This window comes from Mesoplodon densirostris, chromosome 6 (genome assembly GCF_025265405.1).
Source record: "Mesoplodon densirostris isolate mMesDen1 chromosome 6, mMesDen1 primary haplotype, whole genome shotgun sequence".
Classification (NCBI taxonomy): Eukaryota; Metazoa; Chordata; class Mammalia; order Artiodactyla; family Ziphiidae; genus Mesoplodon; species Mesoplodon densirostris.
Window position 1 is genome coordinate 54,201,453 of NC_082666.1, and position 144,179 is coordinate 54,345,631.

General features: G+C 38.0%; 1 pseudogene; it reads right to left on the reverse strand.

Moving 5' to 3' along the window:
* Positions 1–36,685: 36,685 nt before the first annotated feature.
* LOC132492561 (V-type proton ATPase subunit E 1-like) lies at positions 36,686–37,293 on the reverse strand (annotated as a pseudogene).
* Positions 37,294–144,179: the final 106,886 nt, after the last annotated feature.

Here is a 144,179-nt window from a genome sequence, read left to right on the forward strand (position 1 = left end):
ATGGTCTTTCAAATAAATGGTATTAGAGCAACTGGATATCTAAATGTGAAAGTATCAACCATGGCTATTTCATGCCATACACAAATTAATTTGATATGGATCATAGACCTAAATGTTAAACAATAAATCTTCCAGTGAAAAACAGGAAAACATCATCATGGCCTTGAATTAGGCAAAACTTTCTTAAAAGAACACAGAAAGCATTAACCATTTTTTAAAAAGGTTGAGAAACTGAATTTCTTTAAAATTAAGATATTCTGGCCATCCAAACGCATAATTAAAAAGGAGAACATGCAAGACACAGAGGGGGAGAAAATATAATTGATAAAAGGGCTCATATCCAGAAAACATAAAGAACCCCTAAGAATCATTAAGAAAGACAAAGACACCCCAATTTTTTTTTAATGGGCACAATTCTTAAAGAGGTATCCACAAGAAAAGAGATCAAATGGCTATGTACATATATGGAAAGGTACACAATTGGTCATCAAAGAAATTGAAATTAAGACAACAGTGAAATACTTTTACACATCAACCACAATGGCTAAAATTCCAAATGATTTATCATACCAAGTGTTAATAAAGACATGGAGCAACTGAAATTCTCATATGTTGCTCACTGGAGTGTAAATTGGTAAAACTAGTTTGGAAAACTTTGCACTGGCAATCTTATGACCCACAGTTCCACTCCTAGGTATGTATCCAAGAAAAATGAATGTATTTGTACACCAGAAGACATGCTCAAGAATGTTATAATTCTTTTATTTATTACAACCAAATGCTAGAAACAACCAAAATAATTATCAGCTGTAAAATGAATGCATAAACTGTGACATTACTGCTACAATAATCAAAACAGTATGGTACTGGCACAAAAAGAGACATATATATCAATGGAACAGGATAGACAGCCCAGAAATATATCCATGCACTTATGGTCAACTAATCTACGACAAAGGAGGCAAGAATATACAATGCAGAAAAGACAGTCTCTTCAATAAGTGGTGCTGGGAAAACTGGACAACTACATGTAAAAGAATGAAATTAGAACATTCTCTAACACCATATACAAAAGTAAACTCAAAATGGATTGAAGACCTAAATGTAAGACCAGATACTATAAAACTCCTAGAGGAAAACATAGAACACTCTTTGACACAAATTGCAGGTATATTTTTTGGATCCGCCTCCTAGAGTAATGGAAATAAAAACAAAAATAAACAAATGTGACCTAATTAAACTTGAAAGATTTTGCACAGCAAAGGAAAACATAAACAAGACGAAAAGACAACCCTCAGAATGGGAGAAAATATTTGCAAATGATGCTACCAACAAGCGTTTAATTTCCAAAATATACAAACAGCTCATAGAGCTTAATATCAAAAAAACAAACAACCTGATCAAAAAATGAGCAGAAGAGCTAACTGACATTTCTCCAAAGACATACAGAGGGCTAACAGGCACATAAAAATATTCTCAACATCGTTAATTATTAGAGAAATGCAAATCAAAACTACAATGAGGTATCATCTCACACCATTCAGAATGGCCATCATCAAAATGTCTACAAATAATAAGTGCTGGAGAAGGTGTGAAGAAAAAGGAACCCTCCATCAATGTTGGCGGAAATGTAAACTGGTACAGCCACTATGGAGAACAGTATGGAGGTTCCTTAAAAAACTAAAAGTATGGGCTTCCCTGGTGGCGCAGTGGTTGAGAGTCCGCCTGCCGATGCAGGGGACATGGGTTCGTGCCCCGGTCTGGGAGGATCCCACATGCCGCGGAGCGGCTGGGCCCGTGAGCCATGGCCACTGAGCCTGCGCATCCGGAGCCTGTGCTCCGCAACGGGAGAGGCCGTAACAGTGAGAGGCCTGCGTACCACAAAAAAAAAAAAAAAAACTAAAAGTAGAATTACCATATGACCGAGCAATCCCACCATATACCCAGAGAAAAAAGATACATACACCCCAATATTCATTGCAGCACTATTTACAATAGCCAGGACATGGAAGCAACCTAAATGTCCATCAACAAATGATGCAATGTATATATATATATACACACACACACATACACACACACCAGAATATTACTCAGCCATAAAAAAGAATGAAATAATGTCATTTGTAGCAACATGGGTGGATCTAGAGACTATCATATTAAGTGAAGTAAGTCAGACAGAGAAAGACAAATATCATATGATATCACTTATATGTGGAATCTAAAAAACTGATACAGGGCTTCCCTGGTGGCGCAGTGGTTGGGAGTCCACCTGCCAATGCAGGGGACACGAGTTTGTGCCCTGGTCCGGGAAGATCCCACATGCCGCGGAGCGGCTGGGCCCGTGAGCCATGGCCGCTGAGCCTGCGCATCCGGAGCCTGTGCTCCGCAATGGGAGAGGCCACAACAGTGAGAGGCCCACATACCGCAAAAAAAAAAAAAACTGATACAAATGAACTTATTTACCAAAAAGAAATAGATCCACAGACATAGAAAACACATTTATGGTTACCAAAGGGGATAGTGGGGGCCAGGGTAGCAGAGATAAATTAGCAGTTTAAGATTTGAGTTTGAGATACACACTACTACATATAAAATGTATATATACTACATATATATATATATATATATACGTGTGTATATATATATATATATATATAACTGAATGACTTTGCTGTACACTTGAAACTAAAACAACATTGTAAGTTATACGTTGATTAAAAAAAAACTGTGACATGAGATACTACACACACACACACATACACACACACACACATGCATGCACAAGAAAAACCACCATATGCAACAGCCAGATAGAAAAGAGGTCATAAAGCATGATCCTAAGAAGTTCAAGAATTGCAAAATTTATTGATGGTGAAAGATGTCAAAATAGTGGTTATCTCTGCAAAGGTGTGGGGATATTATTGATTAGGAAAATGCCCAAGGAAACTTTATATGGTGCTCTAAAAGTTCTATACCTCAATGTGGGAGATAGTTACATTGTTGTACACACATATAAAAAGTCAATGAGCTGTACACTTAAAACCTGAGACTTTACTACATATGTTTGATACCTGAATAAAAATAAATATAAAAATTAAAACATTAATAATTTTTAATAATTTTGTTTAAAAGTTAAAAATTAAAACACGGCCAAGGAGGTTGTATCTTGCATTCTAGTTAAGGTTGAACATGCGCTAAATAAAAATCTGCTAAATATTGGCATAGAAGCCATCACATCAACTCAGGCCCTGATGGTCTGAGAAAGTAATTTCTCCAGCAGCCAAGTAGAGCTACAAGAGCAACAGGCAAATCCCATACCCATTTTTTCAGCAAACAGTGGACGGGAATAGGTTTTCTCTTCGCCCAAAGATGAATAAACAGAAGAAAATTAAAAAGAAAAAAAATTTAATATTGCACAACTAGAAAAGGGAAACATCACCCAAGAGTCTCAGAGGAAGGGCATACTCATATTACTTATTTATTTATTATTGGAAACTTTAGGCAGTCCTTTGGGCAGTATGTAAGAAGATGTAACTTTCATAAATATGACAAAAAGCTATAAAAGTAGAATAAGTTTAGATGATTAAACAAACAAAAGGATAAGATGAAAATATGTGTGTGTTAACTCAAAAATATAAGTTGGATAAGTATAGGAAGTTCTAAAACCCTTCATACAAAAATAGTGGTAATTATGGGTTTTGACTGGGTAGAGAGGTTAGTTGGATTAAGAAAAGATTACAGGGAAAAGTGAGAATACTTGGAGACCCTCCAGATCAAAATTTTAAAAACTACAGGAACCTACATAAGATTATAAGCAAAGACAGAACATGACAGGGCTTCCCTGGTGGCGCAGTGGTTAAGAATCCGCCTGCCAACGTAGGGTACATGGGTTCGAGCCCTGGTCCAGTAAGATCCCATGTGCCACGGAGCAACTAAGCCCGTGCGCCACAACTACTGAGCCTGAGCTCTACAGCCTGCAAGCCACAACTACTGAAGACCGCGTGCCTAGAGCCAGTGCTCTGCAACAAGAGAAGCCACCGCTATGAGAAGCCCGCACACTGCAACAAAGAGCAGCCCCCGTTCGCTGCAACTAGAGAAAGCCTGCATGCAGCAATGAAGACCCAATGTAGCCAAAACTTAATTAATTAATTAATTAATTTTTTAGAAAAAGAACAGTGACCTCTACCTCATTAATTCAAGATAAATCACAGTCCTAAATGTAAAGGATAAAACTATAGAGAGTCTAAAGGAAAAACATCAGTATATTGTCAAAACTTGGGAAAAGGCAAAGATTTCTTAGATAGAACAGAGAGAGAAACAGCCGTAGAAAAAAAAACATGACCAAATAATACTAAAGTTAATTCAGTCACCAACCATTACGCAAGCAAGGAGGACAATATAAAAACATACAGTAAAATTCTGCCATGAGGGTACACATGGGATCCAAAATTTTAAATTAAGTAAAGTTCAGAGTTCCAGGATCTGTCTGCCCTTTACAAATTTGCTCGGGTCTAACTGCCATTTGGCACCACTTACCCCTTGCTGGTAACTGTTCCTCTCACTTTAATAGTATTAAGATTAATTCTGGGTCCTGGAAACTGGCTAGGTGTTCTAGGACAGGGACAATTATTCCAGAAATCTCCCAGTTAGTTGTTGTCCTTTTGTTAGCTCCACCAGGCAGATCAGCCTAAAGAATGCTGAAGAGGCGGGGACTCACCCTCTGCTCTCCCACTACCTTAGATGGATTGCCTGCAGCTTTCCCACTTGGCCTACAAACACTTCTCCCCCACCGCCAGAAGATAAGAACTTTACTCTCTTTGATAAAAGACGGGGGGGGGGGGGATGGGACTAAGTGAAAGATGGTAGCCGATCAACAATTGTATTATATCTGATTTGCATTATCAAGGAAGATATAAACCACTTTTACTGTACCTTTGTGGTATTTGGGGCCTGAACTAGTGTGGTTCCTGTAGAAATATCTTAGACAGTATGAGAGTTCTGAGGAAAAGCACTTGGGTAGGGAAATAAGACAGCAAGAAAATGGGGGGTAGGGAGCTAGAAGAAAGAAAAAGACATATAAAGAGACTAAATAAAGAAAAGACATTTGTGAAAGGGAAATGATCAGAATGAGATGAGAAAGAAAATTAAAAGGGAAAGCAAGGAAAGAAGGAGAGAAGAAAGATAGGGAAGGAGAGAAAGAGTGTAGGAAGAAGGAAGAGGAAAAGAAGTCTCTTCTTTTCCTCTTACAGTATATTTTCCTCTATACAGTATTATTCTACACTCTACAGGAAATTGCCTTGAATAGAAGTAGTAGGCATCTTAGTTTCACGTTCGAGTACTTAGCAAACAAAGTTTCACAACTGCTTTCCTTAAAAATACTGTCCCTGGGCTTCCCTGGTGGCGCAGTGGTTGAGAGTCCGCCTGCCGATGCAGGGGACACGGGTTCGTGCCCCGGTCTGGGAGGATCCCACGTGCCGCGGAGCGGCTGGGCCCATGAGCCATGGCCAGTGAGCCTGCGCGTCCGGAGCCTGTGCTCCGCAACGGGAGAGGCCACAACAGTGAGAGGCCTGCGTACCGCAAAAAAAAAAAAAAAAAAAAATACTGTCCCTGTTCTCCAAGACAACATTGAAGCTGCTCATGGCTACATCCTTTGGCTGAAGGCATAAAAAGATCTCATTATTCTGTGTGGAATAATGCTAATAGGAATTTTTTCCTTAAGAAAGAATAATCCATTTAAATCTGTGGTTTTCAAAATTCTGAGCTTTTTAATAACCTGGGGATCATGTTAAAAATGTGAGATTCAGGGCCCTAATTTTCAAAAATTCTGATTTTGTAAGTCTAGTATTAAACCATTGGAGGGGGGTGGAACAATAGTGTATTCCAGGTAATATATCCTATAGAAGTGGGGTTTTTTTGTTTTTTGGGGTTTTTTTTTGCGGTACGTGGGCCTTTCACTGTTGTGGCCTCTCCCGTTGCGGAGCACAGGCTCCGGACGTGCAGGCTCAGCGGCCATGGCTCACGGGCCCAGCCGCTCCACGGCATGTGGGATCTTCCCGGACCGGGGTATGAACCCATGTCCCCTGCATCAGCAGGCGAACTCTCAACCACTGCGCCACCAGGGAAGCCCTAGAAGTGGTTTTTAAATGACAAATTTAACCTCACATGTAGTGACTGGTTTTTAAAAATTGACCTGTTCCAATCCTACATGCTTAACGGCAAAATGAGAGAAAAAGATCATTTATATTGGAAGAATCTTTTTATCCTTTCTCCTCAAAATTCCTATTTTTCTTTTGATTTAATTATCTCAAAGAAAATTGGTTTAAGAATAAATTATATCTAACAGAACTTATAAGAAATGAAGTTATACTTCTCACCTTGATCATAAATGGCCCAGTTTGTACCTCTTAAGTTAAATGAGGCACATTTTTTGTCATGATGACTACTTCCCGATGTTTCAGTGGAGTTAAAAATAGCTCCTCTTCCATGATGGGTAGGTATCTTCCGTACTTTGAATCACTCTTCCTTTTGGAGCAATAGAGATGGAAACGGGAGGGAGGGGCTATAAGGAGGCACAATGAAATATATTCCAATTTAAAGGTCATTGATTTAGGTCACAGAATGAGGGAAACAGTAACATGCTAAGCCAAGTTGAAAGTCAAAGTGACTGACTAATTACTACATATCCTTCTCTTCCCAGACTCGCATTTTGTGAGGCTATGTAGCTTAGTACCTTAGTACTGCCAAAGCCAATTACCAAAGCCAATTTCATGCATTGACAGCACTGAGTTTTACCCTCTCTCTTCTTCCTCCTCCCTGATTAAGTCAAAGAAAATATATTCCAAAGCTATTCCAAATTCAAATTTATAAATGAGCACAAATACTAGGATCCATATTTTAGAATGTTTTGCCATCAATGTAACTCATGTTTCACCAGGCCAACCTGGATATAAGGGATAGTTGCTTATTGTAGAAATCTAACATTAAAGGCAAAGAGATTTCATAAAGGAAATTAAACATTCTTCCCCAAAAAACTTAGTTTAGGAAAAAAGATGATATGGGAATGCAAATGTCAAAAAGTGTTTAGAATTAAAATCTAACTTTATAAAAAAGAAGCTGGGAGACCCTCCTTTAACATATTTATTATGTCACTATAACATAACTATGCAGAATTAATAGGGCAGAAAATAATTATTTCTTTGATCTCTATTAAAATATATACTCATTTTTATTAACATAAGAAACATAAAGAAAATATAGAAGTTCTCACTAGAAGAATGGATAGCTTTATGAATTTTTTAATTACCTTGATTCCTTTCCAAGAATAAGACAACTATTTGGCAATTTTTTAACCAGAGAAGATATATTATTGCAATATAGAAAGAAGATAGTTATGTCTCTAGCTTTTCTAAATGGAAAACAAAATGATCACAGGATCAAACTTAGACAAGAAGGGTTTTTCACGGTTTCTTAAAATGCGATATTATACTCAGAGTTTATGCATCTTTCCTTTAAAGATTCTCATCGATTTTGAATGTGAAAAAAAATGATGAGATGTAAAAGAATTAGAAAACAGGGATGTAAAACATGCTCTTAAAATCTGAGTCAAATAATGACTCACAACTAGTTAGTGAAACTACGAATTGAATATGAGGATCTATCTGATACTAAAGCATATCTTTTATCCATTCCACCATGCTGCCTAGAATGTCCTGCCTTCATGTCCAATTTTTTAAATTTTTTATCACCAGGTACAATTTTGTCTCCCTGATGAACTCTTCTCTGACTCACATGACTGGGAGTACTCTCTCCCTCATATAAAACACAAAAGCGATTTAGCTATGTCTCCATCTCTTTCAATAGACATATTTATTAGCCTAATATTTTAGTTATTTTGGGTAAATGACAGTATCCCCTGCTGGAATATAATTTTCTTTCAGATAGGCTCTTTGTCATATATTTATAGCACCCAATGAGTTAAAAACTCTGCCATGTCCCTAGTATATGCTTAATTAATATTTTTAGAAAACTGAATGAAGAGATGAATGAAATTCAACTCTTCGATAATATAACTGAATTAATAATACATTGATCTAATCACTATAAAGTAAGGTTTTATTAGGTAGATATAGGAACAGGTTCACAACATTGGCCCTTGTCATTAAATAATAATTATGTATGCTAATAAAATTTCCATAATTTTTTCATATAAAATGTTGCTAATGCTGGCTACTGCTAAAAATCAGGATTTTATGTTTATTGCCGTTAAATTTTAGGCTGCTACTTTTATCCAATCATCACAAACCATTGTTTTATTTCTTTATAATGATTCTGTAAGACAATGCATTAATTAGCTCTTCTCGTTTTGAGGCATTTATGTCTGGTAATAAATGATCAATAAAGTGTTAAATAAAAGAGGGAGGAACAACAGTGGAAATCTCACACCTGAATGAAAGTGACTTATTAACAGGCCCTCTTTCAGTAACTTTTTAAAAATCTAACTATGTATTAAGACCACATTTTTATATAATTTGCAAAAGCCTATTATTAGATTCAATGTTAAATTACTTGCCTAAATTAAGATTAGCTAGCTATATAAAAATCCCTATTTGGTGCATTTTCTTTCCAAAAATGGAGGACTAGACTAATTCAAATCACATTCCTGATGTGAATAAACATAGAATTAAAGCAAAGGTAAGTTGTTAATTTTTACTTTATGTTGTTATGTATTTCCAGTTGTCTGCAATGAACACGAATTGCCTGTTAATTCAGAAAGAAAACAATAAAAGTCATTAAAAATGAAACAAAGATTACTTGAAATTACAAAATACCAATAAAAAGAAAAGCTATAAATTAAAAATACAACAACTGAAATTAAAATTTCAATAGATGTGGATAACAGTAGATTAGACATAACTGAAGAGAATGTTAGTGTATAGAAAAATAAGTCAAAAGAAAATACACAAGCTAAAGCCAGAAAGGGTACAAAGATGAAAAATTAAAAACACTGTTAAGAGACAAATGGGAAATAGTGAGAATGTGGTGAAAATATCTAACTTACCTATAAGTAAAATAAACAACTTCCTAAAACTAAAAAAACACATGAATTCAGAAACTCAAGTTGTGCAAGCAGAATAAATATGAGAAAATCACACCTAGGTACATTAGAATAACCTTACTGAAAACAAACAAACAAGCATCTTAAGGGCAACTGGAGGAAAAGAGACATATTACTTTCACAGGCTAAGCAGTAAGTTTGATAACTAATTTCTCAATAGAAACAATTGAAGCAAGTAGATAGTAAATTGAACTTCAAATCGTAAGGAGAAAATAAGTTCCTAGAGATGGAAAAAAAATTTTTTAAGTGTTACTGAAGATAAACCAGAACATTTTATAATGACTAAAATGTAATTCACCAGAAAAATAAAGCACATTTAAATTTACATGCACTTAATCACATAGTTTAAAAATATAGGGGGCTTCCCTGGTGGCGCAGTGGTTGAGAGTCTGCCTGCCGACGCAGGGGACACAGGTTCGTGCCCTGGTCCGGGAAGATCCCACATGCCATGGAGCGGCTGGGCCCATGAGCCATGGCTGCTGAACCTGCGAGTCCGGAGCCTGTGCTCCACAATGGGAGAGGCCACAACAATGAGAGGCCCGCGTACCAAAAAAAAAAAAAAAAAAAATACAGAGGAACTAAAAGGAGAATTAGACAAATCCACAGTCACTGCTGGATTTAACACACCTCACTCAGTAACTGATAGAATAGGCAAACAAAAAAATGAAGAAATAGTAGAGATATGAACAATTTAAACAAAATCATTTTCAATCATGACCTGATAGACATATAAACAACACTGAATTCAACAACAGCAAAACAGACATTCTTTTAAAGTGCTTATGAACATTTAAGAAAATTATGATAAAGTATCAATAAATCTCAAAGCTTTGAAATTACAGAGCACATTCTCAAAATGCAGTGAAAATAAATCTAAAAAATAATGACAGAAAACTCAAAAGTCTCCCAAATGTTGGAAATAAAGCAACTACACTTCTAGAGAGCCCACAGCTCAATTAAGAAACCACAATAGAAATTAGAATATTTTAACTTAATCAGAATTAAAATATGATGATTTAAATTATAAGATAAGCAATTAAGACAATGATTACAGTGAAAAGTATAGCTTTAAATCCATAAATTAGAAAAGATAAAAGGTTGTGACTTCCCTGGTGGTACAGTGGTTAACAATCTGCCTGCCAATGCAGGGGACACGGCTTCAATCCCTGGTCCGGGAAGATTCCACGTGCCACGAAGCAACTAAGCCTGTGCTCCACAACTACTGAGCCTGCCCACTAGAGCCCATGAGCCACAGCTTCTGAGCCTGCGTGCCACAACTACTGAAGGCCACGCGCCTAGATCCCGTGCTCTGCAACAAGAAAAACCACCACAATGAGAAGCCTGCACACTGCAACGAAGAGTAGCCCCACTCACTGCAACTAGAAAAAGTCCATGCGCAGCAACGAAGACCCAACACAGCCAAAAATAAATAAATTTATTTAAAAAAGGAAAAAATAAAAGGTTGAAAGTTCATGATTAATAGGAAAAGAAGAATCAAACCATCACTTTTTGCAGTTGACATGATACTATATATAGAAGACCCTAAAGTCTCTACCAAAAAACTATTAGAACTAATAAATTAATTCAGTAAAGTTGCAGGATACAAGAATAATATACACATATCTTGCTTTTTTAGACACTAATAACAAACTATCAGAAAAAGAAAACAAGAAAACAATCCCATTTAAAAATCACATCAAGGGCTTCCCTGGTGGCGCAGTGGTTGAGAGTCCGCCTGCCGATGCAGGGGACACGGGTTCGTGCCCCGATCCCGGAAGATCCCACATGCCGCGGAGCGGCTGGGCCCGCGAGCCATGGCCGCGGAGCCTGTGTGTCCGGAGCCTGTGCTCCGCAACGGGAGAGGCCACAGCAGTGAGAGGCCCGCGTACAGCAAAAAAAAAAAAAAAAAAAAAAAAAATCACATCAAAAAGAATAAAACACATAGGAATAAACTTACCCAAGGAGGTGAAATATCTATACGCTGAAAATTATAAAACACTGATGAAGGAAAGAGGGAGGAGATATGGGGATATATGTATGCATATGGCTGATTCACTTTGCTGTACAACAGAAGCTAACACAGTATTGTGAAGCAATTTACTCCAGTAAAGATCTAGGTAAAAAAAAAAAGAAGAAGAAGAATAAAAAAAAGAAAAAAAAAGGAAAGATATCTCATATACATGAATTTAAAGAAATAATACTGTTAAAATGTCCATACTACCCAAAGCAATCTACAGATTTAATACAATCCCTATCAAAATAACCAAGACATTTTTCATAGAACTTGAACAAATAATCCTAAAATTTATCAAAAGAGCAAGAATAGCCAAAGCAATCTTGAGAAGAAAGAACAAAGCTCCCTGACTTCACACTATACTACAGAGCTACAGTAATCATAACAGCATGGTATTGGCACACAAAAAAGACACATACATCGACAGAACAGAATAGAGAACCCAGAAATAGACCCATGCACTTATGGTCAATTAATTTATGACAAAAGAGGCAAGAATATACAATGGAGAAAAGACAGTCTCTTCAACAACTAGTGCTGGGAGAGCTACATGTAAAAGAATAAACTTAGAACATTTTCTCACACCATATACAAAAATAAACTCAAAATGGATTAAAGACCTAAATGTAAGACCTGTAACCATAAAACCAGAAGAGAACATAGGCAAAACACTCTTTGACATAAATTGTAGCAATATTTTTTGAGGGTCTCTCTCCTAAGGCAAAGGAAACAAAAAAATGAATAAATAAATAAACAAATGGGCCCTAATTAAACTTAAAAGCTTTTGCACAACAAAGGAATCCATTGACAAAATGAAAAGACAAGTTACTGAATAGGAGAAAATATTTGCAAATAATATGACCAATAAGGGGTTAATATCCAAAATATATAAATAGCTCATTCAACTCAACATAAAAAAAAAACCCAAATAAAAAATGGGCAAACTACCTGAATAGGCATTTTTCCAAAGAAGACATACAGATGGCCAACAGGCACATAAAAACATGCTTGATATCACTTATCATCAGAGAAATGCAAATTAAAACCATAATGAGATATCTCCTCAAATCTGTCAGAACAGCTAATATCAAAAAGACCACAAATAACAAATGTTGGCAAGGACATGGAAAAGAAGGAACCCTCATACATTCCGGTGGCAATGTAAACTGGTGCAGCCGCTATGGAAAACGGTACAGAGATTTCTCATAAAACTGAAAACAGAACTACCATGCGACTCAGCAATTCCACTCCTGGGCATTTAACTGAAAAAAAAACAAAAACACTAATTCAAAAAGATACATACACCCCAATGTTCATAGCACTGTTACTTACAATAGCCAAGATATGGAAGCAATCTTAGTATCCATCAACAGATGAATAGATAAAGAAGATGTGATACACACAAACACACACAATATATTACTCAATCATAAAAAAGAATGGAATTTTGCCATTTGCAACAACATGGATGGACGTGGAGGAGAAGATGCTAAGTGAAGTAAGACAGACAGAGAAAGACAAATACTGTATGATATCACTCATATGAAGAATCTAAAAAAGGAAAACAAAATAGTGAATACAACAAAAAAGAAACAGACTCACAGATATAGAAAACAAACAGGTATATAGTAGTTACCAGTGGGGAGCAGGAAAGGGTGAGAGGCAAATAGGAGGAGGGGATTAAAAGGTCCAAACTACTATGTATAAAATAAATAAGCTACAAGGATATATAGTACAACACTTAGAATATAGCCGATATTTTATAATAACTATAAATGGAATATAATCTTTAAAAATTGTGAACTACTATGTTGTACATCTGAAACACACAATATTTTACATCAAGTATACCTTAATAAAAAAAAGAGAAAGAAATGAGCTATCAAGCCATGAAAAGACATGATGGAAACTTAAATGCATATTACTAACTGAAAGAAGCCAATCTGAAAAGGCCACATTCTGTATGATTTCAACAATATGACATTCCAGAAAAGGCAAAATTATGGAGATGGAAAAAGATCAGTGGTTGCCAAGAGCTAGGGAAAGAGAGAGATGAATAGGTGGAGCACAGAGGATTTTAAGGTAGTGAAAGAAACTATTCTGTATGATACTACAATGGTGAATACGTGTCATTATATATTTGTTAAAATTCATAGAACGTACAACACCAAGAGTGAACCCTAATGTAACCTACGGATTTTAGGTTCTATGTGTCTGTGTAGGTTCATGCATTGTAACAAATGTACCACTGTGGTCCAGGATGCTGATAGTGGGAGAGACTGTGTATGTGAGAGGACAGGGAATATATGAAAACTCTCTGTATTTCCACTCAATTTTGCTGTGAACCAAAGACTGCTCTAAAAAATAAAGTTTATTAATTTAAAAATAAAAATAAATAAATAAATGGAAGAAGATCTAAATGAATGGAGGCATATATCAGGAACATGAATTAGAAAGTGTAATGTTTTAAAAATATCAATTTTCCCAAACTGATTTATACACTCAGTGCAATCCCAGTCAATGTCCCAGGCAGATGTTTTATGGAAATTCATTAGCTAATTCTAAAACCTATGTAAACAGAAAGACCCAAAATAGCCAGGGATCTTGAAGAAGAAAAGCATGAGACAACTTACACCACAGTATATAAAGAGTTAGTATAAAGCTATAGTGTTAAGAAAATTTGGTATAGGTGAAAAGACATACAATTAGAAAAACAGAGCAGGAGAGAGAGTCCAGATAAAGGCATATACAGACACTTGATTTGTGAAAAGGTGGCACTACAGAGTAGTGGGGGGGAAGAAAAGATGTTTAAATAAATGGTACTAGTTCAGTTTACTAGGGGAAGGAAGGAAGGAAGGGAGGGAGGGAGAGAGGGAGGGAGGAAGGAAGGAAGGAAGGATGGAAGGAAGGGAAAGAAAGAAGGAGAGAGAGAAAGAAAGAAAGAGAGAAAGAAAAAAGAAAGAAAGAGAAAGAAAGGGAGAGAGAAAGGGAGGGAGGGAGAGAAAGGAAGAGAAGGAAGGGAGAGAGGGAGGAAGGAAGGAAGAAGGAAAGAAAGGAATGTGACACCCTCCTCACACTAAACATAGAGATCACTTCTAAGTATATCATTTATCTAAGTGTGTTCTAGGAGGTAATATAAAACAGAATAATATTTTTATGACATTGGAATACAAAAAGTTTTTTTAAATGGGAGAAAAGGTCAAACTATAAAGGAAAAGATGAATATATTGAACTACATTAAATTAACTACTTCTGCTGAAGCAAAACACCATTATGAGTGAAAATACAAGCCACAGAGTGGGAGGAAACATTTGGAAAATTATACAGTTGTCAAACAGAACTCTTAAATATCAATAAGAAAATATTAGACAATCCAGTTTTTAAAATAATCAAAATATTTCAGCACTTAGAAAAGAAGATATTCAAGTGGCTAAAAATCATATAAAAAGTTGCAAACTTCATTAGTTGTTAAGGCACTGCAAATTAAAACCACGAGATAGTACTACAGACCCACCAGATTTATTTATATTAAAAAGATTGACAATACCAAGTGCTTGCAAGGAGGTTGTCTTAGTCTTTATAAGCTGCTATAGTAAAACACCACAGACTAGACTAACTACAAACATTTATTTCTCACAGTTCTGGAGGCTGGGCATTCCAAGATCAAGGAGCCAGAATGGTCATCTTTGGATGAGGGCCCTCCTGGTTCATATCCAGTGCCTTCTAGCTGCATCCTCAAATGATGGAAGAATGAAAAGAGTCTCTTTTATAACAGTATTGGTCCCATTCTTGAGGGCTCCACCCTCATGATCTCTCAAAAGCCTACCACCTAATACCATCACATTCAGCATGAGGATTTCAAGTATGAATTTGAGGTGGGGGGACACAAACATTCACACCATAGCAGATGTGGAGCAACTGGAACTCTCATACACTGCCAGAGGATATGTAAATGGGTAAACCACTTTGGAAGACTGTTTGGCAGTATCTACTAAAGTTGAATGTATGTAACTCAGGTGCATATTAACAGAAGGTATATATACATAAATATATGCACCGAGAGATGTGTATAACAACGTTCATGTCAACATTATTCATAATAACCCCAAACTGGAAGAAACCCAATAGTTATCAACAGATAAATAAACAGTCATAGAGTCATACAATAGAATATGTGTCCAGCAACAAAAGTTCATTAACTTCTGTTATACATGAGAACATAGAAGAATCTCACAAACACAATGTCGAATGAAGGAAACTGGGTACAAAGGAATGCAGACATTTCTTTTAGAAACTCAAAAGCAAGCAATATTAATCTATATAAGTCAGAAGAATAGTTAATTTTGGGGTGGAAGATGAAGATAGTGACAAAGAGGGGTCACCATCAACCTTCTGTTTCTAGATATGAATGTGTTCACTCATGACAATTAAAAGATTTATAATGTTTGCACTTTTCTACAGGTATGTTATTCTTCCTTAAATATGTATATTAAAATCCTTATTTTAAAATCTACTAAACTTTTCTAGGTAACTGACCTTTTCAATGAGGTAATTTGGGCATGACATGTTCATGTGAGCTCATGCTGGTAGATAGAAGTCATCAGCCTATTCTTTCTTAAATGCATATCTGTTTAATAATCAGTTTCTTTGGCAATAATCAGTTTCTCCCTTAATAATCAGTTTCTTCACACCTTCCATCAGATTGGCAAAAAGTTATCAATGTTAAATTTATCAATTAATAATTTCTAGTCAACTTTTCTTGTCTTTTTGAAAATTATTTGCAGTTTTTCTGATGCCTCTTTCAGTATTTTTGCTTCAGCAATTCAAAGAATTAGTGGCAATTCAAAGAACAAATCCAATATAGAGATTTTTTAAAAATACAGGAGTGAAAACTAAAATGAGGTAAAAGCGATAATTAAAAATATAATTGGGGGCTTCCCTGGTGGCGCAGTGGTTGAGAGCCTGCCTGCTGATGCAGGGGACACGGGTTCATGCCCCGGTCCGGGAAGATCCCACATGCCACGGAGTGGCTGGGCCCATGAGCCATGGCCGCTGAGCCTGAGCATCTGGAGCCTGTGCTCCACAACGGGAGAGGCCACAACAGTGAGAGGCTCGCGTACCGCAAAAAAAAAAAAAAAAAAAAAAAAAAAAAAAAAATATATATATATATATATATATACATACACATAATTGGAGAAAACTTAATAGATTAAAAAAATAAATAAAAATCAGGATCTACAGTTTGATCCCTGCTAGGTCACCATATTCCAGGAGTGGGGGGTGGGGGGGAGAATTGTGACAAAAATTCAAACACATACTGACATTTTCTAATTTAAAGGACACAGGGGGAAAAACTTCTGTAAATATCAAGGAAGATTAGTAAGAACATTGAATCATGAAAAATCTGTGGATAAAAGACCCTACAGTGAGCAATGCTACTATTTAAATAAATGGTGTGGTCAAAAAAGCTACTAAGGACTTCCCTGGTGGCGCAGTGGTTAAGAATCCACCTGCCAATGTAGGGCACACAGGTTTGAGCCCTGGTCCGGGAAGACCCCACATGCCGCAGAGCAACTAAGCCCGTGCGCCACAACTCCTGAGCCTGTGCTCTACAGCCCGCGAGCCACAAATACTGAGCCCACGAGCCAGAACTACTGAAGCCCGCGCGCCTAGAGCCCGTGCTCCACAACAAGAGAAGCCACCACAGTGAGAAGCCCGCACACAGCAATGAAGAGTAGCCCCCGCTCGCCACAACTGGAGAAAGCCTGCGCACAGCAATGAAGACCCAACACAGCCATAAATAAATAAATAAACAAATAAATAAATTTATTATTTAAAAGCTACTAAAATTATAGTAAACTCAAGAGAAAATTCAGAAATAATTCTTAAATGAGAAGATAAATAATGCAAAGATAATTCAAGCAAAATAAAACTTTTAAGAGTTTAGGAACAACAGTTTTTCAATCATGTACCTCTCTTACGCACCATGAATAAGAACATGAGCTTGGAGCCAAACAAACCTGGATACTTCATCCTCACTATATTAACTGAGGCAAATTATTGATCTTTCTGAGCCTCTGTCTTCTATCTATTAAATACTCACCTTTTGTGTATTGCTCTGAGGATTAAATGAAAGAACAGACTAAAGCCCTTAAACATAATAGAGACTCTGTAAATAAGAGTCCAACTCTCCTCTCCCCAACCATGTTTACCTTCCCTAGAAAGTAATTTTTCTTAGTCAACCAACTAGAAATCATTTTCGTGTTCTTTTTAAAAATCTTCACCCATGGTTAATTACCACTTGGCCATGGCACTGTTCTTCCAAGTTTATTCTCAGTTATTTGTCCTGCCTTCCATCACATCCTTCAAAAATATGAGCTACCTTAGAGGACATCCTGTGCAGACACACTGCTGTATTAAATTGCCTCACCCTTTTCTCCTCTTATTGGTAGCAGCTAGAATCTTTAACACTGATACAGTAGCATCAAGATTACAACAAAGCATTTGCCGTGAAATGTACATCATCAGCTAAAGTAATAGTTATTTTCCATGTCATCGATTTTTATTCTTAAAACTCCACTTTTTCTGACTTAAGTGAAGCTAAATTTTTCCTAGCTTAAAATTATACTTGTGGAAATTCCTCAGGGTGTATATTTAAATTGATTTAAGATTAAGAAGAACTACATATTTACTTCAAAATTTAAAAACAAATTACTTCTATGCTCCCAGTAAAAGCTTTTCTTCAACTGAATTAACACAGAATTATATCTAATTTTCACTGATCTGTATAGGGATCAAAAGAATCTGACCCTTATAGCCCTCCATGCTAAATAGGAACTTTGTAAAGCTAAATATTCAAGTCACATTTAGGAAATAGTTTAATTTTCAAATGTCTGTCAACAAGATAAATATTTCCATATACCTGAGGTTGTACTTAACTTAGTATATCCATTTTATCAAATTAATTGTAGAAATTGCATCTGTATCATAATTTAATAGTTCATCTCTAACAATTAGACAGGACCCTTCTTATGATTAGTAAGTCAAGAAAATAACAAGAAACATGTATCTAATAACATATTAAATTCATCCATGTATCCTACTTAAACTGTTATTTTCATAATTTTCAGGTTGTAAATTGGTACTTTTTATAACTACACAAATATGATTTTTCATGTATAGAATTCACCCTAAGCCTCTGCTATCATGAACTTTTGAAGAGGATTAGTCTTAATCTTTCAAAGTACTGCTCATACTAGGATAATAAGCCAGTATTCACACTTCCCAAAAACTCACATAATGACTCACGCCTCTTCTCTCTGAATCCTTTCTTTTTTGTCCACCTGACACACAATAAAGGATAATTCCACAGGACTTGATTATCTGCTGGAAGTAGCTTATTCAGTCAATTTGAGCAAAAAGTGAGCCTTCCCATTTCCTATAGAAAATACAATCCATGGTTTCACACTTCGGCACTAAATGACCTAATGTATTCTACTGAAAAGCGAAACAACTGAACAAATGATCCACATGGACATAAAATAGATACTCAAATATTTACTGTTTCCATATATTTATTATTAGTGCCTGTTCTTTTTAGTAGTGAAAGTTTGGAACTATCTTTCTCAGATATTGCTAAGATAATTCTACTATAGGAGCTACCCGAATCCAAAGATCACAGCCACAGGGAACTGTCAAGCATTTTTTCTCTGCTGAGATAATTTATGGAAAAAGGCAACTCATTCATCATGGGCCCACTTTACTGGCAAATGCCTGGGCAATGTCCACTGTAGTCAGTACCATTCCATTAATATTAAGCAAAAGAAGAAGCAAAACCCTATTAACTCATCTTAGCATCTTATTAGCCATAAAAGCTAGTAATAACTACAAATCTTGAATTCTGTAATAAAACCATCACAGAGAGAAATTCCCAGGTGCCAAAAATTTGAGAATGTAATATTGGAAAAAAGAGAACACATAAAATAAGTTCAGTAGTTGAGAGTAACTGATAAAGTGACCTCAGCAAGAAAGAAATGAGTTGAGTCAATTTTAGATGTGTGTTTATACCCAAGAGGCAGAATTTTAAGTAAGCCAAAGTCAGTATAGAATATTGTCAGCTGAGGTTAATATAATACAATCATAACTCAGGGCAAATGCATGGGTTCGCATAATTTTTCTCATCACTTGTTGGATAAAAAAAATAAAATAGTGATCTGGATAGAACTCATATGTCTCCTTTTTCATTATTTTTAATCATAGTCTCTTCAGAGAGCTCATATGATAACAGAATTTTCCAAAGCTTTTTCACATATTTCCACAGGAAAAGGTAAGTATTGTTTTTTTTCTTCTTCTCGAAGAAACGTAATTTTCATCTCAGCTTTGATAGTTTATTAACTAGCCATAAGCGATTGATCGGACCATTTCTATGAGAATAAATGGTCATTAACACATATTACAGAGAGAGAAAACATGAGAGTAAGCAGTCCAACTTCTGACAACTTGGTGGCTCAGGGGAGAGGGAGCATTAATGAAGCATCTAGCCTCAAGTCACTAATTTGCATCACAAGCAAGTTGGTTCTTAACTTCAGAAGTTCTTTGCCATCTGGAGATGGTCTTGATGACCTGGGTGAAGTGAGTTGCTCTATCCTGTTCCCTGGATACAGGGGTACAATCAGCCCTGATTGACACTTGGCATGCTCTCAGGGCAGCTGAAAGCTAAATGGACACAGAGAGCAGAGCAGCCTTTTGCATTGCGACAGTGACTTCTTCCAGAACAGGCTGAAGTTCTCTAATCTCTGAAGAGCTGAATGAAAGGAAAAGAACACTACAAATTCAACAGAGGGAAATGTAGAATTCATGCTAAATGGGCACTTAGGCCTCATCACTTTTACCACTTTTAAAGTACTCTTTCCATTGGTCAATATAAATATTCTTGTGAAGTTGTATAATGCTTATCTGCTATAATTGTGAGCTTAAAGGAATTCTTCAAACAGTGCAATTTGCTCTAGAGAAAGTAAAGTGATAGCCTATGGTCATATGCTTCAATGTCTCTCATCCTTATATTTAGACAAAGGTTATTATAAATTCATCATTCCCTTTTCCAAATAATGCTTAATACACAATATTCTTTTATTTTGTAACTAAACGTACACAGGACACATAAGTATACTAGAGTCGAGGGAAAAAGTCCAGGATAAATATACCTAAATATAGTATATTTCCCCTAAAGTTCTAATGCTACTATGTAAACAAATAATGAAAAGTTAATATGAGTATAGGGCTCTTGTACAAATTAAGAGAAAATATCCTACATGACTTTCATACTTAATTTTTTAAATTTTGTTCAAAAAAATTAGAACAATTTTTAATAGCTTTCACCAAATACACAGAAAGGTCCCAATCAATAAAATTAATTTAACATTTTTCACTGTCCAAAAAGAATATCTTTCATTGTTTTTTCTTACTCCATTTTTTAATGATATAAATACAATTGTAAGCAATAGCATATTTCTTCTGAATTTCAGAAAGGCAGCAGGAATTCAGTTTCTTAACATGTACATATTAGTCCCTTGTTTCCGATACAAATGTTATGAGATGGGATAACAACTGTATTGTAGAGTTTCCAGGATGGGAAGATGTATTAGAAATCACAGTGTGTAAGGTGAATATAATTGGGTCCAGAAAACAGCCAATTCATTCATACATTAAGGTACAGTGCAAGGGAGTTTTATTTTGTAGATATATATCCACAATAGAAATACATAATCACAGACTTTTTAAATGTTTTACAAAATCTCCACTGTCCATTCAAAAGATGATTTTTATAAAATGCTACTAACCACACCCTGATCCAACCTGGATTCATATGGATCGAATCTCCTACCTAGCTTTATGTTTTTCTTCCTAAAATTTACAAACCCGATTACAAATCACTGCTGAGTGACATTCAGAAGATATTGCAAGGGTGTCTACTCTACCTCTCTTGTCAAATGTGTTTCAGCAGAAAGATTATTGATGGAAGCCTGAGACACAGATGAAGAGGAATTAGAGGTATAGAATTGCAGAAATTGCATCTATACAAACAGCTGAAAGAAAGATGATATTCTGTTCAAATGTTTCCTATTTCAAAGAACTCTCCAGAGTCCCATTTATTCCTGATAAGCACTAACAGTGCTTACAAGTTTTCTTCATCCCAGAGAATGGTTTAAATTAAGAAAATACTTTTAGTTTAAAAGAAAGCTGCAGCAGAACTTGAAAGCTATAGAATAAAACCTGAAAAAGATTTCATCAGACAATGAGATCTAGCTCTGGTGCCTTAATCTGCAAAATAAAATTATGAAATAACTGATTCCTGTTTAACACAATAGTACACACAGGCCTTGTTTTATTGTGCTTTTGCTTTATGAGCTTCACAGATACTGCGTTTTTTACAGATTGAAGGTTTGTGGCAACCCTGTGTCCAGCAAGTGTATCGGTGCTATTTTCCCAACAGCATTTGCTCACTTCATGTCTCTGTGTCACATTTTGGTAATTCTCATAATATTTCAAACTTCTTCATTATTATTGTATATATTATGGTGATCTGTGATCAGTGATCTTTGATGTTACTATTGTACTTATTTTGAGGCACCACGAACCGCACCCATATAAGACAGAAAACTTAATCAAATAAACCATTAGCCAAACTCATCAAGAAAAAAAAGGGAGAAGACTCAAATCAATAGAATTAGAAATGAAAAAAGGAGAAGTAACAACTGACACTGCAGAAATACAAAGGGTCATGACAGATTACTACAAGCAACTCTATGCCAATAAAATTGACAACCTGGAAGAAATGTACAAATTCTTAGAAATGCACAACCTGCCAAGACTGAACCAGGAAGAAACAGAAAATATGAACAGACCAATGACAAGCACTGAAATTGAAACTGTGATTAAAAATCTTCCAACAAACAAAAGTCCAGGACCAGATGACTTCACAGGTGAATTCTATCAAACATTTAGAGAAGAGCTAACACCCACCCTTCTCAAACTCTTCCAAAATATGGCAGAGGGAGGAACACTCCCAAACTCATTCTAAGAGGCCACCATCACTTTGATACCAAAACCAGACAAAGATGTCACAAAGAAAGAAAACTACAGGCCAATATCACTGATGAACATAGATGCAAAAATCCTCAACAAAATACTAGCAAACAGAATCCAATAGCACATTAAAAGGATCATACACCATGATCAAGTGGGGTTTATTCCAGGAATGCAAGGATTCTTCAATATATGCAAATCAATCAACGTGATACACCATATTAACAAATTGAAGGAGAAAAACCATATGATCATCTCAATAGATGCAGAGAAAGCCTTCGACAAAATTCAACACCCATTTATTATAAAAACACTGTAGAAAGTAGGCATAGAGGGAACTTTCCTCAACATAATAAAGGCCATATATGACAAACCCACAGCCAACACTGTCCTCAATGGTGAAAAACTGAAACCATTTCCACTAAGATCAGGAAGAAGACAAGGTTGTCCACTCTCATCACTATTATTCAACATAGTTTTGGAAGTTTAAGCCACAGAAATCAGAGAAGAAAAAGAAATAAAAGGAATCCAAATCGGAAAAGAAGAAGTAAAGCTGTCACTGTTTGCAGATGACATGATACTCTACATAGAGGATCCTAAAGATGCTACCAGAAAACTACTAGAGCTAATCAATGAATTTGGTAAAGTAGCAGGATACAAAAGTAATGCACAGAAATCTCTGGCATTCTTATACACTAGTGATGAAAAATCTGAAAGTGATATCAAGAAAACACTCCCATTTACCATTGCAACAAAAAGAATAAAATATCTAGGAATAAACCTACCTAAGGAGACAAAAGACCTGTATGCAGAAAACTATAAGACACTGATGAAAGAAATTAAAGATGATACAAATAGATGGAGAGATGTACTATGTTCTTGGATTGGAAGAATCAACATTGTGAAAATGACTCTACTACCCAAAGCAAACAGATTCAATGCAATCCCTATCAAACTACCACTGGCATTTTTCACAGAACTAGAACAAAAAATTTCACAATTTGTATGGAAACACAAAGGACCCTGAATAGCCAAAGCAATCTTGAGAAAGAAAAATGGAGCTGGAGGAATCAGGCTCCCGGACTTCACACGATAGTACAAAGCTACAGTAATCAAGACAGTATGGCACTGGCACAAAAACAGAAATATTGATCAATGGAACAGGACAGAAAGCCCAGAGATAAACCCACGCACATATGGTCACCTTATCTTTGATAAAGGAGGCAAGAATATACAGTGGAGAAAAGACAGCCTCTTCAGTAAGTGGTGCTGGGAAAACTGGACAGCTACATGTAAAAGTATGAAATTAGAACACTCTCTAACACCATACACAAAAATAAACTCAAAACGGATTAAAGACCTAAATGTAAAGCCAGACACTATCAAACTCTTAGAGGAAAACATAGGCAGAACACTCAATGACATAAATCACAGCAAGATCCTTTTTGACCCACCTCCTAGAGAAATGGAAATAAAAACAAAAATAAACAAATGGGACTTAATGAAACTTCAAAGCTTTTGCACAGCAAAGGAAATCATAAACAAGACCAAAAGACAACCCTCAGAATGGGAGAAAATATTTGCAAATGAAGCAACTGACAAAGGATTAATCTCCAAGATTTACAAGCAGCTTATGCAGCTCAATAACAAAAAAACAAACAATCCAATCCAAAAATGGGCAGAAGACCTAAATAGACATTTCTGCAAAGAAGATATACAGATTGCTAACAAACACATGAAAGAAGGCTCAACATCATTAATCATTAGAGAAATGCAAATCAAAACTACAATGAGATATCATCTCACACCAGTCAGAATGGCCATCATCAAAAAATCTAGAAACAATAAATGCTGGAGAGGGTGTGGAGAAAAGGAAACACTCTTGTACTGTTGATGGGAATGTAAATTGATACAGCCACTATGGAGAACAGTATGGAGGTTCCTTAAAAAACTACAAATAGAACTACCATATGACCCAGCAATCCCACTACTGGGCATATACCCTGAGAAAACCATAATCAAAAAGAGTCATGTACCAAAATGTTCATTGCAGTTCTATTTACAATAGTCAGGACATGGAAGCAACCTAAGTGTCCATCATCGGATGAATGGATAAAGAAGATGTGGCACATATATACAATGGAATATTACTCAGCCATAAAAAGAAACGAAATTGAGATATCTGTAGTGAGGTGGATGGACCTAGAGTCTGTCATACAGAGTGAAGTAAGTCAGAAAGAGAAAAACAAATACCGTATGCTAACACATATATATGGAATCTAATAAAATTTAAAAAAAGGTCATGAAGAACTTAGGGGTAAGACGGGAATAAAGACACAGACCTACTAGAGAATGGACTTGAGGATATGGGGAGGGGGAAGGGTAAGCTGTGACAAAGTGACAGAGTGGCATGGACATATATACACTACCAAATGTAAACTAGATAGCTAGTGGGAAGCAGCCGCATAGCACAGGGAGATCAGCTCGGTGCTTTGTGACCACCTAGAGGGGTGGGATAGGGAGGGTGGGAGGGAGGGAGACGCAAGAGGGAAGAGATATGGGAACATATGTATATGTATAACTGATTCACTTTGTAATACAGCAGAAACTAACACACCATTGTAAAGCAATTATACGGCAATAAAGATTTTTTTTTAAAGTGCTGTGTGTTCTGACTGCTCCACTGACTGGCTGTTCCCTGTCTCTCTTCCTCTCCTTGGGCCTTTCTGTTCCCTGAGACACAGCAATGTTGAAATTAGGCCAATTAATAAGCATACAATGACCTCTTAGTGAAAGGAAGTCACATGCCTCTCATTTGAAATCCAAAGCTAGAAATGATTAAGATTAGTGAGGAAGGCATGTCAAAAGCTGAAATAGGCCAAAAGCTAGGCCTCTTGCCCCAAAGAGCTACCCAAGTTATGAATGCAAAGGAGAAGTTCTTTAAAGAAATGAAAAGTGCTACTCCAGTAAACACATAAATGATATGAAAGTGAAACAGTATTACTGCTGATAGGGAGATAGTTTTAGTGGTCTAGCTAGAAGGTCAAACCAGCCACAACATTCCCTTAAGCCAAAGCCTAATCCAGAGCAAGGCCCTAACTCATTTCAATTCTCTGAAGGTTGAGAGAGGTGAGGAAGCTGCAGAAGAAAATTTAAAATGAGATGTTGGGTCACGAGGTTTAAGGAAAGAAGCCATTTCCAGAACAAGAAAGTGCAAGGTGAAGCAGCAAGTGCTGATGTAGAAGCTGCAGCAAGTAACCCAGAAGATCTAACTAAGACCATTAATGAGGGTGGCTCCACTAAACAACAGATTTTCAATGGAGACAAAACAGTCTTCTATTGAAAGAAGATGCCTTCTAAGACTCTCATACCTAAAGAGAAGTCAATGTCTGGCTTCAAGGCTTCAAAAGACAGCCCAACTTTCTTGTTAGGGGCTAATGTAGCTGGCAACGTTAAGTTGAAGCCAATGATCATTTACCATTATGAAAATCCTAGGGCCCTTAAGATTTAGTTTACTAAATCTACTCTGCCTGTGCTCCCTAAATGGAACAACAAAGCCTGGTGACTGCACGTCTGTTTACAGCATGGTTTGCTGAATATTTTTAACCCACTGTTGAGAATTATTGCTCAGGAAAAAAAAGATTCCTTTCAAAATACTACTGCTCATTGACAAAGGCAGATGTGGTGGAAATAGCAAGAGAATCAGAAGTAGAAGTGGAGCCTGAAGATGTGACTGAACTGTTGCAATCTCATAAGGAGTCGCTTCTTATGGATGAACAAAGAAAGTGGTTTCTTGAGATAGAATTTATTCGTGGCGAAGGTGCTGTATAGATGGTTGAAATAACAACAGAAGATTTCTAATATTACATAAACTTTGTTGATAAAGCAGCAGCAGGGTTTGAGAGGATTGGCTTCTTTTTTGGGGGGGGTATAGTTGTTTTACGATGTTGTGTTAGTTTCTACTGTACAGCGAAGTGGAGTTCCCTGTGCTATACAGCAGGTTCTCATTAGTTAATCTATTTTATACATATTAGTGTATATATGTCAATCCCAATCTCCCAATTCATCCCACCCACCTCCTTTCCCCCCTTGGTGTCCATACGTTTGTTCTCTACATCTGTGCCTCTATTTCTGACTTACAAACCGGTTCATCTGTACCATTTTTCTAGATTCCACATATATGCGTTAATATACTATATTAGTTTTTCTCTTTCTGAATTACTTCACTCTGTATGGCTTCTATTTTAAAAGAAGTTCTACTGTGGGTAAAATTTTATCAAATGCTATTAATTAATTGCACGCTACAGAGAAATCATTTGTGAAAGGAAGAGTCAGTCGATGTGGCAAACTTCATTGTCGTCTTATGTTAAGAAGTTGCCACGCCACCCAGCCTTCAGCTACCACCACCCTGATCAGTCAGCATCAGCCATCAACACTGAGAAAAGACCCCCCTCCAGCAAAAAGCATATGACTCGCTGGAGCCTCAGATGACAGTTAACATTGTTTAGCAGTAAAGTATTTCTTAATGAAAGTATGTACATTGTTTTTTTAGACAAAAGCTATTTCACACTTTGAACAGACTACAGCATAGTGTAAACATAACATATGTGTACTGGGGAACCATAAGATTCATGTGACTTGCTTTATGGTGATATTTGCTTTATTGTGGCAGACTGGAACTCAACCCACAGTGTCTTCAAGGTATCCCTGTACAAGAAAATTAGTCATAAGCCAGAACAAAAAGATTACAATAGATTCTTCACAGATGACTCTAAAATATCTTTACGGAGAAAGCACAAGGAGTACGTTTCAGAAGATGCGCAATTATAAATGTCCATCTCCCCGAAGCAACTCACTCCTTCATATTACCACATATATAATTTTTTCCCTCAGTACCAATGACAGGATTTCCCAAAACATGTTTTCCAGATCACTTACTCAAGAGGACGTTTATAAAATTTTCTTGATAAGGACATCAGTTTAAAATGAGGTAACGATTGGACCATTCCCTAATTAATTAGCTTTTTTCACTGTAGGACTTCTCAGAGTTTTTCATATGCTATTATATTATACTGTGTTGATCCACGATGGGGACATAATACTCAGCATTTCCAAATTTATTTGACGATGGAAGCCCTTTCTTATTTTTTCATGGAATGCCTTTGACTACTATTCTAAGGAGTGTGTATAAGAATTTTGTAGGTTTGGGATTGAGATTATTAGCATAGAAAGTCACTGGCTGTTTTTCCAAAGACCAACATCACCAGTTATTTGACTTTGTGGGAAATGTACAGCAGGTCAAAAACCTATTGTCTCAGTGAAGGCAATGTATCCCTACCTTTCCAAACCAGCACTCCCCACCCCAGTCAGTCACATTAGCAAGCTCACTATCAGTCAGGTAATCACAGCATACTCATATAATCACAGATATTCATGCTGGCCACACATACCAACATGTTCCCCTGAAAACATACCCTAGATGTGAAAAGTAACATCCTTTTCAATTTTTATAATGGCTTCTCTTATGTTTGCTCGCAACATACTATTACTGTGCTGAAAGATTGTTACTTATGTCCTATAAATCTGCCTGCCTTCTCACAGTAGTTACTTTTCAGATGGCGACCAGAAAACTTTTGCCAAATTCTGTTCTACTGGAAAGAAAAATTCTCTCATAGATTCTCTTTTTTAAAAAGTCTAGTTTGGGGTTACTTATTTGTTGCTGTTTATTCAAACAAGAGAGTGAGAGTTGAAATAGCACCTGTTTGGAAAAAAGACTTTATTCTTATAGGATATATGTGATAGTCATTTGCTTGGGAACTGGAACCATCACTGAAGTGACCAACACTTTTTATTTGTCACTTTGCACTCAATTTTTATTTTTATGATGCCTCCATTTAATGAGCACTATATCTTTATGCAAGAGATATTGCTTAGAACTTTACATTTACTGTCTCAATTTATCCTCACAACATCCCATGTGGAAGTTATTATTAGCCTCATCTGGGGAAACTGAGTCTCAGAGAAAATAAGCTTATCACTGAAAGTCCCAGTTATTAAGTGATGGGCTGATCTTTGAACCTGTATCTGTCTGATCTGAAAGACCCTGATCTTCCCAGGATACCAAGCAGACAGCTATGTCATTGTTTCTAACAACCCCTTAGTAAAGCAACATTTACTAAGGGGTTGTTAGAAACATGTTATCATAGTATTTGACAAGAAATGGAAGGATCTTCCCCATTCCAGCCAGAGGTGCCCCTCCTCAAATCATCTACCAAAAACACAGGATTTAAGCTTCTGTGAAACTAGGCCTTGAACTGATGGACAAAGAGAATGAAACAAAAACAGAACGTCCCCAGGAAGAAGAGAGGTGGAGTGACATCCACCTTAGATCTTAGAGACTCTGTGTTCATCTTATTTTGGAGGCAACTGACCTATGCTGCCTCTTATAATATTATTTATGAAACTTTCTTTCTGCAAATGTAGTACAGTATGTCCTTATAAAAGCATCCAAGTTTTCATATGAAGACTCCTACCAACAAAACCCTGGTTAATAAATCTTGGCTGTGAAGTGAAATGCAAGAGAGTTATTATGTAAGACATGCTCCTTTATCAGCAAATGTGCTGACTAGTCAGGTTGCATGGTATCAGTGTTAATAATCAGGCACAACTGAAAGGTCATGAGAGAAAAGCAGCGAGGTCACTAGGGCATGAGTTTGGTAAAGGACTTTCTCTTTTAAAAAACACTGTTATCGGGCCTCCCTGGTGGCGCAGTGGTTGGGAGTCCGCCTGCCGATGCAGGGGATACGGGTTCGCGCCCCGGTCTGGGGGGATCCCATATGCCGCGGAGCGGCTGGGCCCGTGAGCCATGGCCGCTGGGCCTGTGCGTCCGGAGCCTGCGCGTCCGGAGCCTGTGCTCCGCAGCGGGGGAGGCCACAACAGTGAGAGGCCCGCATACCGAAAAAAAACACAAAACACTGTTATCAATATCAAATATCCTGGCTATGTGATGCCTTAATACATTTCTCTGCTTCACTTGATCCTACCATGTCTTGGCCATAGTATGGACAAGACAGTATATGAGTCTGAGAATAACTGGTCTTTAACACCTGAATATTTGAGGCTCCCTATAGAAGAGATTGACTTGCTTCTACTAATCAGAACAAAAGAAGATGGAAATAGAAACTAACATTTAAGTACCTAGTATGCGCCAGGAACTCTGCAGGTATGCTGATCATGTTATTGTATTAATCTTCACAGTGTTATAAAATAGGTGTTCTGCAAATGAGAATTACTAATGAAGTGATGCCCATGCTCCCTAGATCCCTCAACCTGATGAAGTTCAGCCAGGGTTCAATCTGAGATTTGCTAGCTGCTCCTACACTCCTTCTGCATCCCTTGGGTTATTTCCACTGTCCTGATCATCCTGTTGAATCAGAGAATGCTTTAAAAGGTAGAGGAGACCACAGAGATTTCCTAGATAACAACCCCCCCAGTTTACACATGAGAAATTTTAAACCCTCAGAGGATGCATAATATAACCAAAATCAAAAGCTTCTTGGTGCCAGAATGGGAAATTAACCTCTTGATTCATACTCATTTTGTATTTTTACTATTTCCCACTGATTTCCTTGCTGTCTTCTTAAATGATGGTTAAGACCAGGCTTACCACATTTCACAAATCCAGAGGATACTGTTCATATTACAGTACAGCATCCCAAGTCAAAGCCATCTGTCTTTTGGTTTATGAATTTGTTTTTAATATAATTGTAGGAAAATATTCATCTTTTTAAAAAATAGCTAAAGTGAAAACATGCTTGTGTGAAAACAGGAAAGATCATTATTGTATGCATAAGAGCTTATCCAAGGTCATAGGGATTAGACTAGGGTACCCAGTTGTCTTCCCTCTGTCTAAACCTGACCCCACCCTGACATCTTGGGCATCTTTCAAAATCCTGTTTGTGTATCACTCCTTCCAGGAAGTACTGTAGAGAATCACTTCACCATAGCTCCCCTGACTTCAAAATTAATTACGTCATACTCTGGTTACTTCAGCATTGTGTGTATAATTTCATTATTCTACTTACTGAACAACATTGCAATTTATTTTGTTTCTATGCTTACTCTCATTGTTAAGAATGTACACAGTGAGTGTACTTCATTTATCCCTGTGTACTCAGAACCTAATACAGTATTTGGCTATATAGGTGTTCAATAGATGTGTTTGAAATGAGTTGAACAGAATTGGCCTGCCTTGAATGGAACTGTACTGAATATATTTAAAGTTAACTGTCAGTTGTTACCATCTGATTAATCTGGTTATGTCACTACCATCTCAACTCTTGCTGAATTAGCAAAACACTTTAAGTTTTTAGAACTACTTTATTGAGAAAAAAATTTGTTGACTTCTGTTTGCAATGTCAGAAATGCATGAGTAAAAAGAAGGATGAAGGGACCCAGCACAGGAGGTCTTCATGCTGCTGTAAGTTGGCTTACTCAAGTAAGAACTTAAAGTTTTCTTCACACTTTGGCCTGACACACTAGCTGGATTACAATAAGCACCAGAAGCACAGTGAGGCATGGAAGCAGAAAATTAAACATGCCACACATCTAAATATAGCACAAGAGAGAAAATCTAAGGTTCCAAAGAAAGCAATGTAGAGGAAGTCTTCACTTTGGTCTCTCACTGGATAGACTGCCAAACACTCTTGTCAAACATCTTCATGAAACTATTCTAAAATCAATTTTAATACATTTTAATGATTTTTGTTTCAAAATATAATACTTTAAAAATATATATTTGATGGATAAAGTCTGTAAGCTAAACCATAGGCAAGTTTTATAAGTTTCTGGTGGTTATAAGGGTCAAACTACATGGCAAGAGGTACTCATGCTACATAGATGCAATGCAAATACCTCATGGAGAGATGCCAGAGTGACATATTGTATAAAGAAATAGAATATGTGATCAACCATAGTGAAGCAGAAAGGAACCATGCAATTAGACAAAGGCAAATCCAGGATCTGAATGCTTATGGTACAGAGGTGTGATGGAGATGATCTCCTTTATATGGCTATAGGAGAGGAAATGCACTTCTAGAATATTTAAGGCTAGAAAGACAGATTCATGGCCCTCCCTTGTCAGTATTACTATGAGGCTAATGGAGGATTAATAGGCGTGGTGGAGATAAGCACCCTGTAAATGAGACAGTCCTGTTCAGGAAAAAGATATTCCCTGCAGGAGTAAAGTTCCAGCACCATGGATCATGTATCATTCTAAATTTACATATCATAGATGGATAGATGAAATTTTATTTCAAATCTGGTATTTGGGTAGGTCATGGAGATATCTCAGTAAGTGTTGATATAAGACTAGAATGACTAAGTTGTAGTTTATAAAACTTAAGAATTTCAGAGACATATATAAATTTTCAAGATTTTCTGAGATATATAAATAGTGCCTGGACATACTTAATCAAAAACGTGCTCTTTGAATATAAACTTTAAATGTATTAATACAGAGCTACTCTTTTGCATTCTTTAAATATTTTTTTTTCTATTGCAATCACTTCTATGTCTTAAATTTGACTGGGGGAACCATGCAATTACAAAGATGAGGATGCAAAGTTCCTGATGTTAGTACAAGTTATTTTCAGAGTCAAATTCGAGGAGAGAATAAATCTCTTAAATTTTACTCTGTAGTCTCAACATTAAAGTGATATACACGTCACACTTACTCAGTGCTTTTATTCAGGAAATAAAAAAGGAAGCCAGCAAATGGCTCTGACATTCCCTACTCCTAAAAGTGTCTCAATCCCTGCAGTGTATCTGTTAAGAGGTAAAATATAAAAGTCCAGTCCCTAAAGTTTAAGGATTTGATCTTTGAGGAAAAAGAATAAAATATTGTCTGTGATTCTGACTCTCTTAAAACATGCAACTATAAGGTCAAAATAGGCAAAATTAAGAAATAAAACTTGCTTCATTGGGAGGCAGGATTGTAGCAAGGGCTGAGGGAGATGGGACTTGCAATACAGATTTAGGGAGATATCTGCATAGAGGTGATAGTTGAAGGCATGAGTTACGATGAGAACTCCAAGGGTGAGATATGACAGAAATGGCCTTTGATTCTCAGACAAAGGAAGGGTGAGAAGCGAAGCACACAGATTCATAATGAAATACTGTAGCTGCTATTTTTCACAAGGGCAGGGGACAGAGAAGGAGCTTCATTAGGCAGCGGATTTCCTCTTTATTCCTACTGAGTCAGAATGCTGGGCTGATTCCCATTCTGATGATTGTTCTTACATCGCTTTTCAGCGACATCAGGCTCCTAAGTCACAGAAAGTGTGCACCAAACTCAGACATCCAGAGAAATGTGGCAATAATGAACTAGGAGAGAAGGACAATGGCAAGCTACCTGCTAGAAGACTAGTGTCTGAGGCAAACCATACTACAAGACAATTTTGTTGTCTTTAATTCTTTCTTGCCATATGGCTAATATTTAGAATATTCTCTCTTTTTAAATCAAAAAGCCTTTTCAAAAGAATGGCTACAAGTTTCAACGTTTTTAATTTTGTCTTTTCTCACTCATAAGAATCATCCCTTGAAATTGACCAAGAAAATTATCAGACATACAGAGCTTTTGTTTTGTCAAAACAGAAGTATCAGTGTATTTCTCTTGATGTTTTATAAATATAAATACATACATATATGTATACATACATGCATGCCTCCCTCCCTTCTTGCCAAGCTACCTTTCCCTACTACTAATGAATACTGAGCTAAATATCATGACTTTTATAACCATTTACTATGGTTATAAATTTCAACATTTATTCATTCATTTAACAAATACTTTTGTGCTCAGCCCTGGATGCACAGTAGCACCCTCTGGGGACCTTTCAGGGTTCTCAATGCCCACGCACATCCCCTGGCCGTTACATTAGACCCTCTGGGTGGGGCCCAGGCATCAGCATTTTTAAAGATCCCCAGTTGAGGCCAAGGTGAAGGAACTGAGGCCATGAAACTTGCTCAAGATCACAGAGCCAGGAGGTGGTAGAGGCCAGGAGAGATGCCACTGCAGGACAGGACTCCTCCCTGCAGCTTCATTCAGGTCTTCAAAGGGACACTGCTTAGCCACGTCTCTCTGACCCACAGCTTCCATCCTGACCATGACCCCAGCCCCCACCTCAGTACCCTCCCCGCACCTCATACTCTCACTGCCTCGGCTCACAGCCCACCGTGAGCTCCACGCTCACAGGTAGTGGAGCTGCCCCAGGGAGCTTTCTGCAGCCCCGTCCTAAAAAAATAATAAATAAATAAATAAATAAATAAATAAATAAATAAATACTGTTGCAAGTCTGCATTGCTAGGTCCACGAAAAAAAGGCAGACAGTGCCCCTGCCCTCACGTAAACTCATTCTGGAGTTTACATTCAGAAAATACATCTTGCTCCTAATAACAGTACATTATGATAAAAAATAAGAACAAAAAACAAAAAAGGAAGGGATGGAAAAGAAGGATAAAACAAAGTTTACTGGTTTTCTATGTGAGAAAACAACAAAACATTCTTTAAAATTTTGCTGCTGTTTCAGATAATTTTGTTTAGTTTAGCAGCGACATGTGGTTACGTTTCTCTAATTCTCTAGTCCTCAAATCATATGTCTAATAATTGAGTAGACATACATCAACATGACCCTGAAAAATATGGGCAGGTTAACCCTATAATAGATCACACAGATTCAAAATGGCATTGGAAACATTAATCCTTCTTCCAACAAGTATTTTGACTGTCTTCTATGTTGCAGGTATTCTTCTAGTTCTGGAGATTCAGCAGTGAATAGCACGCTGTCATCTTGAAGCATAAGGCTTGGTGTTTGACCTCAAAAGCCAGTCAATGACCCATGGCAGAGACTGTCTTTAGGAGACTAGCAGAACCAGTATAAACAGTAGCCTCCTTAAGTGACATCACTTTCATCCCCTCCCTTTTTTCCCATACCTCCAGATACAAAAGAGTCATAGAATGCTAGAATTGAAATCTATGTTAGAGTTTTTCTAGATTATGTATTCTAATGCCTTGTATCTGTAGATGTGTGAATGAGGGCCAGAAGTTTTAATTAACATCCAAAGATTATTCAGCAGATTATGATAATGACAAGACATTAGAAAACTATTCTTTCTGTGTATGCATGTGTGTATACATGTATGTGCTAAGGGAACAAAGACCATGTAACAAGTCACCCCCTCCACTTCCTTAAAAACTATTTTCTGCATTTTTCTCAGTAATAAACTTGCTATCTTACTGTTCAGAGGATTTCTCATTTATCACTAAATTCTCCTTTGAGCTCTCAGACATAGCAAACATTGAAAACCCTGCAAAATTTTTTCATCTCTTGATGTCCCTTTCATAAAGTAATTACGATAATTCATTTTCTCCCATATTTTCCATACCCAGAAAATGAGAATCAAATTGTAATTTTTTTTTTTTTTTTTTTTTTTTTTTTTGTGGTACACGGGCCTCTCACTGTTGTGGCCTCTCCCATTGCGGAGCACAGGCTCCGGACGCACAGGCTCAGCAGCCATGGATCACGGGCCCAGCCACTCCGCGGCATGTGGGATCTTCCCAGTCCAGGGCACGAACCCGTGTCCCCTGCATTGGCACGCAGACTCTCAACCACTGCGCCACCAGGAAAGCCCAAATGTAATTTTTAAAACTCAGTAAAAAAAACCCTTTGACTTTCTCTTTTATAACTACCTGTTTTTGATCCTAGGCAAAATACAAGGCAAACTTCCAACACAGACAAGTTAATGTTATATCCTAACTATATTTACAATAACTCAGTCATATTCATTAATACAAAGGTAGTGAGAAGCCCTCACATTTAGTCTCAAACAACATGAGGTCATGAGCATATGAGGGAATCATGTACTACTGGTCATTAATCCTAATTTCAGAAATTACATTTGAAGATTTAATTCTCTCTTCCTATGTCTAGACAGGCAACCAGGAATAATCTTTTCAGCTTTAACTGCATTTACTCCTATGACTTCATAAAAGGGACAATTCTCGTCGCCATTTGCAAGAGAAAAAAAAAAGATCATATATAATCCTCATCATCACATTATAGTTGTCAGTAACCTCAATATCTGGGCCTCCATGGGAGACATCAAAGACGTATAAAACAAATAAAAATCATACCCTTAATAAAAATCTATCCTTAATAAAAATCATAGTATTCATCAAGAAATTATTGATTATCTGCTCTGATTACAAATGAGTGCAATGCAGTTTTCCCTCAAGCAGCTTAGCTTCTATTTAAAGATGGAAGGTGTATTACTCTGCTAGGGCTGCCATAACAAAATATCACAAATTGCATGGCTTAAACAATAGAAATTTATTTTCTCACAGTTCTGGAGGCTGGAAGTCCAAAATCAAGGGGTCATCAGGTTGGGGTTTTTCTTGAGGCCTCTCTCCTTGGCTTGCAGGTGGCCACCATCTCACTGTTTCTTTACAGTGTCTTTCTTCTGTGCACATGCATCCTTGGTGTCTCTCCATGTATCCAAATGTCCCCGTCTTACAGAGACCCCAGTCAGACTGGATTAAGGCCCACCCTAAAGACCTCATTTTAACTTAACTACCTCTTCAAAGGCCCTGTCTCCAAACATAGTCACGTTCTGAGATACTACTAGTTACGACTTCAACATGTGAACAACACATGGCATTGTATATAAGTGTAATAAAACATAATATACTACAGTTACTCAAGAGAAGATGCTGGCTAGTACACTGGTAAGGCTCTGCACCAGGTAACAGAGCAACTGGCAAGGAAAGGAAGTAACATTTACTGATTACCCATTATGTGACAGTATCTGTGTTACATACTTTTTTTTCCACGTATGCATTTCGTTTTAATAAATAGAGCATATTCATGGCTTAGATCTTAAATCATATTACAGACAAACACTTCTAGGCCCAAACAGCTAACAGCGAAGCTGCTACTACTGGAAGGAATGTGGCCCCACATGCACTTGAAGTCCAAAGAGCAGTGACCTGACCCTAGAGCCCACCACACACTGCCCCTCTGCAGGCTGGACGCTGGACCAGTGGAGAGCAGGAGACTCGGGGACATTCATGCACCCACCATTTGACCCCTCACCTTCGTGCTGCAGAACCAGCGGGAAGTTGTGTTACTGTCAGATAAGCTAGAGGAAGGTTTCCTGATCATATTAAGTTACGCTCTCCCATTGCTACCAATCAGCCAGGGGCGTTACCTAATAAAGGGTATCCACTGATAAATACAGAATATGAGAACAGCAAGGAGGAAGCTATACAGGTCATCTTGTTTCTTCAAATGTCAGAAGTGTCCACGTCACAGCAGTGGATGGACACCACCTCCCGCAGGCATAGTCCAAAAACCTCCTGTTGGCGTTTGCACCAAACAAAGCTCCCCACGCTTCTGGCATCATCTACTGGGCTATGAGGTCCAGCCAGTTTTTGAGAGTACTGGAAACCTTGATTTTGCAATCCCCATTATAGATCTCAACCTCGCCAGCTATTTCCTCAGGCAGGTAGGCCTCCTGATCAATCTGGACATCAGCATCTCTTTCTGTGGCAATTTTGTAAAGAGGGATTTGCACTGCAGGCTTCACCAGAGGGAAATCTTATTTCCTGCAACGAACCATCATTCTGGGCTCCAATAACTGCTACAAACCCCGGAGGATCATTCCATCCAGCAGTACTTGGTACCTGGTTGTATCTTTTACCCTTTTGCTGAGTCTATGTTTTGCTTCATTTAGTAGGTCTGTGATAAGATCATCCATCTCTCGCTCTGAGGACTTCAAGCCTTGCTTGATTTATCAAATTGGACACCTGAATTTTCATCTGTTGCTCAATCTGCTTTTCTTTCTTCTCATAGTATTCCATAGTCTTCACTCTTTGGGTTTGCACAAGACAACCCTTCTCAATGTTGAACTCTTCCTCTGCCTTCACGTCTATTTCTTCTGCTTCCTCATTGGCTTCTTGTTCAATAAAAGCCACTGTGTGCTTAATCTGCTTCTGCACATCGGCATTGTTGAGAGCCATGGAGCTAGTGACACAAAGAGGCGGGCGACTGGCCGGAGCTCAGGCCTGATACGGGCAGCTGGCAACCGGGAGAGGAAAGCTGGCACGGCTTCAGGCCTCCTCTGTTTTGTTGTACTACGTACTTAACATGTGCTATCATGAGTAAAGCCTGTGGAAATCACAATCCAACCAGTTATCCCCATTTTATAAATGAGGAAACTGAGGCTCCAAGAGAGCTAAAGACTTCCCTAGGTAACGCAGCTGGAAGATGGTGGACCCATTTTAAGAATTTATGTGTGTCATCAATGCTTATCTGCCTTCCACAAGAATATACTTCCTCCCTGGTATTAGTCCTGGTTCTGCTACTCACTAGTTTTTCTTGGACACCTCACTTACCTGAACTGGAATTCAACTTCCTAATCAATAAACTAAGAAGTGTCTTCATCCACTGTTTTCATAATTTCTTATTATATTGTAAAGTATTATAACCCATTATATGCACTTTGGAAATCAGGAAAAAAATGGAAAAAACTAAATGCAATATGCCACTCTAATAAAACCACCATAAATCTTTTGGTAAGATTCCCTTCTGGTCCCATCCTCCTAAACATAGGTAGGTAGAGTTCCCTTCTTGCATCATTTCATTTTTGAAGAAAAGCAAGTGGTCATCTCATTATGAGACTCAGATCAGATTAGCAAAATAGAAGAAGAAGAGAGACAAAGAGAACAATGACATTCTACGAGCCCCTTCCTCTTAGTTATTTAGAAGGTTTCTTTGTCTGTGGATGCCTATCCATGAGACAGGACTGACCTGTGTCACTTACACACAAACACACACACACACACACACACACACACCAGCTTCATGAAAAAACAAACTGAATGGATTCTAAGGGCCAAGAGGAAAGAGCCTAACCATGAGGGAATAGCCAAAGGGTAAAGACAAAGGGACATTAAGGGAGGGGGAGAAGAGAGCAGCCAGGACAGAATAGACTCCTTGATCTCCATCCAAATGAACTCATAATAAACCTAAAAATGACTTGAGGCAAAAAGCAAAGAACTGTATTGCACCATTCTCTGGCCAATGTGTGTGCATTTGATCATTTAAGACTTTCTAGCAATGGACTGTATACCCTTCCAAAAATTAAGGGCATGACAGAATGGTTATATAATATATCTTAGAGACTAGGAATAGATATATACATATACAGCAAACATACAAGTATATATACAAGTTTGTGACTTGCCTCTGCTTTTGTCATTTAGCAACTCATAGGCATATTTAATATAATTATATAGTCTTCATAACCTTGATTTTAATGCCTGCATAATGTCCAATTGAATAAGTATACCAACCAGTTTACTTAGTCATTATTCTATTTTTAGACCTTTGAATATTTCCACCTTGTAGCTGTGTGCTCAGTGAGGCAGTCTATAATTTTTTTTTTTTTTTTTTTTTTTTTTTTTTTTGCTGTACGCGGGCCTCTCACTGCTGTGGCCTCTCCCGTTGCGGAGCACAGGCTCCGGACACACAGGCTCCGCGGCCATGGCTCGCGGGCCCAGCCGCTCAGCGGCATGTGGGATCCTCCAGGATCGGGGCACGAACCCGCGTCCCCTGCATCGGCAGGCGGACTCTCAACCACTGCGCCACCAGGGAGGCCCTATAATTTTTAAGAGAGAAAAATATCCTATGAAAGTTGTTAGGAGTTTCTTGGTGAACATATTGGTTATCTTAGAGAGAACCTCGGTTTGGGGAGGGTAAAATGAGTGACACTTCAGTTTACAACATAAAGCAGCAAGCAACCCACCCAAGAATATTGAAGATTTTTTAAAATGTATGAGTTTCTAGGATTTAAAATACAAGTAATTGCTGGAATTAGGCAGCACTTCTCTCCCACAAAGCCAGGTGCTCTAAAACTTTATGTAGGAGCAACAACCCCTTTAAAAGAAGAATCTCACTTTGTCCCACCTTACTGTTCCCCCTCCCCATGTCCTCAAGTCCATTCTCTAGTAGGTCTGCGTCTTTATTCCCATCCTGCCCCTAGGTTCTTCATGACTATTTTTCTTTTCTTTTTTTTTTATTTTTTAGATTCCATATATATGTGTTAGCATACAGTATTTGTTTTTCTCTTTCTGACTGGCTTTACTCTGTATGACAGACTCTAGGTCCATCCACCTCACTACAAATAACTCAATTTCGTTTCTTTTTATGGGAAAGTGAGAGAGTGGCATATACATATATATACACTACCAAATCTAAAACCGATAGCTAGTAGGAAGCAGCCGCATAGCACAGGGAGATCAGCTCAGTGCTTTGCGACCACCTAGAGGGGTGGGATAGGAAGGGTGGGAGGGAGATGCAAGAGGGAGGAGATATGGGGATATATGTATACGTACAGCTGATTCATCTTGTTATAAAGCAGAAACTAACACAACATTGTAAAGCAATTATACTCCAATAAAGATGTTAAAAAAAAAAAAAAAGAAGAATCTATTCCCTAGGAAGTTTGATGTTAATGGAATCTGCCTTCACGGGAAAGTATAGGTGTCCCAAGAGAAAATCTCCTAGAAAAATAATGTGATACTCTGTACTAGTGAACAAGGCCAACCTCAGGCTCTAGAATGTTGTAGGGAAGGGCTGGTTCTGCAGTGTTTGGCTTATACTGGCACAGCCACTATAATGTGCCTTGAGAATAACAGCTGGGTATGTTCACTGAATGAGCCGGTCACTAAGAATTGTAACGTCTGGGAACCAATATCTACTTTGATGTGAAGCAAACACATTATAGGAAGAAATGTCTTCTCTCCCTGCACACGAAGAAACAATTGCCCAATCGGCAACAGCTGGGATCCTTGTTTGTCATGATGATTCCAGCAGTGTTCAAGGTCATGATTTTGGACTTCGTATTTTCAGAAGTAACTCCATATCACAGTGACAGCAGTATCAGCCACAGAGAACAGGTCCTTTGATGAGGTAAATAGATTTTTCTACGGGCCTTTTTCAGTGAAGTTATAATAACAAATATTTTGGACTAAATAAATATTCCTGGAGACCTTGAACTTAACTTGAGAGAGGAAGTCTGGGAAGAGGAAGCAGCACAGCAGCTAAGGTTCATTGGATACGAATGTTTACAGGAAATTTGACCTTATTTTGTACTCTTAACCTGGTAAAGCAGGACGCAGCAGCTTCACTCTTAAAACTGGCAATGCAACGAGCATCTTCCAAAAGAGTCTAACTAATATTTTTTAATTTGCCTTCATAACAAATTCCCAGAAGTTGATAAAACTAAATTACTGTCATTTCTAGGTGTATAAAAAATGTAAAGCCAAATAAGTTGTAAAGCTGGTACATGCCAAGGTTCAAAGAAAGAGAACCACTGAGTTAAAGAATAAGAAGAAACATGCTTTCATAGAAAATGGGAAACTTGAATATAGATAATAATGGAAGATTTAGAGTACAGTGAATGGAAATGGTGAAAATGTCACATCTCACTAGAACATTCATTCATTCACACAAGTAATTAGCACTATTACATGCCAGCAATTGTTCGAGGTACTGGGGGGACAAGGAAACATGCTGATTTCAATTAATTAAAAAGTTGGCAAACAAAGAGAACTTCAATTAGTGTGTTCACTGGTCTTTCCTCTTGCAGGAAAATATATATACATATATATACATATATATTATATATATATATATATAATCTTATTTAGAGAAGCAAGAAGAACTACAATCCTGCAGCCTGTGGAACAAAAAACACATTCACAGAAAGATAGACAAGATGAAAAGGTAGCGGGCTATGTACCAGATGAAGGAACAAGATGAAACCCCAGAAAAACAACTAAATGAAGTGGAGATAGGCAACCTTCCAGAAAAAGAATTCAGAATAATGATAGTGAAGATGATCTAGGACCTCAGAAAAACAATGGAGGCAAAGATCAAGGAGATGCAAGAAATGTTTAACAAAGACCTAGAAGAATTAAAGAACAAACAGAGATGAACAATACAGTAACCGAAATGAAAACTACACTAGAAGGAATCAATAGCAGAATACCTGAGGCAGAAGAACAGATAAGTGACCTGGAAGACAGAATGGTGGAATTCACTGCTGCAGAAAAGAATAAAGAAAAAAGAATGAACAGAAATGAAGACAGCCTAAGAGACCTCTGGGACAACATTAAACACAACAACAATCATATTATAGGGATCCCAGAAAGAGAAGAGAGAGAGAAAAGACCAGAGAAACTTCTGAAGAGATTATAGTAGAAAACTTCCCTAACATGGGAAAGGAAATAGCCACCCAAGTCCAGGAAGCACAGAGAGTCCCATACATGATAAACCCAAGGAGAAACACACCGAGACACACAGTAATCAAACTGGCAAAAATTAAAGACAAAGAAAAATTATTGAAAGCAGCAAGGGAAAAATGACAACATACAAGGGAACTCCCATGAGGTTAACAGGTGATTTCTCAGCAGAAACTCTACAAGCCAGAAGGGAGTGGAATGATATACTTAAAGTGATGAAAGGGAAGAACCTACAACCAAGATTACTCTATCCAGCAAGGATCTCATTCACATTCAATGGAGAAATCAAAACCTTTATAGACAAGCAAAAGCTAAGAGATTTCAGCACCACCAAACCAGCTCTACAACAAATGCTAAAGGAACTTCTCTAAGTGGCAAACACAAGAGAAGAAAAGGACCTACAAAAACAAACACAAAACAATTAAGAAAATGGTCATAGGAACATACATGTAGATAATTACCTTAAATGTGAATGGATTAAGTGCTCCAACCAAAAGACACAGGCTTGCTGAATGGATACAAAAACAAGATCCATATATATGCTGGCTACAAGAGACACACTTCAGACATAGGGACACATACAGACTGAAAGTGAAGGGATGGAAAAAGGTATTCCATGCAAATGGAAATCAAAAGAAAGCTGGAGTAGCAATACTCATATCAGATAAAAGAGACTTTAAAATAAAGAATATTACAAGAGACAAGGAAGAACACTACATAATGATCAAGGTATCAATCCAAGAAGAAGATATAACAATTATAAATATATATGAACCAAACACAGGAGCACCTCAATACATAAGGCAACTGCTAAAAGCTATAAAAGAGGAAATCAACAGTAACACAATAATAGTGGGGGAATTTAACACCTCACTAATACCAATGAACAGATCATTCAAAATGAAAATAATGAAACAGAAGCTTTAAATGACACAATAGAACAGATACATTTAATTGATATTTATAAGATATTCCATCCAAAAACAGCAGATTACACTTTCTTCTCAAGTGCACACAGAACATTCTCCAGGATAGACCACATCTTGGGTCACAAATCAAGCCTCAGTAAATTTAAGAAAAGTGATATCATATCAAGCATCTTTTTTGACCAAAACGCTATGAGATTAGAAATGAATTACAGGGGAAAAAACGTAAAAAACACAAACACATGGAGGCTACATTACTAAATAACCAAGAGATCACTGAAGACATCAAAGAGGAAATAAAAAAATACCTAGACACAAATGACAATGAAAACACGACAATCCAAAACCTATGGGATGAAGCAAAAGCAGTTCTAAGAGGGGAGTTTATAGGTATACAACCATACCTCAAGAAATAAGAAAAATCTCAAATAAACAATCTAACCTTACACCTACAGGAACTAGAGAAAGAAGAACAAGCAAAATCCAAAGTTAGCAGAAGGAAAGAAATCATAAAGATAAGAGCAGAAATAAATGAAATAGAAACAAAGAAGACAATAGCAAATATCAATAAAACTAAAAGCTGGTTCTTTGAGAAGATAAAATTGATAAACCATTAGCCGGACTCATCAAGAAAAAGAGGGAGAGGACTCATATCAATAAAATTAGAAATGAAAAAGGAGATGTTACAACAGACAATGGAGAAATACAAAGCATCCTAAGAGACAACTAAAAGCAACTCTATGCCAATAAAATGGACAGCCTGGAAGAAATGGACAAATTCTTAGAAAGGTATAACCTTCCAAGACTGAACCTGGAAGAAATAGAAAATATGAACAGACCAATCACAAGTAATGAAATTGAAACTGTGATTAAAAATGTTCCAACAAACAAAACTACAGGACCAGATGGCTTCACAGGTGAATTCTATCAAACATTTAGAGAAGAGCTAACACCCATCCTTCTCAAACTCTTCCAAAAAATTGCAGATGGAGGAACACTCCCAAACTCATTCTATGAGGCCACCATCACCCTGATACCAAAACCAGACAAAGATACTACAAAAAAAGAAAATTACAGACCAATATCACTGATGAATACAGAAGCAAAAATCCTCAACAAAATACTAGCAAACGAATCCAACAACACATTAAAAGGATCATACACCATGATCAAGTGGGATTTATCCCAGGGATGCAAGGATTAGCAAATATATGCAAATCAGTCAATGCTATACACCATATTAACAAACTGAAGAATAAAAACCATATGATCATCTCAATAGATGCAGAAAAAGCTTTTGACAAAATTCAACACCCATTTATGATAAAAAACTCTCCAGAAAGTGGGCATAGAGGGAACCGACCTCAACATAATAAAGGCCATAAACGACAAACCCACAAAAGCATTTCCTCTAAGATCAGGAAGAAGACAAGGATGTCCATTCTCACCACTATTATTCAACATAGTTTGGGAAGTCCTAGCCATGGCAATCAAAGAAGAAAAAGAAATAAAAGGAATACAAATTGGAAAAGAGGAAATAAAACTGTCACTGTTTGCAGATGACATGATACTATACATAGAGAATCCTAAAGATGCTACCAGAAAACTACTAATCAATGAATTTGGTAAAGTTGCAAGATACAAAATTGACACACAGAAATCTCTTGCATTCTTATACACTAATGATGAAAAATCGGAAAGAGAAATTAAGGAAACACTCCCATTTACCATTGCAACAAAAAGAATAAAATACCTAGGAATAAACCTACCTAGGGAGACCAAAGACCTGTATGCAGAAAACTATAAGACACTAATGAAAGAAATTAAAGATGATACCAACAGATGGAGAGATATACCATGTTCTTGGACTGGAAGAATCAATACTGTGAAAATGACTCTACTACCCAAAGCAATCTACAGATTCAATGCAATCCCTATCAAATTACCAATGGCATTTTTTACAGAACTAGAAGAAAAAATATTAAAATTTGTATGGAGACACAAAAGACCCTTAACAGCCAAAGAAGTCTTGAGGGAAAAAAACGGAGCTGGAGGAATCAGACTCCCTGACTTCAGACTATACTACAAAGCTACAGTAATCAAGACAATATGGTACTGGCACGAAAATAGAAACATAGATCAATGGAACAAGATAGAAAGCCCAGAGATAAACCCACTCACCTAAGACAGTCTCTTCAATAAGTGGTGCTGGGAAAACTGGACAGCTACATGTAAAAGTATGAAATTAGAACACTCCCTAACACCATACACAAAAATAAACTCAAAATGGATTCGAGACCTAAATGTAAGACCAGACACTATAAAACTCTTAGAAGAAAACATAGGAAGAACACTCTTTGACATAAATCACAGCAAGATCTTTTTTGATCCACCTCCTAGAGTAATGGAAATAAAAACAAAAATAAACAAATGGGACCTAATGAAACTTAAAAGCTTTTGCACAGCAAAGGAAACCATGAACAAGACGAGAAGACAACCCTCAGAATGGGAGAAAATATTTGCAAAGGAATCAATGGACAAAGGATTAACCTCCAAAATATATAAACAGCTCATGCAGCTCAATGTTAAAGAAACAAACAACCCAATCCAAAAATGGGCAGAAGACCTAAATAGACATTTCTCCAAAGAAGACAAACAGACGGCAAGAAGCACATGAAAAGCTGCTCAACATCACTAATTATTAGAGAAATGCAAATCAAAACTACAATGAGGTATCAACTCACACCAGTTAGAATGGGCATCATCAGAAAATCTACAAACAACAAATGCTGGAGAGGGTGTGGAGAAAAGGAAACACTCTTGCACTGTTGATGGGAATGTAATTTGATACAGCCACTATGGGGAACAGTATGGAGGGTCCTTAAAAAACTAAAAATAGAATTACCATATGATCCAGCAATCCCACTACTGGGCATATACCCAGAGAAAACCATAATTCAAAAGACACATCCACCCCAATGTTCATTGCAGCACTATTTACAATAGCCAGGTCATGGAAGCATCCTAAATGCCCATCGACAGACAAATGGATAAAGAAGATGTGGTACACATATACAATGGAATATTACTCAGCCATAAAAAGGAACGAAATTGGGTCATTTGTTGAGACACGGATGGATCTAGAGACTGTCGTACAGAGTGAAGTAAGTCAGAAGGAGAAAAACAAATATCGTATATTAATGCATGTATGTGGAACCTAGAAAAATGGTACAGATGAACTGGTTTGCAGGGCAGAAGTTGAGACACAGATGTAGAGAACAAACGTGTGGACACCAAGGGGGGAAAGCCATGTGGGGTGGGGATGGTGGTGTGCTGAATTGGGCGATTGGGATTGACATGTATACACTGATGTGTATAAAACTAATGACTAATAAGAATCTGGTGCATAAAAAAATAAATAAAATAAAATTCAAAAACAAATCTTATTTATATATGGAATTTAGAGGGGCTTAAATCAAACCAGACTTCATTCATTCGCTCATCTAATCATTCAACATTTACTCTGGACCCTCATGGGCCAAGCACTGTGCCAAGTGCTGGAGACCAAGAGAGAAATTACAAAGTCCCTTTCTGCACCATCTAGAGATACATATATTATTTGTGTAAATGTATAAATAAATATTTAGTTGCTATATTTCATAGTGGGCTCATAAACTCACAAATTTCTACAGACTGTGACACTTTAAAATTTCTCTTTTGATCCAAAAAATTAATAGTTCTTTTATAGTTTAAACTTCTACATAAAAGTTGTTGATTAACATTTCTTTCCCTTGGGATCCAGCCTTCTATGATTGTCATTTGAATACACTGTTAGCCAAAAAATTGATCAACATGAATAAACTGCCTGAAGGCAGCTTTGAGACGCACTTGTTATCAACCTATATTAGTTGACCCTGAAAGGTAAGACCAACATACTGACCTTTCTCATTTTAGTATCCAGATGATTAAATATGTTTTGTATTGTTTAATGTGGTTATCTAAAGCATTAAGAAAACCCCAAATCAAAAGAATAGCTAAACAGATTAGGTAGCTTCAAATTATCAGTTGACTTCTTCCTCCACAAATTACAAAAGCAAACACCTTTCCATCTGTATTTTGAAAAAAAGCATTTCTTTACCCCCACATTTAGGCACAAATCCTAGACAGGATTTAGTATGCTGTACCCTGTCACTGCCAGGCTATGTTGGCCCAAAGGAAAAGATGACAGTGGTTCAGAGAAGATGAAACCATCACATCAAGCCAAAGGACCACTTTATAACACTACAGCTTATTAAGTTGATCAGACTGTACCACCCAGTATTTCTCAGGCAGCCTAACTTATTCAAACCCAACTCATCTATCACAGGAAAACGGGGTAAAATCTCCACTTATTTTTCTCCTTTCTGACAGCCATAAAGCTAATAATAGTCTCTTTTTTGTGTGTGTATGGTATGCAGGCCTCTCACTGTTGTGGCCTATCCCGTTGCGGAGCATAGGCTCCGGACGCCCAGGCTCAGCAGTCATGGCTCACGGGCCCAGCCGCTCCGTGGCATGTGGGATCCTCCCGGACCGGGGCACGAACCCGTGTCCCCTGCATCGGCAGGCGGACTCTCAACCACTGCGCCACCAGGGAAGCCCCAATAATAGTCTCTTTATAAACTTTATTTTGTCTCTGAATCTTGTATTTTAAAAAATCAAAAGGCTTACCTAGAATTTTCTCCTTCAAGTAAGACTTATCCAGCTTGTGTACTTCAATAAATGCCTAAGGTCAAGCACCAAGTTTTCTTTATTTCAATTACCCTCAATGTGCCTGGTGCACAGCAAGTGCTCAATGACTGTTGAATTGATTTATATAGCTTAAAAATATCTGTACTGGTGATTGAATTTGCCTGTTATATGCAGATTTTTATCACATCTAGGGAGATACCTGACCTAAAGTAATTGATTCCTGAAGGTCACATGAACTGATTTACATCGTAATACAAGTTGTTTCATGTTTAAGATATGTTTTTTGAGTGCCTTTTAAGTAATCTATGAGTCTCAGCAATGAAAAAGTTCTAGAATTGTTTGTGACCCATCTTTTACTCTAAATTAATGAACCACCCATCTAAGACAATGCATCTATCCATTTCATTTACCTCCCTCCTGAAAGAGTTGACCAATGCTATAATCCTTACTATTCATGTTAGTTGAGGAACAAAAGGTCATTTACCCAAAAATTTGCTGAGATTAAACATAACTTAGGTACAAAGTCAAAACAATAGCAGACCCCTGATGCACAAGTTATTGCTTTTCAATAATAAGCCCAAATCCTCCCCCACATCACTCTCAGGGAGTACTATAAACATTAGGGATTCATCACAAGCATAATGTTTAGGGGATTGCCACCAGGTTCTAGAGAATGGTACATTCATTATCCTCTAAAAATGTTTTCACAGCTATGATCAGAATGAATTAAGTAAACCCACTGGAAGAATTACAATTATTCACTTCTTCTGTACCAGTGTTGAGAATGCATCTCACTTTTCCAAGAAATTTTATTGCATGTTAATTTACCTGTGTTGCATTAAGTGACAAGCATTCTGGAAGGCCAGCAGAAAAGTAGAATGGCCTGGCCTATCTCTTGGAGGCTCTTATCACTCTGCTTGGAAAAATTACTAATTCAGTTCTTCAAATATATTATTTAGCATAAAATTAGAGCTATAAGTAGTAGAGAAAAACACTTGTTTATAAGCATATTATAGGTAGTTCCATGACCTGCTCTTTATTTCATAATAAAATCTTTGATTCTAAAGTAGTGATGTTCTCAAGGCTACAACTAGAAGAAAGTGACTTATTAACATATGATTTTAGACACTGAAAGAGAAAGAACAACATATAGTTGTAACAGGAAAGACATTCTGCTGTCTAGTCATCTTACATCTTACACATTGTTTTCATAGTTTTCAAAAAGTTTTCCGTATTTTAAGAGTGAATAATTTCAACTTTGACACAGAGTGTGATTAATACTTTGTCGCCACTAGAATTTATTTTAGGGTATCTTCCAATCTTTCCCACCCCAGTACACACAGATATGCAAAAAATATATTTACCTACGCTTCTACTACTTCAGAATATTAGCTCAGGAAGTCACATCCCCAAATTGGTAAAGCCCAGGTGACTGTCTCCTTTTAGAATACATCTAATTTCAATGTGAGTATAAATTAATTATCTTCCTCCTCCAACTGACACAGGCCAATTTGTACTGAGAGGTAAGGGTGCAAGGCAGAAAGTGTGATCAATAGCCTGTTATACAGGGCCACAGGAAATCTGATCCCCAGAGGGCTCAGAAAGCCAAAGAGGGCAAGAAGTTAATGGGGGCAAGATAGCAAATCTACACTATAATTTAATTTACAACCTGAAAAACTGTGACTATTTTGTCAAGAAGTCTTTTATCCCATTTTCTCCAATAGCAGAAATCTGTGATTACCAGTCTTTCATCCAATATGAATTGGGCACACATATAGAACAGAGAAATAAAACCTAAGGGGGATTTTATTTTAATTTGACAAATATTTTTTTGAATTTAATAAAATAACTTATTGTTCCAGAAATGTACTGGTTGCATGATAAGAATCAAAGTATCATTTATTCAAAAATGATCATATCAGAGCCACATCTAGAAATTAGATCAACCTAGACTCAACCAAGATTCATTCAAATATTTAGCACATGGCCATATTTACTGGTCACTATTCTTACTGCCAGGGATGCAGAGATTTAAGATAAAAGAGATTGTCTAAGCTCTCAGTAAACGTACAGTTTAGAGAGGAAGACAAGTCAAAAAGATTATAAATAATATACTGTGTACCTCTCTAAATTTGTAATACTTATAATTGTATCACCTATTTCATCATAAGAATTACATGAGATAATCCATATAAATTATTTAGCAAAACTTCTGGCACATAGTAATTTAAATAAATATTACCATCAGATGATGATATAAACTGTGGTGATGATGATGATAATGATATGGTGATGCCACCATCCCAAGAATATATGGGAACATTGAGGACACAGAATGGAGATTAGGAAAGGATTTTTAAAAGAAAAGCTTTCCTGTTAGAGGTATAAATCCGAGCTAAATTTTTAAAGATGGATAATAAATATAAGCCAATAACAAAGAGTTAGGGAAGAGATAGAAATGTCCTAGACAGATAAGATAGAAGCATCAATGCTTTTACCCCCTACCCTGAGCAGTTTAGGATCCCTTCTGAGTCTTGGAGCAGCCCTGAACCAGACATCTAGCATCTGAATCCTCTCAGATGTGATATTCAGGGAAATCCCCAGACACCTTGAGAGACCCATGTATCTGGAAACAGTATCCAATTTACGTGTGTCGTTAGATTTTCGTCCTCTTCATTCTGGTGAGAACCTCTTGCATGATCAATTTAATAATGTCAAATTGACCAATACTATGCTTTGTTTGGTCTTTCCTATTCACATGAAATCTATTTGTCCTGGTATTTAAAAATATAAAGCTGTCTTTTCCTATTTAAAGTAAATATCATTCAAGTCTTACCTGTAGTACATATTGCTTTATTCTTTACTTAGGTACTTCAGTATATTGTTAAATGAACCTATATTAATTTATTCTGCCATCCCTTATTCTTTATGTATGCCTAGAACATACTAGATACTGTGTTCCATGTACTTCTAAAAGGTGCTACATATAATGGGAGAAACATGGTATTTTCCCCCATACAGCTTGACGTAACAATATCATTTCTAGGATCTATCCTACAGAAATACACATGAGTAGAAAGATATAGTTTAGATAGATAGAAGGGAAGAAGGGAGGGAGGAGGGAGAGAGAGAACAGGATGTTAGGGGAATGAATAAGGAGACTATGGATATAGATATTCATTGCAGCATTTTTTGAAATGTAGAAAAATTATTAATAGCCTATATATGGTAATGGTTAAATAAATTATGGTTAATTCATACTAGACTGATAGGTAGCTCTTAAAATAAATAGGGTAGACTGAAGTGCAGTAACATGAAAGGGTCTATAAGGCGTATTAAGTGATGTAATTACATAACAATGAAGCTAATCACATACACACACAGATATTTAAATGGTAAATGCACAGGAAAAGCTTTCAGAGAATTGACATCAAACATGCAGAGGGAGGTATGGAAAGATGCTGGGGATAGGAAGAAAAACAAAGAACATAGAGTGGATATTCGCTTTTTACTTTACATATTTTTGAACTTTGTTTCAGTTTTGTAAAGTATATGTGTTTCTTTGAAGTTAAAATAAAAATTTACTCTAACTGGAAAAAAAAAATGATAATATGGATTAATGCTCCTGACTCTTTGCTCTGGTTGAACAGCCTTCTCCCATCTTCTGTGGTAAGTGAAATCCTATTCACTTTTCAGGGCCCAACTCAGTCATCAGTATATTCCTTGATATTTAAGTCACAGCTACTCTAAATTTCAAATAATAATTCTAAACTATCTTGGGTATGTGGCACTTGGATGCTTGCAAACTTCCCACCCATTCTACAAACACCCAATACCAGCATCTCATCTGTGCTTCTACAGGACTATGAAATTACAGTGCTTTACATTGTATCACAGTCACTTCTCAGACCAACCAGTAATTTTATTCATCTGAGTACTCAGTGTTTATTAAACAGGATATTAAAGAGAAATTTGCCTGCACAAATGCAACTGAGAACAAAATGTAACTAAGAGAAGTCATCTCCAACTTTCACCCTCTCTTCACCTAATAAGTGGTGTGGGAATATGAGCCATTTCCATATTTCATAGGCATCTTGTGATGTGAAAGCTTATTTCTGAATTTGTTTCTCCTGTAAGAAAAGATTTCCTTCCTAAAATTAGACTGTGAATCTACTTCCAAAGCTACTAATCAAACATAAGGTAAAGCTACTTAAATAAGGGAGAGAAAATTTTAGAGCTCTAAAATCATTAGAAATAGGTCACCGAAAACTTCAATAAAACTTCAGAAAAGGTTCCAGGAAAAAAGGTATTCTCATTAAGAAGCTGTAAAGTAATCCTGCTATCAAACAGGGGGAAAAAAATCACATATGCAAAAGCAGCAGAATACAGTCTATAAAGTCATTTAATGAAACAGAAATTTGTATCTATGCCATATCTAATGCACTTCTGGAAAAACCTCGGCATATTCACTAATTATGAACCATATATTACATAGTTATTATGGGTATTATTCAGCAATAGAAGATTTAAAGTTGGTTGTCTCCTTCACCATAGTTAGCAAAGAAATATTGGCACATATATGATCTACTTAAATAGGTTAGAAAATAGGAGGGAGTTTACTAACTAGCCCTTTAATTATGCAAACAGAGTTTCCATAATTCTGAAACTGAATTCCATGACACCCACAGATTTCCCTATAATCTAGCTGTAAATAGTAATTACAGTGTTCACTGTATTTTAGGTTGCAAAGCAGTCTCTATTATTATCTCCTGTATTAAGTCATTTGATAACTAAAGTCATATTTTTCTTTATTTTCATGAAAAGTGTAAGAAAAATTTGTTCAGCCATTTTCAAATTAAAGGACAATAGGGAGGGAAATCTGCCGTTAAACTTCAAAACATTATATTTAGCAGATCCTCAGTGGGTTGCATAATCAGTTCAAGACTATGGATTAACAATCAAAGGGAGCCTAGACACTGACCTACATTAGAGAAACCCTACACACACAACCAAGAATTCATCATCCCCAGAGAACAGAAAGCCTTTTGGGTAACCTGCTAGCTAAGCAGCACATGCCCCAATATTATAGTGCTAGGAACCAGGAAAAAACTCATCTTGAAAGGCACCACATTAAAGGTGAGAAAAACAGTAGGAGTCCTACATAACCCAGCATTAGTTTTCAGACCTAGCCACTAGTGCTGCAAGGCAATGATCATTTAACTATTTGTTATGCAGGTTTACATCTACGGCTACTTTAGGAACCACATTTGATGGGGCATTATGTTCATCCTCAGGATGCTGAACACACAAGTTGCCAAAACTGACTGAGCCACATCAGAGCAGGATAATTTCAACTGTCTTGGAGATTCACACCCAAATGTTTCAGTCACTTCAACCTGACATAGGTATAAAACTTAATTTATGTTGCCACCAAAACCCACTCCTCCTCCTGTGTTTCCTGTCTCAGTGAACAGACCCTTTATTTACACAATTGATTGCTCACGCCAGAAAATTAAACATCATCTTGGATAGCTCCCTCTTCACATCTTGCACATCTAATCACAAGTCTTCCAAATTTCCTCATTCGTTCATTTCTCTTCATCCCCACTATCACCAGCATAGTTTGGACCACCAAAATCACTTCTCTGGATCTAGAGATGAATCTAGAGGAAGACTCATGAGCCTCAAAGCCCCTTCTAGAGCCTTGTATCTAATTTTATATTCAAAATTTTGTATTCTTTTTCCTAAAGAGAATCTCAAAATATACAACCTGTGGACCCTACAAAACCTATATCCTCTGCTATCAGAATTACTGCAAAAGCTTCCAATCTCATTAGCATTGTAGATGAAGTGGTCTTTCTAAAACACAAATATGATCATGTACTTCCATCGCTTAAAAGCCTCCAGTGGTGGCATGTTTCTCTTAGGATTTTGTCTCAACTCCTTAAACTTAAATTTTATGTAGTCTACATACATCTTATGATATACATACAACTTCTCCAGCTACTATACAGCCCTTATACCATGTTCTCTAGTCATATCAGAATGTGTCCCCTCACAACTTCCCATTCTCTCTTCTTGAGAGAGCAGAAACCAGGTCTTGCTTCCTGTTAAACCAGCAGCACCTAGCACTATCATGTCACTTAGTAGGCATTTCATAAATATTTATTGATGGAATACATAAATGAGTAATGAATGAACTCCACATCACTGGTCCTAATCCAGGCATAGGGATCAGAAACCCATGAGGGATTGATCTAGCAAGAAAAGCACTGATTGATTCCTGGGAATAAATTGCAGTTGACTTCTCATATTCATGAGTAATTATACTGGAAATAATTTTTGATGAATCATATATCAGGGGAACAGTCATTAAATCTCACTCCAAGTTTCTCTCTCCTTTAGAAATCTGCATTTCTTCCCAAATTCCTATTGCTTTGAATGTAATGCCTGATATGCCAGATTTTTCCTAGCTGATATTGCCCTACCTACCAAACAATGAGAATTTACAAAAAATATCTAATCCAGGGCCTGAACATAGATGATCCAAGCTACTATTTTCTTACAGATCTTTTTTCCTACCATTCAACAACACGTAATGTGGCTAACTTAAAAGTTTTTTCTTATCCATAGTTCCCTACTTCCTCCAAATACATTCTTACCAGGTAACTAAGATGAAATTTTTCCCCAATTATCTTGACAATTACTTTCTATATATTAATACTTATTTAGATTACATCTCATGCTGATATAAAAATTCCAATAACTGACTACAAACTACCACAAACTTTTTAATATTCATTCCTTTAAGAAACATTCATTGGATACTCACTGTATGTGCTAGGCAGTGTACAACAAGTTACATAAAAGAAATTTATATTGTCCTACAAGCCTTTTCTCATGTAGGGACATAATATCATCATGTTTTATACCATTCAATAAAATTCTTAGATCTTTTTATATGGTTCCTGCATATCTTCTTGGTAAATGTTCCAAATGTACATTGAGTATAGATGATAGACAGATAGATAGATAGATAGATTTGAATATTAGAATTAGGATTTAGGTAGAATATAGCTAGGTAGGAAGGTAGATAGATATCTGAATATTATATCCATATATATGCTTATTAATATCTCACATGCTTATACATAAATTAGATTGACTTACAACACAGTTTTTAACCATTGAATTAATGTAGTTTTTAATAGCTCATGGGTCAAGGCTTCTAACCACTACTTTTTTGATCAATATTTTCTTAGCTCTTCTTGCTTTTTCCCTCTTGTAGATGAATTTTAATATGATTTCATCAAGTTCCAGATAATGGTATCAAGATTTCGGGATAATTACATCAAATCCACAAATTAATTTGTGAATAATTGGCATCTTTTACCTTACATAATAACCCATGAGACTTAATAAAAATGATCAAGGGCGTTCCACCATTGTCCATGCTTTTTATTAGTGTATTGAAATCTCCATATTCTACAAAATATTAACATGAACATTCTATCCATTTGATTGTTGGTTAGTCAAAAAACAAAGAAAAGGGAAAAAATTATACCATGTCAAAATAACGGACAAGTTAATTTGAAATCCCTACATGAAAAGCCCTATCAGGTATGCAAAGGTATCAAATAATTAATACAATTGACTGGCTGGAGGAAGCCGTACTTACACAGAACTCAATGGAAGCAGGAACTTTTTACCTGGCATTCTTTTCATGAAAGAGTGATTGTTTATGAGCACTTTACTCCCAATCCCAGTAAAGGTGGTCTAGTTCCTTAATACCAGAATAGAAAATAATTCAAATCCTGGATACAAGGGTGTTTTAACTCTGAGAGGGTATGAAGGAAAAGAATAAATTAAACCAGTGAGAATAAGCAGAGGCAGATAAAAATTAAAATTACCTCCTCTGTTTTTGTAGCCTCATGATTTTGAATCTATGCAAAGTGAAAAAGTGTAGCATATTGGCTTGTGAGTGCTTTGAGAGCAGAGATATTCTCTTTAATTCTACCACAAACTTACATCCAGAATGTGCCCACATAGAGTCAGAACTGGGAAATTTTTCTGAACAGCCTGGTGGTAGTTTTTAGATCCTAAATAGTATTTTCTAAACATTCAAAGTGAAAATACTGTAGGCCACAGCTTACCTTTCGATCGGCATACTTACTCTACCAGATAAGAATCTCTTTAAGGTCAAGATCCCTGTTTCACTTATCTTTTCACCACCAGCGTTTAACACTGACCAATACTGCACACATTAAAGTAATGAGAACAATGGCATCATCCCTAGAAATAAAGGTGATGAGTAAATGTGTGCATGTGTATATGTGTCTGTATATACATATATGTTTTTTATTGTATCCCAATATAGAGATACATATGAGCAGTGTGAATTTATGCTTTGAAAAGTGTGAAAATAATTGGTTTGGAATTAACAAAGTTACTGACATTTAAAAAGGCCAGTGCTAGAGAAAAAGCACATTATTTTTGACTGAGTTGTAGGATGAGCCCTTAACAATTATGTCTGTGCACATACCCACACAACTGTAGACATCAGAAGTTTTTTAAAACTAGTTAAGAAGCACTAGTTGACCTTTCCTTATCTTCCTTAGAGTGCACCTTTATTAATGTGCCCTTCAAAAACTGCGAACTACACAAAGACAAGAAAACAGTGCTCTCCCAAAGAGTTAGAAAGGGATGTAAATCATGGATGGCTCTAGCTTCTGGCAGATTCACTCACACCTTGCTCTTTGCAGAGCTCTTCCTTTATCATCAACTCTAGAAAGCAAAGTTTAAAAAAAAAAAAGATATTTGTAATTTTGACCTACAGTTTTTAAAAAACAATAAAATGCCACTGTTCATAGAAACACAAAAATGATAGCATTGAAGTCACTGTATCACCACAGCGTGGGCACAGAAGATGGCAGAAATGACAATACGGCCTAGGAGAAATGGGTGTAAGGCCTCTGGGCAAGCCACCATTTGTGCATTCTCTACACATTTTCATCGCTGAACCAAAGGTCTGAGTTCCTAAAAGTGTTTAATTTGGAGGGCAAAGTAGCAACAACAACAACAAAAAAATCTAAAAGATGCCCATTCCACGTGGAGTATCTGCTGCCAATATGACCTTTGTTGTAATTATGTTTTAGCTAGCCATGGAAAAGCTCTTCACAAAACAAAAGATTCCATCCAGCACCGAAGTGACCATGTTCTTCTACAGAGTTGAGAAGCATCGTTATGTTTTCACAATGCCAGAAGTTCTGCTATAAAATGGGAAGCCTCCTTCTTTCTTCCATATTCCTTCAAATGGAAGAGACGTCATTGCTGATTAAGTCCAGGTACTGAGAGCGATACTGAGCTGAAGAGTGAATGGCAGAGAATAGTGGGAGGAATATTGAAAAGAAAGCATGACCTGCAACTCTGTGAATAAATCACTCTATATATCTGCTATAACTGCTCCATTCTTTTCAAGAACGTTGTAGAATGTTCTTGTCCTAACCTCCTTAAGAAGCTAGAGTACTAAAAAGTTACTCAAGAAACTCATCCTACATCTCAAATGTGCTCAAGAAAAATGGCAGGTAAGTTGGGGGAAAATGTGGTGATGTGTAAAAGGACAGTTATAAAGAACATAAATGTATGAAGAGTCGTAACCTCCTCAGGCCAGAGTATCATTTGTTTTCCAATAAAGGGGAGAGGACGTGAAATCAAAAAAGCATAGAAAAAGGTAGTAAACTCCTATCTCAAAGCACACATAGAAATCCATTCCAGGAGGACTGTAGTTGTAAATATGAAAGTAAAAACAATAAGGCTTCCAGAGGATAATGCAAGTGACTAGCTTCTAGATGATTTTGAGGTTAAGAAATATTTCCCAAACAGAGGATGAAATGCACTAACCAAAGAAAAAAAAATGATAAATCTGATTACATTAAAATTAAGAACCTCTTTTCATTAAAAAATACTATTAAGAAAGTGAAAAGTCAAGCCACAGGCTGGGAGAAAATATCTGTAGCACATATAAACAACAAAGGACTCTTACTGAGAATAAATAAAGAAATTCAAACTATCAATAAGAAAAAGCCAAAACTCAATAGAAAAAGTGGGCAAGAGATTAGGAACAAGAATTTCACAGGAAAGGATATCTGAACGTCCAGTAAACATAGGCAAGGAGGCTCAACCACATTGGCAGTCAAGGAAAGGTAAAAACATACCTCTACAAACTCATCACAATTCGAATGAATGAAAACACTAAGAGTTGGCTAGTCTTACTACTGGCAGAAATAGAAACAAGCAGTCACACTACTGGCAGAAATAGAAAACCATTTTGGATATCTGCTTGGTATTATCTACTCAGGTTAAAGATATCATACCTAGGGCTTCCCTGGTTGTGCAGTGGTTGAAAGTCCGCCTGCCAATGCAGGGGACACGGGTTCGTGCCCCGGTCCGGGAAGATCCCACATGCCGCCTGCGCGTCCGGAGCCTGTGCTCCACAACAGGAGAAGCCACAACAGTGAGAGGCCCACGTACTGCAAAAAAAAAAAAAAAAAAAAAAAAAGATATCATACCTAGTGACCGAGTAACTCAGCATGTGTACATATTAACCAAAAGACATAGGCAAGAACACTCTTGCAGCATTACTCATAATTGCTGAAAACTGGAAACAACACAAATGCCCATTAACTTTAAAATAAATAAACTGTGATACACTTATATAATGAAACATACTACAGCCATCAAAGCAAACAAACTATACCTACATGCAATAGCATAATGAATCTTACAAACATAATTTAGCAAAAGAAGCCAGGTACAAAAGAATACATTATCTATAACTTCATTTACACAAAGCTTTAAAAAAAAAAAAGTAGGCAAATCCAATCTATGGTGTTAGAAGTCAAAATGGTGGTTACTTCTGGAAAGAGGGAGGGTTCAGTTATTGGGAGGGGACATGAATGGAGCTTCTAGGGTGCTGACAGTGTTCTGTTTCTTGAGTAGGGAGGAGGTTTCACAAGTCAGTTCATTTTGAGATAATTCAGCTGAACACTTATTATTTCTGCACTTTTCTATGTGTGTCATCCTTCAATTAAGAGGCTGTCTTTTATTTTGTTTAAGTGACCAGATATAGTCTTTCTTTGGAGAAATAAGAAACAAGCCATTAACATACTCAAATCCTATCAAACACCAAGTCCTTTATCAAAATAATCTAATCTTTAAAAAAATTAAGTCTGAGCAATTGTCCTTTGAAAATTAAGATTGACTCAGTTTTAAAGATGAACAAAGTAACAGATTGAGTGATCTGTCCAAAATGTAAAGGTCAGTAAGTTCCAGGACTGGGGTACAAGAACCAGGTTCTACTCTTCCATGCCAAGTACCATCTGTACCATTACGATTGCTCTGAAGTTTAAGAGTAGGATTTTGCTTCACATCTTGAATCCACCAAGAAATTGTGTTTAATAGGATAGATATGCTAGTCTCCATTGTGCTGCCAGGGAAGTACTCATGCTAAAAGGTGCATCCTGGTGAAAACGTCCCTCCTGAAAAGCCTCAGGGCATCTGTCATGCCTCTGGGGCCCTTCTGAGGGCAGCCATTTGCAAAGGTCTCTGGGCTTTGAATAATGTGACCCTGAGACCTGGCCTCTGCCATACTATAGTAGTTAAAGGAACGATTTTGAAGTTAGTATGTAACCTCTCTAAGTCTTATTTCCATATCTATAAAACAGGGATAAGGTTAAACCTGCCTCCCAGAGCTGAGATGAGCAGTAATCTGAATTCCTGACATGGAGTAAGTTAAATAAGTAAACAATGTCCCTGGTACTGTTTCTGGTTTTTGTTGTTGTTCTAATCCTGGTGACTATTTGACACAAAGACACATAAAGACCACTGGCATTTAAGGTGGGCCTGGTATGAGAACTGGGGGCAACAGAGGCACACTGTCCTGTATGCTGATGGGTCGGTCCAACCACACACTCCGTGGCAGGGATGAATGCAAGACGTGGAGAGAATTGGAACTGAGTGAGGGTAGAAGTTGAAAATCCACATTAAGAAAGAAAAACCCATAAAGTGACAGGAGCTAATTAGGCAGAGGCCATGAAGGAGAGAAGTGAGCAGAGAAAACTTTGTTACAGCACCAATCAGAGAAACTGAGAGATGATTTAGATAACAGGCATGGCAGGGCATAAAAGCAGTGAGCACCAGACACCGTTTCTGAGGGAAAAATCCTCAGACTCACAATAATCAGAGCTTCTGTGGGGAGACTGCCACCTTCCCAGGGGCAGGGAACGAAGCTCAGTTTCCCTGTGAGGCCTCCTCTGTAGCTATCAAGAGCAATCTCAGTCCACTGCCCATTACACGATTAGGCTGAGCACATCTCTGCACCCAAAAGCCCTTCAACACCTGAAAGACCAATTAGGAGAGAAAGTTAAAGCATCTGTCTTAAATCCAAGTAAGCCAGAGTTGGATTAAGCAGAAGGATAAAGGTCCAAGTTCATACAAGAAAACACTTAACTTTAACCTAGTGAATGTTATTCGTAATCTTAAACTTGTCGATCAGGGACTGATTCGTCAGTGAAAAACTATTTCTAAAACTAAAGAATAATATATAGGAGCATCTTAGCTGTCCATACAGAGCAAATTTCTGGAATTGGACCACCCAGCCACAAACTGAGGCATTGCCAGTAGGTCCCCAAGTGGTCCACAACCACAGGAGGAAATAAATAGTCTTCAAAATCTATCAAAGGTAAACCAATATGAAAAGTAACAGTAAATACCTCACATGCTAAAAGATCTAGACTTAGACCAAGGCTTTGATTTCAAGTACAATAGAATTACCACATTAATTATTCATGTTTTGTTTATACTAGGAAAACTCATGAAAAAAATAGAGATAAACAGATTCATATATAATGAAAACACCAGAAAATCTAAAAGCCATTGCTACCAGATATTGTGATGCTTGAATCACAGGGGCTGAAGTTTTTAATGTTATATAGATATTTCCTTAGGCTAATATTTCAAATAATATTTAAACTATGTAAGTTCCTTTGGCTTTCATCCCCCTCCAAGTAGGTAATGGAAATATGGCTGGACATCCAGAACAAGTTGATCTGCAAGGTTATTTGAATAACTGGAGGTTAAATGCATTGTGTTATTACTTTCAAGGTGAGTATTATAAACTCTCTTCTAGATGTTTTCTTAGAAGCATTTTACTATTACAGACACCATTTGGCTATGATAATTTGAGGGTCACGTGAAAAAAATCGTATCTGCTGCAATTCGGAAAAAAATAGCAATAGGTTGTGAACAAGGGCTATGTTCATTTTGCTGGGTTTAGAATAATGTAGGAGTGCCTATAACAAGTAAACAGTGGACAGGCTTTGTTCTGCTGGATTTAGATTAACCTTTACAAGCAATGCAGAATTAGATTATGAAAATAAATTGAAAATGGCATCTCCTTAAACTCACTTTGTACTCTGCATTTTCTTAAGCTTTTATGTGACTGTCAAATATTAGTACAGGGATCCATTTGTATTTGTAGCATTTTATCTTTTTTTCTGAAAAGATAAGCACCAGTCTTCAGAGAGAGCTTCTGACTACTGGATACAGAAAATAACTCTTTCCTGAATGGTTAATGTTTCAAATATGAGCACAGATACCAGATGGCAAAAGGGGAAAAAAAGAATTCAAGTTGTTTCACTGCTCAATGATAAGGATTTTTCCATCTGCTGGTTCAATACTAACTTGGTTTACATTCACTTAGAGCCAATACAATTAAAACTCTATTTGAAGTGAAATGCTTCAGAAAAATAAAACTAGAAACCTGAGAAATCCTTCTCCGAGTTACATCTATCCCTAAAAAATAGCTAAGCTTTTATATATGTGTACAAATGTGAGTGCAAGAAAAAACAAAGATATAAAATACATTTTGAAACATTCTAAAGTCACATGCACTTAGATAATTCTAATGAAGACTATATGTGATTGAAATGCAAGTGGACATCTGCTAGAATTAAGAATCATGGTGAAATAAAATGAATCTAAAGTAATAATATACTGGGGTAATCGTCACAAAGGATGAAATGGGAGGCTATTGGTGAGTGAACAATATGGTAGCAGTTGACAAAGAAACAGGTTTGAATGGTGAATCCACGAAGACCAAAGAGCAGGTGATGAGGAGAAACAGCATAGCAATCACAGGCAACAGCATCTCACAGGATAGCAGAGGTCTTACATACTAAAATGGGTGTAAAGTAGAAAGGAGTACCCAGAAACAACTAGATTTCATAAGAACAAGCATCAAGTAAGAGCCATAAGCAACAAAAGAGTTCTGGGGTCCCTCCTAGCAAGGCAACCCCATGATCCTCTGATATTAGGACACTGTCCCCCAATCCTTTGATAGAAAGAGCTCCTACTCAAAATATAATGTTCATAATACTAAGAAGTGGTTTTCCAGGGTAACCGTCCCTTCTGTCCTGAAAATACTGTTACACTAAGCATCACTCACTCCTTTGGTGATACAAACTCCTCAAAGATAGGCCCATGAATTACTTCTGTATTCCTGATGCTTAGCACTTAGCATATGAGAGATGTTCCACAAATATTTGATAATCTTAATAGAACTGATCTAAGAATTGCACCTTCTGGGGAAGGGGGGTGGTGGTGGTGGTGGGATGAACTGGGAGATTGGGATTGACATATACACACTAATATGTATAAAATAGATAACTAATAAGAACCTGCTGTATAAAAAATAAATAAAATTAAATTTAAAAAAAGAATTCCACCTTCTAAACTGATATTGCTCTGTTAATGGGCATTCCCTTCAATCAGAGTAAGCTTATGAAGATCAAAGAAATATATATATATATTTGTTTCTTTATCCTTTTTTCGTGAACTGCTCACAATAGTGTAAAACCTAAATTTACTCTTAATAAATGAGGACAAATATAATGGATGAAAAGTAAAAGTTCCTCCAAGTCTGTAGCATGATTAAATTTGCTTCCTTCTTTGCTCCTTTACCACTAGGACAGTGTTCTCCAAAGAGAGGGGCACAAAAAAGGAGCAGGGGGGGACACAGTCCACAGGTTAGCAAGGTCAGTCAAGGAAGAAAATATTAGAATATCTATTTCTGTTTATTTTTCATCTCATCGTTTTAAAACATTTTAATTCTGTGCATGATTTATAATACATGATGTATTAACCCATTAATCCATGCATATAATTTATAAATAATTAAGTATATTTGACATGTGAAGAACTGAAGGCACAATAAAAAAAGTCTGAAGACCACAGAACCCTGAATTCTTACAGCCAAATGAGAATGAAAGAAATATTTACAGAACTTAATATGCATTTTTTATAATATACTTAGATTTTATAATTACTACTTTAATTGCTTTCTAAATACTAAACTATAACCGTGTGACATATAATCTGGTTTGAAATGCTACTTAGACACAAAGCACTCAATCAATAATGTGGGCCAAATACATGTTTGTTGAATGAATGAATGATGAACGAACGAATGAACATTCTGCCAAGACTGGAAAACACTGTGATAAACTGAGCTGTCAGTAACGTGGTATTTTCCAAAATAATTTCCATTGAGCATTAGTTCTTGAGGTGCTTTATAAAAAAAGATTCAAGTTCAATTAGTTATTTTGTAAATGCTGCATACTATAGTACACTCTTTCAGAATCACAGCATAGATGAGTATGCGAAAGGCTCTAGGAAATTCTGCAAAGCAGAAATCTCTGTTTATTCCAGCATTTCCCATTTCCCCAAATTATGTGACCAAAACACTTCTCCCCTATCCATAATATCCATCGATTACCCACAGGGAATAGTGTTCCTCAGAAGGCATGTGGTGAAATCCTACTTTAATGGGATTCAACCTGAAAACTGGAGGCTCGACTGAATATGGGGTAATTCTTATGGGTTGTATATCAAGCTAAAGGACAACTCAAGCCATCGTACACGCAAGTCTGTACTATGTAATGTCATTAGTAATGACTTGGATTGTAGATATAAGCAAGGATGCTCATTAAATTCCCTACTGTCATCTATAAGGATGACCTTCACAAGCACGCTATTTAGAGGAATTTGTTTTTATCTCAGATATTTAAATAATTTAAGTACACAGAATCCTTATAAAAAGGGGAGAAGAAAAAGGAAAGGACCTATTTAACTAAAGTATTTACTGTGTATCAGGTTTCATGGTAGAAACTTTTTTTAATATTTAAATTTCTGAACAATTTTATTGGCTAGATATTGTTTTCCCCTTTTACCAATGAGGAAGCTGAGTCAGAGAGGCACACACTGGTAACTGATGGAGCCCAAGGTGACCATTCAGGTTTCCATCTAAATTAGGACACTTTTGAAAATCGGACAACATTTTTCCGGGATAACGTTTTTAGCCTAACTTGCTCTCTTCCAACACATGGCACAGAGACATGGTTTGAACCCAGATCTCCCTAAACTATCTTCTTTCCATTACATCTTGTTGCTTGAGATAAGAATAGAGTTTAAATAATGGGGGTGTTATAAAGCAGAAACTAACACACCATTGTAAAGCAATTATACTCCAATAAAGATGTAAAAAAAAATGGGGGGAATTCTTTCATAATGTATACATATATCAAATCATTGGGTTGTATACTCCAAATACCTCACAATTTTGTATGTCAATTATACCTCAATAAAGCTTGAAAAAAAAGAATAGAGTTTAAAAGCTGTTAGATAAGTCATTTCATAAAGAACAAAAAAGAATATAACAAGACCGCTTTAAAAATATTTTTACCTGCATAAATAGAAAAGGAGAAAGGATGATCAGAAGATCAAATAAAATTGTATCTTCCACCAATGAAGAGCTGCCTTAAAAAAATCCTAACAGGGCCTCCCTGGTGGCGCAAGTGGTTGGGAGTCCGCCTGCCGATGCAGGGGATACGGGTTCGTGCCCCGGTCTGGGAGGATCCCATATGCCGCGGAGCGGCTGGGCCCATGAGCCATGGCCGCTGGGCCTGCGCGTCCGGAGCCTGTGCTCCGCGACGGGAGAGGCCGCAGCAGTGAGAGGCCCGCATACCGCAAAAAAAAAAAAAAAAAAAAAAAAAAAAAAAATCCTAACATGAAACTAGGCATATCCTAATAGCAGTATAATGTAAAATGGCTGAAAATAATCCTTTATACCAGTTTTAACATCACTTAGACTTTTTTTTTAACATCTTTATTGGAGTATAATTGCTTTACAATGGTGTGTTAGTTTTTGCTGTATAACAAAGTGAATCAGCTATACATATGCATATATCTCCATATCTCCTCCCTTTTGCGTCTCCCTCCCATCCTCCTTATCCCACCCCTCTAGATGGACACAAAGCACCAAGCTGATCTTCCTGTGCTATGCAGCTGCACTTAGAGTCTTTAAAAATTACTTTGTTGCTTTTTTGTTTTACCACATATGAGGAAGATGTCAAGAAACTGGAAAAGGTCCATAAAATAGCAATTAAAATGGCTTAAAGGGTTGTAGCATAGAAGTCACAAGAAAGAAAAGTAAATGAGATAGAATTATGTGGTCTAATGTGGAAAGTCCAAGAGATAACTTTAAGATTGCCTTCAAGTGGATCAAAAGCTGCTGAAAAGAGGTATTCATCACCAGAGGATAAAACAAAAGGGATGAGCTTTAATTACAAACTGTGAGAGTTAGCATGTGGAATTATGTCATGGTGGTAAATAAATGCCACATAAATAAATAAATGCTATGAAATGCCATAACAAGTTACAAGGAGGCACCTCCCAGACACTTCTACTTCAAAGAAACAGTCACCTGCAATGCCTTATTTAATTATTGCTTTTCTTGAAGGTAGAGAGGGAGAAACAACGATCACCTTAAGTCACACAAGTCGTATGATTCCTCACTGCAATTTCCCTGATGTTAATGTTTATGTCCGATATAAATCACTGGTCATTCAACCTTCCCCACAAACTACAGTGTAAAGTTCAAACACCTTATGATGTCATAAAAATGTTTATTTGTATCTAAACCTACTCTTTCAGCATAAATTGCCACTCCCTCAACACATCCTGTGCTTCTGCCATACTACCCAGAAAACCACAAGGGGCACTCCAAACCACCAAGTCCTAACACAATTCCTTGCCTTTACACGTTATTTCCTCTGAACAGGATGTAATTCTTCCTGCCAAGCCCTCAATCCATCCTACAAACTGTACTCCTTCTCTAAGATAAAAATCAAATGCCTTTTCTCTGTTGCTTTAGCAGGTGATAAAATTCCTCTTGTCTGTGTCCAATCCCAAAATACAAATTTAGTTTCTTCTTTCTGTGCTCTCAAAGTACATTTTTTCCATATTTATCATGGTACATGTCACATTATTCTTAAAATTCTTTACTTGCCTGGCACCCTGAATAGACTGTGACCTACCTGGTTGGTAGGAGAGAAGGGGCTGGGAACAGGACACAGTTTGGCCTAATTTTTTTCTTTTCAGCTACCTAGCACATAGTAGGTTCCAAATTTTTTGTTGAAGGCATTAATTAACTACCTGTTGCCCGCAAAGAAACATTCAACATTCAAATTACTGCTGTGGAAACCATACCTAGGGACTTCTATTTGTCTTTAAATTCAATTCATTTAGACTTGTTTTCCAAGTTTCTTCTAAAAGCATTTTTACCTTCAAACAATAGAATCAATAATGTATATTTAAATGCTCTGGAGCAAACATGTGTGTCTGATCTACTCTATCAAAATCACAGAAATACCCGGGGCTCTAGGAGTAAAATAGTGAGGAGCATATCTGTATAAAAGGGTGGTTAGAAAGTGTAAATTTTCTTCTCATCAAATTAGTTCCAGAAAAAGCCTGTGGGAGGTACACAGGCATCCAGATCCCCCTTCAGCTTTATTTGTATATGAATAAGGACGGCAGGGTTTTCCATGAGGAGAAATAGTGCATAAAAATATTTTATTATTAATACAGACATAAAGCAATATCAGACATCTTAAATACAACTGGTCTCTTGTTGCCATTTGTAAGATGTTTGCTCTCTGATGTAAAGTTAATTTTCTACATTTGCAACATTTGTTAAAGCATTTACGTTATGAAGAAAATGAATAAATGTATCAAGCGCAAGAATGCATACTTTATTTTTTAACATCTTTATTGGAGTATAATTGCTTTACAATGGTGTGTTAGTTTCTGCTTTATAACAAAGTGAATCAGTTATACATATACATGTCCCCATATCTCTTCCCTCTTGCGTCTCCCTCCCTCCCACCCTCCCTATCCCACCCTCCCTATCCCACCCCTCTAGGTGGTCACAAACCACCTAGCTGATCTCCCTGTGCTATGCGGCTACTTCCCACTACCTATCTATTTTACGTTTGGTAGTGTATATATGTCCATGCCACTCTGTCACTTTGTCACAGCTTACCCTTCCCCCTCCCCATATCCTCAAGTCCAAGAATGCATACTTTAAATGTAGTGTTTACCTTCACAAGACAATATACTTTCAAAATATTTCCTTTTAATTTAAACATTTTTACTTCTAATTTGGATCCATTTTAGATTAAATTATTTTTAACTGGACACTTCAAAAAGCAAGGAGGAATTACATATTTATGAATTTTAATTCATTTGACTTCCTTTGACTCAATGTAAACTGTCTTTTAAAAAACTAAAAAGAGCTCGAAAGTAATAGCTTGAGGTAACCACGTTTTGTTCTGTGCAGCTAAAATGACTTCAAATTTCTAGCAGTAACCAAGAAAATAGAACTCACTTCCCTAATGTTAGTCTCTTAAATATCTTCAATCTTTTCCTTTTGATAGCCACCTTGATGCCAGCATTCAGACTGGCACAGATTCCTCCCTTATTTAAAAACAAGCAGACTAACACAGAAACATGTCATATCCTGGCTATTTCCCTAGTTCTCTCTGCCCTTTTACAGACGGCCTTCTTGATCCCTTTTTCCTTCCCTCAACTCTCTGCAACCTGGCTTTAGCTCCTTCTGTTCCACTAAATTTCTTCCTGTCAAAGGTGCCAACAACCTGCTCATTACTAAATCTGAAGTTGTTTCACTAAAGAAAATAGTAACTAATAGTTACTATTATTTTCAACAGTAACTGACCACTCCCTCCTTCTGGAAGTGGAATCTTCTTCTAATTGTTACAATGCTACTCTTCTCCCTTACTTTTCACTCTTCAGTCACATACACGGGCTTCTCTGTCTATGCCCATCTCTTAAATGTTGTGTCTTTCAGAGCTCTAGACTCCTCTCACTCTCATACCTTTTGTGATTGATTATTGGAAAATCGCCCCAGTGAATAGCTGAATTCACATCCCAGGGCCCTCCCACAATGGAATGGGCTTGTGATTTGCTTGGACCAATAGAATTTAGTGGAAATGACACTGCAAATTCTAGGGCTGTGCTGGAGATCTTATAGCTTCCGCTTTCCCTTTTTTGTAGCCCTGAGATGCCATGTAAGGAATTTGGGGCTATCCTCCTTGAAGGTGAAAGGTCATGTAAAGAGAAAGGCCCTGGAAGATGAAAGACCATGAGACAAGAGAAAGGTCTAGCCAGTTCACATCCATTCCAACCATCCTAACCCAGGTATCAGACATGTGAGTAAGTCTACATCGGATCCTTGGTTCCAGTAGCACCATTAGCTGACTGCAAATGCATAAATAAGCCTAGCCAACACCATATGAAACAGAGACAAGCTGCCCAACCAAGCCCAATCAGATTATAGAAATATGAGCAGAAGTATAAATGCTTGTTTAAAACCACTAAGTTTTGAGGTGGCTTGTTATGCCGCAACAGTTAACTGATACACCATCCATAGGCAATCACAATCCCTTCCATGCTTTCAAATTCTGTCACTGCCTGAAGGCCTCCAAATCCAGACCTCTGGTTTGGCCTCTCTTGGAGTTGCAAATCCAAGTATAAAACTGCCTATTAAATTTTCATGCTTGAATGTCTGTAGAACTCTCAAACCCCACATTTCTAAAAAATAGTTTATCTTACCCCAAAAAATACCTGTTTATGCTCTTGCATTGTATTTCTCATTGAATGGCATTTCTGTTTACAGTGTGGCCCAACCAAGAGACCTAAGATTATCCACTCTTTTTTCAGTCTTTTTCCTCCTCCAATTAATTATTAAATGTAACCATTTCTAACACTAGATATTCACTACTCTCTATCTCTCTTAGAGATGTTAACTTCATCATCTGCATGACTTCAGAATACTATCATCTCTCAATTGCATGATTCTAACTTCTCTCAGTCTTCTGCTATCATTTCAATGCAATCTCTCAGTAAAACCAGACCCAACGCTTTAAAATCTAATCAATCTAATTAACAATCTAATCAATTATTTGCCTATTTAAAACGCTGCAACATCTTCCTCTCACCCATGGAATGAAGTTAAAATTTCTTAACAGAGCTCAAAGTACCTTCACTATCTGACACATGTCTATCTCTCTACCCTTCTCCCCAGTTCCCATCACGACTAGCATCTGGTGTTCTGCCCTCAAGGTCCATACATGTTGTCCCAAATGACAGAATTTCCTTCTTTTCATGGCTGGCTGATTAATATTCCATTGTGTATCACATTTTCTTTATTCATTTATCCATTGGTGAACACTTAGGTTGTTTCCACATCTTGGCTATTGTGAATAATGCTGCAATGAAAATGAAAGTGCTAATATCTCTTCAAAATCCTGATTTCATTTATTTTGCATAAATACCCAGAAGTGGGATTGCTAGAACATATGGTAGTTCTATTTTTAATTGTTTGAGGAAACTTCATACAGTTTTCCATAATGGCTGCATCAATTTACATTCCCACCAACAGTGCACATCCTAGCCAACATTTGTTATCTTTTGGTTTTTTTATATATCTATAATAACCATCCTGACAGGTGTGAAGTGATAACATCACTGTGGTTTTGATTTGTATTTCCCTGATGATTAGTAACATTGAGACTTTTTTCATACACCTGTTGACCATTTGCATAACTACTTTGGAGAAATATCTGTTCAATCCTTAGCCCATTTATTAACCAAGATATCAGTTTTGGTTTTCACCTTAGTGTGTTTTTTTGTTATTGAGTTGTAGGAATTCCTTATATATTTTGGATATTAACCTTTATCAGATATATGGTTTGACAATATTTTCTCCCATCCCATGGGTTGCCCTTTCATTCTGCTAATCATTTCCTTTGCTGTGCAGAAGATTTTTACTTTGACGTAGGCCCACTTGTTTATTTTTGTTTTTGTTGCTTGTGCTTTTGGTGTCATTCCCATAAAATCATTGTCAAGAAGCTTTCCCCATATGTTTTCTTCAAGGATTTTTATAGTTTCAGGTCTTATGCATCTGTATTTTTCCTTTAATGGTGACTCTCTTCCATTCAAACCACAAGACTAGGGCTTCCCTGGTGGTGCAGTGGTGAAGAATCTGCCTGCCAATGCAGGGGACATGGGTTTGGGTCCTGGTCCAAGAAGATTCCTTATGCCTCAGAGCAACTAAGCCCATGCACCGCAACTACTGAGCCTGCACTCTAGAGCCCACAAGCCACAACTACTGAGCCCACGTGCCTAGAGCCCATGCTCCTCAACAAGAGAAGCCACTGCAATGAGAAGCCCATGCACCACAATGAAGAGTAACCCCCACTTGCCGTAACTAGAGAAACCCTCCGCACAGCAAAGACCCAACGCAGCCAAAAATAAATAAATAAATAAATAATTAAAAGAACCCAAAAGACTAGAGTTCCCCATTGTCTAAAGAAAGCATGTCATAAAAGAACCAGAGAACAAAGATGGCAAATTCTAGATTTTTACTCCTACTAGATGTCAGACAGAAAATTCAAGAATGGATAATGATAGACCCAAGTTGTAGAGTCAATTATTATGTGTTCACCCAGACTAGGTAGAAACCCCAGGAATTTGAGACTGTAGAAAAATTAAAGTTGGGTAGAAATTGTAAGTAGGGATAGGGAAGGCTTAGAAAGAAGAGCAGTACAAGGACATACTGGGGTAGGAATCATTCATGAGATCTTGCCTCATGTCCTCACCCCTAGGTGAGCTCCAAGGCACAGGAGAATTATAACTTAAATACTCTCTATTTCTGAATCCCAAAACCTCAAGGGGGTTTCCTATGTGGTTGTCCTGGAAGTTGTCAAGCACTACAGAGTATTCATGACAACCTGTCCCTGTAGTAGTATGGAGAAGCTACACCAAGTTCTCTGGCAGATGAGCAGTTTGACAGGGCATGGGAAACAGCCAAACATGTTCCCAAATGAGTAGAGTGGATATGGCTCTGAATGCAAGTGGACCAGTAGGCTAAGAAGATAACACAGAAGTGGCATGAGTTTGGATGCTGTATTAGTTTCCTAAGGCTACCATAACAAAGTTCCATAGCCCTAATGGCTTAAAACAACAGAAATTTATTTCTTCAAAGTTCTGGAAGCTAGAAGTCAAAAATCAAGATGTCTCAGAGCTATCTTTTCTCAAAGCCTCTATGGGAAAATCTGTTCCATGCCTTTCTCTTAGCTTCTGGTGTCATCAGCAATCCTTAGCATTCCTTGGCTTATAGCTGCATAACTCCAATCTCTTGCCTCCATTGGCACAAGGCCTTCTCCTCTCCTGTCTTCACGTATAAGAAGACACTCACTAGTCATACTGGATTAGGGGTTTGCCCTATTCCAAGATGACTTCATCTTAACTAATTACACCTGCAATGACCCTTTTTCCAAATAAGGTCACATACTGAGGTACTGGGGGTTAGGACTTCAACATATCTTTTTGGAAGACACAATTTAACCTATAAGAGATGCTCCAGTTCCGGGGAATATGACAGAAAAGTAAGAGGTGGAGATCACCTTCCTCCCCAGAGATACACCAGAAATATAGCTGCACGTGGAACAACTCCTGCAGGGCACCTGCTGAGCGCTGGCAGAGGACCTCAGACCTCCCTGGGGGCAAGAGACTCCCCACGTACCTGGGAAGGGCAAAGCGGAGAGATTCCCGCACAGAGGATCGGTGCCGACCGGCACTCACCAGCCCGAGAGGCTTGTCTGCTCGCCCGCTGGGGCGGGCGGCGCTGGAAGCTGAGGCTCAGGCTTCAGTCAGAGCGCAGGGAGAGGACTGGGGCTGGCGGCGAGAACTCAGCCTGAAGGGGGCTAATGCACCACAGATAGCCGGGAGGGAGTCCGGGAAAACTCGGGAGCTGCCGAAGAGGCAAGAGACTATTTCTTCCCTCTTGGTTTCCTGGTGCGTGAGGAGAGGGGATTAAGAGCGCTGCTTAGGGCCTCCCTGGTGGCGCAGTGGTTGAGAGTCCGCCTGCCGATGCAGGGGATACGGGTTCGTGCCCCGGTCTGGGAGGATCCCACATGCCGCGGAGCGGCTGGGCCCGTGAGCCATGGCCGCTGGGCCTGCGCATCCGGAGCCTGTGCTCCGCAACGGGAGAGGCCACAACAGTGAGAGGACCGCATACCGCAAAAAGAAAAAAAAAAAAAAAAAGAGCGCTGCTTAAAGGAGCCCCACAGACGGGCGCGAGCCGCAGCTGAAAGCGCGGAGCCCAGAGATGGACGTGGGACACTGGGGCTGCTGCTGCCGCTGCCAAGAGGCCTGTGTATGAGCGCAGGTCACTGTCCACGCTGCCCTTCCGGGAGCCTGTACAGCCCGTCACTGCCGGAGTCCCGGGATCCAGACACGGCTTCCCTGGGAGAACGCACAGCGCACCTCGGGCTGGTGCAACGTCACGCCGGCCTCTGCCGCTGCAGGCTCGCCACGCACTCAGTGCCCCTCCCTCCCCCTGGCCTGAGTGAGCCAGAGTCCCCGAAGAGGCTGCTCCTTTAACCCTGTCCTGTCTGAGCGAAGAACAGACGCCCTCCGGCGACCTACACGCAGAGGCGGGGCCAAATCCAAAGCTGAGACCCGGGAGCTGTGGGAACAAAGAAGAGAAAGGGAAATCTCTCCCAGCAGCCTCAGAAGCAGTGGATTAAAGCTCCACAATCAACTTGATGTACCCTGCATCTGTGGAATATATGAATACACAACAAATCATCCCAAATTGAGGAGCCAGGAGTCAGTGCTGTGCCTCTGAGGTGGGAGAGCCAACTTCAGGACACTGGTCCACAAGAGACCTCCCAGCTCCACATATTATCAAATGGCGAAAATCTTCCAGAGATCTCCATCTCAACACCAGCACCCAGCTTCACTCAACGACCAGCAAGCTACAGTGTTGGACACCCTATGCCAAACAACTAGCAAGACAGGAGCACAACGCCACCCATTAGCAGAGAGGCTGCCTAAAATCATAAAAAGTCCGCAGACACCCCAAAACACACCACCAGACGTGGACCTGCCCACCAGAAAGACAAGATCCAGCCTCATCCACCAGAATACAGGAACTAGTCCCCTCCACCAGGAAGCCTACACAACCCACTAAACCAACCTTAGCCACTAGGGACAGACACCAAGAACAACGGGAATTACGAACCTGCAGCCTGCAAAAAGGAGACCCCAAACACAGTAACATAAGCAAAATGAGAAGACAGAAAAACACACAGCAGGAGAAGGAGCAAGATAAAAACCCACCAGACCTAACAAATGAAGAGGTACTAGGCAGTCTACCTGAAAAAGAATTCAGAATAATGATAGTAAAGATGATCCAAGATTCTATTTCCAAGATCCAAAATCTTGGAAATAAAACAGACAAAATGCAAGAAACACTTAACAAGGACCTAGAAGAACTAAAGATGAATCAAGCATCGATTAAAAACACAATAAATGAAATGAAAAATACTCTAGATAGAATCAATAGCAGAATAACTGAGGCAGAAGAACGGATAAGTGAGGTGGAAGGTAAAATAGTGGAAATAACTGATGCAGAGCAAAATAAAGAAAAAAGAATGAAAAAACAGAGGACAGTCTCAGAGACCTCTGGGACAACATTAAATGCACCAACATTCGAATTATAGGGGTTCCAGAAGAAGAAGAGAAAAAGAAAGGGACTGAGAAAATATTTGAAGAGATTATAGTTGAAAACTTCCCTAATATGGGAAAGGAAATAGTTAATCAAGTCCAGGAGGCACAGAGAGTCCCATACAGAATAAATCCAAGGAGAAATACGCCAAGACACATATTAATCAAACTGTCAAAAATTAAACACAAAGAAATCATATTAAAAGCAGCAAGGCTAAAACAACAAATAACACACAAGGGAACCCCCATCAGGATAACAGATGATCTCTCAGCAGAAACTCTACAAGCCAGAAGGGAGTGGCAGGACATAATTAAAGTGATGAAGGAGAAAAACCTGCAACCAAGATTACTCTACCCAGCAAGGATCTCATTCAGATTTGATGGAGAAATTAAAACGTTTACAGACAACCAAAGGTTAGAGAGTTCAGCACCACCAAACCAGCTTTACAACAAATGCTAAAGGAACTTCTCTAGGCAAGAAACACAAGAGAAGGAAAAGACCTACAATAACGAACCCAAAACAATTAAGAAAATGGGAATAGGAACATACATATCGATAATTACCTTAAATGGTAATTAAATGAATGGATTAAATGCTCCAACCAAAAGACACAGGCTTGCTGAATGGATACAAAAACAAGACCCATATATATGCTGTCTACAAGAGACCCACTTCAGACCTAGAGACACATACAGACTGAAAGTAAGGGGATGGAAAAAGATATTCCATGCAAATGGAAACCAAAAGAAAGCTGGAGTAGCAATTCTCATATCAGACAAAATAGACTTTAAAATAAAGACTACTAGAAGAGACAAAGAAGGACACTACATAATGATCAAGGGATCGATCCAAGAAGAAGATATAACAATTGTAAATATTTATGCACCCAACATAGGAGCACCTCAATACATAAGGCAAATACTAACAGCCATAAAAGGAGAAATCGACAGTAACACACTCATAGTAGGGGACTTTAACACCCCACTTTCACCAATGGACAGATCATCCAAAATGAAAATAAATAAGGAAACACAAGCTTTAAATGATACATTAAACAAAATGGACTTAATTGATACTTATAGGACATTTCATCCAAAAACAACAGAATACACATTTTTCTCAAGTGCTCATGGAACATTCTCCAGGATAGATCATATCTTGGGTCACAAATCAAGCCTTGGTAAATTTAAGAAAATTGAAATTGTATCAAGTATCTTTTCCGACCACAATGCTATGAGACTAGATATCAATTACAGGAAGAGATCTGTAAAAAATACAAACACATGGAGGCATAACAATACACTACTTAATAATGAAGTGATCACTGAAGAAATCAAAGAGGAAATTAAAAAATACCTAGAAACAAATGACAATGGAGACACGACGACACAAAACCTATGGGATGCAGCAAAAGCAATTCTAAGAGGGAAGTTTATAGCAATACAATCCCACCCTAAGAAACAGGAAACATCTCGAATAAACAACCTAACCTTGCACCTAAAGCAATTAGAGAAAGAAGAACAAAAACATCCCAAAGTTAGCAGAAGGAAAGAAATCATAAAAATCAGATCAGAAATAAATGAAAAAGAAATGAAGGAAATGATAGCAAAGATCAATAAAACTAAAAGCTAGTTCTCTGAGAAGATAAACAAAATTGATAAACCATTAGCCAGACTCATCAAGAAAAAAAAGGAGAAGACTCAAATCAATAGAATTAGAAATGAAAAAGGAGAAGTAACAACTGACACTGCAGAAATACAAAGATCATGAGAGATTATTGCAAGCAACTCTATGCCAATAAAATGGACAACCTGGAAGAAATGGACAAATTCTTAGAAATGCACAACCTGCCAAGACTGAATCAGGAAGAAATAGAAAATATGAACAGACCAATCACAAGCACTGAAATTGAAACTGTGATAAAAAATCTTCCATCAAACAAAAGCCCAGGACCAGATGGCTTCACAGGTGAATTCTATCAAGCATTTAGAGAAGAGCTAACACCTATCCTTCTCAAAATCTTCCAAAATATAGCAGAGGGAGGAACACTCCCAAACTCATTCTACGAGGCCACCATCACCTTGATACCAAAACCAGACAAGGATGTCACAAAGAAAGAAAACTACAGGCCAATATCACTGATGAACATAGATGCAAAAATCCTCAACAAAATACTAGCAAACAGAATCCAACAGCACATTAAAAGGATCATACACCATGATCAAGTGGGGTTTATTCCAGGAATGCAAGGATTCTTCAATATATGCAAATCAATCAACGTGATACACCATATTAACAAATTGAAGGAGAAAAACCATATGATCATCTCAATAGATGCAGAGAAAGCTTTCGACAAAATTCAACACCCATTTATGATAAAAACCCTGCAGAAAGTAGGCATAGAGGGAACTTTCCTCAACATAATAAAGGCCATATATGACAAACCCACAGCCAGCATCGTCCTCAATGGTGAAAAACTGAAACCATTTCCACTAAGATCAGGAAGAAGACAAGGTTGCCCACTCTCACCACTCTTATTCAACCTAGTTTTGGAAGTTTTAGCCACAGCAATCAGAGAAGAAAAGGAAATAAAAGGAATCCAAATTGGAAAAGAAGAAGTAAAGCTGTCACTGTTTGCAGATGACATGATACTATACATAGAGAATCCTAAAGATGCTACCAGAAAACTACTAGAGTTAATCAATGAATTTGGTAAAGTAGCAGGATACAAAATTAATGCACAGAAATCTCTGGCATTCCGATATACTAATGATGAAAAATCTGAAAGTGAAATCAAGGAAACACTCCCATTTACCATTGCAACAAAAAGAATAAAATATCTAGGAATAAACCTACCTAAGGAGACAAAAGACCTGTATGCAGAAAATTGTAAGACACTGATGAAAGAAATTAAAGATGATACAAATAGATGGAGAGATGTACCATGTTCTTGGATTGGAAGAATCAACATTGTGAAAATGACTCTACTACCCAAAGCAATCTACAGATTCAATGCAATCCCTATCAAACTACCACTGGCATTTTTCACAGAACTAGAACAAAAAATTTCACAATTTGTATGGAAACACAAAAGACCCCAAATAGACAAAGCAATCTTGAGAACGAAAAATGGAGCTGGAGGAATCAGGCTCCCTGACTTCAGACTATACTACAAAGCTACAGTAATCAAGACAGTATGGTACTGGCACAAAAACAGAAAGATAGATCAATGGAACAGGATAGAAAGCCCAGAGTTAAACCCACGGACATATGGTCACCTTATCTTTGATAAAGGAGGCAGGAATGTACAGTGGAGAAAGGACAGTCTCTTCAATAAGTGGTGCTGGGAAAACTGGATAGGGACATGTAAAAGTATGAGATTAGATCACTCCCTAACACCATACACAAAAATAAGCTCAAAATGGATTAAAGACCTAAATGTAAGGCCAGACACTATCAAACTCTTAGAGGAAAACATAGGCAGAACACTCTATGACATAAATCACAGCAAGATCCTTTTTGACCCACCTCCTAGAGAAATGGAAATAAAGACAAAAATAAACACATGGGACCTAATGAAACTTAAAAGCTTTTGCACAGCAAAGGAAACCATAAACAAGACCAAAAGACAACCCTCAGAAAGGGAGAAAATATTTGTAAATGAAGCAACTGACAAAGGATTAATCTCCAAAATTTATAAGCAGCTCATGCAGCTCAATAACAAAAAAACAAACAACCCAATCCAAAAATAGGCAGAAGACCTAAATAGACATTTCTCCACAGAAGATATACAGACTGCCAACAAACACATGAAAGGATGCTCAACATCTTTACTCATTAGAGAAATGCAAATCAAAACTACAATGAGATATCATCTCACACCAGTCAGAATGGCCATCATCAAAAAATCTAGAAACAATAAATGCTGGAGAGGGTGTGGAAAAAAGGGAACACTCTTGCACTGCTGGTGGGAATGTGAATTGGTACAGCCGCTATGGAGAACGGTATGGAGGTTCCTTAAAAAACTACAAATAGAACCACCAAATGACCCAGCAATCCCACTACTGGGCATATACCCTGAGAAGACCATAATTCAAAAAGAGACATGTACCAAAATGTTCATAGCAGCCCTATTTACAATAGCCCGGAGATGGAAACAACCTAAGTGTCCATCATCGGATGAATGGATAAAGAAGATGTGGCACATATATACAATGGAATATTACTCAGCCATAAAAAGAAATGAAATTGAGCTATTTGTAATGAGGTGGATAGACCTAGAGTCTGTCATACAGAGTGAAGTAAGTCAGAAAGAGAAAAACAAATACTATATGCTAACACATATATACGGAATTTAAGAAAAAAAAATGTCATGAAGAACATAGGGGTAAGACAGGAATAAAGACACAGACCTACTAGAGAATGGACTTGAGGATATGGGGAGGGGAAAGGGTAAGCTGTGACAAAGTGAAAGAGCGGCATGGACATATATACACTACCAAACGTAAGGTAGATAGCTAGTGGGAAGCAGCCGCATAGCACAGGGAGATCAGCTCAGTGCTTTGTGACCGCCTGGAGGGGTGGGATAGGGAGGGTGGGAGGGAGACGCAAAAGGGAGGGGATATGGAAACATATGTATATGTATAACTGATTAAATTTGTTATAAGGCAAAAAATTTAAAAAAATAAAAAAATAAAACAAAAAGAGTCATGTACCAAAATGTTCATAGCAGCCCTATTTACAATAGCCCAGAGATGGAAACAACCTAAGTGTCCATCATCGGATGAATGGATATAGAAGATGTGGCACATATATACAATGGAATATTACTCAGCCATAAAAAGAAACGAAATTGAGCTATTTGTAATGAGGTGAATGGACCTAGAGTCTCTCATACAGAGCGAGGTAAGTCAGAAAGAGAAAGACAAATACTGTATGCTGAAACATATATATGGAATTTAAGGGAAAAAAAGTCATGAAGAACATAGGGGTAAGACAGGAATAAAGACACAGACCTACTAGAGAATGGACTTGAGGATATGGGGAGGGGGAAGGGTAAGCTGTGACAAAGCGAAAGAGCGGCATGGACATATATACACTACCAAACGTAAGGTAGATAGCTAGTGGGAAGCAGCCGCATAGCACAGGGAGATCAGCTCGGTGCTTTGTGACCGCCTGGAGGGGTGGGATAGGGAGGGCGGGAGGGAGACGCAAAAGGGAGGGGATATGGGAACATATGTATATGTATAACTGATTAAATTTGTTAAATTAAAAATAAATAAATAAATAAATTTTTTTTTAAAAAGAAAAAAAAGAGATGCTCCGGAAGATTCCAGTGAGGAAGTCTGGCCATGACCAAGGACCAAACAGGATTGCAGTATCTTGCGTATACCCACTTAAAAGAAAAATGGCCCTGAACCAAATATCTTTCCCAAATACTATGATCCAAAGCCCCTAAAACTTAGACCAATTTTTGGAAAAAGGAAAGAAGTTAGAGGGGAAAATCCTTAATTAAATGAGTTTAACACTGAGATGCCTGGGTTTATCTTGAATTAAGATTTTTTTTTTTTGCAGTACGTGGGCCTCTCACTGTTGTGGCCTCTCCTGTTGTGGAGCACAGGCTCCGGACGCACAGGCTCAGTGGCCATGACTCACGGGCCCAGCCGCTCTGCGGCATGTAGGATCTTCCCATACCAGGGCATGAACCCGTGTCCCCTGCATCGGCAGGCGGACTCTCAACCACTGCGCCACCAGGGAAGCCCAAGATTATGTTTTTATTGTTGCAATCAGGCAATATGAGGGCTCCATAAATGAAGCTAAATGGAGGTATTGAAAAAAAATGTGTTAAAATTCTGGCACAATTAAATTTGTTTAAAAAAATGTCATAACAGTCATAAATCTATCCATTGTAACAATCCTTGGTGGGAGAGATATTAGTCTTCTTAAACCAAGAACTTTATAAAGACCACAAAGGGATTAATTAAGAGTGGCTAATGTAATGCAAACCACATACAAACAATTTAAACAAACTACAAATTACAAAGTAGTACTTATATTATTTTTTAATCCCACTTCATTAAAGAATTTATGACGGGCTTCCCTGGTGGCGCAGTGGTTGAGAGTCCGCCTGCCGATGCAGGGGACATGGGTTCGTGCCCCGGTCCAGGAAGATCCCACATGCCGCGGAGTGGCTGGGCCCGTGAGCCATGGCCACTGGGCCTGCGCGTCCGGAGCCTGTGCTCCGCAACGGGAGAGGCTGCAACACTGAGAGGCCCACGTACCGCAAAAAAAAAAAAAAAAAAAAAAAAAAAAAAAAAAAAAAGAATTTATGACATTTAATGCCTGGTGTGACTAAGAAAATTTCCCCTCTGCTCCTTTGCTTTCATTGTTCAGTTTCTGCCTTATCAGCTTTCTCAGTATCTCCCACTGTTCACTTTCAACAATAATATATACCATCGGGCCTCCCTGGTGGCGCAGTGGTTGAGAGTCCGCCTGCCGATGCAGGGGATACGGGTTCGTGCCCCGGTCTGGGAGGATCCCATATGCCGCGGAGCAGCTGGGCCCGTGAGCCATGGCCGCTGGGCCTGCGCATCCGGAGCCTGTGCTCCGCAACGGGAGAGGCCACAACAGTGAGAGGCCCGCATACCGCAAAAAAAAAAAAAAAAAAAAAAAAAAAAAAATAATATATACCATCAAGATTCCACTTTGAAATGGTATAGTTTTTATTTTTTCTGCATGAGAAGTATAATTCTCACCGACTTTAGACAAAAATATTTGTTTTACAAAATGCTCTGAAAAATGCATGCCACCAACTCCTATGAACCCAGCAATAGCATATCTCTGTGCTCAGCACACAGTGATCTACCCTTCTGGCTGAGCAGCCCATAGTTCAGGGGTTGGAACATGACTTCATATAACACTGGCTTTCAATTGAATACCAGCTCTGCTACTCACTAGCTATGTGACCTAGAACACATATTTAACCTTTCTCTGCCCTAGTTTTCTTACCTATAAATTGTGCCTACTTCATAAGGTTGTCGTGCAAAGTAATTATTGTGTTAACACTTATAAAGGACTCAGAGTCAAAGTCAATTGAAATAGTAAGCATTCCACGTTTGTTATTAAGAATGTAAAGAGTTCTTTCAAATCATTAAGAAAAAGACAATCTAAAGTGGGTCAAAATACCATTCCTTACCATCAGTTAATGATATGGCACTATCTAATTAGAGACTCTTAGGAAGGAAATTAGTGTTGGATAGTTGTTAATTCATCCCTTGTCCCAAAGCAGAGATGTGATAAGTTTCCACCTACTCTAAATGCTGGTGATATTTTGGTCATGTCTTCAATAAAGAGCTGCTTATTAAATAAATAAATAAATGAAATGGATCAAAGATAGGAGTAGGCAAATCACAAAAGAGGAAATTCAAATGATTAATAAACAATGAAAATATACCACCTCAATAGTGGTGAAATATACAAATTAAAACAAGATACCAAATTTTGCCTGTTGGATGACAATGTAAAAATCCTATAACATTCCATGCTAATGAAAACTTAGAAGAACTTGCACACTCATTGATTACTGGTTAAAGTGTATATTTTTATACTGTGACAAATTTAAATAGTGATATTAAAATTTTAATATGTATATACTCTGAGTATTTTCATTTCTGAGATTCTAGCTGATGGGGGAAAAAAAAGAAAAAGAAAAAATCAGCAATGTCTAATATCCTCAAATCCTTACCCAAAAATAACTCTAAAAGGTTTATAACAATCTCCGTAAGCAACTAGAATGCCCATATGCAGGGAAATGTTTGCCTAAATCATGATATATTAATACTATGAAACACTAAGCAGCTATTAAAAGAACAATGTAGGGCTTCCCTGGTGGCGCAGTGGTTGAGAGTCCGCCTGCCGAGGCAGGGGACATGGGTTCGTGCCCCGGTCCGGAAAGATCCCACATGCCGCGGAGCAGCTGGGCCTGTGAGCCATGGCCGCTGAGCCTGCGCGTCCAGAGCCTGTGCTCCGCAACGGGAGAGGCCACAGCAGTGAGAGGCCCGCGTACCGCAAAAAAAAAAAAAAAAAAAAAAAGAACAATGTAGATCATTATGCATTAACTTAGAAATAGCCCCACAGTATTCTATTAAGCAAGAATAGCAGCTCCATGATAGGGACCCATGTTTCATATATATACACACACAGATATATGTTTGTTTCTATTAATAAAGGAAATAGATTACAGTTGTTACATTAGAGAATGGGATTAGAAAGAGAAAGTAAGAAACTATCAATTTCACTTTTGACTATATATCATTTGGATTAGTACAGTAAGCAGGTATTACAATTACATTTCAAGAAACTGAAAAAATTATAAAGAATACAGGAAAAAAGGAAAAATGAATGTGTAATAAAAATCAAAAATCAACTACTATATAGGTACTTTTCTCAAATCACAAAGGAAATGTTCATTAGTTACATACAAAATGTTTCCAAAATATTTAACAATGGAAAATAATTCTTACATACAAATTATACAGTTCTTTTAAAAGTTTAGTGCAGAGTTAAATGTGAATGAAATCCCTTTATGCTCACTGCGTCTATCAGCAAAGGGTTACATATCACCACAGTACAATGGAAATGGGGAACACACACTGCCCCAAGTTGGAAATGTAGTTGGGTTTTTTTTCTCCCTAAGAGGAAAAAGAAAAATTTAATTTTCTGAACATTTATAACAGGCCTTGAAGTAAATGATAAAATACTGCCTAGAGTAGAGGAAGGAATCTATCATAGTGGAGAGAGGCACAGTGCACAACAATATTTTTCTGCAGGATGAGAAGTATGGGAGAAGCGATGCCTCAAGAATAAAAGAGCTGGGACCTGATCAGGATCTGAGAAGCAGAACACAGAGGCTAACAAAAAAGCATATTCAATATTTCTTTATTTCACTGATTCTAAGTACAGTTTTTCACCTTTTAATATCTCTGAAATTGAGTCTCAGTGACATGTTGTAGCCACTGCTGGCCAGATGACAGTTTTGATGTGGTTGTCACTGCCTTGATTAAATTTATTCACATTGTCATCGTTTCCATTGAGTTTTGAGTATTTTTGGTGCTACAAGTGTTCAGTTTAACTGCCATTTAAAATGTCTCCTATAGGATTAAACTATGATTCAGCACTGAAGCAGAAGTTATTACATACACAGAAATATACAGAAATAGAGCAGTGGGGAATCAATCTGAATTAGTGAAGCAAATATTCAACATATCAGGAATGACTGGAGCCCCATATTTTCTTACAAGTAATAACCATGCATTTATAGACCTAAGAAAAGAAAATACCCAGAAGTAGATGAGGTTGTATTGGGTTTTGTTATTAAGATACATACAAAAGGGATTAGCTATCCCTTGCCAAGCAGAGGAACTGAAAACAAAATAAACTGCTAAATCCCTTGACATTGATGAAAGACAATTTGAGTGGCTGCTGTAAATGAACCATGCACCATGCAGGACCATTTTTAAGGCATTATGTAATAATTTAGTTGATAGCATTTTTTTTTCCTTAGTAGAACATAGTCCAATTTTGTGTCTTTCAATCAATGCCATCATAGATTTAATAAAATATGGGTAAAATATATTTTTCAATATTGAAAATTGAAAGAAAAATTATTGGTTTCCTGATAAGAAAGAAAATGAGGAGGAACCGAGGGAGGAGGGAAGGGAGGGAGGGAGAGACGGACAGAAGGAAGGAAGGAAGGAAGGTTGGGAGGGAGGAGGAAAGCTGGCCAGAAACAATCCTCTAGGATGATAGAAATAAAGAGTAGTATTTCATAACTAAGCAAAGAAAGAGATGTGGGCATGAGGGCATTAGAATCTTTTGGGACAAAAGAAAGAAAAAGTTTGAGAAGCATTAGTTTAGGATACCCACATTACATTTATGGTTCTTCTATTTATGTTTTACATGTCTCTGGGCAAGGCACTGAACCTCTCTCAGCCTCAATTTCCTCCTCTACAAAATAGATATAATAATACCTACACAAGAGACTTATGAGGATTAAAAGTTGTAAAAATACATAGTCTATCAGGCCCTTGGCTTGTAGATGCTCATTAAATGCTAGTCACTGTGTTTTCTCAAAGGAAGGTGCCATCTTTAAGTGAAATCTTGTTAGGAGGTTTATGTCATCTGTCTATAAGAAGCATAAGGTGTTAAAACTCCAACCTTGAAACTGGGTAGGGAGCTGATTTGAGTAATATCTTGATTTGATATGATACCTCTTTTCTGATCTGCTTTAATCTCACATATTTTCCTGAATATAATTCTTCTCTCCCAAGCTGCCACTAGTTGAGAAATAGTCACTCTCACCTGCTGATTCCTTTAAAAATAAGGAACTGGGAGGCAGCCTGGGGGAAAGACCTCCTCTGTCAGAAGTGATAAATCAGAGTGTATTTTTTCATTGATATCTTAATTTTCATCTCTAATTATAACTTAGAAAAGACTTTGGAAGGCAAAATCAAACCAAGAAAAAGTTTACTTTTATATATTTGAGAGGAAGAGATTAATCTCCAGGAAAATTAGAGGACACCCATCCTTGTTCGGCCTGAGTCCTTTTAGTCTATGTTTAATTTCAACCATTACCAGAGGTGTTAATCACATAAATGTCAAAATGTCAGAACAAATAAAATTTCACAACAAGATGATAAATCGGTTACTCTAAAGAACATAAAGTCATAAAGTTTTTAACAGTTTTCTAACTGTCCAGGTGAATGACTGAACACTTCTTTCCAAATTCTTACTGCAGAGGGATATCTATATAGGATTGTGGACAAGGATTATGACTCTCTCTAGGGACCATAAGAGACTATTGCCTCCATTCTCCCCTCCATTCTCCTGTGATTCACCTTCCTCTTAGCGTTCGGCATCAGGATTACTGCAACCAGGAAAGGGGCATTCAAGGACGTGCTTTTCTTTCTTTTATGCACTGGACTAAGAGTGATGAAACAGAGAGATCTCATACTCTGGATTCACTTAGAATCACTACAACACACTAAAACGTTGAAGAAACTTTACAAACAAAAATTAGAGAAAACAAAATGTAAATAAATTATAGAGCAAAAGAAGAATAAAGTGCAATTCCTTTCTATTTAATTTTACAGACATATATTGACTACCTACTAAGTGTTATATGCATGTTGCCAAGAGCTCAGAGCCTAGTGAGTGAAGCAGATATATAAACATATATTTAACATCTAATATTGTTTGTGCTAAACAAATGTGTGAAAATGGTTATACTCCTGTGCAAGCACGTGTCAAGGTTCTCTGGCCTTACCTCATTCCTATTCTAACTTGAGACCTGCATTTTAATTCAAGGGACTGCAAATTTTTCAGGGCACATGCCTAACTCCATCACTTTCTGAATCCCAGTCCACCTCCACATTTAAAGTATCATTTCATGTACAGCATTAATCCCACTCCTAGACATATTTCTTTGCAGTCAAAATGAAGACTATTTCTATTCCAGTTTTCTCCCAACTTCACAGAGAGGAAGTAGAATGTAACAGTTAAGAATACAGGCCTGGGATTGAATCCAGCTTTCATTATTTAACAGTGTGACCCCAGGCAAATTATCTCACTTCTCTGAACCTCAGTTTTATCCTTTGTGAATGGGGCTAATAATACTTACCTCTTAGATTTATTTGTGAGGATTAAATGAGATAATGGATAAAGATGACTTACTGAATCTACTGCATGATAAGCTTTCAATAAGAGTTTGCAATTTATTATGTTACTTTTCCCCAGTTAATTAATCCAAAAACAAGCTCATCATACAAGTAAGACCTTGTTCTCCCTTCTCAGAGAATGCTATTATCTTCCGTCTCATGCAATAGTACTACACATTAATCATACCATTCACTTGACAAGGGCTATATAACTACTATTTCCTGGTTGTTACTTAACCCACACCAGGCATTTACTGAAAATATTCATCAGGTTTTGAAGGAAACTAGTTTGCTTAGAGACATTTAAACCCATTTAATAAGAATAATAGCAATCACCTATTGGGAAACCCTTTTGTTCAACTCTCATATGGTCTTTCAGAAATTTGCTATTTCCCCATCAAGAGATGGACTCTTATTTCCCTTCCTTTTGAAACTGGATGTGCTTTTGTGACTGACAGAACAAATAGAATGTAGCAAAAGGACCATCACATGACTTTTAAGGGTTGGTCATAGAAAACAACGTGGTTCTTACCTGGCCATTTCTTGGGATGCTTGCTTTTGGAACCCAGCCATTATGCTGTAATGAAGCCAAGCAACTACATGGAAAGATGATGTACAGGTGTTCTCACCACAACCCTAGTGACGGTTTCAGTAACAGCTAATATCAATCCCCAAACAAATGACTAAATGAACCCTGAGTCGGTTGCAGTACAAGCTTTCAAACTAACCCAGCGGATTCTATGTGGAACAGAGATGTACTGTCCTCACTGCCTCCACTGTCCTGCCTTCCACCATCCTTTCCTTCTCACACTAGCTGTTTCTCCTCTCAATCTAGTTCTTTATCACTTCACACCTACAGCTTTTCAAAAATCATTACTACCTTCTCTGCTCCCATCTACTCCCCTAAAACTACCCAACATATAACTAATAACAGGTCAACCGTCCTGAAATATTAATTTTATCCTGTCACTTATCTATTTCAAAAAACTCAAGAGCTCCCCACATTTGGTACAGTATGTCCAACTGAATACTCTCCAAACTCTGCTTCAATTTATCTCTTGAATCTTGTCATCATCATCTCCCGACATGAACCTCCTGATGCAGCCAGTTGGGACTGTTTTCTGTCCCTTAATGGGACCTCACAAATCTGAGCCTTTGCTCATAATATCACATGCTGTAAAGCCTTTTTCCAGTGGTATGCAAGATCTAGCTCAAATAGGCTCATCACAGCCAATTTTAAAATATTTAGGAATTTTTTTCAAGCCAGTTGTTAAATCATAAATAGCTTGAAATTGGCCATGTTGGAAGAAGTATTTATACCATGGAAATCGGAAAACACTACAAATCATAACTTGGCAGAAGCGGGGAGGGGTAGCTAGTTTATCAGCACACCATTGCCCTCAAATCTCCACATCATGTATTCAGATCTATCCATATTTTGGATCCCAGATGAAGTGGAATCCAGACCTTCTCTGGTTGCCCAATGTGTACCTTCGCTAGCCTCTGACAGTCTCTGTAAACTTATTATTTGTCCTAAAGTCCCACACTTTACAGAAGATACTTCCTCAACAATATGGCAAGACAACTGAGGAAGGTGGCTGGTTTTGGTTTGGTTTAGTTTAGACGTGACTTATAGCATCTAGTGGCATGCCATGAGTTTTTGTAAGTATCCAAGGATTCAGAATAGGGCTGATACATGGAATCTCTTAAGGATGCTGTAGAAATTCCAGAAGTAGGTCCCTAAAGACTTTACCACAGCTTGCCCAAGTAAGAAAGACAGTTGTTCAGGGAAGATATTATAAGTCTATATAATATTGACTCTTTCAAAAATAGATATGAGATTATTGGCATACAAACACACATATATACACAAAACAACTTAATAAAATACAAATAGAAAACTCAGATAAAGGAAAAATGTATTTGTACTAACTAAGGTATTAAATGCTATATTTAACCATTACATTTTGCCCTGAGCAAATAAATGAGAATATATTGAGTTACATTATTGGAAATGTGAATTTCTCATTATAGAAAGGGGAAAACATTCATGGAAAGAGATGACATTTTCCTCTGTTAAATTCTAAAAGACATGTATTTCTGAAGCTTTATACATGAGATAATAAGTGATGTAATGGACAAGTTCTTCAATGTTTTTCAAAACAAGTCCAAAATAAGCTGTTTCTTATAGCGGGCCTCAGTCACAACTGAGGGCATAACCTCAAAGCATAACTCCTTCAATGTGTCTTTGTAAGAGGCTAAGATAACTAATCCAAGTGTATAGACACCTAACGGTTTAATATAATCTAAGGGAAATGAAAGTAATACATATATAGTAGTATAATAAATAATAGAAGTACATAATATTATAATCCTTATACAACATCCCTACACATCACTCCTTTCAAGAATGCATTTGGTAAGAAATGAAGAATTCCCAAGCCAGGAGCATTGGCATTCTGTAATAGATTCAGGTCATATCTGTCAAATTCTTCTCTCTGGCAAGGGCAGTAAATGGACATGTGCCTTGTAAGTGGTGATTCTAATCCAGAGAACCAGAGGCCAAATACCAGAATGATCCTGGAGTCAGAGAGCTAAAGCAAAAACTTGTCCAAAACGGGATAGAAGAATGAGGCCCAACACAGCCCCAAAATGGATCAGTAATACAGAAAGGATGAGAGCAAGAAGAAATCTGTCATAAATTATGACAAGGAGATAGCAGAGATGAACGTCAAAGTTGTAGAACCTAAAACATGGCTGCAATTTTGCATGCCACCACCATTTGTTTGAGTAGGTAAGGCAGATACATTTAAAGAGATTGGATGAGATGAACAAAATCTACATTTCTTTTAAAATAAGAAGATAGTATGCCTACTATCCTTCCTATTAAAAATATTGAGTCATTTAACCAGTTATTCCCTCTGGAATGAAAGGCCATTGCAGTTTTCCATCATAGCAGATAGAAAGAGCATATCTGTTAAATGTTTTTGCAAGAATTTTTCTCAGCTTTGGGCTGTTCGAGCCAAGCATTTAAAAAGTGCTTGATACAGTCTCAGGAGTATCCACCAAGACCATGAGATAGATGGACATTTTTATTTTGGTCTGAAATACTTTCTCATATGTATTATCAGTCACCTACTGTGGCAGGAATGGCTCCATTATGCTCCAAGAGAACAGCTGGCTCTAAACAAAATACACACCATGGCACCTGCCAGGATGAGTTAACTGCAAAAGTAACCCCCAGGTGACTGAAGGACTTAACCTGTTCATTGATATTGACCAAGCAAACTGGTGAATGTCTGCCAAAGACAATGATCTTAACCCAGTAAATATGGAGCCATATTTTTCCACCAAGAGGCAGATACCAGAACCTATTCCCTTTTAAGGCCACCCCTATTATGGGACAATAAAACCATGTCATCTATATTTAGGAGAGTATTTCTCCTTCTAGGAACTATGGCAGAAGAAAAGATTATTCCATGTCCCTTTCAACAATAAAATCCCCTACCTTAGTTATAACAAAGTTCATAAGATATCACAGTAAGAGATTAATTAAGAGAAATAGATTTCACTCAAAGCAGAACAGTTATAGAGATCCAAAGACAGAATGGACATAGTGAAGATGCAATAAGTTAATACATAGTGAGGGTTTTGTCTCTGGAAATAGACAGATACTACATGGAACTGATATTGTAGAGTGATAATATTGGGGGCATGATTTAAATAATGAATGTGTGGATAGACTCGATGACATATGATATCTTCCAATCCTAAAGTTCTATGCTTCTTGATACTGGTACAGCCTTTTGTCCAAGATCCTCCCCTGGATTTCTGAACTGCTAAGTTTTCTTTGTTGGTTTATTGACCTCCACAACCTACTTTATCTCCATGTTTGTTCTCACCTTACCCTTCCCACACACATAGACATCCTCATTCTTTACTTCTGCATTCAACCACTCATGGGTAGTACTAACCTTTCTGCTTACCTGTCTGTGGCTTCCTTGTTTCAGTCTTGCCCTTAAATGCTACCACGGCTGACATCCCAACATGATAACTGTTCAGAAATGAGTCTAATTAATTTTTACAATGATGGCTGACTCTACATAACTTTAAGTGAATCACTGTTCTTTAGTAAGCAGAAATAAACTTCTCTAAGTTTAATATATATTTAGAGTAGAGCTAAGATTCTTTCTAGCTCTCAAATTCTATGTGTTGAGCTATGAGTTTACCCAATAAAAACAGTCCTCCAGGGCTTCCCTGGTGGCGCAGTGGTTAAGAATCCACCTGCCAGTGCAGGGGACAAGGGTTCAAGCCCTGGTCCGGGAAGATCCCACATGCCGTGGAACAACTAAGCCCGTGCGCCACAACCACTGAGCCTGCACTCTAGAGCCCGCAAGCCACAAGTATTGAAGCCCATGCACCTAGAGCCCGAGCTCCGCAACAAGAGAAGCCACCGTAGTGAGAAGCCCGCACACCGCAACCAGAGAAAGCCCACACGCAGCAACGAAGACACAACTCAGCCAATAAATAAATAAATAAATAAATAAGTCCTCCACCTGAGATGTGAAACAAATACAAAATAGAACAAAAGAGTTTGACAGTTGGGATAGCAACATATCTTTTATATTGATAAATCTATTACTGAAGAATGTGGTTTACATATTTAACAAATTGGGATTCCTATTATTGGACATCAGATTTAGACACTTTTGCCCATCCAGTCATAGGCAGCATCAGACCACCACAGGCTTTAGGACAAAGAGTAGCAAAATAGAATGCATGCCCCTGATATAGCTATGCTCCAGAAGAAAAAGGAGGGCAAGGAGATGAACTATGCATGCTTAATTCCACTCCTAAACTCATCAATCAGCAACTCTTTCTTGCTCCAAGGGGAAGTATAAGAAACCAGAGGAGGAAGGAAGAAGAGCCTCCCTTTCCCAACACCAAAGATTATAATTAAATCAATAGGTGGCATGCAAGGATTTAGACTATTTATTCCTAGTCATTTGAGAGTGATCATGTCAAGACTGGTATAGGTGAGCAGTGAGAGAGGTTCAGGGAGGAGATCTGTTAGAACAAATGTGTGTCACCAACCACCTCCTACATAAACACTCTCTTTTACTGACCATCTACCAGGACTATTACTTGTCATATATTATTCTATTATCTAAAAGTCATGTCTTTTTATTATCTTATTGAAGAAACTCTCATTTAGCACTTACTCTATGCCAGGCTCTGGGATACAAAACAAAATATAATGGTCCCTGCCCTCAAGTCCTTATGTTCTAGAAGGCAGGAGCTGTAAAGACAACTATCAAAAGACAACTCTAATAAATCAGGAAAAGAACTATAACCAAAACAAGCACATGACACCAAGGGAGCCCAAAGAAGGACTCTTAAACCAGACCAGTAAAGGCTTACAGTGAGGAGGTGATATGTATCCTGGGGTTTAAAGGATGACTTACAGGCACAAACGGAGGAAATGTAGAGACAGCAATACATAGAATGACAGAAGGGGCACAGGGGAGCATGGGGTATCTCAGAATAACACTCAGTTCAGAGGGACTTGGTAGATTTGCATTTTTTTAAAAAATCGCACTGAAGAATGGATTAGAGAACCTAAAACTGGAAGCTGGGCAGCTTCTAGTAATCTGGCAAATAATCTAGGCAAGAAATGAGGGGAACCTAAGACAGACAATGAAAATGCAGAGAGGAAGGGATAGATTTGGATGATAGTTAAGTGTTAGAATCAACAGGACTTACGTCTCTTGGGAGGAAGCAATGTGGAGACAGAGGCGTCAAGGATTACTTCTAAACTGCTAAATCCAGTTGCCACACTGCACAACTTTTTTTTTTTTTTTTTTTTTTTTTTTTTTGCGGTACGTGGGCCTCTCACTGTTGTGGCCTCTCCCGTTGCAGAGCACAGGCTCCAGATGCGCAGGCTCAGTGGCCATGGCTCACGGGCCCAGCCGCTCCGTGGTATGTGGGATCTTCCCGGACCGGGGCACGAACTCGTGTCCCCTGCATCGGCAGGCAGACTCTCAACCACTGCGCCACCAGGGAAGCCCTGCACAATTTTTTAATCTCCTAAAGTGGGGTCTTTCCTCCAAAGCTGCTCCCCTCAGTTTGCAACCTGTATTCCCCAAACATTTCAGACAGAGAGACTGGCATATGCAGAGTTGTATGCCTGTGTTGTGCTAGTATCACAATGCTAGATTTCCAAGAAGATCAAGAGTTAACTGTATTTACAAGGTTAGTATGTACTATACACATCCTCCTCCCTCTTCGTGTCATATTATAATCACTCAGATCTTGATAATTAACATGACAACTGACCCTTTGACAATCATATTAAACTGCATGACTTTTTCTACCTCCCATACTACATGGTAATTACATGCATGATAGAGAGTGGGAGGCTTTCTCCTTTAATACACTGGCTGGGGTTAAAATATTTGGGGTGTCAAAACAGATGGCATCAGGCACTATATTCTGTATACAGCTCAACTTATTCCATATCAGCAGTGGAAAGGATGCCTGACAGAAAATCTATGGCTCAGGCTCCAGTGTAGAAAACATTAATGCAAACATCCTCTGCCCAAAGGACTTGGCATTTACTACACTTTCTACTGGAAGCACAAGGTTCCTGTGCCAAAGGTCAAGGGCAGAGGGATTAACTTTTCCCATATATTTAAGCAAACTGTCCATCACACCAGAAGTGCAAGCACACACACATACATGCACACCTCACTTATTGTAGTTGATTATGAAAAAGGTCAACTGAGTGATCTGCTGCCAGCACACACACACATACACACACACGCACGTGCGCATACACACACATACACACCCCTGCTAACATTAGGAAAATAGAAAAGGAATGACCAGCTTTTAGATTTCAAACAACAAAGAAAATCTAGTCATTCCTGTCAATAGATTCTATTGCTGTCAAAGGTTGAAATTCAAGGATGTTCACTTTTCAGTTCAACAGGTCATTTATCCCCCAAAGACCTTGCAAAGCAAGAAAATAAACAACCTGTGTGTTTGGCAAATGTCAATACATATTAACAAATGAATTATTGGGTAAATAATGCTTGAGGATCATTTCAACTCTCCAAATATTACAATATACTTATAAAAATCACATAGGTAATCTATATTTGCCACTTAGCAAAGAATATGGCACTTAGCAAAAAAATAAAGTATTTCTTTCCTGGTTTTTTTATTTGCTTGGGGATCTAGAACACTATATATATATGATATAAAGTGAATATACTCACATATCGCATACGTTTTATATGTTACACATACATACATTTATATATTATATATCCCATGTTATAAATTATAAAGCACATGAAATACGTTACAAATATATGTATATTTATAAGTTTATATTTCTCCAAAACAAATCTAAGGTTTTTATATTTATATTCTTCCATTTTGTACGTTCATATTTCCCCCAAATTAAAATCTATCTAGAGTGGTAAAAACATGCACCCAGGTGAGGTATATAAGAAAGTTCTAATCATCACTCCTCCTTCCCATTGTCTTTTGAGTGCATTTCGTGAGTCCCAGGGAAGTAGTTAATCACCCACCATGAGTGATGTCATCCACTTGTGTGTCATCTTGCACATCCATTACAGAGCACACACTGGGAATGTACAACATCTCCCATAGGGTCAGATAAAAAGGAAAACCTTCTTTCCTCCACTGATAGGTTTGAATGATGCAAAGCAGGTCAGGTTGAAAAAACAAAAAAAAAAAGCTGCTCTGTAAAATTCAAAGCCAAGAAAGAGTTCAGACTGAATCTTTGACAGAGACTGCTTTTAAAGAGACCTCCTATCAGTAAAAAGTGCTGTTCTCCAGGTGATTTCGCAAATATTTTTAATGCCAATTCATGCCAGTATTGACACTATGTTTTGACGGTAAGAGGAATTAAAATGATTCTGAGTGCCTGAGGTGGCTCTACTGACACATCAGATTACACTTAGTGTGTTAATAGCAAAGCAAAGTGGAGCAAAGCAATCACCCTACCATGTCTGGCTTATTAAAGCCCTTTCCAGCCAGGATGGTGTACCTTGCGAGGAAGAGACATCTCAAATAGAATCAGTAGGCTTGGAATATATATTAAAAAAAAAAAGACTCAGAATAACACATTCTCAAGCCTTTAAAGGTTATGTTCATTCTTTTCAGTGAGACTATACAAAAACTGGCTCTTTATCGAGCACTCAGAATTTCCTCCATCGGGAATTCCCTGTCTTGAGCAGGAGGAGAATAAACATAGCAGCTGCAGCAAGACCTGGGCTCCAGGCCTGAAGGCTCCAAAGGTCCACCTGGGGATCAGCAAGGATCTTTGGGTCTGTGCTTTCAATGTTAGAGCAAGGGGCCTAAGGTGTACAGGGCTTCATGAATTGTCACAATCTCATGCAATTCTAAATCTTCTAATCATGCGGAAGGGGCCTGCTAACAAAGGTCAGCTGTGCAATTTGTTAAGAATTATTCCCACAGCTGAAGTCTACATGGAGAAAGTACAAAGGACAATGAAGATTAAGCTCCTATCAGGCCAATGGGGATGACAATTCTAACATCCTCTTTCTTTCTTCAAAGACAAAAATATCATCAAAGTAGACCCTACCCAGAGAGCTGGGTATGCTTTAAGTGAGAAAGAACTAATAGCCCTTTCCTAATTATTTTCTCAAACTCCCTCTCAAAAAAATCTGGCACTTTGGTAGGGAACACCTGATATTTCATACCAGTAGAATTACATCTTAGAATTTCTAGATTTAACAGGAATTACCATAGAACGGGCATTTGTTACCAAGAGGTAACAATTCTTGTTTGTCTATTTACAACTGAATAGTTACTTTACCTTTTTGTTTTTCAAGGTTTTGTTTTTTTTTTTTTTCCATCTGATTCAATGCAACCTGGAATAGAAAGTATCTGTTCACACCTAGGACTATGGGATTTCCAAAACATTTTTTTCGTCAGTGTGTTTATATATGAATCTAAGTGGAAGAAAGCAGATAATTCTCCCTAAAAGACATATTTTGCAGCTATCTGTGGAAAACAGGCAAGCCATTGCTCGCCTAGTACTGGTAATCACAAAGCATTTTTCTGAAAGCTTTGTAAATGCTTTTTGCCCTACAGATAAGAGACTTAAAGTAGATAGAAATAAATGACAAGGCTCTCAGTGACTTACCTCTATGGCACTGCTCCTTGCCTAGCAGGCTGAGAACTCCAAGCTTTTCATGTTTCCTGTCAGGTTTGACTCTCCTGCTGCCAGCCAAGATGTGCTGGCAAGGAAGGCAGTGGGGAGAAAAGAATGTGAACAGGATCTGAGTCAGCCAGACCTAGGGTTGAACCCAGCTCTGCCACTTACTAGCTGGGAAGTCCAGCTTCTTCTATGGTCAAATTAGGATGATAAACTCGTACCAGACTATGGTTAGGAGAAGTAAATTAAAGTGTCTGGACTAGTGCTTAGAATACAGGAACTAGTTATTTTTCCTTCTTGGAGCACATGCAATGCTTTTTGCCACATTGTGAAAACAATCAATATAACAACTTATGTTTACACACCAAAGTGAGAAGTACCCCACAAGGAATAACCTACTCATCACTTTACTTAGTCCATATATGCCTTCAAATTCCCAGCAGTGTTAGCCAGCTTTTTATGAACTCCCCATTGCAGAAGTCATTGGCTACATTTTCTTCCCTAAATGCATTCTCTCCAATTTAAGAGAGAGCCCAGGAGTTTGGGCTCAGAGTGGAATGGATATCTAACATGTTGACTGCCGATTCTCACCACTAAAGCTAAAGCTAAAGCTCCAGAGTAAGAGCAGAGGATAACTGAACTAGAAAAAAAGCTTTTGTTAATTCTCACATTCATAATTAGTTCGTTATGATCAAAAAAAGATGTTCCCACTGTACCCAGGGTAGTTTCTTAGTATCCTCTCTAATCCAGAGGAATGCTGCCTTAGCTCTGTCCATGGTATCTCCACACTGAGCCTGTGAGAACCCGGTGCACCACTCAGCCCTGACACCTTCAACTCTTGCATCCACCGCTCTCCCCATTGACAGGCAGAGGAATGAAGTTCTGAAGTGCCATGTGCTCTGTTTCTGCTTTTTCCTCTCCCCCAAGGCCAGCTCTCAAAATATATATTGTGGTTTTACCATTACTTGACTTCCCTTCTCCCTCCCCTGTCCCAAACTCACTTTTTCTGATCATTACCCACATCAACACAGAACTATTCAGCAAAAAGGATTACACTGCATTTAAAAGTTTTTAAAATTATGTATCTATACATTTATATACATATATATTAAGATAGCCACCTAAAAATAAAAATATATATTCTAATATATTTATTTTACATCTCTTTTGGAAGAAGCTAGAAAGAAAGGGAGGAAGGTAGAAAGAGAGAGAGAGAAGAATTTGTCTTTCTTCAGTTTTTCATATGAGTGTTACTACTTCTACACCGTTATAGTAGTCTCCAATTATAAATTGCTGTTGGCTTTCTTAGGATCAATATGCCCAGAAGTCTAAATCAAATCTGAATTAAGATCAAGTCCTCTTTCAGCTATTATGTCTACATATTGCCAAATCCCCCAAAACAATAGAGATCGTCTCTCCAAAGTGGTACCTCCTCATCCACCATCCTGCCAAGTTCTGCTTTTTATTGTTGCATCCATATGTTGAGTCAACACGTATACACTGAGTCAACAGGTATACCAGGGACTGTACTGCACTGTGTGTACAAAAATATATAAAGCACTGTTCCTGACCCTAAAGAGCTCAGAATAAATACGGGAGACAGTGAAACCAGCAGTTAGCTAACATAATGGATACAATATTAGGATTATGCACATGACACTAGGAAGGCTAGAGAAAGAAAATAATTCAAACTAAGAAGTCATGGAGGGCTTCCCAGATTCCAAACTGGGTTCCAAAGGTAAAAAGGTGTTCCTAGTAAAAAGGTGTTCCTAGCAATGAAAATAGCACATGCAATGCCATGGGAGTATGAAACAGCACTATACTTACGGAAAACTGCTCTTCATCTAGTAAAAGGGCCTCAGAGTATAGTGGTAGGAAATAGGATTAGAGAAGCAAGCACAGCTAGATCATCAAGAATTTGGGGTGCTAAATTTATCCTGTGGGCAATAAGGACTGTCAAAGAATTTTAATCGAGGAAGTGATGTAATCACATTTGCATTTTAAAAGCTATGGCCACGGGCTAAAGACTAAATTTAAGTGGGATGGAGGGTAAAGCCACGGAGCCCATGCAACTAGTAATCCAAGCAAGAACTGCTAAAGCAGTAGTCTTGGCTATAAAAAGGTAGGGAATTTGGGAGCTAAGACTGGACAAGCCATTTATAGCTATTAAGTGAGAATGAAAATGGACACAATAATCTCAGATGACTCCTGAGTCTCTATCTTTGGTAGAATGATGGTGCCATTCCCTAAGACAGGGACCATGGAAGGAGGAACATATTTGGAGGAAAAATGAGCAGTTCAGTTTGGACATTGAATTGAGGTACCCATGAAACACAGGAAAACAGTAGTCTTTGGACAGTTAGATGTATAGTTCTGGAAATCAGGAGAGGATCTAGGCAGGAAAAAAGACCAGTGACCAGACGGTTTATATTGAGTTTCCTGGATACTCACTACTAACAGAACACCTTCTCCTTTGTGCTTTTCTTTCTCCCTTCTTTTTCACTTCAGTGTTTTCTTACTCTCTTTGACCTAAGATCACTTTCAATCATAGCACAGTTAATCAAATATGGCTTTCTTTGGTCCCTGCTATATATTAAGGCAAAGGAAAATAAGAAAACTAAACTAATGAGATGAACCAATTTTAATATAATCAATTTAGTAAATTTTTTGTATGTAAGAGAGCAGGTGCTCCACACAAGTTAACAAAACACTCTGAATATTAAGTTCTAAAAAATTAGTTTCATGCTTTCCACCTTGCAGTATTACTAAAAAGGATATTGCATTATTTTATTGTTTACCAAATGCCCACACATAATAGTAAAATAGGCTGCATGTCCTACTTGTTCCTTCTACTTTTTCTAGAATAACTATCGAGGAAAATCACTTATATTTGCAATATAGAAACAGCAGGACATTTGGGGTTCCTGAGACATTGGTTGTGATTTTGCGTAATATCCATCTTTGGATGGGAATATGCACAGCTCTTTCCACTGTTTCAGGTTCAGAGCTGAAGGTGTGGAGAATCTACCTCAAACTACAAATTATTTTGAATTGGACGCACATGCCACGCATTTGTGGACAGCCTAGCATTTGGTACCTGTCATGTGTCCCGTCAACAAATGCAGGAGAAAATGACTTTTCCCTCCTCAAGCGCTATGCTTCAGAAAAAACATGATGACAGTTCTTCTCCAGTATTATATTTTGTGGGAGGAGAGAGGTTCATTTCAAATTAATTTATGATCTGTGAAAAGTGCTAGAAACATGCTTCACTGCACCTAGCAGCATAGTATGCACCATTCCCTTGTAAAATCCATTTGAGGGGCTCTCAAGGCGAAATGATGCTCCCTACTCCCGGGTCAGGCTGCCAGCATTAGCTACTGGTATTCAGAACCATGGAATCAATTTAAGGAGTCAAAGAGGGCTGTCACAGGGAGAGGCTTGGAAAGACAGCACTAAATGCCACTGCAGTGGCTGCGCCTTGAGGAATTTCAGTCCACCAGAGGTATCACCTAGGCCAGTGCACATATGTTTTTTGAAAACAAACCAAGTCCCTTTCTTTCACAAGAACCTCATTTCTCATTATTGGAGTCTGTGCAGGGCAATAGCCAGTTTTTCATCCAGTTTTGCACTAATGTAACGCCTGTCAATAGTCAATTGGTCCCATTTGATCCAGGGCTTACACATACCAAGGGACTTCGTTACAATCACCCAACGTGTCAGGCCCTGATTAAAGTTGTTTTTCCTGCAGGGCTTATGGATCCATATCTATTTTGCTGCTCTCCAGCTGTCTCATAACTCAACTATGAAGCTTTCCTTCAAAGCTAGGCCTTTTGGTTGGCACCTGTTTTCACACAGCAATATTACTACTATACACAATTACAAAACAATTTTTTTCAGAGATTTATAAACTTTTCTTCAGATTCACAGCAATTCACACCCACCACATCTAAACCAAAATTGTATTAATCAGCTGAGAGAGAATAGAAGACTGGCATCAAACCCAAACGTTTACCCTTCTGTACTCCTGTTTTTTAATTATAAATATCATTGTATTGACAGTCAGATTTAGACCAACTACAAGGTAAAGAAATATTTGTTCAGGGCTTCTCAATAAGGAGGGAAGCAGTGTTGTTATGGAATCCAGAAGCCCTTTCTATAGGTTTTGGTAAATATTTGTTCTGAAACTGTGGGAGGCAAGTAGATCTGAGAGACAAGATAAGAAACAAAGAACAGGTAATCTAAAGTGAAGGCTAGTGCTTGGGACAGATTCCAGAGTGGAACAATTCCTGGAAATTATTAGTTAAGGTAGGATCCAGGTACTACTCAGTAGCTAGATAAATTACACGCAGGGAGAAAAACAAAGTATGAAATATCCACACCAGAAATCAGGACACATCTGCATCAGAGTTTAAGGTAAGGTTATGGACTGAAACAGATAAGCAATAATAATAAAGAAGCACGCACCCAGGCAAGGAGAGAAATACCTGGGGATTGAGTACCCAAAATCAAAGGATAAGGATGGCAAGATTTTGGTTTTTTTAATCACTGTGGTAGCCACAGGCTGCTACCAGTAAAGAGATCTTCTAGCGAGGCAATCGTCTGCCCCAGCCAGGAGCCTTAGCATTTCTATGAAGGCTGAAACAATTCCATAGCAGAACAGCCTGTGAGAAGTAAATGACTGCACCTGGAAAAATGAAGGAACAGGCTCAGCAAATCCAAACAAATGAGTTTCACATGAGATGCTCCTTCCCCTCGCAGCTTAGGATTTTCCTTTTTGGAGCTAAACAGATTTTAAATGGAAAGTGTCCACTGATTTGTGGGTCCATTCTATGGACTCCATATGAGATACTTGCACATGTTCCTTTAGCTCATACCATTTCCCCCAGCTTCTCTAAGTTCTGGGGGGAATTAGGGGTAGGATACAACAACAGAGAACAGACAAGGGAAAGACTGGAGGTCAAGGAGTCCAAGTTTTAATCTCTGCTGCACAATCCATTCAGAGTTTGAATCTGGAGAGGTTTTTTAATTTGGAGAATTGCTTTAGAATCCTCATTTTAAAGAGACCAGGGATGTCGTTATTCATGGGAATCATTCATGGAGATTTGGGGTTTAATCAGGATACTAATACTCAAGAAAAGACTGAGTAGAACAAAAGCTATTCTTTTCTTAGGAGCCAATTGCTTTAATAATATATATGGTAACAGATCTTTTAAAAATATTCTACCAAGGATGAGAAACCAATTTTTAATAATATATTTTATACAATAGACATTGTCCAGGTGAAAAGCCTTGACTAACAGCCCTAACAAAATACTTTTTACTAATTTTGGCCTTAAATGCCTCTCTCTGATTATGAACAGCTTCAATTATCACTACTACAATTACTCAAATTGGTAACAGTGTTACAATGGTACCTCACTTCTAAAAGCTTCCTGTTGGCTTAAGAGTTTTTTTCCCTATCATTTTTTTTTCAATTGTGATGAACAAACAAGTATCAAACGATTATTCAGGACATTTGAAAGAACTATTAGAGACTTGAAGATTGACTTTAATATTCCTCCTAGTACTGCAAAGCAAAACTTGATTTGAGGATCTATTTTCTTTGAGTCTTTGGTGCTGAGAAATAAGATTTAGTATGTTTCAGAGCTATGTTTATAGTCAGATTAATATCAAGAAAAATAGATATTCTGGGGGAAAGAAAGGGAAATTTTCTCTTTATCATGTGAATTTTTCAGAGGAAAATAGTCATAAATAATGATGGAAGATCAAAATTATTGGTGTTCTAACTTTTTTATTAATAAATGAAAGCAAAAAATGATTTCTACAAAAATATCTTGAAGGCACATGAAAATCATTTTTTAATTTTGTTTTTAACCAGTCAGATATATTTGTGAAAAATGGGATGTTGCTGTCATTTCAAAACTCTGAAAGGAAACTTATTTTGCAGTCATGTTATTTATTGATAAACTCATGCCAAGAGAAGCCCCTCGCTTTGACTCACTACAGATTTCTCTCTAGAGCCATAGTAGGCTTATAAAAGTATAAGCACCACCCAATGACAGAAAGATAATTCCCTTGAATACTTCCCAGAAAATGTTCTAATATCTTGTTCTTTAGAAAATTAAAGAAGAGGAAGAAACTACATCCAAAGTGCAACTCTACTGTGGTCAAAACTACTACATGTTGCATTGAATGGTGGAATGTATGCCTCAAAGCAGAAACCTTCAAGTATCACCTTAGGAATTGAGGTGAGACATGGAGCACACTTCTGTGCTGAGAAAAATTGTCTCCGGTACTACTGCTGTGTTTATTATTCAGATATTACTAAGCACTTGAAGTAGCAAGAATGAGAGCCCACTGTTTCTAGAGAGAACTAGAAACTATTTTATCAATAGAACAATCTCACAATCTGTTGACTGTCGTGGCAGTGATCCCTGGTGTTCTCATTTAAAGCAATGAAAATTTTAATCCTGCTCCCACGGAAGAAAAAACTAGTCCGTGAATGGCAGTGTTCAGTCAGTGGCATCTACTGCTGATGTTACATTCAATTGAGAACATGCAATAGGTGTATAAAAGTAGTAAGAATTTTGTAAAATTTCCATTTGATTCTATAAATGTATAAATCAGTGACCAATATTCTCAAATGTTCTATAAAATATAGATACAAATGTCACCAATTAAAAATGTCTTTCCAAGAAAGAAAAACCCCTTTCAAGCCAGAAGTAAGACAAAAGGTCTTAGGATGTGACCACATATTGACATAAATTCCCTTTTCCTCTTCTGTTTCTCTTTACTTAAATTCCTGTTTCCATTTCCTCTTCTATATTTTTCCAGTTTTTGCACCATTTTATCTTTACCAAACTGCTTATTTTACTCCCTCCTCATACCTTCACATGTTAAAGTCTCATCTCTTTGTCTTAAAGTCTCATCTCTTTGTCTTTTCCTCATTTTATTATAGATTTTTGGTTTGCAGTTACCATGAGGCTTTTGTATAGCAGTCTATATATACGTGATTATTCTTAGTTGTTGATCTCTTAATTTCAAATGCATTTTTTAAAACCTTGCATTTGTGCTCTCCTCCCCTCATGATTAGTTTCTGATATTATATTTTATATCTAATTGTTTTGTGTATCCTTTAACTGCTTATTGTGGATACAGATGATTTTACTACTTTTGCCTTTTAACCTCCCTACTAGCTTTATGTGTGGATGATTTCCTACCTTTACTGTATGTTTGCCTTTACCAGTGAGCTTTTTCATTTTGTAATTTTCTTGTTTCTAGTTGTGGCCTTTTCTTTTTCACCTAGAGAAGTTCCTTTAACATTTGTTATAAAGCTGGTTTCATGGTGCTGAACTCCTTTAGCTTTTGCTTGTCTGTAAAGCTTTTTTTTTTTTTTTTTTTTTTTTTTTGTGGTACGCGGGCCTCTCACTGTTGTGGCCTCTCCCGTTGCGGAGCACAGGCTCCGGATGCACAGGCTCAGCGGCCATGGCTCACGGGCCCAGCCGCTCCGCGGCATATGGGATCCTCCCAGACCGGGGCACGAACCCGTATCCCCTGCATCGGCAGGCGGACTCTCAACCACTGCGCCACCAGGGAGGCCCGCTTTTTTTTTTTTATACTACATTTTTTTATTAGTTTCTGCTTTATAACAAAGTGAATTAGTCATACATATACATCTGTTCCCACATCCCTTCCCTCATGCATCTCCCTCCCTCGCATCCTCCCCATCCCACCCCTGTAAAGCTTTTGATTTCTCCATCAAATCTGAATGAGAGCCTTGTTAGGTAGAGTTTTCTTGGTTGTAGGTTTTTCTCTTTTATCACTTTTAATATATCGTGCCACTCCCTTCTGGCCTGCAGTTTCTGCTGAAAAATCAGCTGATAACCTTATGTGAGCTCCCTTGTATGTTATTTGTTGCTTTTCCCTTACTGCCTTAATATTCTTTTTCTTTAATTTTTGTCATTTTAATTACTATGTGTCTTGGCGTGTTCCTCCTTGGGTTAACCCTGTATGGGATTCCCTCCACTTTCTGGACTTGGGTGACTGTTTCCTTTCCCAGGTTAGGGAAGTTTTCAGCTATTACATCTTCAAACATTTTCTCAGGCCCTTTCTCTCACTCTTCTCCTTCTGGGACCCCTATAATACAAATATTAATGTGCTTGATATTGTCCCAGAGGTTTCTTAAACTGTTCTCATTTCTTTTCATTCTTTTTCTGTTCAGCAGCAATGATTTCCACTACTCTGTCTTCCAGCTTGCTGATCCATTCCTCTATATCATTTAGTCTACCACTGATTCCTTCTAGTGTACTTTTCATTTCAGTTATTGTATTCTTCATCTCTGTTTGGTTGTTCTTTATATTTTCTCTTCTTAACTGTTAAAAATTTCCAACTTCTCACTTTGTTTGTGCACTCTTCTCCCAAGTTCTTTGATCATCTTTACATTCATTACTCTGAACTCTTCCTTGGGTAGGATGCCTATGTCTACTTCACTTAGTTCTTCTTCTGGGGTTTTATCTTGTTCCTTTGTTTAGAACATGTTCCTCTGTCACCTCATTTTGTCTAAGTTGCTATTTGTATTTTCATGTGTGTGGTAGGTTAGTTACATTTCTTGACCTTAGAGAAGTGGCCTTCTGTAGAAGACATGCATTCCAGCATGCATTCCCCTCTCATCACCCAAGCTATATGCTCTAGGGATTCTCCCTAAGAGGGCTTCATGGGTCCTTCTGTTGTGGTGGGCTATGTGAGTGGTCTGGTAGGCTTGGTTGGCCCCTAGCCCAGTTGATTGCCAGGCCCTACTTTGTGCAGATTCTGCTGGCTGCTCTTTAGTGAGGCCTGGAAATGAGGCAGCTGGCTGCAGAACCCTAGGGGTCCCCAGGGTAGTGCTGGCTCACTGGTGGGCGGCATCAGGATCCTGAAGACTCCAGGGCTGTTGCCCGCCCACTGATGGGTGAAGCGAAGTCCTGGGGTTAATGCCAGACTACTGGCAGGCAGAGCCAGTTCCTGGAGTCTGGCTGCAGGGCCCAGGGATCTCAGAGCTCATTTCAGATTGTTGGGTGGTGGGGGATGGGGGATTGGCTCCTGACACAGTTGGGTATGGGCTCTGGGGTGTCCCGAAGCTTGTGTCAGCCTGCCAGTGGACAGGGCCAGGGCCCAGCTGGTCCCAGGGTAGGGTCTGGCCTGCTGTGAGTGGGCTGGGTATGCAGGCTGCGGGATCATGGTTCTCTTGAGTCTGGTGTCTGCCCCCTGGGAGGTGAGACTGGTCTAGAGGTTAGTGCAAGCTTCCTGAAGGGTGGAGCTGGTACCTGCCCACTGGTGGATGGAGCTGGGTCTTGGTCCTCTGGTGGGCAGCTCCATGTCTAGGGGCGTGTCTAGAGGTGGCTGTGGGCTCAGGAAGCCTTTAGGCAGCCTGTCTGCTGATGGCTGGGGCTGTGTCCCCGCCCAGTTAGCTGTTTTGCTTGAGGCTTCCCAGCATTGATGCCTACGGGCAGTTGCGTAGGGCCAGGTTTTGGCACTAATGAGTAGAAGGAGGGTCCCAAGATGGCAGCCACCAGCAGGAGTGTTCATGCTGTAGAATGTTCCCAAATATGACTGCTACCAGTCTCCATGTCCCCAGAGTGACCACAGCCAACCCCAGCCCCACTTCTCTGGGAGACTCTCTAAGACTAGCGGGCAGGTCTGGCCCAGTCGCCTATCAAATTACTCTTTCACCCTGTGACCTGGTGCACATGAATTTGGTGTGTGTCCTTTGACGTCTCTATTTCCCCCAGTCCAGTGGGTCTCCTGAAATTAAGCCCCTCTGGCCTTCAAGGCCAAATGCTCTGGGGACTCATCTTCCCAGTGCAGGACCCCTAAGTTGTGAAGCCCAACGGGGTGCTCAAAACTGTCACTCCTGTGGGAGAACTTCTGCAATGTAATTATTCTCCAGTTTGGGAGTTGCACAGCCGGGGGTATGGTACTTGATTATATTGTGAGTCTGCCCCTCCTACCCATCTCACTGTGGTTCCTTCTTTATGTCTTTAGTTGCAGAAGATCTTTTCTGGTAGGTTCCAGTCTTTTCCATCAGTGGCTGTCCTACAGATAGTTGTGATTGTGGTGTGCCTGTGAGATGAGGTGAGCTCAAGGTCTTTCTATTCCACCATCTTGGCTGATCTCCTGCCTTTTCCTCATTTTTACTCAAACCTGCTGTGAGTCTTCTTTTCATATACCACCAGAGGAGGTTCAATACTCTTGTGCTTTCATTTAGAAATAGTATAAAGCACCAAGAAAGAGATATCTCAAATTTAGGTAAGAATATATGATATATTTTTTAAAATAAGTGCTCAACTAGAGAGACCTAGCATCCAAAAAGAAAATCATAACAACAAAAAACAATTTATAGAGAAATGGGGTATTGCCCAATTGAAAAGGAATTAGAAGTTACATGTCTTGACCATTCTACCAACTTTGAGTTCAGGATTTGTCTTTGGACCTCTATCTCTGAGCTAGTGACTTTACCATAATTAGCACTTAATAAATGTGTATTGAATTATATTAATGTAATATCTAAGTTGATTCAAGTTTTCAACCACCATCAAAACTGTCTGGTTAATTAGATGTCTGTATTTCTTGGGATGAGTTTCTTGTATTCATGTACAGGTAAGAATAATGAAAAACAATCATCTTAACACTGTCTACTTGTAATACCTAGATTACTGATCATCTACTATATTCAAGTTTCTCCTATGAAGGTCATTAGGATACTCTCAAATTTTCCAACAATATTTTGATGCCCACTTTATAAATGAGGAAACAATCTGAAGGTTTTGACTAGACCATATAATTCATCCAGTAAGTAAAGGAGTGAGGGGATCTGAACATAGCCTCTCTTGTGCTGAACTCGTGTTCTTTCATTACCCCACACTACAATTGTAGCCTTAGGAACAATAGACAGTCTTGAAGTGATGCTACGAAGAGAGATTCTGAGCCTTAAAACAATTGATACAACCTGTAAAAATAAACAACTTTTTTTTCAAATTGCCCTTCCAAGAAGTCAGGCATTCTTGTCATTTATTTCTGCATGTAGAGGGCCACATTGTTTGAAGTTGTATTCAATCAGAGGTATGTTTCCCATGTGCCTACTGTCATCTCTTACTTGATTATAGAAAAACTAAAACATGCAGCAAAGTGTGTAATCTTACCAGCACTGGTTACACTTCCTCCTTATTTACTGTTTGAAACTATGCCCCTTTCTTCAGCAAACAATACACTTAGTTAAGAATAACTCTATTATCGTTCTGTAAACAGGACTACTACAAAGGTGACACTCAATTTCTGCAGCAGAGGAAAGCAGATGGCTCTTCATGGCTCCCCACTGGCCAAGCCACAGAGTGGCCTTGAGGGCAGCCAGGTGCCTGCCCTCTCAGGATGAGACATACAAATACAGCTGCTCTGTGGGGAGAGAACTGGACAAGAGAGGCAGAAAAATGACTGTCTAGAGGAGAAAAACTGAAGCAGGAGAGAAGAGGCCAGAACAACAGGCTCACTTAGAATTTGTTCATTTTACCAAATAATTGCTGCAGAGGAATAAAGACCATTGATATATAGTCTCAGTTATGTCATGGGACAAAGCATAACGTTCAGTCTGATGCCTGGGCTTCTTGCCCATAATAAAACGTTATTGCATAATAAGACTGATTTCCTGCATAAAAAAGAGTTGAATAATATTTATTTCCAGTGTAAATTATCACCATTAGTTCACAAAATGCTTTCCTTGTTCAGGAATTACAGGAAGGAGGAGATGTCAAAACAGAACATAAAGTAGAAGCAATTTAAATATATTACTAATTCATAATCTTTTCATGGAATCCTGTAGTTTACCAAACACTGTCACCATTATTTGGCTAAATTGGACCAAAACCAAACCTTATAAGACAGGGTCTATAATCCTTCTTTTACAGGTGAGAAATCTGAGACTAATTGGGTTACATAACTTGCCCAAGGTATCACTGGTTGTGATGGTTAATTTCATGTGTTAATTTGAGAGACCACAGGGTACCCAGATTAAACATTATTTCTGGGCGTGTCTGTGATGGTATTTCCAGATGAGATTATCATTTGAATGGGTGGATCAGTAATGCAGACTGTAAACCCAATGTGGTGAGAATCATCCAATCTAATGAGGACAAGGACAGAACAAAAGGCAGAGGAAGGAGAAATTCACCCCTTTATTTTTTCTGCCTCACTGTTTGAAGTGGGACATCTCATCTCACCTTCCTTTGCCCTCAGACTGGGATTTACACCATCAGCTCTGCTGGTTCCCAGGCCTTCCGACTTGAGGAAATTACAGCATGGGCTTTGCTGGGTCTCCAGTTTGCAGATGGCAGATTGTGGGGTTTCTCAGCCTCTGTAATTTCATGAGCCAATTCCTAATATATATATTCTCCTCCTGGTTCTGTTTCTCTGGAGAACCCTGGCTAACAGAAAACAAAGAATCCAGGACTTTACTAGGGACTTCAAATCCAAACTCCAGGAACACAATTTCTATAAGACTATACAACATCCAACTGAGTGTTTTACTTTTGAAAAAAAAATGTGTTGAGTCAGCTAATTCTCTCATGTATTTCCACAGCCAGGGCATGTGACCTGTACAGTTGTTCAAGGTTCTGCAGCTAGAAGGGCCCTGCCCTTAGTTTAATACCCTGTTGTTACCATCTTGACATTTGAACAAGGTGCCCCACATTTTCACTTTGCACTGGGCCCCACAAATTATGTAGCCAGAGCTGTCCACAGCATGGAGTACAAACCAACTAGCATAGATCACACTGAGTCTTGATTGTGGGTTTAGTAATGTATTGTTGCCAGCAGATGGCCACCCCTTCTGAGTAGCTCTCTGGGACCTTCCATGACAGGCCCCAGTTACCTTTGATCTCATCTGGGCCCTTCGCATTCTCCATTCCAGCCACATTGCCTCTTGGCACTTTTCCTACTACATGAAGCACCATCTCCTCTGCCTAAAAGACTTCTCCCTCAGATATTCCTGGGCGTCACTCCTTCTCTTCATTTCTCTGTTCAAATGTTATTTCCACAGAGAGAACTTCTCTGACCATCCATTTGTGTTTACAATGCCCCCACTTTCTCACCCCATTATTTACCCTGCTTAACTTTCATTTATAGCATTGCAATACCATCTTAAGTAATACACAGTCATTCATTTAATTTTCATTGCTGTTCTGGGCTAAATTGTGTCCCCACAAAACTATATGTTGAAGCCTTAACCCCCCAGTACCTCAGAATGTGACTGTATTGGGAAATAAGAACTTTAGAGAGGTAACTGAATTAAAAGGAGGCCATTGGGGTGGGCCCTAATCATATCTGACTAATGTCCTTATTAAGAGGAGGAACTTTAGACACAGAGACACCAGGGGCATGCACACACAGAGAAAACGTCATGTGAGGACACAGCAAGAGGGTGGCCACCTGCAAGTCAAGAAGAGGGTCTTCAGGAGAAACCAAACTTGCTGACAGCCTGATGTTGGATTTCAAGCCTCCAGAACTGTGAGAAAATAAATTTCCATTGTTTAAGCCTCCAGTTGGTGGTATTTTGTTATGACAGCCCTAGGAAACTAATACAATTGTCTTTGCCATCCACTAGAATGTGATGTCTCTGAGAGAAGAGATTTTGTTTCGTCCACTGCTAAAAGGCTCAATGCCAAGCAATCGACACAGTAGATATTTTTAAATTGTTGAATAAGCAATGAATGATCTCACAATTCCTTAAGAGGAATTTGAAGAGAATCTCCAAATACTCTGTGATATCAAAATGTTTTATTCTATGCTACCTGAATTAATTATGCCACAGAAGGAGACTTGGGAACCATTTTGTTTAAACAAGGGTTTTCATTGTAATGGAACTTGACCAGCTCTGTGTTTTTAACCAGGCTTGTAATGCAGCCACTAATGGATTAGGTCAGGACCAAGAGACTGAAGATCACAAAACATGCTAGAAGGAAGGCTTTTGTCACATGGTGTTTGTTATTAGAAAAATTACAAAAACAACCTACAGCAAAAATCAATCGGGAACTAAAAGGATACCATACAACCTCCCTCCCATGCATCTCTTTGATAGTCAAGATGAGTTAAAACTAATTACTTTTAGCACTTCTAAAGCTACATAACCACAGCTTTATTCCAACAAACAACACATTCAAATTGCTGCATGTTCCTCAGGTTGTGTCAATATTACCACAGCTTTTGTCCTCATATTAACAGGACAAAACATGAGAGTAGCAAATTACTGGTCATCACATTGATCGATAGTCCCAGAGTTCTCCACTCCTATGCCCAGGGTGGCTAATATTCCCTAGGAGGTGACAGATGCTGAGCTTTTCAGGCATTTCTGCCTCTGATGACGTTTTTGACATGGGCAGTTAGCCTCTGACAGCTTCCACTGGGTAGGTAACTGGAGCTACCTGAGTGTCACAAGGCCCTAAAAGAACATAAGACCTGAAGTTACCCTCTTGGGCACAGGACATGTCTGCTTGCTGCCTAAAGTAGTACAGACCTATAGAAAATGTTACACAGATGTTCATGATTTCCATTTCTAAATGTATGAGATCAAAAGGTAAGCCAAATTGTAGTAGAAATTTCAGAGTGACTCCTATTTTACACTTGGCTTCCTCACAAATCTTATTTCCATGCTACTGAAAATAGGGAAACAATTAGATGTACTAAAGGCACCTAATGCCAGCTACTTTGGCAAGCTTGTTAATACTTTAAGTCATTTAATTTTCAACCTAAACCTCTGGAGTAACTATTTCTATCAATAAGGGGTGATGGGGCTTCCCTGGTGGTGCAGTGGTTGAGAGTCCGCCTGCCGATGCAGGGGACATGGGTTCGTGCCCCGGTCTGGGAAGATCCCACATGCCACAGAGCGGCTGGGCTGGGCCCATGAGCCATGGCCGCTGAGCCTGCATGTCCGGAGCTGGGAGAGGCCACAACAGTGAGAGGCCCGCGTACCGCAAAAAAAATTTAAAAATAAGGGGTGATGAATCTAAGGTTCAGAAAATTCAAGATCATGCACTTAGAAGTGACAGTAATGACATCTTCACAACATGCCAATTTCTGGTGAAAGAAGCTATCTCCTCCTTTCTGAAGGTCAGCCCTTACCCTATCCTCAGCCTTTGAGATTTAGTTGGGGCAGACCTAACAAGTGGTTCTGCGAAATGGAAATGTAACCTAGGTCCATGTATCCACAGCAATGAGTAATGAGGATGACATCTGGGACTTTTGCAGGAATTGCTAAACAGATAAGACATTACACTGAACCTACCACATGTCATCATAGGAAGAAAACCTGGCTAGAAATGAAGATTCCAGAGAGAAAAGCAAAGCAAAAAATGGAAAGAGATGGTCCAGAGAGGGACTGGAAGAGAGAAAGAGAGAGAGAGAGAGAGTACAGAAGCATAATTTGACCCCCACATCTAGCCATGCCAGAGAGCCATAGATGCATACTTTGACTTTTCCTTTTGTCCGCCATCGACTTTTTTCCCCAAAAGCAAATTTAGGTATTTTTTGTTTTTGTTTTTCGTCACATGCAATCAAGAGTCCTGTAGAATTCCTAGGACAGGGCTATACACTATTTTTGACCAATCATTTTATGATGTTCTTTTTCCATGATGGACTCAATAGTTTAGGCTTTATTTGTTTATTTAGTTTGTTATTGAAAACTAATACCAACAAGGACAATCTGACTCCACTAACTTTATTCTAATAATAATCATTATCAGAATCTCTACATGTGTTACACATCATAATGTAGTGTCAACCCTATTATGAAATGAGATAATAAGTATTTACTAGGGCATCAATATCTTCTGATCCTTGCTGTACCTCCTAAGGTATTGTCAGAGGAAACCAAGGCTTGGAGACATTCGGGGACTTGACCAAGAAAACTTGGCTAACTAGTGGCAGAGATAAGTTAACCACTCTTCACTCTCGTGTTACGAATACCTTTTGGTGTTACAAAGACAAATAACCAGAATGATAGACACCCTTTCCTGTAATTTGTAAAGCACTTTAATTGATTTAAGGTGGGTGAAAAAGCTTCAGTACTAACTAAATATCTTAAGAATGAGGGCCTAATTTCTAAGCTAAAGAGCCCATTAAAAATTTTGCTATGTCCATGGTTTTCAACTTAATTTTGAGGAACCATAGGGCTAAAACTTGGGGTGGGCTTATTTAATAATCAAACATTTTAAAATAAAATTGTATCAAATTTAAACATGGAATTCTTAAAACATCTCCCACAGATTCTGAGGGAAACTGTTTGAAAACCACTATCCTAGAGTACACAGAAAATATTGTTGTCTACTTATTTTTGGAACCAGAGAATAGTCTGCAAATGGACAGAACAAGTCAAAAGAGGCTGAGAACCAGGCATAAGGTCCAGCTATCTGTATGAAATGGGAGTGAAGCAGAATACAGAAAATGGTCACACCTGGAGGCAGCTGTTACACAGATAGCTGGATTGTCCAAGAGGCCCCATAGCAGATAGCGTGGCCAGACAGAGGACTTGAGTTCTAGGTAGCCATAAGGTCAGAGTCATAATCTCAAGAAACAGGAATACTAAATGAATTATCAAAGCAGGGGGTAAGACAAAGGACAGGAATTAAAACACGTTACTGAAACTGGGATACATGGTAGGGCTTAGTCTTGGGATTCTAATTAATAAATGAAGGAAATCAGATCAGAGTAAGATCTATCCAAAGACCTTAATATAGGTCCTCCCAAGCTATCTGTCTGAAGCTTCTTCATTTTTCCAGAAGAGAAACAGGATTACCTCTAGAACCTGAAGCTAGACTAAGCTTTCAGTTGGGAAATTTAATGATCCAGGCATAGAAGTGCTATAGAGACACAGGTTTTACCATATAATACAGCACATATTCCAAAATCTGTTGAGTGAATGTTTACATTTTGAATCATATTGTGACATTAAAAATTTAGCCCTAATTATATAATAAAACAAAAACCTTAAGAACCTTGATATTAGCAGAAACAAGAAGAACTACAATCCGGCAGACTGTGGAACAAAAACCACATTCACAGAAAGATAGACAAGATGAAAAGGCAGAGGGCTATGTACCAGATGAAGGAACAAGATAAAACCCCAGAAAAACAACTAAATGAAGTGGAGATAGGCAACCTTCCAGAAAAAGAATTCAGAATAATGATAGTGAAGATGATCCAGGACCTCAGAAAAACAATGGAGGCAAAGATTGAGAAGATGCAAGAAATGTTTAACAAAGACCTAGAAGAATTAAAGAATTAAAGAACAAACAGAGATGAACAATACAATAACTGAAATGAAAACTACACTAGAAGGAATCAATAGCAGAATAACTGAGGCAGAAGAATGGATAAGTGCCCTGGAAGACAGAATGGTGAAATTCACTGCTGCAGAACAGAATAAAGAAAAAAGAATGAAAAGAAATGAAGACAGCCTAAGAGATCTCCGGGACAACATTAAATTCAAAAACATTCGCATTATAGGGGTCCCAGGAGGAGAAGAGAGAGAGAAAGGACCATAGAAAATATTTGAAGAGATTATAGTCGAAAAACTCCCTAACATGGGAAAGGAAATAGCCACCCAAGTCCAGGAAGCGCAGCGAGTCCCATACAGGATAAACCCAAGGAGAAACACGCTGAGACACATAGTAATCAAACTGGCAAAAATTTAAAGACAAAGAAAAATTATTGAAAGCAGCAAGGGAAAAATGAAAAATAACGTACAAAGGAACTCCCATAAGGTTAACAGCTGATTTCTTAGCGGAAACTCTACAAGCCAGAAGGGAGTGGCACGATATACTTAAAGTGATGAAAGGGAAGAACCTACAACCAAGATTACTCTACCCAGCAAGGATCTCATTCACATTCAATGGAGAAATCAAAACCTTTACAGACAAGCAAAAGCTAAGAGAATTCAGCACCACCAAACCAGTTCTACAATAAATGTTAAAGGAACTTCTCTATGTGGGAAACACAAGAGAAGAAAAGGACCTACAAAAACAAACCCCTAACAATTAAGAAAATGGTCATAGGAACATACATATCGATAATTACCTTAAATGGTAATTAAATGAATGGATTAAATGGTAAAATGAATGGATTAAATGCTCCAACCAAAAGACACAGGCTTGCTGAATGGATAAGAAAACAAGACCCATATATATGCTGCCTACAAGAGACCCACTTCAGACCTAGAGACCATACAGACTGAAAGTGAAGGGATGGAAAAAGATATTCCACACAAATGGAACGCAAAAGAAAGCTGGAGTAGCAATACTCATATCAGAAAAAATAGATTTTAAACTAAAGAATGTTACAAGAGACAAGGAAAGACACTACATAATGATCAAGGGATCAATCCAAGAAGAAGATATAACAATTATAAATTTATATGCACCCAACATAGGAGCACCTCAATACATAAGGCAAATGCTAACAGCTATAAAACAGGAAATTGACAGTAACACAGTAATAGTGGGGGACACTAACACCTCACGTACTCCAATGGACAGATCATCCAGACAGAAAATTAATAAGGAAACACAAGCTTTAAATGACACAATAAACCAGATAGATTTAACTGATATTTATAGGACATTCCATCCAAAAACAGCAGATTACACTTTCTTCTCAAGTGCACATGGAACATTCCCCAGGATAGATCACATCTTGGGTCACAAATCAAGCCTCAGTAAATTTAAGAAAACTGAAAACATATCAAGCATCTTTTCCAACCACAACGTTGTGAAATTAGAAATCAATTACAGGGGAAAAAACATAAAAAACTCAAACACATGGAGACTAAACAATACGTTACTAAATAACCAAGAGATCACTGATCAAAGAGGAAATCAAAAAATACCTAGAGACAAATTACAACGAAAACACGACAATCCAAAACCTATGGGATGAAGCAAAAGCAGTTCTAAGAGGGAAGTTTATAGCAATACAAGCCTACCTCAAGGAACAAGAAACATCTCAAATAAACAATCTAAACTTACATCTAAAGGAACTAGAGAAAGAAGAACAAACAAAACCCAAAGTTAGTAGAAGGAAAGATATCATAAAGATCAGAGCAGAAATAAATGAAATAGAAACAAAGAAAACAATAGCAAAGATCAATAAAATTAAAAGCTGGTTCTTTGAGAAGATAAACAAAATTGATAAACCTTTAGCCAGACTCATCAACAAAAAGAGGGAGAGGGGGCCTCCCTGGTGGCGCAAGTGGTTGAGAGTCCGCCTGCCGATGCAGGGGATGCGGGTTCGTGCCCCGGTCTGGGAGGATCCCATGTGCCGCGGAGCGGCTGGGCCCGTGAGCCATGGCCGCTGAGCCTGCGCGTCCGGAGCCTGCGCGTCCGGAGCCTGTGCTCCGCAGCGGGGGAGGCCACAACAGTGAGGGGCCCGCATACCGAAAAAAAAAAAAAAAAAGAGGGAGAGGACTCAAATCAATAAAACTAGAAATGAAAAAGGAGAAGTTACAACAGATACTGCAGAAATACAAAGCATCATAAGAGACTACTACAAGTAACTTTATGCCAATACAATGGAAAACCTGGAAGAAATGGACAAATTCTTAGAAAGGCATAACCTTCCAAGACTGAACCTGGAAGAAATAGAAAATATGAACAGACCAATCACAAGTAATGAAATTGAAACTGTGATTAAAAATCTTCCAACAAACAAAAGTCCAAGACCAGATGGCTTCACAGGTGAATTCTATCAAACATTTAGAGAAGAGCTAACACCCACCCTTCTCAAACTCTTCCAAAAATTGCAGAGGAAGGAACACTCCCAAACTCATTCTATTAGGCCACCATCACCCTGATACCAAAACCAGACAAAGATACTACAAATAAAAGAAAATTACAGACCAATATCACTGATGAATATAGATGCAAAAGTCCTGAACAAAATACTAGCAAACAGAATCTAACAACACATTAAAAGGATCATACAACATGATCAAGTGGGGTTTATCCCAGGGATGCAGGGATTCTTCAATATACACCAATCAATCAACGTGATACACCATATTAACAAATTGAAGAATAAAAACCGTATAATCATCTCAATAGATGCAGAAAAAGCTTTTGACAAAATTCAACACCCATTTATGATAAAAACTCTCCATAGAGTGGGCATACATGCAATTACTTCAACATAATAAAGGCCCTATATGACAAATCCACAGCAAACATCATTCTCAATGTTGAAAAACTGAAAGCATTTCCTCTAAAATCAGGAAGAAGACAAGGATGTTCACTCTTGCAACTATTATTCAACATAGTTTTGGAGGTCCTAGCCATGGCAATCAGAGAAGAAAAAGAAATAAAAGGAATACAGATTGGAAAAGAAGAAGTAAAACTGTCACTGTTTGCAGATGACATGACACTATACATAGAGAATCCTAAAGATGCCACCATAAAACTACTAGAGCTAATCAATGAATCTGGCAAAGTTGCAGGATACAAAATTAATGCACAGAAATCTCTTGCATTCCTATACACTAACAACAAAAGATCAGAAAGAGAAATTAAGGAAACAATCCCATTCACCATTGCAACAAAAAGAATAAAATACCTAGGAATAAATCTACCTAAGGAGACGAAAGACCTGTACTCAGAAAACTATAAGACACTGATGAAAGAAATCAAAGCTGACACAAGCAGATGGAGAGATATACCATGTTCTTGGATTGGAAGAATCAATATTTTGAAAATGACTATGCTACCCAAAGCAATCTACAGAGTCAATGCAATCTCTATCAAATTACTAGTGGCATTTTTTACAGAACTAGAACAAACAATCGTAAAATTTGTATGGATAGCCAAAGCAGTCTCGAGGGAAAAAAACAGAGCTGGAGGAATCAGACTCCCTGACTTCAGACTATACTACAAAGTTACAGTAATCAAGAACAATATGGTAATGGCACAAAAACAGAAATATAGATCAACAGAACAGGATAGAAAGCCCAGAGATGAACCCATGCAACTATGGTCAACTAATCTATGACAAAGGAGGCAAGGATATAAAATGGAGAAAAGACAGTCTCTTCAATAAGTGGTGCTGGGAAAACTGGACAGCTACATGTAAAAGAATGAAATTAGAACACTCCCTAACACCATACACAAAAATAAACTCAAAATGGATTCAAGACCTAAATATAAGACCGGACACTATAAAACTCTTAGAAGAAAACATAGGAAGAACACTCTTTGACATAAATCACAGCAAGATCTTTTTTGATCCACCTCCTAGAGTAAGGGAAATAAAAACAAAATAAACAAATGGGACCTAATGAAACTTAAAAGCTTTTGCAAAACAAAGGAAACTATAAACAAGATGAAAAGACAAACCTCAGAATGGGAGGAAATATTTGCAAAGGAATCAACGGACAAAGGATTAATCTCCAAAATATATAAACAGCTCATGTAGCTCAATATTAAAAAAACAAACAAACCAATCCAAAAATGGGCAGAAGACCTAAATAGACATTTCTCCAAAGAAGACATACAGATGGCCAAGAAGCACATGAAAAGCTGCTCAACATCGCTAATTATTAGAGAAATGCAAATCAAAACTACAATGAGGTATCACCTTACACAGTTAGAATGGGCATCATCAGAAAATCTACAAACAACAAATGCTGGAGAGGGTTGGAGAAAAGGGAACCCTCTTGCACTTTTGGTGGGAATGTAAACTGACACAGACACTATGGAGAACAGTATGGAGGTTCCTTAAAAAACTAAAAATACCATATGACCCAGCAATCCCACTCCTGGGCATATACCCAAACAAAACCATAATTCAAAAAGACACAGGCACCCCAATGTTCATTGCAGCACTATTTACAATAACCAGGTCATGGAAGAAACCTAAATGCCCATCGACAGATGAATGGATAAAGAAGATGTGGTACATATATACAATGGAACATTGCTCAGCCATAAAAAGGAATGAAATTGGGTCATTTGTAGAGACGTGGATGGATCTAGAGACTATCATACAGAGTGAAATAAGTCAGAAAGAGAAAAACAAATATCGTGTATTAACACATATATGTGGAACGTACAAAAATGGTACAGATGAACCGGTTTGCAGGGCAGAAATAGAGACACAGATGTAGAGAACAAACGTATAGACACCAAGGGGGGAAGCGGCAGACGGTGGTGGTGGTGGGATGAATTGGGAGATTGAGATTGACATATATACACTAATATGTATAAAATAGATAATTAATAAGAACCTGCTGTATAAAAAATAAATTTAATAAAATTAAAAAAAAATTTTTTAAGAAGAAACTTGACATTTACATAAATTCTGTCAAAGGCAGCCTATCGGAACCTTTTTATTCAACCTTTTCGAAAGTTAATCAGGGGCTTCCCTTGTGGCACAGTGGTTAAGAATCCGCCTGCCAATGCAGGGGACAAGAGTTTGAGCCCTGGTCCGGGAAGGTCCCACATGCCGTGGAGCAACTAAAGCACATGCACAACTACTAAGCCTGCACTCTAGAGCCCGCGAGCCACTACTACTGAGCCCACGTGCAAAAACTACTGAAGCCCACGTGCCTAGAGCCCATGCTCCGCAGCAAGAGAAGCCACTGCAATGAGAAGCCCACGCACCACAACCAAAAGTAGCCCCGGGCTTCCCTGGTGGCGCAGTGGTTGAGAGTCCGCCTGCCGATGCAGGGGACACGGGTTCGTGCCCCGATCCCGGAAGATCCCACATGCCGCGGAGCGGCTGGGCCCGCGAGCCATGGCCGCGGAGCCTGTGTGTCCGGAGCCTGTGCTCTGCAACGGGAGAGGCCACAGCAGTGAGAGGCCCGCGTACAGCAAAAAAAAAAAAAAAAAAAAAAAAAGTAGCCCCCACTCGCTGCAACTAAAGAATGCCTGCGGGCAGCAATGAAGACCCAACGCAGCCAAAAATAAATAAATTAATGTATTTATTTTTAAAAAGTTAATCATATTAAAAGCAGCAAGGCAAAAACAACAAATAACACACAAGGGAATCCCCATCAGGATAACAGCTGATCTCTCAGCAGGAACTCTACAAGCCAGAAGGGAGTGGCAGGACATAATTAAAGTGATGAAGGAGAAAAACCTGCAACCAAGATTACTCTACCCAGCAAGGATCTCATTCAGATTTGATGGAGAAATTAAAACGTTTACAGACAAGCAAAAGCTGAGAGAGTTCAGCACCACCAAACCAGCTTTACAACAAATGCTAAAGGAACTTCTCTAGGCAAGAAACACAACAGAAGTAAAAGACCTACAATAACAAACCCAAAACAATTAAGAAAATGGGAACAGGAACATACATATCGATAATTACCTTAAATGTAAATGGAATAAATGCTCCCACCAAAAGATACAGACTGGCTGAATGGATACAAAAACAAGACCCATATATATGCTGTCTACAAGAGACCCACTTCAGACCTAGAGACACATACAGACTGAAAGTAAGGGGATGGAAAAAGATATTCCATGCAAATGGAAACCAAAAGAAAGCTGGAGTAGCAATTCTCATATCAGACAAAATAGACTTTAAAATAAAGACTACTAGAAGAGACAAAGAAGGACACTACATAATGATCAAGGGATCGATCCAAGAAGAAGATATAACAATTGTAAATATTTATGCACCAAACATAGGAGCACCTCAATACATAAGGCAAATACTAACAGCCATAAAAGGAGAAATCGACAGTAACACACTCATAGTAGGGGACTTTAACACCCCACTTTCACCAATGGACAGATCATCCAAAATGAAAATAAATAAGGAAACACAAGCTTTAAATGATACATTAAACAAGATGGACTTAATTGATATTTAGAGGACATTTCATCCAAAAACAACAGAATACACATTTTTCTCAAGTGCTCATGGAACATTCTCCAGGATAGATCATATCTTGGGTCACAAATCAAGCCTTGGTAAATGTAAGAAAATTGAAATTGTATCAAGTATCTTTTCCGACCACAATGCTATGAGACTAGATATCAATTACAGGAAAAGATCTGTAAAAAATACAAACACATGGAGGCTAAACAATACACTATTTAATAACGAAGTGATGACTGAAGAAATCAAAGAGGAAATTAAAAAATACCTAGAAACAAATGACAATGGAGACACGACGACCCAAAACCTATGGGATGCAGCAAAAGCAATTCTAAGAGGGAAGTTTATAGCAATACAATCCCACCTTAAGAAACAGGAAACATCTCGAATTAACAACCTAACCTTGCACCTAAAGCAATTAGAGAAAGAAGAACAAAAACATCCCAAAGTTAGCAGAAGGAAAGAAATCATAAAAATCAGATCAGAAATAAATGAAAAAGAAATGAAGGAAACGATAGCAAAGATCAATAAAACTAAAAGCTGGTTCTTAAAGAAGATAAACAAAATTGATAAACCATTAACCAGACTCATCAAGAAAAAAAGGGAGAGGGCCTCCCTGGTGGCGCAAGTGGTTGAGAGTCCGCCTGCCGATGCAGGGGATACGGGTTCGTGCCCCGGTCTGGGAGGATCCCATATGCCGCGGAGCGGCTGGGCCCGTGAGCCATGGCCGCTGAGCCTGCGCGTCCGGAGCCTGCGCGTCCGGAGCCTGTGCTCCGCAGCGGGGGAGGCCACAACAGTGAGGGGCCCGCATACCGAAAAAAAAAAAGAAAAAAAGGGAGAAGACTCAAATCAATAGAATTAGAAATGAAAAAGGAGAAGTAACAACTGACACTGCAGAAATACAAAAGATCATGAGAGATTACTACAAGCAACTCTATGCCAATAAAATGGACAACCTGGAAGAAATGGACAAATTCTTAGAAATGCACAACCTGCCAAGACTGAATCAGGAAGAAATAGAAAATATGAACAGACCAATCACAAGCACTGAAATTGAAACTGTGATAAAAAATCTTCCAACAAACAAAAGCCCAGGACCAGATGGCTTCACAGGCGAATTCTATCAAGCATTTAGAGAAGAGCTAACACCTATCCTTCTGAAACTCTTCCAAAATATAGCAGAGGGAGGAACACTCCCAAACTCATTCTACGAGGCCACCATCACCTTGATACCAAAACCAGACAAGGATGTCACAAAGAAAGAAAACTACAGGCCAATATCACTGATGAACATAGATGCAAAAATCCTCAACAAAATCCTAGCAAACAGAATCCAACAGCACATTAAAAGGATCATACACCATGATCAAGTGGGGTTTATTCCAGGAATGCAGGGATTCTTCAATATACGCAAATCAATCAACGTGATACACCATATTAACAAATTGAAGGAGAAAAACCATATGATCATCTCAATAGATGCAGAGAAAGCTTTTGACAAAATTCAACACCCATTTATGATAAAAACCCTGCTGAAAGTAGGCATAGAGGGAACTTTCCTCAACATAATAAAGGCCATATATGACAAACCCACAGCCAGCATCGTCCTCAATGGTGAAAAACTGAAACCATTTCCACTAAGATCAGGAAGAAGACAAGGTTGCCCACTCTCACCACTCTTATTCAACCTAGTTTTGGAAGTTTTAGCCACAGCAATCAGAGAAGAAAAGGAAATAAAAGGAATCCAAATTGGAAAAGAAGAAGTAAAGCTGTCACTGTTTGCAGATGACATGATACTATACATAGAGAATCCTAAAGATGCTACCAGAAAACTACTAGAGCTAATCAATGAATTTGGTAAAGTAGCAGGATACAAAATTAATGCACAGAAATCTCTGGCATTCCGATATACTAATGATGAAAAATCTGAAAGTGAAATCAAGAAAACACTCCCATTTACCATTGCAACAAAAAGAATAAAGTATCTAGGAATAAACCTACCTAAAGAGACAAAAGACCTGTATGTAGAAAATTATAAGACACTGATGAAAGAAATTAAAGATGATACAAATAGATGGAGAGATGTACCATGTTCTTGGATTGGAAGAATCAACACTGTGAAAATGACTCTACTACCCAAAGCAATCTACAGATTCAATGCAATCCCTATCAAACTACCACTGGCATTTTTCACAGAACTAGAACAAAAAATTTCACAATTTGTATGGAAACACAAAAGACCCCGAATAGACAAAGCAATCTTGAGAACGAAAAATGGAGCTGGAGGAATCAGGCTCCCTGACTTCAGACTATACTACAAAGCTACAGTAATCAAGACAGTATGGTACTGGCACAAAAACAGAAAGATAGATCAATGGAACAGGATAGAAAGCCCAGAGTTAAACCCACGGACATATGGTCACCTTATCTTTGATAAAGGAGGCAGGAATGTACAGTGGAGAAAGGACAGTCTCTTCAATAAGTGGTGCTGGGAAAACTGGATAGGGACATGTAAAAGTATGAGATTAGATCACTCCCTAACACCATACACAAAAATAAGCTCAAAATGGATTAAAGACCTAAATGTAAGGCCAGACACTATCAAACTCTTAGAGGAAAACATAGGCAGAACACTCTATGACATAAATCACAGCAAGATCCTTTTTGACCCACCTCCTAGAGTAATGGAAATAAAGACAAAAATACACACATGGGACCTAATGAAACTTAAAAGCTTTTGCACAGCAAAGGAAACCATAAACAAGACCAAAAGACAACCCTCAGAATGGGAGAAAATATTTGTAAATGAAGCAACTGACAAAGGATTAATCTCCAAAATTTATAAGCAGCTCATGCAGCTCAATAACAAAAAAACAAACAACCCAATCCAAAAATGGGCAGAAGACCTAAATAGACATTTCTCCACAGAAGATATACAGACAGCCAACAAACACATGAAAGGATGCTCAACATCTTTACTCATTAGAGAAATGCAAATCAAAACTACAATGAGATATCATCTCACACCAGTCAGAATGGCCATCATCAAAAAATCTAGAAACAATAAATGCTGGAGAGGGTGTGGAAAAAAGGGAACACTCTTGCACTGCTGGTGGGAATGTGAATTGGTACAGCCACTATGGAGAACGGTATGGAGGTTCCTTAAAAAACTACAAATAGAACTACCATATGTCCCAGCAATCCCACTACTGGGCATATACCCTGAGAAAACCATAATTCAAAAAGAGACATGTACCAAAATGTTCATAGCAGCCCTATTTACAATAGCCCGGAGATGGAAACAACCTAAGTGTCCATCATCGGATGAATGGATAAAGAAGATGTGGCACGTATATACAATGGAATATTACTCAGCCATAAAAAGAAATGAAATTGAGCTATTTGCAATGAGGTGGATAGACCTAGAGTCTGTCATACAGAGTGAAGTAAGTCAGAAAGAGAAAGACAAATACTGTATGCTGACACATATATATGGAATTTAAGAAAAAAAAATGTCATGAAGAACATAGGGGTAAGACAGGAATAAAGACACAGACCTACTAGAGAATGGACTTGAGGATATGGGGAGGGGGAAGGGTAAGCTGTAACAAAGTGAAAGAGCGGCATGGACATATATACACTACCAAACGTAAGGTAGGTAGCTAGTGGGAAGCAGCCGCATAGCACAGGGAGATCAGCTCAGTGCTTTGTGACCGCCTGGAGGGGTGGGATAGGGAGGGTGGGAGGGAGACGCAAAAGGGAGGGGATATGGAAACATATGTATATGTATAACTGATTAAATTTGTTATAAAGCAAAAAATTTTTTAAAAAATTCAAACAAAAAATTAATACTAAACTTTCTTTGGGTTATTTGTATGGAAATATGTTAATATAAATGTTTCAGACATTACATGAATTTCATAAAAATCTTATATGTTCTGGTATAATGTTATAAGTCATAATTTTAATTATTACTTTAAAATGTATATCTCAGAAATAACTAAATTTCCTTGTCAATTGCATTATTATTAACTTTCATCAAATCTTTAACCATGGTCATTTTTAAGTCTTTTGTCATTTATAGACAGTTCTGGGTGTATTCTGATGTTTTTGCAAAAATGTTCCTGTAAAAGAGTTTCATCTTCACAGAATTCAAAAGACTCTGACAAGTACTCGTTTCTGGTAACTGACTATACTGCTGAACTGAATGAATAAGCATTTTCAGAACTCTAATGGAAAACTGATAAATTCATAAAAGTGCTAACAAAAGATAAAGATAAAAAAATTAATTACATGGGACTGAGTGAACTGATGAGGATAATTATAATTTTTGTGACTTTGTTTGAATTAAAAAAAAACTGTGATGTAAATCTATGTAAAAAGAACTTAATGTAAAACAATGCCACTCTTCTCATATATTTTCTCTTGTTTTGGAAAATATAGATATTTTCTGTTAAAAAAAAAAGTTAATCAGATAGGCAATTATTCTGTGTCTTCTCTGCATACTCAAATTAAAGTCATGCTATACTAAAATACAGTAGATTATTAATTCCTTTTCATATTCATTATCTTCATGAAATTTGAAGTAGGCTCAGAGCAAACCCCAAACAGAAAGGGCTGATACTTGGTAAAACTTTCAGCCACCACCTACCAAGACAATTTGCAATGGGTTAGCAGACATTTCTAGTCTGGCTTATGAAGAACTTAACTAGTTTCTTCTCCCTCATCTTGACCATCTCCAGTCCTCCAAAATGATGCCAAAGTAATCTTTCTGAGACAAAATAAAATTATGCCACTCTTTTAAGTCTTTTCAGGGCTCCTAATGTCTCACATGATAAAGTTTAAACTCATAAGCAAAGTATGAAAGATTCTCTGCCTACTGATCTCTGTCTACCTCCAGTACTTTGTGCTCCAGACCCAAAGCTACTCACTCTTCCCAAACAGGGTGTTATTTCATGTGTGTACATTACTGCTTCCTCTACCTTCAATGGTCTCTTCCCATCATCCCTGCTATCCAGTGAACTTCAACTCATCTTTCAAAGCCAAATTCAAACGTCTTCGTCTGTGAGCTTGTTTTCTTTTTTTCCCCTGTATTACACTTAAACATACTTTTATTAGAGCCCACTATTCTATAATTTCATGTCATGTTATTCTTTCACTCTTCTGGCCTAGCACAGGGCTAATTAAACTCCCTTAGTTTCCTTAATGTATCTGAGAATAGAGCAATTTAAAGAGAAGTATATTTGACCATCTTCTGTGTAGGATCTTAGACAAGGTCAAACATCTCTGACATAACATCCCAGAAGATCCATTAGATAATTATGGTCATCTTTTAAATTGCAGATTATGTAATCAGTATATTTGAGAAACAATGGTGGCTTATTCCAACGTGCCCCTGGATGTTACTATAGGTTTTCATACATCAGTCTAAAATTCAGACTTTTTAAAATGCCCTCTTTACTCTGGCCTACTCCACAGCCCCTTGTACTGAAGAACAAATAATATATCCCAACAGTACTGAAAACCATCGATTTACTACTACTTCTTACTACTATTTATGGCTTACTACTACTGTGTGCTCCTAGTATTTGATTATGCCAAACTATGTGTAATGCAAATGCCCCCTTGGCTGCAGGAACTCCTATTTGTATGATTCTGACCTTCACTTTCCTGCTCTAAAAAGTATTCCCAGGTATTCTTAGAGGTACCCAGAGAATATCAAACACAAGCTCATAAATAAATATGCTCCCACCAGTCTGAACTTATGCCTGCTGGAATTATTGTTAGGAAAGTATCTCCTGCCATATCTGAGATACTGCAACACTCAAGATATGAAAGCTACTCAGTTATTCGGCTGCAAAGTGGAAGAATGTTGCTCTTTCCCTTGGGTTTCTCTTTGTTGGAGGAGGCTGCAATGCAGTGCTACTTGTCTTACAGCAACTTCAATATTGACCTCCAATCCCACTGCTTTCTTTGGGATTCATATACAACTCCAGGCGGGGGTGGGCTTAGGGAACTAATGTGAATGGGAGGCACTATGCTACACTTGCCTCTCTCCTCCAATTGCAAAGGCTTTCACTTTCCTTCAAACTTACCTCCTCTCAGCATGAAACTTTTCTAAAGGCTCTGAGGTCCTCACACAATAGTTTTCTACCAGACTCACCCCACATATCTGCCAGGCCTACCCAGGCAAGTCTAATTCTTACTTAGACTCAAGCTGCACTACTAGCCAAATACATAAAATTCCATTCCTGGAACATACTAGATGTTCAATAACTCTGTATCAAATAAATTAAGAGTGAAGTCAGGGCTTCCCTGGTGGCGCAGTGGTTGGGGGTCCGCCTGCCGATGCGGGGGACGCGGGTTTGTGCCCCGGTCCGGGAGGATCCCACGTGCCGCGGGGCAGCTGGGCCCGTGAGCCATGACCGCTGAGCCTGCGCGTCTGTGCGTCCGGAGCCTGTGCTCCACAGCAGGAGAGGCCACAGCAGTGAGAGGCCCGCGTACCGCAAAAAAAAAAAAAAAAAAAAAAATGAAGTCAAATTGGTACATAACTCATTAACTCAATCAACAGGCTCCAGCTCTTGATTTCTTCCTTACAGCATTGGTCCTTGGGTATTTCATTCTTTTCTTGATGACCTCCAAAGTCATCCCCTCTGTCATTGCTGGAAAATGTTCTCTCCACAGGCACACAGTGTCTGTAGCAGTACTGTATTTCTACTATTCCTGTTAAACGCCACTTCAAGGTGGTCTATGACTCTCAATTCATGAGATTTGGATGCGGCCAACCACAACCTCTAGCTTTATGGATGTGTACATGATTCATGCTTTGCTAATGTGAACCATAACCACCGAGAGGTGATTCATAGTCTTTTTTTCAGAGTGCACCCCAATGGATCTCAGTACTCTGAACTATGGCTGAGACTACTGCGAAAGAGACAGTCTATTTCAAAAGGAGTTGCTAAGCTGAAAGTATATAAGCCTAGAATTACTGCTGACTTCTTTTTCCAAGACTTGAGGAAAGCCTGCCTGAGAAATAAAAATCGAAAAACGAACCTGAAAGATGGAGAGACACTGATTCCCGGCAGCACCATTTGAGGCCTTTATTCAGTTGTACTTACAGTCAGCATTATCCCCCCAAATTTTTCAGTTGTATAAGTTAATAAATTCCCTTTTTTAATGAATCCAATTTGAGTTCAGTTTTGTCACTTGCAATAAAAACGCACCACCAATATGACAAAAAAATTATTGCTCAAGTTTTCTGAATTCTTTGAAAAATATTCTAATTAATGCCTTCCCCCTAGAATCAACATTCTGGGTTCTGTTCAACACTATTAATCATATTCATTATTCAGGCCACAAGTCAAAAAAAATTCCATATTAGTATATATTTTTAAAATCCAGCAAGTCTAAAATACAATGTGATCATGACTACTTCTGCTCCATGGTGGCAGACTACACTTTCCAAAATTGACCACAGCAATATTTCTGGTTCCACATGTGCTTCAAGCACTTTTTCACTCCCCTTGAAGAGACGGATCCTATTTCCCCACCCCAACACACTGGGCTGCATTTTGTGAATGCCAGCATGAATAGAGGCAGAAGTGATAATGCATGACTTTCAAAGCTAGGCCATAAACAGCAATATAGCTTGCTTTCTCTTTCTCTCTCTCTCTCTCCCCGCCCCTCTCTTCTCTGACTCTACCTCTTCTTTCGTCTTTATCCTTAGAATCCAACAACCACTTTGTGAGGAAAGATCCAGCCTCCTATATGGGTATTCTGACCAACAATCCCAACTAGACCCCCCTGGCATCAACCATGTGAGTGAATAAGCCTTGAAATTACTGCAGCCTCTACTCCTAATTCTTCCAGCTGAGGCTCCAGACATTTCAGAGCAGAGATAAGCCGTCCCAATATGCCCTATCTAAATTCCTGACTCATGAGAGAAAATAATTATTGTTGTTTCAAGTCACTACATTTTGGGATAATTTTTTTAAACAGCAGTAGGTAAGTAATATATCCATTCCTATCATAACTGTCATGATTTTCATGAGACCTACTCTTTATAACTATATTGGCTACCCCATATTTTAAGGCACTTAACTCAGCCCTCAATCTTTCAACTTTCACTTTAAGACTCCTTCTACTTTTTCCTTCCATGGACCTCATACTATGAAAGTTTATCTACTTAATAAGCTATAATATATACACATCAATATGCTTTTATTTTTCCCATTAATCTAAGTTAATACTTGTTATCTTAATGACTAATTGACGGGTAAAATGAAGTTTTTAACCACTCAATATACTTTTGGAACATATCAACAGTAATCTTTGAAAAGTTGTCTAATGTGAACCAGCAGTAAGAAAGTATTGTCAAACAGACATTGACTGGCATACTATACTTTTATTTTGCCTACACACCCACAATTTGTCCCACCTTTTTGACCAAATGGTTAGTCGGCTCAGACAAACGATTAATAACCTAGCTTTTAAAAATCAAGTGGGGGGGCTTCCCTGGTGGCACAGTGGTTGAGAGTCCACCTGCCGATGCAGGGGACACAGGTTCGTGCCCCGGTCCGGGAAGATCCCACATGCCGCAGAGTGGCTGAGCCCGTGAGCCATGGCCACTGAGCCTGCGTGTCCAGAGCCTGTGCTCCACAATGGGAGAGGCCACAACAGTGAGAGGCCCATGTACCGCAAAATAAATAAATAAATAAATATAAATAAATAAATATAAATCAAATGGTTTTCTTTTCCTGGATTGAGCAGTTGTTTAAATAACTAATCTAGTCAAAATTGTCAATAGAGCATGAGTCTTTCAATTTCATTCTCCACTTGCCCTTTCCACGATCTCTTTTCCCTGAAAGTGTTTTTACATTCAGTTCAGTTCAGTGAATAATTATGTAATGATGGGAAAGGTGCTGAGGATACAGAAAAATATAAGCCAGCCAAGGTCCCTGCCTCAGGGAGCTTATAGTTTACAGGGTGATACAGATAAGGAAAGGCTATCCCAAAGGACAAAGGAAAACTATGTTGGCAGACCACACAGATGATCATAATAACTCTTCCCATCCTGTATCACTCCCATTTATAATGTGACTTTGCCAATTCTCACATGGATTTACCCATGTGACTTCCTTTAGCCCCCGGGAATATATGCAAACATAATACCACAAGCAGAGAACTGAAAGTGCTTACACCCTCTCCTAGCTGTGGTTTCAACTCTGAAACCTCTGTGTGAATGAGCCCAAGCTAGTCTACTGGAGAGGCCACATAGAGAAGAATCAAAGATTTGACAACCTGCCAAACACCAGACATGTGAGTAAGGTCCTTAGACCATTCAGCCCCATTTGAGCTGACAGATGACTTGGGTTGCATGAGTGACCCCAGGCAAGACAAAAAAAACAAAAAAAAAACAAAAACAGTACTACCCAATTTAGCCCAGCTCAAACTACTGATCTACATGATTATAAGTGAACAAATGTTTGTTGTTTTAAACCACTAGGATTTGGGGTGGTTTGTTCTGCAGTAACAATTAATAGAGCCACCAAATTCAGACCCAGGTTGAACCGATAGACAGGGGTCAAAAAGAAATGGCTTCTTAAAACCTATGCACTAAAGAAAGAGAAAATAAATGACAGGACATAGGCATCAAGGGAACTTACATTCTGAAAGAGAAGAGAAACAGCCACTATTACAACAACAGCGGATTTTGATCACTGCCATGATTCCAGGAGGATAAAGCAGGAGGATGTGGTAACCAGCCTCTAAAATAACCCCTTATGATCCTTGCCCCTTATGACCCTATGTGACCCCAACAGAATACGGTAGAAATGACAGGGTGTAACTTCTGAGGCCAAGCCAAGGTATTGCAGCTTCTGTCTTTTGATTTCTTGGATCACTCACTCTGATAGAAGTCAGCCACAATGCCATGAGGATACTCAAGCAGTCTCATAGAAAGGCCCATGTAGAGGGGAACTGAGGCCTCCAACCCACAACCAGCACCAAATGGCCAGTCATGTGAGGGAGCCACCTTGTAAGTGGATCCTCCAGCCTCAGTCAATCCCTCAAAGGCCTGTAGCCCCAACCAACATCTGACTACAGCCTCATGAAAATCCCTGAGCCAGAACCTCCCAGGTAAGCCACAGAAAACTTGACCCACAGAAACCATAAGGAATAGTAAATAAGTATTACTATTATAAGCCACTAAGTTGTGAGGTGATTTTTTACGCAGCCATAGTAACTAACACAAGGAACCTGACCATTACACTGGCAAATCCTGAGGCAAGGGAGTATATACAGCAACTACTCCCCTGTTCATCATAACCCTGCCTCAATTCTCCAGACAATATGATCATAGATCACTCTCCAGGAAATCCTCCAGGAAAGCTGGTATTCCTATTAACTCAACAAATAGAAACTAGTTAAATGAATTATTTTTCAAATGATTTTAATAACCAAGTCTAAAACACAATGTCTTTTTTTCACTTATGAATAATTCAGAAAGTGTCAAGTAAGTAGTTGGGGAAGACAGCATAAAGTAGAGAAGTTCTGGGACTTACATCTTCAACAATATTGTCATGTCATTATAAGTCATTTCTGTTCTTTCCTACTGCTTAAAAGCTCTACATCTTAGAAGTAGTGTATATTGGTAGAGTCTCTAAGGAAAATAAAATTCTGATAACAATGCTAATCATTATGTGATATGATGAAATATCTTTCCCTGGAGTTTTTGAAAATCAAATAGGTTAATACCTATCTGAGAAAAGGGAAGATCTTTCTGAGGGCAGGGAATATAGTGGGGGACCTTTCAAGGTTGGCCTCAGTCCAATAATTTTCCATAGAGTTTCCTGTCATACGATTCCTAACCCTCAAATTTATCATCCTTGGCAAGGCAGTAAAGGACAAAGGATAGGCCCTGGAGAACCACACAGTTGTATCCTACATCTAGCTTTGCAACTTTGTCTTAGCTCTGCCATTGTACTAGATTACAGGATCTAGGTTACTAAGCCTGTACCTCAAGTTTTCTCAGCTGTAAATAGGACAATAATAGAGAAGAAATGCTCCTAATGAGCATCATTATGTAATCATAAAATGATGAGCACATACTTTTTTATTTTAATCTGACACGTATAAATACCCACTCATTGACCAATCTTTTGATTTAGAACCAAGCTCTTTTCTTTGAGAGCTTGGAATTTCTTTAAAGTGAATTGAAAATTTAAGCACAATTGCAAAGCAACTGTTAGTGAAGAATTTTTCGGTATTTTATTATACTGGAAATTCTTTACAATGGCATCACTCACACCTAATTTAGGTAAAAAAATTTTTCAGCTTGCCTTTATTAAGACTTTCCATCTAGTTTGGTTTTCATGGGACTAATAATTATATTTCTACATTCATATTTCACTGGTTTATATAGTCATTAAAATAACTATATAACTACATAACATGGTCAATTGGCATAAACAGGTTTGGAAACCATGCAACTGTAAACACATTACTAAACAACTGGGAGCAGAAATGTGCAAGCATACTAGAAAGTAGCCCATTAATCATGAGTACTGAAGATGAAGTGAGTACCAGTCTGTACGTTTTACGGAAGTGATGAAGAACATCAGTTACTTTGCTAGGGTGTTTGAAGGTAGATCTATTGAGAGAGTTTCTACCATATCTAGTGTTGTCTTAAGGGTCAGAAAACCCTGAGTTTGCTTGTCCCCTCTGCCTCTTGATAGCAGTGTATCTTTGGTCAGATGCAATATCTCTGAATTTCAGCATTCTTACTAATATAGTACGGATAATAATAATACCTGGAAAAGTTATTTAGAACTTGTGCCTTGGAGTCAGAGCACCCTGGGTTCCAGTCTATGTCTTCCATTTACCAGGTGTATGACCTTGCAAGTTATTTAATCTCTCTAAACTTCAGTTTTCTCACTTATAAAATGACAAAAAGAATTGTGCCAACACTCTAGAGTTGCTTTGAGGATTTAATGAGAAAACATATACAAAGCAATAAACTCAGCAACTGGTAATTTGTAAACACTAAATAAATATTAGTTGCTGTTGCTTTTGCTAGAATTGGGAAAATTAAATTAGGCATGGATTTAAAGTACCTCATCAAGTTTCTAGCCCATAGTAGCCACTCAATAACTGGTGGTTATTAATATTAAATTAATATTAATAAATGTTAATTTGATAATAGTTGAAGAGTAACTATTATTATCATTCTTTTCATGGATGATATATCATAGAAGCTTGGTAACTTATTAAGGACACAAATTTAGCCTTAGAAATAACCTCTACGTTTGGAATACCAATTAAAGACTATTTTATGCTGTAAGCTAGCTAGAGAATTCATTTTACCACAAAGAAAAAAGTCACTGTCTTAGCAATTGAAAGACACACTTCATCCTGAAAGCCATACATGACAATACTTAGCCCAGAAAGAATTTTAAGGCCATGAGTGTATCTCAATACCCTTAATAGAAAAAAACTGAGTTTGCTTTAAATTATCAAAAAAATATTTTAGGATTCTATGTATAAATCTAATACATTTCACTGGTACATTATACTATCATCATTATTTGCAACAGAGCTAATAGTGCCTATCTATTGCCAGCTTATTTGCAAAGAGAAACTACTACTCTAATGTTCTTTCTAAAATACACAGTCCTATAAAATGGCTAATAAACATTTTGTTAAACTACTTTTGAAAACAGCAATATAAAAAACTCTCTACATCCCTTGTGCTTAAGGTATTTACAGTAACGCCACAAATGCTCATCCACCTGCACTCACACAACACCACACTAAACAAAGAAAGGAAAAGGAGTGTCTCGTCTGAATGCTTCCGGTGGGGTTAATAGAGCCTTTTTAGGGGTCCAGTGTATTTAGACAATGGCATCTTCTTGGCCTCAACTTTCAACAATAACCCCTAAAACAGAAAAGGAATCTAAACTGTCTCTAATTCTCTGGCCAGAGCTGGGAATGCTCATCCACATGTAAACCATTCACGTTGCAGTTCTCTGCTAAGTATAAGATTGATCCATCTGTGTAACTTGTCTTATTATTTCTCACAAATTGCTTACATTCAAATTAGCCAAATAGACACTATTCCTAAAACCATTAGGCACTGAAAATAAAATATGTAACTAAGGTCTACCCTCCCCACCCATGTTTCCACTGTGAAAGCACTCCCCAGCGTTTGGTGAAATTGTTGCTTTTAAGTTTGCTTTCTGAAGAAGGATTTGGTGACTCCTGACCCTCGAGGGTTGTTCTTTGACCCATCACTTTTCTCCACCATCTGGCATGTTTACTTGAAGCAAACGCCTTGGGTCAGAGGGCAGAGCAGACATGTGGAGGGACAGCTTTGTCATAAAAGCAATAAAGAATGAGTAGGTGCCTCAGAATATAGCACTGTGCATTTTGTCAGCTGCTGGGCAGAATGAGGTAAGGTTAGTCATATGGCTCAAAACAAAATAAACAGTCAGTTAGCACATAGCCCAGAAGACGGGTAAAATGCAAGATGCTTAAGTTCAAAATCTGAGTGCTGCTTCCTTTTCCATTTCTGGGAGTTACTTTGTATGCTTTACTGGGCACATTACTAAACAATATGTTATACCAGACACAAGAGGGAAAGCGGTTTATAGGCTAAATTAACCAGATTGATTATTCAGGAAGAGTGTTGATAGTCCAATAATCCCCAAGCAACAAAACTAGAGATAGACAGAATAGAGGAAGAGACTAAAGATCAGGTAATCAATTTTTTCATATCCAGGGCCCATGTTATAATGAGATAATAATGATGATTTTATTTTTGATAAATTGAAGCTTTTTTGAAAAGTACAATTCAGAAGTGAACATTGACATCAATTGTGTACACCCACTTTAGACTCCGAGACAAAGAGCTCTGTGCAATAATCCCACCGCCTTATTTTGGCATTTTTCCTAAAAATTAGGACACATCAATGAAGCTTGTAAAATCTTTAGCACAGAAGCCCCTTACTAAAAACCTTAAGTTTCATTAATAACTACCTCTGGCTCCCTTTATACAACTTCCCTGGACTCTGAAGATCTTTCAAAAGTCTATTTCTTCTCTCTGGTTCATAAAGATTATAAATGATCCTTGATTAATTCAAATTGCTTTCCTGTTGCCACAAGACACATTTTTCTCCATGACTCTAGAATGCATAGCGAGAAAAGAGGAGAAGGGACACTCCTGATTCTGTTCAAGTCTTGGTGCTATTCTCAGTTCAACTTTATATTGCTTACCTATGAACAGTTCAGGAGAAGAACAATGCCCTGACATAGAAACTCAAAAGAGATTTGCCTTTATATTCATTCTTAATATAAAGGGGGAAATTGCTAAGAGTCACGAGATAAAAATGATTAAAGGGAAGAGTTAGCAAAAGCAAATGAAAAAGGAATTTTCCCCTCCAAAAAAAAAAAATAATAATAAAACAAAGGCAAAAAGATTAAAGGAAACCTCCCTCTTCCAGTCTGATTGTCTGGGGATAGTTCTTCATGATGCAAATACACTTTGATCCTAGAAACTCTGCATTTTTAGTCTTTGCAAACTTGGTAAAAGGGCTGTCCCTTGTGGAAGATTTTCTCATATGGAGCTTTTCAAAAAAGATTCTTATCTATCAAGACTTCCATCCCCTGCAACATTTCTCTTGAAAAATTCATGGCACACACCATAGCCATTCTCTTTCCAATTCCAGTCTTTCTGTAAAGGGCAGCTATTTGCCCAAGTTTGTCCTTGCCAGTTTCAGAATTGATCACACTATAGAAAATTTATAGGTGGACATGGAGATAATACTAATGTGTCCACTTACAAGCAGAGAAGGGATTCCTAGATTTGCTTTGAAGAAAAAGCCTTCTAGTGAAGTCTCCCTCACTCATATTTAATAAATAGGTTAAGCAAGAAAGAGTGAAATGAGCAGGGGCTTTGAAAACAGACAGACTAGGACATGAGTACGAGTGCCTGCACTTACCAGAGGGGTGACCCTGGGCAAAATATTCAATCACTTTGAGCCCCAGTTTCATTTTTGTAAAGGCAAAGATAATAATTTCCACCTTTCAGAATAATCATGAAGATGAACTGAGATAATGTGGGTCAAAACACCTAGCACAGTGTACTCAACAAATGTTGCTTTCATTTTCTATTAGCTTTATAAAATAATCTGTACCTGTTTGAAATGATGACTAAAGTCCTTTGTCCCTTGAGAAAATGGCCTTTTCCTTAAAAAAGACAACCATAAGCACAATACACTTTGTTCTATAATATGTCTTTTGGTCTAATTCCCTAATTGAACAGGTTTGTTTTGTTTTGTTTTGTTTTTCCCTCAAATCCCTTACCTTTTATGCAGCCTCTCTGTGGCTCTTAGAGCAAATGCATTACCAAAATTTCCCCTAAGCCAAGGGTAATCCTTTCTACATATTACTCTTCCTTGGGCAGTAACCACATTGCTTTCAAGGCTGAGAATGAAAGAAGACAGGCATAGAGGGGATTAATGGGGACTGAGAAAGTTGATGTGGTGCAGGAAGAGATGACCTCTAGTTGGATGAAGTAGGATTTGCAGTGGAAAAATAAAACACTGTAGTAGAATTCTGAAGGGTGAGAACATGACCACAAGCTATATGATTCTATATTAAGAAACCAGTATTTTTAAATCGGAACTTTAAACAGGGGAAAGTGATAGATGGATAAACATCATTTTTCTGTAAAAACCCATAGCATCCTCATGTCAACTTGTAAACCTTTACTCCTGCAACCTGTGTGAGGGCTCCTACCACTTGGTTCAAGTCATCCTTCTGCTCTCATTTAGTGATCTCCTTCATAGTGGCCCACACTCACAGGAGACCTGAGTATCTGATTCTATGCTCACCACCTCAGGTCTTGCTACAATCATCAGAACTGTGTCCTGGAAGGAACATGGACTTTAGACTTGGTATGGAACACCAGTCTTTCTTCTTTCCAGCTGTGTGACCCTGCACAGGTTGTTTAACCTCTCTAAGCCTCGGTGCCCACACCATAAAATGGTGAAAATCATGCCTATATTCCTATATTACAGTGTTTTATGAGGATGAGATGAAGTAACACAAGTTATGCTCAGGTCTGGGTCCATGCGGGCTGGGTCAGAGGGTGATAGGAATGACAAGTACACTATGTACCCAAGGTCACCTCTCCCTTCTAACCTTAGCCCACTGAACTAAAACCAAACTTCTGCATCTTCATTTTTTCCTCCTTTCTTTTCCCAAAAAAATGTTCTCAGTGATTTTATACATATTAACTCATTTGAACCTAGGGGGGAAAAAAAAAAAAACATGAGGAAGGAAAAATTATGTCCTGTATATAACTGAAGACTCTGAGGCATGGAGTGGTTAAGTATCTTGCCTATGGTTTCACACAAACAAAGACACTGAAGATTAGAAAAGTATCTGAGTCTATCTTCTAAGAGTTATGGACAGTCAATAAATAATCCTTCCTTCTATGCCAAAGTGTGTAACAAACTGAGAGACATACATTCGAGTCAGAAAGATGGATTCCTGACAAAGAGCTAAACAGGAGAATGTAACTCAAATACAAAGAAACAGGCTGACTTTAAGCATCCCTGAATTGAATTTACATCTCCCCTGCCCATAAAAAACTATTGGTTGTACCCACAAAGACAGAACATGAACTGCCAAGGAACAGCTTAAAAAGCATGTTCTTTCCACATAGGCAGATCCCAAATAAAGAGACTAGAAGAAAGGGTTAAGGCAATGATGACCAGCTCAAACCTCCTTACAAACAGGTTGTCAATCTCTTTAACATGAGAAGAGAATGAAGGGACAGAAAGTGATCAGAAGAGTCTCTAGGGACCTCCCTGGCAGTCCATGGTTAAGACTCCGTGCTTCCAGTGCAGGAGGCGTGGGTTCAATCCCTGGTCAGGGAACTAAGATCCCACATGCCGTGTGGCGCAGCAAAAAAAAAAAAAAAAAAAAGAGTCTCTCCACGTGAAAGGACACACAAGGCACGGGGAATAAGTGTAACCCCCCCAACATATCTGATTCCAAAATCTGGGATCCTGTCACTACATTAAAGAGACGCACAATCAAAGCTACTAGATTTAAAATAAATAAGCAACAAAAATATAATGTACAGCACAGGGAACATAACCAATATTTTATAATAATTTTAAATGCAATATAATCTTTAAAGATAATGAATCACTACACTGTAAACCTGAAACTAATATAACATTGAAAATCAACTATACTTCAATTTAAAAAAAAATAATAATGATGTTAAAAAGATATTCAGTTGCTAGAGAAATAAAAAAGACACAGAATAGCTCAGTGCACCTTATGGAATCAGATCCCCTAATTTTTAACTTAATCCTAACTCTACCACTCTACTGTGAGCTCTTGGGCCTATTCCTTAATATTGAATGCTTTGATTTCCTCACTTATAAATAACAGTGCCACATATATAGGGTTGTTTTGAGGTTTAAATAGAGACACATATATATTACCTGGTATATAACAATAGCTCAGTACATGTTAGTGATTATTAATATTAACACTGCCTTACTGAAGAATATTCAGTGTTTGTGAGATTAGAATCTGGGATTACAAACCCACTTTTTGTACGTAGATTCATTATTCAATATAAGTTTTATGAGCAGAGAAAAAATAAAAATAATCTTATTACCAGTGCTTTCTAAATGTTGTGATATAAGACACACAGTTTTAAAAATTATGACTAAGGGTTTTGAAAGTGTAAGCTAATTTTTTATTTCTTCTTCATGTTTTTATGTTGCCAAATTTTCTATGATGAATAAATATTACTTTAAAAGCAAAGAAAGGAAAGAAAATGAAATATGAGTTAGCCAGTGGTCAATAAATATCTACTGATCATCTACTCAATGTCAGGTACTACATTAATGATATTCAATTCAATAGGACTATCTTCCTGGAACTATTATAAATAGTTATGGGAAAGTCATCTTTACAATAACATAAAAATGAGAGGCTATTTGATATTTTATTCATAATTATAAAGAATACCTCTTTTCTCTCATTTTTGAGGTTTTCTTACTAATGAATATAGGCACTCCTGACATTTTCAATTTTTTATGAATGGATAGATATCTCAAGATGGGAATTTTCATAAATAAAAAAGTGTATTATCATTTATTAAGCATCTACAAGATTTAAGAGTCTTTGAACGCAGTTTACTGACACTATCTCTAATGTTCACAACAGACCTACACAACACTATAATACTGTAGGCATTATTCTTCCCTTTTTGTGGAGAAGGAAACTGAGGCCCAGAGAGGTTGTGACTCACTCAGGAGTCTTTGAATATCAAGTGCTCCAGGTGTATTTTAAAGCATATTTTAATTTGCACAAACAAAGGTGAAGGCACCCACCTACTTCACAAAGCAAGGTACCCCTATAAAACCATACATACAGTTTGGTAGACCACAAGATTTTTAACAGCATCCCATATTTCTGTTTTGAGTCTCTTGCCACTTGGGTAAACATTGTACTTTTCATTGGATATACTGTAAGTCATTAAAGTCAGTAAATAGCAGGAATGAATAAAACAGCAACTTAGATATTTTTAACACCTCTGAGTTAAAACCACTTTGCAGTGGGGAAGAAGAACAGATGCCCGCTTCTAAATGTGAGAGCCACCAACTGGGAATTTGCTAGTTGTAACTGCTGCCATCTGTTTTCCACTGTTCTTTTTACCTGCCTCTCTTAGATTTAGTATTTGAATTCTGGGCCATGGATTCTTAGTATAAGCAGGGGAGGAGTGGGAGGGACTCCAATTTGAAATTTTCCCAGGTGCTCTCTCCTGCATTAAATCAAAGGTAACTTCTCTAAAAATATCATGAGGGTGATTATTTAACAACTGCATTTTTATTCTTCTATGCACACTTTGTACTCCTATTTCCATGTGCATTTTTTCTATTTAATCGACTTCCTGCTTTTCCTAAGGGCATTAGGAAATGCCTCTCTGATGCCAATTAGGGCACTGCTGTGTGAATTAGTTTCTTCCCTGACTGAATAAATAATTTTTGTCAAGCCATACATACATTCAGAACTCAATCAGCACTTAACTTGCATTTGGTACCAGCGTGATGGGCTTAAAGTCCACATGTTGAGGGAGTTACTATTTGTGGCAAATGGAAGCAAATGAAATAGACAGGTTAATAGGACTATAAAGGATAATAAGAGATTGTTCCAGTTCACTCTTCTGCCTTCAACTAGAATTGTTCCTAAACCACCCTAGAAAGAGAAAATCTGCCCTTTTCTTTTAGGAACATCTGTAGGGAGGGTTTTTAACGTTTGATTGTAATTCTGAATGACATATGTGCATGTGCATATAACTTCTGGCTAAAGGCCAACAAAGAACAAGAATAATCATCCAACCTGTAAATGAGCTTCCTCTTTAAATCTACATGATAATACTTCCTATTTTCATAGAGAAGTTTCCACTTTCAGAGAAGTTATGTATTTTGGTCAGAGTAACACAGCTAGTTAGTGACATAACAAGATTTAGTGCCAACTCTGCCTAACTCTGTCTTTCACCCAAGCTAAGAGAGGAGCATGTCAGGAGGCAAGGCCATAATTTTGGGAGTTTCTTCTGCTTTCTTTGCATATCTTGAGTTAGTTTAGAAGCATATAAGAAATAGATAAGGTGGAAGGATCTATCAACTTATCTGCTCAACTGAGATGTCTGACTAGGACTCTCCAAACCAAACTAGGACACTAATCCCATACTCCAGTATTACAGACAGAGAAGCCTATTTAGTAAAAACCACAGTCAATAACACAACTTTGGTTTATTTGGATGTTTCTTCAACAAATGTATAATAAGTGTGTCATACAGATGGCCTACAGGCAAATGAAGTAATGCTCAACACCACTAATTAATTATTACAGTGATGCAAATCAAAACTACAATGAGATACACCTCAAACCAGTGAGGCCATCGTTAAAAAGTCTACAAATAACAATGCTGGAGAGGGTGTGGAGAAAAGGGATTCCTCTACACTGTTGGTGGGAATGTAAATTGGTTCAACCACTATGGAAAACAGCATGGAGGTTCATCAAAAAACTAAAAATAGAGTTGCCATATGATCCAGCAATCCCACTCCTGAGCATATATCTGGACAAAACTATAATTGAAAAAGATACATGCACCCCTATGTTCATAGCATCATTATTCACAATAGTCAGGACATGGAAACAACCTATATGTCCATCAACAGATAAATGGATAAAGATGTGGTACACATATACAATGGAATACTACTCAGTCATAAAAAGAAATGAAATAATGCCACGTCTAGCAACATGGATGGACCTAGAGATTATCACACTAAGTGAAGTCAGAGTGGAGGGATAGGAGACTCCCCTATGGGAGACTTAGGTGAGTGGTCCAGAGCAATTCTTTTCAACAAAAATTCATTGTTCATATATTTGTGCTAATGTGTCCTATGAGGCACCATGGTGCCTGAACTAACATCCAGGACTGGATTGTCAAATCAGGCCCACACAAGTCAGAGATCTCACTTGGAATCAAACTTTACTAAAGACTTCAAGGATACAGGCAATCAAGATGAGACACAGCAGAGGGAGATCTGGGATTTCAAGGATGGTTCCTCAGGCCCTTCTTCCCTCCTTGGATTTGGGCCTTTGTTCAGAAACAATGGTTGCGTTCTCTAAGTAAGGCTTGCAGGTTTACCCCACACAGCAGAGAGCATTTAAGTTCCAAATTGTCTCTGTTTTAGACCCTAGATCAGAGGATGGCAAACTACAACCCATAAGCCAATCATCTGTTTTGTTTTGTTTGTTTTGTTTTTTAGTGAGATATAATTGACATATAACATATTAGTTTCAGATGTACAACATAATGACTTGATACGTGTACATACTGCAAAATGATCAGCACACCAAGTCTAAGTTAACATCCATCACCACACGTAGTTAAAAAACTTTCTTTCTTGTGATGAGAACTTTCAAGGTCTACTCTCTTAGCAACTTTCAAATATACTATACAGTATTATTAACTATAGTCACCACGCTGTACATTACATCCCCAGGACTTATTTATTTTGTAACTGAAAATTTGTACCTTTTGATCCCCTTCACCCATTTCTCAAACACCCTTCCCCCTGCCTCTGGCAACCACCAATCTGTTCTCTGTATCTATGAATTCAGGGGGGTTGTTTTTATTGTTTTTAGATTCCACATATGAGATCATACTTTATTTGTCATTCTCTAATTTATTTCACTTAGCATAATGCCTTCAAGGTCCATCCATGTTGTCACAAATGGCAAGATTTCCTTCTTTGTATAGCTAAATAACATTCCATTGTGTGTGTGTGTGTGTATGTGTGTTTGTATACCATATTTTCTTTATCCATTCTTCCATGCTTTGGCTATTATAAATAATGCTGCAGTGAACGTGGCGGGGGAGGGTACAGATATCCTTTTGAGTTAGTGTTTTCATTTTCTTCAGACATAGCCACCTGTTTTCAAAAATAAAGTTTCACAGGTACACTGCCATGCCTAACTGTTACATATTGTCTACCACTGCTTTCCCATTACAAAGCAGAATTGAAAAGGTGTAACATAGACCATATGACCCATATGCCAAAAATATTTACTATCTGACCCTTTAATTAAAAGTTCATCATCGGGGCCTCCCTGGTGGTGCAGTGGTTGAGAGTCCGCCTGCCGATGCAGGGGATACGGGTTTGTGCCCCGGTCCGGGAGGATCCCATATGCCACGGAGCGGCTGGGCCCGTGAGCCATGGCCGCTGAGCCTGCGCATCCAGAGCCTGTGCTCCGCAACGGGAGAGGCCACAACAGTGAGAGGCCCGCGTATCGCAAAAAAAAAAAAAAAAAGTTCATCATCGACCCCTGCCCTCAATTATTTTATAGCTCATGTGACATTCTCCAGGAAGCCAAGCCTCATATTACCTGGGTTCTATTTATTATAGATAATCTTTGGCCAGAAACATCCTACCATGAGCAATCTGCAGATAATGTTTCTTCCTTCCAGCAAATATCATTACCCTATTTACCTGGAGGTCAAGTTAACAAGATTAGACCAGAACAACTTCCTTCTTTTCTTTCCCATGGGGGCATCTCTTACCCTACCCTTACCACCAGTAAAGGGAGTAAATGGATCTCAAGTCAGATGCTAGAACTCCTTCCTCCACAGTGCTGAAATGTCAATAAAACCTGCTGCCCTCAAGGAAAGGAAGAATAAAAACAGACAAATTACAAATGGTAATAACATGGAGTAAATATCATAACACAGATGTGTACTAAATGTATGAGAAAAAAGAAGGAATCCATAATTTCAAATTGAGAGAAGGAAGGTAATAAAGAGAAAATAGGGATTTGGAGAATAAAAGTGAGCTTAAAGAATAAGTAGAATTTGATAAGTGGATCTAAGAAAGGAACAGCAGAGGGAACAGAATGAGTTAAATATCTATACATATATGCATTTGATGGGTAAGGAGGAGAGAGTAAGTCTGAAAAGCCACTTGCAGAACACAAGGTCCCTGGACTCTGAAGTTTGGAGATAGGAACAAAGAAGGCAAAGATAAAGAACTACCTGAGGTCATGAAGTTATGAGTATATGCAGAGAAGAAAATTTCCTGACTGCAAACTTAGTTTGAAGAGTTTTTGCCTTTTTTAAAAAAATTTTTTCTTGTCTTACATTTACTAACTCTTGGTCACTGCATGACTCCAGAGAAAACTGATATAATACTTAAAGGTTAAGCACCACAAACAAATTTGCCTCATGATGGGAGAAATGTCAGGAAAAGGAATTAATTAAAAGAGAAAACGATGTCCCTCAGTAACCAAAGTCCTCATCCACAGTTAAATCAAGATCTCACCATTCTAAAATGTCAAATTAATCTCTTTTGACTCTCTCCACTTTTTTAAAGAAAGAGTTATTCCACAACACAAATTAATAACAAAATTTCCATGAGAAATGATTTTGGCTTTTTAAGTAAAGTGTTTCTATCACAAGCTGAATATCACAAGGAATAGCTGGATTCATTTCTTTACATACATATATTTATATACATATAAAGCAAAAAATTATACTCCAAAAGCTTGTGTCTATGAACAGAAGCCAAACAACAAACATTCATTCTTTTGTGTTTTTTTTATCTCTACAGCATCTTCCAAGGGAAAAAAAAAATTTAAGTCCAAACTCAGTCAGCATTTTTTGGTTTAAAAATGACCTGCTATATGCCATTAAGTTCAAAAAGAATGTTTTTTTATCCAAAATTATTTTGACTCTAAGGTGGCAAAAAACATAAAGCTTTTCAATCAACAAAGAGAATATATTGCAAGAACACAGCCTCTATTGTCAGAAATAACTCACCAGAGAAAGATATAATAAAATCCTAGAACTGTTAAGGGATTCCTATCAAACAGTATATTCCACTAACCAAGGCCCCACCTACTCAGGTGTCTGGTCTCCTTTCTGTCCACCATGAATACTCAGGTTCCTCAGGGCATCCCTCTCTATTCTCTACTTCCAAGAGGATTCTGTTAGGGAAAAGCTTTTAGCCAGTCTCCTAGACCCTATTTCAATGAGAAAAGGTTGTCAAAGGCCAAAAGCAAACCAGAAGTCTCCCTTAAGATTCTTTGACAATCATTTCAATAAACATCAAAAAGATAACATACTTAGGGGGAAACAGCATTTAGTTGATAAAAGCAAATTACAGGACATGTTACTCCCTTTACAGTGCATGTCGTTTGAAGCTTTGTGACCTAAATCAAAAATGCCTCTACCTCATCCATTAAAATGCCAGCTGGGATCCAGAGGCCCAAGATGACTACATCAGAAGCAGTCGAATACCTGTGATGTTTTATATGCTGGTCAGAAAAACCATAGAAAGGCTCTTGATAAATTCCTCCTGAACTTACAGAGAAATGAATTTCCAAACCCTGGTACTGAAATAACTGTAGGAAAAGGGATAGCGTAGAACTTTCTTAAATGGTTTTTTTCCATCCAAAGGGGAACTAAAGTGGACTTTATTTGTAATAAAAGATACTTTAGCGATAAGAACAAAGTCAGTAAATATAGGGTCTCCAGATATATCATTTGAGGCCCAAGAAATGCTATCTTTGGCATAAATATTACAGGTCTGTCATTTCTGACCTTGGCAGCAAGATTTTCTGTAGGTGGCAGGAGGTTGTTTTTGCACACTGATTTGGAAGGTCTCTGTTTTAATCTTTTCAAGGCAGAAGATTCTTTATAACCCCAGAAGGCTTTAATAAATTGATAGAGATCTTTTTATAAAAACACAGAAAATCGGTATTTAACAGAATAATTAAGTCTGGTAAAACATTACACCAGTATAGCACAACATCTTTTTTTGTGAGGCATTCTCCTTGACTTGCCATGTTGTTGTTGCTGTTTGTTTTACCTTGCATGGTTCTTTTATCCAGAAGCAGGCAAGATAAACTTGGCAGTCCCACATCAGCCACATTCCCATTATGAATAAATCTCTAAAAGAGGAATTCTAAGACCTTAAGGCAAGTTAGAGGGAAGATATTGAAGAAGCCCTAGTTTCATACCTCATGTGATTCCTTATAGCCCAAAATTTATTTACTACTCTAGTCACTGCTTCAATTCCAAGAGCAAGTGTGGAACTTACTCCCTAGTAAGACTCAACTGGGACTCTTTCCTTTCTTCTTTTCATATATTTAATTATTTATTCATTCAACAAATACCGGCCTTACAGAATTCTATGGTGAGCTCTGGAGCTGGAATGGCCTATCAGAGTTATTCCAAATTAAGGCAAGAGGACCAAGTTTTTATACTTCCACTGGAGTAGGTACTAGGTGCAGGCTGCTGACAGAGATGGGATGTGATTGTGGTAAAGATGACACTCTTTAGTTGAAGGCAATTCTCAGACAGGGACTCAGCTGAGACCTTTCAGTCACCAGCATTTCTAACAGCTTGGGAATGAGTGTCCTGGTGCTAAAGGGGGATCTGGGAAGTGCACCACAGCATCCACTATTGTAAGTTACCTAAATTTCTCACTAGTAAATAAGCTCATATAATATAGCACTATTCAGATCAAGGGAAGATAACTTTAAATTACAGAAAACATGCTGAAATATTCTTTTATTTTATAAACAGATTCTCATCTAAGGTAGAAATAAGAATTTTCAAACTTAAAGACTTTTCAAAATTTGGTGTGTGTGTGTGTGTGTGTGTGCCTGTGTGCACACACATGTGTGTATCTGCATGTGTGTATCCTACAATCTTAATTATGCTTATTTCCCTGGTAAATTTCTTTTTAGATATAGCATATTCAAACTTCAGCTCAGTGCAGGTAAAATTATTACAAATTCAGCCTTACTGGAGACTACTTCAATAAAATTGTACTGTTTTCTCATTATAGAAAATGTACAAGTACTTTGCCTGCAATGAGAGAAAGGAGAACATTTCCTCCCTAGTTGGTAGGAGAAAACTTCTTAGAGAAAGTCACATTTTAGCAGTGGAACTTGCAGAGGTACAGAAGTTCTTAACATAGATGTAAAACGAGTGAATTTCAAAAATTCTGAGGATGGATGATAATCAGGCACATGGGAGAGTGAGTCAGTTTGCCTCAGTGGCTATTTTAAGAAAGCCTGATTAAGAGATTTAAACCAAGAGTTTTGTTCTTGTATCTAAGGTAATTAGAGTTTCCCACAGAAATGTAAAAAAATCTTATTATGGTGGAAGTAGTGTACAGACAAAAGAAATGTGACTACAGTATTCAATACTAACTATAGGACAATATGCTGGGACTTGGAAATCGATGAGGACAGAAGCATTCTATTAGAAAGTGACCAATATATGGGCTATGGATATATTCCAAAGAAAATTTAAAAAGACAAGATATAAGGAAGGGTGTTACATATTTAAATTCAGTCTAAGTGTGAAGGTTATTAAATTAAGGTATTAAATTTAACTTTGAAAAAAATGTAGTTGAGACGGAAACATTCTCAATTCAAAAGAGAAATAAAGCTGAGAGAAGAGAGTAGAGGAAGAAATAGCTCATTTATGTTATTTTTTTGTCTCAATAACTGCATTTATTTTTGCATTAAATGGA